Source organism: Oryza glaberrima, chromosome 1 (genome assembly GCF_000147395.1).
Source record: "Oryza glaberrima chromosome 1, OglaRS2, whole genome shotgun sequence".
NCBI lineage: Eukaryota > Viridiplantae > Streptophyta > Magnoliopsida > Poales > Poaceae > Oryza > Oryza glaberrima.
In genome coordinates, this window is record NC_068326.1 from 30,176,068 (window position 1) to 30,314,590 (window position 138,523).

Sequence of the window (138,523 nt, forward strand, 5' to 3'; positions counted from 1 at the left end):
AGTCTATATTTAATACTTCATACATGTGTTTAAACGTTCGATGCGACATGATGTAGAACTTTTGTGTGGGAACTAAACATGACTTCGTGCCCCCGTTACTCCAAGCTAGCTAGTCTAGCTAGCGTGTCTATTTTATTTATTTATTTAGTGTTTAATATTATATATCTGTGCGTTATCCTTAGGATCGATATGATGTTCTGCCAAATAGTATGCCTTTTTCGACAGTTGTTATGCCAAATATTATATATTTAATTAATTAGTATGTATTAAGTCACATGCTTGTAACACATGGTAATTAATTAGTCTTAACCAAGTAGTACGTTCCAATCAACTGGACCGCTACAAATTAAACAAACAGCTACAATCCAAGTTCAGATTAACCTGACTGAGATCGTCTCCATACATGTCAGAAATCACGCGTGCATATCTCTGGTCAAAAGCGCCACTAATATTATCTGGCCAGAACACGGCCAAACTATATACGATCCCCACTTAAAACAAAAGCACGCACACACACACGCAGAATCTCTCTTAAGGCTAACTGACACTAATGAATCATGGGAAGAATGTGGTTTAACTTAATTTAATTAGGGATTAGTCGATGTCAAGAGAGACTAGGTCGTCGCCGCGAGTCCACTCACGGCCTCATCAGTCAAAAGTCCACGCGTCGTCGTCGCGCCCCCTCGCGCTGCACGTGGCTAGTCTAAGCTGCTGCTCGTTGACCATCGGTCAACGGTCCTGGAGACATTGAAAGGGAGGCGCCAACAGTAGCCACCTTTGTTTGCCTTCCCTGCCGCCATGCATGCATCACACTGCCAAACCACCCATTTCTCAATCTCTCTCGCACACAAATTATACATCAGAATTATATTAGAGTTGGATCTTTTTTATACAACTCTAGTGCATATACCATATATAGTAGCTCTCCCAGTTTTTTAACGTCTTAAACAATGACAACGATCTTCAAAATATATCTTTATCTTTTACTATATGATTCTATTATAATATATAAAAAACAAGTAAATATTTAATTTTTTAAAATACATTTTAGGACTAATAATCTATGCATAACATTGTATTGTCTTTAAACTTAAGTTTTAAAAGTTACTAGTAGTTAAAATTTTAATTGTTAGACATTAACTTCGTCAAATGCATTAAGAATTACTCGTTGGCAATGATGGAGGAGTACGAAATAAGGCTGAATTCTTTTTGGCAACTCAAAACATCAACTTATTACTCGTTTTTCGTTAGCACGTTTCCTGAATTTGCTAAACGGTGTGTTGTGCAAAATTTTCTATACAGAAGTTTTCTTTTTCTAAAAAAGAAAAATCAAATGAATATATTTTCAGGTTTGTAATAGGAAATTGATGTACGTACGATTTTTTCTTACGATCTTAGTACGATAACGGGCGCGAGCACACGGCGCATACGCACACGGCAGTCAAGAGCACTTATGGGCTAGGAGAGAAACGTTTCATCGTATAAACATCGAAAAAAAATCGTACGTATAGCAGCTCTGTTCATAATAAGCGTGTTTCGTTTCATGTGCTTCCGAGTTGCTCCGCCACAACACTTCTTCCAACGCAGCCTAATCACATCCATGCGTACACTAGTACGTGGTACTTGTCGATTTGTACCACAGCTAGAAGTACTGCATGCATGCTTTCGTTTGGCACATTAGTACGTCGTACTGAGCTATTACCCGAGAACCAAAAAGATCGATATGGTACTAGGCTACTAGCATTGTAGCTGCTGACAGTGGATGCATTGCACTGTACCGATCGATATGTATCCGTGATCTGTTGCGATCTATCCATCTGTCCGGTGATGCATGCATGGTGGCACCCCAGGGCCATCTATCCATCCATGCAGGCCACTAGCGGCGGCAAGCATTGTGCATTTGTGCAAAGAACCAAATCCCCAAAAGGGCTTCTCCCTCCAAGATCTGGCCCTAGCTCCCCCCCTACTCCATCATCTACACCCAGCATTGCACGTTGAGCAACAAAGCTACTGCTAGCTAGTGCCTTCTCCATCCTGTTTGCCTCCTCTCTCTCCTTTGCCTTTGCAAAGATCGATCGATCGATCTCATCTGATCAGCTCGATCTGCATGCACTCGCAGGTATAGGAGAGATTACAGAAGATGTAGTGGATAGAGAGACAGTGGGTGGTGTGGTCTCTCCCTGCAGCATATGGCCATTGCCATGCAGATGAGATGGAGATGGATCGATATATCACCAGTCGATGCGTGTAGTACGTGTATCATGTGTGTCAGCCAACGCATATGTACTACTACGACATGCGCATGTGCGAGCCAGCCGGCGACCGGCCGTTGGTTGTTGGTCCCTATAGCTTTGATCCTTTCTCTTTTTGATCGATCGATCTCAAAAGGCACAGGATTTGGTCCATCCAGCAACTGAAATGAACTGATCGATCGATGATGACCATATATGCTCGCGATCGAGAGGCATGAATTGATGAGTCGATCGATGGATGGCCGACCCAGTTGGAGAGAGATCGAGATCGGGACTGGATACGAGAGAACCATATCAGCTAGCGGCAGCAGAGAGATATAGCTAAGCTGCGAGAGGCTCAAGATGAAGCCTTATCCGTCAGAGAGTTGGAGTAAGATCGTATCACAGGCGGTACAGTTTCAGATAGGGATCGATCGAGCTGCAGGATATATCTCTATCCATCTTGCCGGTGCGTGCGTGGAAAGCCCTGCACAGGGATGTGGGTGTCTGGGAATTTGGCTAGTGCTGTGCTGCATGTGTGCATTGAGGAGCTTTGCTTTCAACAAGATCACCAGGAGATAGAGAACTGTACATCATGCTGGAAGCATTTAAGATACGTAGTATATAGTTATATTCCTTTGTTTCATTGATTTTTGGTATGACGTTTGGTTATTCATCATATCAAAAATTAAAATACATGTATTATTTATTTTGTTGTGACTTGTTTTTTATTAAAAAAATTAAACATTACTTGTACTTTTTTAGTATTTATATTTTTTTAATAAAACGAGTGATCAAACGTTGTGCCAAAAGTCAATGGTGTTATTTGTTGAGAGATGGAGGCATTAATTGACAAGTACTACTCTTCACAAAGTTATTATTCCATGTAAAAGTAATGCATATAATACATGTGAAAATCAGGTCACCGAGAGAAGTAGTGGCTGTTGAATATATTATCCGCTGGACAATTTTGCAATTTAGGGATACCTGACTGCTACTACTGCTTAAAAAGTTATTATTCCATGATTCCATCGCATATAATTCAGGTGGAAATAAGGTCACCGAGAGGAGTAGTGGCTGTTAAATATATTATATCCGCTGGACAAACTTGCAATTTAGTGTAGCTACCACTGTGCTCTTTTTTCTTTGAGGTTTTCTCAATTGTTTTTTTTTCAAAAGTAGCAACAACTTGGAGTTTCTGCTTGGATGGTTAAAAAACACATGCTAAAAAAATTATCCGATCGATACCGGGGGCTCATCCTGAACCGGGAGAGAGAATGAACAAATCCCCCCAACATGCCATGCCATTGCCATGGACGCAGCATGAGAAAAAAGGCCCAAAAGTGTGGCCTTCCCGGCAATAGGCAAGTAGGCTCGCGCGTAGTTTAAAATCCAGTGGCCACGAGTCATTCGAGCCCCGTCTTTCGCGAGTCCCAAGGAAGATTTTCGCAACAGCGGAGATCTCGTTCCAGAAGCGGCTCGCTTTAAGGTGGCAGTGGCAGCTCCCCCCCGCCCGACGCGACATGCGAAATTTCAGTGCTCGATCGGATAGTTGTTGGCGCCAAGCTAATTAGAAGAACCGGCCTTAAATCATCTATAGTCAATTTAGTAGTTAATTCATTCAATAGTTACCTATAAACATATACTCTCTCCGTTCTATAAAAAACCAATCTAATACCGGATGTTACATATCCTAATACTACAAATCTGGACATACATATGTCTAGATTCGTAGTAATATGTTATATTCGATTCTAGACTCTGTTTTTTATAGGACGGAGGGAATACTACACAATTAATATCTTGTCCTACCTATCATATACAGATGCATGTTGGAGTTTGTGTTGCAGCTGTCTACGAATCTATATCCCGCTGCTCTTTTCTATCCTCTCTTATCTTCTCGAAATGTGTTTATAGCTGGTTTATAGTCTGCTATTGTACCTGTTGTAAGATAGGCGAGGTAGAGGAAGAAATCCCTGTAATTCTATTCCAACTTGGCGTAATAAGTTCTCAAAAAAAGAAAACTTGGCGTAATACTACTAGTTCTAGACGAAATGCGCCACTAGTGGCTGGATGGCTACTCTACTCCATCACCGGTCTTCAGATTTGCCGACCAAACTCCCAGCTAGGGGATTGACTTTGCCTTCCACCGCTGCATCCATCCATCCATCGATCCATCCGGGTCGGTGAGATTCTCCATGACCGTGAGCCTCCCTATCACATAATATTACCAATTATCAAATGCGCCACTGTATCATTTCTCTAAGTCTCGTGGACAAATAATAAGGATCTGAAACCCTGAGGACTCTGAAAATTACAGCACATTGTTTATGACGGCGGGAAAGCATGCATTGCCTGGAGGATGAACATGGACGGGTTCTTTTCTCAGCCCTACGATTCCTTTGCTTCCTCTCCTAAGATGACCACGTCCAGAGGGGAGTTCAAAACTGTCCAGAGCGAATGCATCCGACAGGTTCGTGTGGCCCTGCGAAACTGCAATTCCTTTTGCTGCTCTGAATTCTTCCTACTTTGGCCAGAAAAAAAAGAGGGCGGCGATTTGGACGGACAGAATCACAGAATCTTATCTCTCTCCATGGATGTTCGTCGCAGCTAGCTGAGCTAGCCAGCGAGGTTTTTCATCAGGACAAATCATGGCACCGGCTAAATCACCGTCATTTCATTAGTTAAACACACCGGCACACACACGATCGTTCGTGCGTCGTGTCTGATCTATGGTGGAATATAAGTAAATCCTGCTGTGTACTACCATATTTTGGCAAGGTTCATCCAATCCTTTCAGACTTGACAGAATTTCAGTCCAGCAATTTGCGTGGCAGTACTACTAGTATAGAGTGTCCCCTAGGCTCGAATTGTCCTTTGGTTGCTACTAGTGAACATGCCACTTGCCCTGTTCCTCACCCACTTCACCATCATCCGGTTCTCTGAATCTCTCTGCAAACCTGTGTCACACAGCTAGAGTCCAAATTAGCATTGATACTCTACTCCCTCTGCATTGCTCTCTCCACCAGGTTGGGCTCAAGAACATGGCATGTTTAGTGTTTACCAGCAGCAAGCACAAATGCAGCAATTTTAATCCTGAAAGCACATCAAACGTCATGCTTCATGCATGCATTGCCGCCTTTGATGTCACCAGTGAAAGAAAGAATAACGCCAGGATGTCCTCATCCCATAGCGACTCCACCTCGGAAACCAGCTGGGCAAACGTAAGACGACTGAACCCGAAACATGACAACGAAATCGTGATCAGATCACTACCTCTTTTGGTGATCTTTGGCACGACAGAAAGTTTAGTCTGATCGGTAGGCCTATCACTTCTCTGAAAGAAAAAAAAAACAACTCCATTGCTGGAGAGAATCAAATCTCCAAACCGGACAAATAAATCACATACATTCTGATGTTTTTTGTTTCATATGGAAGATGATCAAATCATTCCAGGCCTCTGAATCTAGGAAATGCACACAGATAATAATTTTAAGTTCACATCAAAAGCATATGCTTCAAACACAAAGTTAAGAACACAATTCTGCAGAGCTCAATCAAAACAGGTACTTGGAGATGTAGTACTTATTAGAGTTGGGAGCTGCAGTTCTGTTCCTGTCACCCAGCCAGTGCTGCATGTGCACGCCAATGGCGTCCAGGTACAGGCCGCTCCGGCCATGGAACCCGACCACCTTCCCTTCCGTCGTCGCCGAGCTGAAGTAGGTCCCGACCTCCTCGCCGAACGGCCCGTACTTCCCCCGGTTGCTGACGAGAGTGATCGACCTCAGCACTCTGGGCCCTTCATCCTGGCAGGTGTTGTAGTAGCCGTATATGCAGTTCAGGACCTCGTGTGGGTAGTCCAGCTTGATCTGCACCGGCATTTTGGTGAACAGTTGATTAATTAGCATCATACAAATCTCATCTGAAGTCTTTAAGCTTTGGTTACATGAGACTGGTTGATGCTTGTAGTGCAGACAATTTCATCTGCTTTGCCACATTGTCTCGGATCATTATGAAACAGCTTGAATTTTGTTACTGAAAATAGGTGAGCAAGTTGAGTAATCAAACTCACTCTGTGTGTTATCTGGCCACCGTTGCCGTGCCTTGTGGACCAGATGGATTGGCCACTCCTGTCGTACTCAATCTGCACAGAACCGATGAAATCGGCTCTCATGATGTAGATTTGCTTCACTCCTGTGTAGACACCATCGTCCCATGGCTTGCCTCCCTCGCCACCCCAAGGCCCTGGCCCTACTGGTATTGGTTCTTTCACCACACCATATGTAACCTACACACTCACAAAAAAAAAGAAAACACACTTTTTTTCATTGGTCATAATAGTTTCACTATCAGCAACACAGAAAAAGATGTTCTGAAAATCTACTAATACTTCTTGCAATTTAGCATTTGGGACATGGTACACTTACCTCATCTCCTATTTCCCTCTGTGCTACTGCAAGCATATCGGCGTGCCGAGACGGGCTCGTTTCGGTCAATGCTCTGTCAGCTCTCTGTGACAACACCTTGCCTTCAAGGACATGGACTCCAATGCTGTCGATGTACCACCCATCCCTGCCATGGAATCCTACTATCCTACCTTCGGTCAGGCAGCTGGAGAAGAACGTGCCAGTCTCATCCCCGAAAGGACCATGGCTCTTCTTCGTCGTGTGGAATGTCAGAGACTTGATCACCGTTGATCCCATGATCATCGTCGAACTGAAGTAACCGGTTATGTGAGTTAAGATCTCTGATGGAAAATCGAATACTACCTGTCAAACAAAATCTCCATACCATCAGGACTAGTACTAGTAGCAGTACATCACAAGTTTGAAACTGAAAATTCAGAAGCTGAAGTGCAGTTTCAGAGTAATTTTTCAGAAGCTGAAATTCAGAAATTGCATCACCTTCTCAGCCCTTGCTGCCCCACTGGATCCACGCTTATCACCCCATATAGCCTGCCCATTTCGATCATAGAGGACCTTCATCGACGATATACCCAATCCTCGCGTTAAATTGATCTGTCGAACACCAGTGTATATACCGTCGTCGAATATGGTGCCGCCATTTCCACCCCAGGGACCAAATCTCACCGGAGTGCTTATTGTCATGGTCCCATTATCCGAGTAGAAACTAGGCAGTGACACCATCTGTACATTACAGCAAAATTCCACGTACTAATAAATCCCCTTTCAGCTACAATATATGTAAAGGACTCTGAACCAAGTAATCACTGTAGAGTTTCTGAATTTATCCTACCTTGTTCCAGAGAGTAGCATCCTGTGATTGGTTAGGATACTGTTCCTTGGGATTGTTGCTAGTCAGGACACTGTAGCTGTCACCTCTGTCTCTGACGGCAAGAACCATGTCATACCCAGCATTGCTATCTGCGTACCTGTTGCCATTCTTGTCATGAGGTCTCGTGATGCTCCTGAGAGCTGAAGGAGCATTGGACGACGGAGTGGCGTTCTTCTCCTTCTTGAAATGGCAGCCGATTGAGTCGAGAATCCACCCGGATTTGCCATGGAAGCCGATGACCTTACCGATGACCGCCACTGGGAGCGAGAAGGGCGTCCCTTCCTCGGAGCCGAAAGGCCCGTACTTGGAGAGGTTGCTCCCGAATGTTAGTGATCTTACGACGATGCAGCCTCCCAATGATCCGTAGTAGCCACTGACAGAGGTGAGGATTTCTTGAGGGTAGTCGAGTTTCACCTGTTAGAAACAGCACCACTTCCTCAGTCTGAAACTCAAACGCCTGCAGCCTAACGTTCTTGTCAGAGTATGTGATTTCTTCAGAAAAAGTAGCAAGACGTTCATGTCTTCTGTTTGCAGAAAACAGTAGCAGCAATGAATTTCTAGCTTAATCTATTTAGCAAATTAGCACAACTATGACATGTCCGTTCAAGAATGTTACTTTTAAGTTTTAAGTAGCATACTTGTGCAGATGGAATAAAATTGTGATGACATTGGCACATCTGAGTATTTAAATTCTCAGGTCAGGGACTTGGGGACAAAATTCAGACAAACCTGATCAGTTTTGGTGCCTCCATCACCTCCATGCTTCTCTGACCAGACTGACTTTCCTTTCAGGTCATACTCGATCTTGATGGAATCAATGGCTGCACCATGAGTAATCACGATCTGCCTCACCGTGGAGTGCACGCCGTCGTCCCAAAGGGTTCCTCCCAACCCTCCCCACGGCCCAACGAGTATCGGGTTCTTCCCGTTGAATCCTTTAAAGCTCTATTGGACATGAACAGATCATTATATTTGTGTTAGGTTCATGATACATCATGAAGTAATCCACCATCTATTAGCACTTAAATCAATATAATTGGTAGTATTACTCTTCTTGACTAACAGGATTTCTGTTATCCTTGCATATCTATGAGTTAAGCCTCTTGGTCCTAACAAAATTCTACCGACCAACAAAAGCTAAGCTTGGTTCAGTTTCTACCTTTTGCAGGATAGATATTTGATGTCAGTATGTCATTTTGATCTTATAACCAAGCAAGCTACTGAAATTCTGAAAGTGTAACCTGGAAACTGAATGTTTACTTCAAAGATATAATAAACTAGCAGGACAAACTACGAACAAGTTTCATGAAGACACTAAACATACTCCCATATAAATGTTCGTTTCCCAGAGAACTCTACATCAAAGAACCATCTTTTTTATTTCCATTCCTTCTTTTTGCCAGCACGCACGCAATCATTCATACATGCAGATAAATACACACAAGTTAATGAACAAACAGGGAGAAATTACCATGTTCCGTTGGCCAAACAAAATCAACTGACGGAGAGAATTGACTAATTAAGCTTTTTTCACAGCTGGTGCCAAGTGATGAGCTTACTATTACGACAAGAAGCACTCACCTGCCTATTTATAGTGGAACCGGTAAAACGAGGGCCAGAAAAAAAAAAGAGCAAGCATCGTCAAAATTCACAGAGCAGCTGGCAGCCACTGCAGCGTAAACGGCTCAAGAAACTTGAAAGCTACTACTGGGGAAGAACTGGATTCGCTTACCTATAGGTCTTCTGCAATTTGCGTATAGGTCTTCTACGATTTGCCCGGTTTGATTCACGGGACGGAAAGAAGCTTTTTTTTTTTTTTTGTTGCCCACCGCTCGCTCTCATCTTTCGTGATTCCCGGCGTTCACGATGGAAAACTAAAGTTGGCACCCGTGTTTTCCTTTTCTGATTATATGAGGATTTCGAGAATTCTCTTCCCATTGTATTGTCACTTTCTTGTCTGCTTTCCTTCATCTTTTGGGTTGAATCGATCAGTTGATGTCGTGAAATGGACGGCATGAAAAACATCAATATTTTGTAGAAACCAGCATCAGGCATCAGGCATAGCATCAAGTGCACATTCTAAGAAATTTTTGAGAATTCTCCTCCCATGGTCTTGTCACTTGCTCTGCTTTCCTTTTATCTTTGGTTGAATGGAACAGTCGATATGGTGAAATGGACGCCATAAAACACACCAATAGTTTGTAGAGACCAAGTATCAGGCATAGTAATAAGTGCACTGCAGATTGGTTCAAACTGACGATATCTCTGCACGAACATACAGAATAGCTCAAGGTTCTGATATGTACAACTTTCGATGGCGTCAACGGGTAAAGGGGAAATGGGGAACTGTAAATGAGGAAACAACAGTTATACAACATTCCTCTTTCGATGCAGATGATATTGTTGGTACACCACTGATGATATCGTTTAATCCAGAAGGCGGTTCTCTGAATAATATGTGCATGAGCATCCCGTCGCTTGCTTTCACGCAACTGTTTTACACATTCTGAAGGGAACTCTGGTGGCCATAGGACTGGAGCCCTGGAGGTGATCTTTCTAACGATTGATTGGTTGCACCTTACTTGTTCAGAAAGGCCTTCAAAGAAAATGGCGGGTAAGAATCCTGCTCCAAGAGTTGAAATGTCATGTATGCATAATGATGTTAAAGCACACCAATAGTTAAATAGAAGTTTAAGTGGACTGTAGTAACTTATGATTATGGAAAAACATGCACCCCAATAAAAGAAATAGCAATAATTAAGATAGATAAGAACAAAAAAAAAAGATGTTCAACAAGATACGATGCAGCCGTACAGAATCATGATTGATCGTGAGATGAAGAAAAAGATAGAGATGTTACCTTGCCAACTTCCTGCTGTAGGTATTGTCTAACCACAGTTGCTTGCTGTATCACTCTCTCCAATGATGAATATGCTGGTCGATTAGCATGTGCTGTCATTGATCATGAGACAAAGATCACAATCGTGTCATCAGCGGATGAGACCACAGCAAATAGTATCTTAGAACATACCAAGAACAATATCTTAGAACATACCAAGAACAGCCCGATTCAAGCTATCTGCAACATTCTGCCTGTACTCTGGGCTTAGTAGATGAAACATAGGTGACTTCTCAGGCTCTTCATAAGCTAGGAGGGCCATAAAGTCCTATACATATAAAACAAAAGTTAACTTTTCATAGTATTCCAAGCATAGCATTACAAAGCAGCCAATCATAAGTTCAATACACAAAAAGTATGTCACCATATGTTCCATATTTATTTTGTTAAGCGGCACCTCTACTTCAAACGTTTTCACCATATTTTGCATTTAATAAATATAATACCCAATGGCCGGCGTTGATAATGATGGACTACCTAACATCGGTACTTGGATAGGACAGTATAGCACCAGCAATTACTAAACAAATGCAATACAAAAACCGCGCTGCCATTTAAATCTGATGTATTTAATAAAGATAACAAAATACATGATAGCCCAGAAAACAGGCCGACATAACTTTGATGACAAATCAGATCTACAAGGCGGCAACATAGGGCAAATGAAGGTGTGCCAGGTACCAATACTGTTTTGCAAGTAGCTAAGTACTTGAATAGAAATCTATATCTCATGCATAGTGATAAACTAGATTCACCATACTGAAAGTTTTTTCAAGACCAATATTTTTGTTTTGCCTCTTTTGTATGGGTAACAAATGGTAGTGAAGTTCTTTAACATCATTGCCAGTTCTCTAAATTGATGGCCTGACAAGAAGACAGAATTTGCATGACCTGAAAACTGTCTAATATAAGCATATGTAGGTTTAGGAAAAGTTACCTCTAGTTTCTCAACGTACTTGGGCACTTTCCCAAATGGCGTCAACTTTTTCTGACCAAACTCAAGAGCTTCTGTGCTGTCAGTCAAAACATCCAGATTAATCCAAAATACATGGCACAGTTATTTTTTTTTCCAAAAATAAAGCTACTTACCATTTTCTAGAACGAACTAACTCAATGAAGTGAAGACTTAAAAGATCAAAATGCAAATCCATATCATTCTCTAGCAAGTTAGGTGCCAACTCTTCTGTCAGGTCTATAGCCTTCAGGGCATTGCCTTCCAACACAAAACTAAAAATCGCTGAAAGAAACCAAAACAAAAGCGTTAGATGCAAGTGCATGCGACTAGACAAATGGAATGCAGATGCATTTTTTAATACTGGCACAGTGTACATGTTCATGATAGATTAGATACAATCCATATTATCTGCTTTAACCACCAACTATTTCAAATGAAGTTACAAATTCCATCCAAGATAACAGAGCATCGGAAATTTCCAGAAACCCCATAATTATTAATTTATTATTTCTAAGGGCTATATTTAATCCTAAATCCATGTTGCACAAGAAAGTTAGGTATCCTTGTATGAGGAGTATAGAGGTAACAGCACAGTAAAGAGTCATACCATGAAATAAACCCTATATTAATGGCATGCTATTAGAAAAAAACCTATCTTACACTTTGTACGGAAAAGGTACTAAAGAATAATATAGCTATACACAATTCTATTACTTCATAACATGTGTAACTTATGTAGTAAGTGTTCAATAAAACTTGCATTTGCAATTATGTGCAACAGAGATCACATCCAACAAGTTCAGTAATGATTGACAACAAACAAGTAAACAAAAACTGCATCTATACTGAACTGAAATGACTCCATGTCCCACTAGCTAAATTATGCTGCAATTCCATTGATGGGTTGATTTTACAAAGATTATTTCAGCTAATGAACGGTGTCGTTAGCACAGCCTTTTTGTCCCTAAAACAAGTGAGCTGAGAGCACATCTTTTATTAGCATGAAACTTGAAAGGGAAGCTGCTAAGGATTGTGTAGACAAACAAAAACATGAGCATTCATAAAAAGATACAAATGAACTAACATAACAATATAAAGTGCTTATGCAGCAATTTTACAAGTGTTGAACATCCAAAGAAAGATACAAGATTCAGTGTTGATATGTGAATAAATACCTTTACGCTTATCTACATCCACAGTGTAATCAACAGGCAGTTCCAAACCAGTGCTGGATAAGAATGTCTCAGCAGTCTCCTTAAAACAGTTGTGCATAAGATAAGACAACACTATGTTGCGGACATCGTTATCACTCACGGACTGGAAAAAATGAAAATTTAGTGTCAATAGCAGTATATACCTTCAATAAATACGAAGGTAAACATAGACATCCAGTGTTAGCCGAAATTTAGAACAAGAAAACTTTCAAGCCTCGACAAATGACAGTTATAAGTAGGTTCTGTTTATGGAAAATATCAGCAGTGATATTATTATATACTTGCTTAATGAACACAGCTACATTTATGATCTTTGCAAACAAAAAAATATGGCATATTCATGCAACTAGCATTGTCAATAATGATTTGATGCTAATCGAGCGATGATAAATGCAGAAGTATCTATGAGCAGATAGCACAGACCAGCATCTGATTTTAGGGCAACAACAGAAAAGACTTCAACACCACGTTTTCGCTAGCTTTGGTGTCACATCAATTTGTGGAAAAATATCAGGCATACCCCTTTTACCTAGATTTTACCAAATGGGCACTACTGTCTAAAATGCTCCAGTATCCCAAGGTCTTATTCAACAAATGCATGACAGAGAAACATGTGCACTGTTGGTTCAAACTTTACACTCAGCACAACCTGTTCAACAAGGATTTCCCCCTGGAGTATTGCTGAAGAGAATGACACGTTAAGCTGTGGTTGCTGGCATGGCATGGCATGCCGCCTAAGTCATAACCAGTAGAATGCCAATTCATTCTGCTGGATTCCAGCGCTCATGCCAATTAATTCCGCCCGATTTCAGTAAAATCCTATCTTTTTCTGCACTAGAAGCCACACATAATGAAGAAAGTTCCTGATTTGACCACTTCAACCTACCTCATCGTGGAAGTACTGATTTTTTTGCACTGCAAGCACCTTATCAACAAATTCCCGATCTTTCTTCACCAAAAGCCCTAGCATGAGCACCCCCAAACAACCAAACTAACCATCGCATCCTCCCCACTAAACGGATCCAACCTACACAAGAAAGCCGAATTCGCACCCAGACGGAGAAAAGATCAAGCAGGGGCACATAATGGCAGCGCTCGAAGCAAACAAGATTCGCTAAAGCACCTACTTTGCCCCCCTCCTCCAGCAACAGCAGAGATGGGTTCCTAGAAAACCTACCTACTAACCAACAAGGAATACTTAAAGCAATCGAGTTGTGAGAGGTAATCAAAGATGAGGTGGGGAGGAAGGGCGCAGGGTGCGTAGGTAGAATGAGAGCTTACGACGTTCTCGTAGAGGCGGGGATCCAGGTCCATCATGGCGGGAGAGGCGGAGATCCGCGGCGGATGCGAGGTAAAGGGGGGACGCGGGCAGCAGGAGGAGGAGGGGAGAGAGGCTGCCGTGCCGCCGCGCTGCCTGCCTGCCGCTGGGGAGGCCGAAGATTCCCAAAAGGGGATTTTAACGAATTTGCTAAACTACACTATTTAAGTTACACGAGTGCATTATTTTTCTCTCCTTCTGTCTTGGGAGAGTCTCTTCAGGTTATTAACGACTTTTCTTTCGACGACTTGAAAGAAAAAAGAGATTTGGAGTTTAAGAAAAAAAAAACCACACACCTCTTGCCACTATCCTATTCTCTCTTTCTAACAACTTAAGGCGGGACAACAGAAAATAATACTACGACCAAAGAAATAAGTCCATTTAATAATCTCATGAATTTTATTTGTTTAAAACATACTCCACCTTTTTTTACTTTATAGAAGACTATCCAACCCAAAAACTTTTAATTTATATCCCTTCATCTAAATCGGAATGATTTCCACTTACGTGAAACTAATCTTACAGTCTAACTTACTTATTGACTATATCAGCCGACGGTAAGGGCAGTTCTTTAAACTCCAGTGCCTCATGCTTCATATACTCCGCATAGGTGAGATTGAGTTCTAATAACGTGTTAAGCTCCTTCGTCGAGTTTCATGGCTCTAATCATTGTCTTATCATTGCAGATAAGCTCCAGATCCACTATGTCTTCTTGTTGAGCTTCTATCGTTAAGCTCCATATGAACTCTCTACATCCTCGAACTCCATCACCTCCTCCTCCACAAGCTCACAGAGGTGAGCTCGCAAGCTCAAGCATCTCCTAGCTTTATATCCCCGAGCTCATTCATTGTTCGTTGTCGTCTCGTGAACTTAATTATCCACCCCCACATTCACGAGGTAGGCACCCCACCTAACCTCCATGTACTAGATTCTCCACCGACCTTCAACTCTACCATTGTCTTTGTGACAAGCCCCAAGCTCCACCGCAGCCATGGCTCTCCCCATCGAAGTCCAAGAGTACAGTAGTAGCTTGAGCTCGAGACACGTTGGATATGTTTAGTGTTAATCTATGTAAAAATAATTAAAAAAGAAAATTGTTGGCCACTGTATAGCGTGGAGCATTGTAAATGAAAGTGCATCTAGGCCCCTAATGATTTTGGTGATTAATTACAATGCGATTAGAGAGGACTAACATTTTTATTTAAGCAAATGTGAAGGTTGTTATGTCCTCAATGAGTTAGCGTAATGTATATCCCGCCGAATACGTTGATGTGATGTGATGCGGCAAATGAGCAAATGGCATTTTGTACGTTTTCGTTTTTCTTGAGTTAATAGGAAAGCCGCACTATTAAGAGGGATGATGCATTTACATACGAGGAGTGATCAAAGTGCTCAAAATCTTTTTTTTTAAAAAAAAAAAGTGTTTCTCCTCAGTTTGGTGTGTTCTGGATTTTTTCGGAGTTTTCCGAAACTCATTTTCGGACTTTCCGAAAACACACAGAACCAGTTTTTCGCTTCTAGAAATTTTCGGATATGTCCGAAAGTGATTTTCGGACTTTCCGAAAAAGACTGCGAAGGCAAAAGTGGTTCTGTATATTTTCGGACTTGTCCGAAACTAATTTTCGGATTTTCCGAAATTCTTCAGTAGAGTCATTTTCGCTTCTGTATATTTTCGTACTTGTCCGAAAGTTATTTTCGGACTTTTCCGAAAACATCCAGAACGATGTTGTTGGTACCGGAAATTTTCGGACCTGTCCGAAAAGTTTTCGGAATGTCCGAAAAATCCTTCGTTGACTTTGCTGTTGGTGCTGGGCTGGAATTTTCGGACATGTCCGAAAATCTTTCGGAATATCCGAAAATCTCAATTATTGTGCATAACGGGCAGAATCTGGGCTGTGGCTATAAATAGCCCCCTCCCCTCACTTGTGAGGGCTGCTGGTTCCATTCCAATCATTTGTGCCCTTGGCTTGCTCTCTCTCTCTAGCACTTTTGAGCCTTGCTTTCTTGTTTCCCCTCTCACCCGTGTTCGATTTGGATTTGGTGTGAGTGTGAGAGTTGTGGATTCAAGCTTGTGTGAGTGCTTGTTGTTGACTTCGTGAAGATTTGTGAGCACTTGCATCATCTCCAGGAGTTCTTCGTTTCATTTGTTACTCTTGGAGGTTGAGGACTCCTAGGCGGCTAGGTGTCGCTCCCGAGCCACCGATCTACTTGTGGTTGGCCGGGAGAAGTTTGTGAAGGTCGGATCTCACCTCCGAAAGGGAAGAGATACCCTTAGTGGAAGGAGGAGTGCTTAGTGCAACCTCTTGAGGAAAGGGTTAGCTAAGACCCGACTCTTAGTGAGCTCCTCAACGGAGAGTAGAATCCCCTCAAGGATTCGAACTTCGGGAACAATCTCGTGAGCTTCATCTTTGGTGACTTTACTTCCTCCCTCTCCACTAGCTTTGCTTGTTTGAGCCGCTATAGGTCTAGTTGCTGTTTGTGCTAGCATATTCTTGTTGTAGGCAACTAGATCTAGGATTTACTTTGCTGTTTGTGCTGACTCCGAAAATTTTCGGATATATCCGAAAATTTCGGAAATATCCGATAATTATTGCTTCCGCTTTTAGTTGATTTTTGAATTAGCCTATTCACCCCCCCTCTAGGCCTAATTGACACTTTCAGTAAATGCTGTTAGAGCAAGTTTAATAATAGAGCCAAGTATGAGCTTATAGCTTATATTAGGTTAACATGTATAGTAGATCAGCCATAAGGTTATCTCTATTTTTCTCCTCCTCTCTCTATCTCTCACCTTTGCATTTAATGTATTTATCTTGAAGTATGTGAATGGCTAGCTCTTGTATAAGAGTCAACCCTCTTTATTTTTTAAATTATCTTTCTTCCATATAAATTTATAGTCGGTTAACAGCCTACTATTAAACTTGCTCTTAATCGTCTTCACGGCTGCATGAGCGTGTGAGGCCGTGATAGCACCGGCGCCAGATTAGTCGCCCACTTTTCTCTCCCTTCTCAATTTTTTCCCATCCATATAAGAATAAGATGATATGTCGTATTTTGGAGCATGCATGCTGAATCAGTTTATTGTATCCGCTCTAAGTAATTTTCATGGTGTGATTCGTGCACAGGGGCGGATCCAGCATGGGGGCAGTGGTGTCTCGAGCCTCACTACTGGCGTGAAGACTATGAGAACCTCCACGAAGACCCCACTAAATTTTTTTACCATACGTAGATGGGTTGGTGGACTATAACTTTATGTAGTTTGCTCAGATCATACTGTTATTTTTTTCTGGATCCGCTGTTGTTCGTGCAGTAGGTGCGGGCACGTGTCCACCAAGTCGGACATGTTCTGCTTCGGGCCTTCGAGGTCATTGTGCTCATGCGAAGACCGATGCCGCCAACCCCCATCACGGTCCAAAATTGCTGAGCTACGTAAGCACACGCCTGACAAAAATCAAGCAGCACCAGTAGATACTAGTACCCTGTAGATGAAACACGCCTCACTACACGCTGTTACAAACTGCACACCTATAGATGGCCATATGGCCCGCAGCCCGACGGCCCGGCCCAAGCATGGCCTAGCCCGTCAGTGTTCGTGCCCATGCCGGCCCGGCCCGACAGCCGGGCCGTGCCTGGGCTCCCGCAGCAGCACGCTGGGCCGGCACGGCACGATGGGCCGGCACGGCCCAGGCCTGTATAACGGTAGGCACGACCCGACGAGGCCCATCGGGAGCCGCCGCCGCGCGCCCACGCCTCATATATAAAGGCCACCGCGTCCTCTCGCCTCCGCCAGTCCGCCTCCCTCACAACCCTAACCCTAACCCTAGCTGCCTCCGCCGATCCACGCACTCCGCCTCCGCCTCTGCCTTGACCGCTCCGCCTCCGCTTCCGCCTCCGTCGATCCACGCCTCCACCTCCACGCGACCACGCCTCCATCTCTCCATCCCTCTCCGTCGCCGTCTCTGATGAACGCCTCGCCGGATCTACCACCGAGGGTCGCTGCCTCGCCGGATCCGTGACCTTGTCTCGTCTCCGCCTCTCCAGTCTTTGGATCGTCGGTCGTGCTCTCAATTTCCTCTTTCTTTTTCATTTTTTTTGCCGCTCTCGCCCGCTCGCCGTTTCTCCGTGAGCTCTTTGTCACATCACTCCCCAAACCCAGTCTCTGCTATCTTCTTCTCGTAGATCCGTCGATCTCTATCATCAACGGCAACTCCGATGCTTCGGATGCGCAGGTACACCGTACACACCTATATCTGCTCCTCTCTCCTTTCTTGGTTTTCTATGTTTTCTATTTCTCTCCGGTCCCTAACTGCTCTCTTCTCTCATTCTATGTGTGTTGCAGGTCGCTGAGCGGTAGCCGCCGTTGAGGAACCGGAGTGCCGACGATGGACGATCCATCCTCTTGCAACCATGAGTTGAGTTTGATGGGGATGCGAGGTGATGACGAAGATGACTTGGAGGAGGAACGCGTGCAGGTGTTCGGAATCACTTCGTCACCTCCTCACTTCGATGGGTCGCAGCCGGAGACGGAGCCGGAGCCGGACATGGACGGTACCGGTGGCGATGATGGTGATGGTGGCTCAGGCGCGCCGTCCGGCACCGACTCCAGTGCTACCAACAAGCGGCCAAGATCATCCAAGGTATGGGATGACTTCGAAGAACTCTTTGAATCACGCAATGGCGCGAAGGTTCGCGTTTCTGCTAAATGCAATCACTGCAAAAAAAACTTTGTCTGCTCATTCATCTGGTGGCACTGGTCATTTGCTTAGGCATCTCAAGTCATGCAAACATAGAACTGCTAGTAATTTGTCACAGTCTATGCTTAAGTTCAATGCTGATGGTACTGTTCGTCCATGGGAATATGATCCTGATTATGCTAGAACTGAGTTGGTTAAATTGATTGCTGTAGAGGATCTACCATTTAATTTTGGTCAATCTCCTACTTTTGAGGAGTACATTCAGAATGCTCATAACCTTAGATTCCAAGCTGTCTCTAGGCAAACTATTAGTAGTGATGTTTTTAAGTACTTTGACAAGAGTCGTGCTATGCTTATTGAGAGGTTCAAGTCTGTTAACTCTGTTGCTTTGACATATGATATATGGTCTGGTAATGCTAAGGAGGATTATTTAAGTGTTGTTGCTCATTTTGTTAATTCTGATTGGCAATTAGAGAAAAGGATTTTGGGTCTGGTGCTGATTGATGTGAAGCACACTGCTGAGAATATTTCTGAACGTGTGCTTTCTGTTGTTGAAGAATTTGGTTTGACTGATAAGGTTTTTTCTATTACTCTAGACAATGCCTCTTCTAATACTAAGGCAATGGATTTTCTAAAACCTAAGTTGTCTGCATATGTTGGTGATTTATATTTGCATCAGCGCTGTGCATGTCATATAATCAACTTGATTGTTAAGGCTGGTCTAGAAGTTTTCAAACCCATGCTTCAAGATTTTAGAACAGCCATCTCATTTGTGAATGCATCTAAGCAGCGCATTGCTTTATACAAAAACTGGTGTATTGCTAAGGGTGTTCGACCTCGTAAGTTTGGTTTGGACATGGATGTTAGATGGAATGCAACTTATCTAATGCTTAAGCATCTCTTCCCACATAAGGAGCTTTTTTCATTGATTATTGAAACTCATTATCCTAGGGAAAATGGTAGACTATTGCTTACTGATTTTCACTGGACAATTGTTGAAACTGTGCTTTTATTCCTTGAACAATTTTATGATTCAACTGTTATTTTGTCTGGTGTTTATTATCCAACATCTCCATTAATTATGCATCTCATTCTTGAGATTGCTGGACATCTTAACACTTATGAGAATGATAATAACTTTAGAAATGTTGTTGTTCCCATGAAAAGTAAGTTCTTGGCATACTGGTCTGAGATTCCATTTCTGTATTCATTTGCTTTTATCTTGGATCCTAGGGCTAAGATCAGAGGTTTTAGCAATGTTCTACAAATTATGTCACAAATTTTGACCTCTGATTACTCTACTTATTTAACTGAGGTTAGGGCTGCATTGTCTGACATTTTCTCTAAGTATGAAAGTAAGTTTGGTGCTGTGAGATTGCAAAGAACAACCCCAGGTAGTACTGCTGGTAAGAAAAAGACAGCCTGGTAAAGATTTTTGATGCCACTGATGCACTTGGACATGGTGCTGGTGCTAGTCCAGGTTCTGGACTTGGTGCTGGACTTGGTGCTAGTGCCAGTCCAGGTTCTGGACTTGGTGCTGGTCCATTTTCCAGGAGAACTTCTGCTACTGCTTTGATTCAGGCTGTTTCTTCTAATGCTAACTTGAATGCCTCTGAGTTGTCTGCCTATCTTGATAGTGGCACTGTCAACCAATTCGACGATGACTTCAATATCCTAAACTGGTGGCATGAGCACAAACACACATATCCTGTTCTGTCCATATTAGCTAGAGATGTCTTGACTGTTCCTGTTTCTACTATATCGTCGGAGTCTGCTTTTAGCTTAACTGGCAGGATCATCGAGGAGCGACGACGACGTCTAGGTCCTGACATGGTGCAAGCTTTGGCATTGATCAAGGACTGGGTGTAGGCAGACAAGAAGTTGCAACACACTGCTGAGAATGTAGAGCTTATAAAATCGTTTGAGAATTTATGTCTTGATGATGTAACCAGTGGCAGTGCCACTAGAACTGGATGATTGTACTAGACTTGGACTTTAATGTGATAATTAGATGAAAGCTGTGGGATGCACTCTTTTTCCTTTCTAGGGTTTTCTCACGAGGTGTGAGTTTTTACCTAGAAAGGTTTTTAATGAGGCAACCATTGCACTACACAGCTACTATTATTTTTGAAAGTGTTTGTGACTGATCACTTGAGTTTGAACTGTGATTTGTGAACTGTTAGACTTAGTATTTGAAAGTGTTTTGTGATTGTGGATTTGTGACTTGAGTTGTGAACTGTGAGACTTAGAAGTTGAGTTAGTGACTTGAATTGTCATACTGCACATACTATATAACTTGTGAATTGTGATATTGTAATCTGAGACTTGTGATATTGTGATCTGTTAACTTGTGAATTGGATGGTTTTGTGCTGATTTTTGTGATGGACATGGCATTTTCGATATGTATGTGCAAAACTGAAGTGAACAAGTGGCAGTTAGTGTTTGGCGTGCCTAGGCTGGCCCGGGCACGGTGGGCTCAGCGTGCCGTCGGGCCGGCACGGCCCGACACGACTGCTGTCGGGCCGTGCCTGGGCCTGAGGTTCAGCCCGTGGGCAGGCACGGCACGGCACGAAGTGCCAGGCGTGCCGTGCCGGCCCGATCGCCTCGGGCCGGGCCTGGGCCGGGCCGTGCCGGGTGGGCCATATGGCCATCTATATGCACACTCTTTCTCCCCTCCCGTGCCTCAGGCACGGGTATGTGACAAATGAGGTGCCGGATCGGTATAGCGGAGGCGGTACATTGGCGACGCGGCGTCGCTGGGCGGGGAGTAGCCTCGTGCCGAGATGCTCAGCTGCATGCAGAAGAAATTTAACCGGGGCTCCGGCCCGACGCGTCGGCCGCGCGGAGCTGATGCTGAACGACAGAGCCACTCCACGTCCACATCGTCGCGGCATGCAGGTTATCCCTCGATCTCGGCCGGCGTACTACTCCCGCTATCGTAAGTGAGACCACGCTCGGTGGACGGCGCCTCCGTTCTGGCGGTGATATCACTACAACGATCGACGGCCGTCACCCACGCGAGGAGGGCAGCCACCAGCCGTGTCAGCGAACGGCGTGACGATCTCAGAGCTTGAGCCCGGGTAGTTAGGGCCTGTTTAGCACAGCTCCAGCTCTAGCTCCACCCCTCCTGGAGCTGGAGCTCAACCAAACAGTTTTAGCTCCATCAAAATTGGGAGTGGAGTTGGGTGGAGCTCTCTCACAAAATGTACTAGAGTTGTGGAGCTGGGTTTAAGCAGCTCCACAACTCCACTCCAGACTCAACTCTTGGAGCTAAATTTAGAAGTTGGAGTTGTATCAAACAGGACCTTAGAATCGTAGTACGCGTTAGTGTTGCTCGTACATAGGGGTGATGTAGGATCAAGGAGGCCGACTAGAGGGGGGTGAATAGGCGGTTTTAAAACTTAATGGCACTTAAACAAAACTAACCTAAGTTGCTAGGCAAGGTAAGGTGCAAGGTTAACTAAGCAACTAAGTTAAGTTTTGTAAACCTAGGTGATATAGGCTCAAATATGTCTCTATGAATGTAAATAGCACAAATGTAAATGCAACAAATAAATGAGACAATAGACAAGGAATTTTTCACCGAGGTTCGGAAACTCGCCGGTTTCCTAATCCCTGTTGAGGCGAGCCCAACTCCACCGCTCAACCACGAAGCCACCGCACGCCCCCTTCGTCAAGGGGTGGGCAAGGCGGGAGCTGGCCCACGGAGAGGACTACCCAAGCCTCGATCACTCGGGGCAGTTCTTCCTTCATTCCGAAGGTGGTGAACTCCAAACCACTCACAAACGGCGCCGGGCCTCCTCCACAATCTCCTCGGAGAGGTCACCGGGCAACACCTACACAAGCCGTCTAGGAGGCGGCAACCTCCAAGAGTAACAAGTCTAGGATGCTTGTCGAGGATGATCAACTGCCACACTAGCTATAACAATGAAGCAATGCACTTGGATTGGCTTAACTCACTCTCTAACACCTCACTAGAAAAACTAAGTGCACAAGGGTGTGAGAGCTCTTGCAAGGGTTCAAGATAATGCAATGGAGTGCCAAAACCTTACCCTTGCTGCTGGGGAGTGGGTATATATACCCCCAACCACCAAAACTAGCCGTTGGAACCGAAATCCCCAACTCTGTGCTCTGCCGGTCAGACCGCTGTTGTGAGGCCGGTCAGACCGGACTACTTTGTAACGGCTAGAAAACTAGCCGTTACAGGGCAATCATTGAGCCCACTCAACCTGGTCGGTCTGACCGCAGTGTAGTGGCCGGTCAGACCGTCCACGGCTTGGTCAGACCGCCGTCGGCTCGGTCTGACTGGTTGCAGCTCTGGTGGCTCTGTATCGCCACCAAAAACCAGACCAGTGGGGCCGGTCAGACTGGCCTTACCACGCCAGTCCGACCGGCTAACAGGCCCGGTCAGACCGCGGTTCACTTTTCAGCTCAACCGACCGTTAGTAAAACGACGATATCTCTTGACTCGGGTCTCGGAATTTGGCGTTCTTGGACTTTATGGAAAGCTTATTCAAAGGGCTATCCAACACATGAACAATCCATCCAAGAAACACACATTTTCTCAGGGAGAAAGGGCTCACACTCCAAAGGATACTCCACCGGACATAACCACATGAGGCTACCCAAACCTATAGGATTTGCCCACATCTCTCTTTGTTTAGGACTTGAGAAAACTCACCACACTTGGCTAGACAAGCCCACCAAATACACCTACATGCATATGAACTAATATGGCACAAGATCATCCACAAGCTCACTTCATAGACCCCTCTTGATAGTACGGCGCCTATCTAGCAAATCCAGTCTACACCAAACACCAAGACCGGGAAAAGACTAAGAAAACATTCTTAGCTATATTATACCTTTGCCTTGCGCCATCCATCTTGGGGTTAAGCTTGAGTCAAGATCAACACTTGTGACCATTTGATTCAACCATGTTTATACCAAGGTATTTACCATCATTCGTCAAGACTTTCTTCTCATCACAAGCTTGATTTCATTCTTACCAACATGGCGATGTCCTTGGCTTGGTGACCATTAACCCATGGTGTCATCCATTAGCCTCATCATAGTGGGACCTATTCCTTTTCACATCTCAAAGGAGAATATTAGTCTCAACAAATCGGTTGTCATCCTTCACTTGATGACCAACCGGTTGCATATGAAAGATATGGATATGTTTGTTGAGTATTCATTAACATCACAAGTGTCATATACTCGTATGCAACCTTAAGTGCAAAGATCCGATATAAATAATAGGTGAACAACATGGATCTAGAACATGCACAATAAATGTATAGGATTTGCCCCCCCCCCCCTAAATATATGCATACAAATAAATATACAAGAGATGCAAGTGTATGCATAATTAGAGAATGACCAATGGGGGTTTATCCTATACACATAGAGAAGGCATATGTAGTAAAGATGTAGACCAACATAAAACATATACATTCATGGTCTCCATGTTCTTAATGTAAATGAGACTAAATAAGATACGACTCGAGTAAACATTAGTCTCACACTTATATAACAATAACATGGAAATCATATATATGAACCTATCAAAAAGTAGGAGATAAGAAGTGGTACATATCGTTTTATCTCCATGCATTTCATCCTTATCATGATTAAGGTCCATCACTAAAGAATGCATATCTACCACATCTCATCATCAGGAAATAACCTAGTTAACAACTTATGAAAAAAAGAGGTTAATCCCATAAACATCGGTTTATCATCTATCATCAAAGCAACAATTACACAAATTGTTTAATCCAAGATCTTTCAATCTTTTCTCTTTTTGGTGATAGATAATAACCCGATATAAACAATATAGAGAGATGGGATGAAAGATGATTTCAAATCAAGGTAGAGATCTTATAATAAACAAAATATAAAATAAGCTCCCTCTCAAGATGTGCATACATATGGATACAAAGGAACACATATGCACATAATCAATCAAGATTAATGACGGAGCTCACACTATATTTTGGATCCACAAGAGAGACCAAGTTAGAATATGTGAAGTTTAATACATACCTCTCATCATTTTTATTTTCATATCCAAACGAGACTAGTCAAAGAGAAGCTCATAAAAACATTAGTCTTATATTATTAGATTTGTCATTAATCACCAAAATCAAATTAAGACACTTAAACTTACATGTGATGAATAATAAGGTCCGAAATGAATTTTGTTGTTTGGGGTGGACCGGCCTATGTTGTTTGGAGAGAGTGCCAATTCGAGCATCTCAGCTCAGGCGAGTGAAGAGAGAACGCCAGTTCGAGAAAGGGGCGGTGGCAGCTTCGTCGTCTTTGCATGGCGAACTTGGGAGAACACCTTCCCCTTCCGGTGCCATTTCGAGCAGTGGTGCAACGTGTGCAGCCGTGCAAGCCGGTTTCCTAAAAATGTAGAAAATACTGAAAAAAAAGGCTAAAAAAATGGGGAAATTTTCTAAAAATTTTGGTCCATTTCCTATAAATTTGATAACTTCACATTGGCATACACACAATATGCTATACAAATTCATAGAAGGCAATAATTTAGAACACATATGACATTTCACGCACAATTCAATATGCATCTTGACATCCTTCACCAACCGTTGCCCAAATAGAATGTCCACCATCTAAATTAAAGCCCATTAGTACAACTTTAGAGTTCAGCACATAAAAGTCTAAAGGTTAACGCTAGGCGGGTTTATTCTAGCTTCTAGCATGCGAACACCTCCTTAGTTTTTTTTTAACATTTTTTTAACAAGGATGACATATTTGGAATTCAGCATTTTTCTAAAAAAAATTATATGCCAATAGGTTCTACCTATACCATACTATTTATAGTATTTTTTTTCTAAATATTTTCACTTTTTTTAATCCAAATTTGAATTTGGAAGAAACCCATCGATTTAGAGGAGAACTATTGCCGAGTCACGTAGAAACGTTGGTTTTTAGCAAAATCCAATCGAATTCATCGGTTTTGTGAACCCTGATGCGGAGCAGCTAGTTGGCACCGTTGGGCTAGCAATAGAAGTCGTCTTCGCCCTTCTTGTACACATGAGAGTTGCAACTAGAAGACACAATACAAGCCTAACAACAGTCTTTTCTTTCAGTTTATGCCAACGCGTATAATGAAATACCTAAATGATAGGGTTGAAAGTTATAAAATTTGTGCTGGAAGTTTTAAATCTTGGGTAGAGTTTTTTGTTTTTTCAATAAAAGTTAAATTTTTAGTTGGGCATTTCAGAATTTGAAAGTTTTTCAGATCCGGGTAGATGTTTTTTAATTTTTAGTTGAAAATTTCAAAATTTGAGTTAAATGTTTTAAATTTGGGAATAGTTTTTTTAAGCTTTCAATGCAGAGCGCTTAAAGTTTCTTATTGTGATTTGGGTTTTGCAAATTTGAGTATAAAATTTTGAAGAAAAAAACGGATTTTCAAAATTTGAATCTCTAATCGCCTTGTTCTTTGGATGGTTTCGATTCGATCGAGAGGCGTGGCTTCAGCGATATTGCCTCTCAACAGGCAAGTTTTCCTTTTGCCACTGACATGTGCAATGCAAGCTATTGCTAGCAATACTCGGAACGGGAAAAGCGCCAATAATGGCCCATGAAGAAATGGTAACTCTGCTAAGCCACCAGAGGATGGACTTGCGTCGAAGTTTCGTGCCGAGCGGATCAGATCAACCAGGAATGGCACCTCTCTGCTATACCTAGCATAAACATAAGCTCACCAAAATACAAGCGAGTAAGGGGAGAGAGGGCCAATTCGAGCAACGGGTGGTGACCGGCCGCGTCGTCGTCTGCAGCGAGCTAGGGATCAGTAGAACGTAACGCGCCCCCTCCTGATTCTCGAATCGGCGTGAGCCTTTCGCGGCAATTGCCGGTTGCCATTCGCACGCTGTGCTCGCTTGCAGCTGGTGCAATGGCGCGTGCTACCCCCAGCCCTCAGGTGCCATTTCGGGTAGTAGCGCAACGGCTCTGTCGACCACTGCTCACACTGGTAGGCTGTGATTAGGCTGTGTTTAGTTCCTTCCAAAGTTGAAAGTTTGGATTGAAGTTAGTATGATGTGACTAAAAAGTTATGTGTATGACATGTTGATGTGATGGAAAAAGTTGGAAGTTTGGATCTAAACACAGCCTTAGTTCCAAAGTTTTTTTCCAAACTTTCAACTTTCCATCACATCAAACCTTTCATACACACACAACCTTAAAGTCACATCATCTCTAATTTCAACCAAATTTTAAACTTTGGGCTGACCTAAATACAGCCGTAGTCTGCTCCCGCCTCCTTGACTCCTTCGATCCGCCCATTGCCATAGAACACACCTTTTGGTGTCGTGCCATCCATCGCTCATGGCGCTCAGAAAGCTTTCCTCCCTCCTCCTCGTCGCCCAGCTCCTCCTCGTCGTCGTCGGCGGCGCGAGCGCCATTGTAGCCCGCGGTACTCAGCTCTACACGACCGGCTACTTCCCTCAGATCGACTGCTCCCCGGCACCGATGGCGACGTCCACTGGCAGCAACGGCACCGCGTTCCGCGCCAACCTCCTCACGCTGCTCGCCAGCCTCCCCGACCAGGCCGCGCCGACGGGTTTCGCCTCCATGCAGGCCGGCGCCGGCGGACGGGCGCCTGGCGGCGACGACGACGACCGCGCGTTCGCTCGCGGCGCCTGCCTCGGCGACTCCACGCCGTCGCAGTGCCGCGACTGCCTCGCCGCCGCCGTCATCGACGTCGCCGAAGGCTGCGGCGCGGACACCCGCCGCGCCGGCGCGTGGCTCAGCGGGTGCTACCTCGCCTACGCCGACACCGACGCGACCTCGCCCCGCGAGAGCGCGTTCCACCGGTGTTTCTTCGACGGCGACATCCTGCCGTTCAGCGACAACCTGGACCCGACGTTCCTCGACCTGGCCAACGGCGCCGTGTCGGCGCTCGCCGCCGCCGCCGCGAACCGGTCGGGGTCGGGGCGGACGATGCTGGCGGCGACGCAGGAGTTCGACGACGGCGCCAACACGGGGCTGGCGGGGAGCGTGCTGGCGCAGTGCGCGGCGGGCCGCGCGCCGGCGGACTGCGTGCAGTGCCTGCAGGACTCGGCGCGAGCGATGCCGAGATGCTGCTGGAACGCATGGGGGCTGGGAGAGAGCGTCGCTGTCGCGCTGAGCTACGACTGCGTGCTCCAGTTCACCATGCACCTGGCCTCTCCGGCGGCAAGCCTTGGTGGAGGAGCTCTCCGTCCGTTTGCCCTCGCCGTTGGAGCAGCAGCGCTAGCAATAATCATGTAGTAGCAGTAGTCGTCATGTTCGAATCGAGTGAAGACAATTTGCAGTAATATAACCACCTGTAGATAAGCTTTCATGGAGTCATGGTGCTCGATCGAGTAGTAGAAATAAATGGTCATATGTAGTACTAGGGATTATGTGTTAGGATAACAGTAGCTTATCATGTGTGTTTTGTTTGCAAAATGCTATGCCCAGCTAGCCGCTAGCGTTACGAGCGTCCACCGCCAACCCATTCTGCAGGGTGAAAGATTGGACCCCTTTGTGCGGCCCATGGGGCGGTGAACAGAATCACCCCGCACGACGCACACGCGTTCGCCGCGCGCGCGCGACTACGCGACCGTGACCGCGACGCGGGCATATTTGCAAAAAAAAAAAAAGAATTTGTGAATAAAACTTTTATATACGTGTTTTTACCGATCTAAAAGCAAAGACTGAAAAATAAATTTCGATAAAAAAACCCCTCAAAATTAACTTTAAATCTAAGATAGAAAATTTAAGTTTTAGCTGATAAGTATAAGCATAAGTGAAAAGATAAGGCTTTTGAGGGCCAGTCGTGGTATCGGGGCAAGGCGGGGATGTGCCGGACTGCCGGTGCGCCACCATACACTGTGAAACTAAAAGAAAATCTCACAATTCACAACTATACGTTATGAAATAGCCTGCGGCTAACTCGGATGCGTAGGAAGCAATGGTGACCAGTTTGCCTTTGCCATCACAGGAGTGAAAACAATAACTGAAAATAGAAATGGTAAAAATAAAAAAACGATTTTATTGTTCTACCAACCGTTTCCTTAATTTACCAAAGTCTCATGAAAAATGCTACATTTATAATACGGTAATCACCGTATTTTTAAATATCTCAATATTTATCGTCCATGTATCTATGTGACCCGTGACCCGTAGTTTTGAGACCCATAAATATTTATCAAATTTCTAATTTGAGTACCAGGCTAGAGGAGAGACAATATTATATAGTCATGTTAAGTTAAACATCGAGTTTAATGTTTTCGATATTCATTACTGGTTTCCGATCGATATCGACATGGTTTTGTTCATGTAGTCACGTTTTCAGTATTTTTGATATCATTTTGTTTTCAGCCTCATCGTTATCGGTTCGTTTCCGAGAAATATATGATTACTTAAACGGCTGATGCGTGTTGTTTTCCAATCGTTTCATCCCTAGCCATGGCGTTGCAAGCTATTAATTGCTAGCAATGCTTGGTACGGGAAGGTGCAGTAGTTAATGACCCATGGGAAAAGGTTTTTGGAATGGCCAAACAGGATGCTTGGCGTTATATTAATAAAAGGAGTTTATGCACATAGCAAGAGGTAGAATAAAAAGGAAAAAAATGTATATTACTGACAGCAAACATGCTTACACGTTAGTCCATCTTACTCCCCATGACAACAATCTCGCAATGTGTTTTGTGCCGGCCAAGTTTCAACAACCCCAACTCATTGACCCATGAGAAATTGTTAAACTGGTAACACACACCATAGTCCATAGGACTTTTCTTTTTGAACGAATCGACGAGCGCCAATTTTATTGAATAGAGAAGGAGAATTTTATAAAGCGAAAGGAAAAAAAGAAAGGAGTTAGGACCTTTGGTCCGAGCTAACTAAAAGAAAACCAGCTATTAAGACTTCTCGCTCCTGCTAAGGCCCAAGTTTTGGTCTCTTCCTTAATCTTGGCTAAAAGAGAGGTAGCTGAAAGCTCCTTCTGTGGAAGGTTCTACGATTTCTTTCGTTCCATATCTCCCAGGCGACTAACAACATCAAAGTGCGGAGTACCTTCTTAGGTGTCTCTTGTATGTTTGCGGTAGCCTTCCACCAATCTAGCACCGTTAAAGTTTGCCGCCATTGGCTAGGATTTAGTTGCCGCCATAGGACTTAATTGCGCCGGAGTTTCGTGCCGAACAGACCTGCCAGGAATGACAACGCTTAAGACCGTAAGCTCACGAAAATAGAAGAGCATAGCGCTTAATAAGCGAGTAAAGGGAGAGAAGTCCAGCCAATTCGAGCAACGGGTGAACTAGCTAGGGAAACAACTTTCGGCTGAGTAAGTTTGGAGTGACGCCCTCTTGATTAGCGAATTCGGCGGAGCTTTTCGCCGCAATTACCCGTTGGCCATTCACAGTGCTTGCTTGCAGCTACTGCAATGACGCGTGCTAACCTCCCGTGCCATTTCGAGTTGTGGCGCGTGCGTGTCCAGCCGAGGGTTTAATTTTTCGGTTTAGTGTTTTGACTTGGTGGTGGTCGAAATACCGAAATTTTCAAAATTCTGAAATTTTGATCCGAAATCATATGAATTTTTGAATAAAATTTGGTTAAATTTGAACAAAATATTACCAAATTTATGAAAAAAATGAAAAAAAATTCAACCGAAATATTATTGTATCGTGGTCTGATAGAACCGAAATTTCGAGCTGAAATTGTGAACTCTGGTCCAGCCGCGCAGAGAGGCAACGGCTATAGCTAAGGGCAATAGCAGTGCAAGCTATGGGGCCTATACCCCTAGCCCAAAGTCACAACTCAAAGACACTCACCCCACAGTGGAAGCACCCATATATGTGTGGCTTAATTGGATAGAGAGAGGTGAAGCCGTAAAGGAAACGAAGCGATACCCTACATGAGGACACGGGACACGACCCCAAATTTATTTTCCTCACCTACCCCTCACCCTTAGCAGGACTCAGCTTGGGTGACATTGCGAAGGCAGTCACAGCGTGACATTGGGAAGATCTGGACCATCCAAAATAAATCCAACGGAGATGGCGCTTGGGCCCGCCTGCAGGTCGAAATTATTCCCCAATCCATCCATCCCGACGGGAGACGGCTCCCCCAGCTCCAATCCATCCATTGAACGCGTGGAGCAGTGCGCTCGTTCGGCCGCCGCCGCGAGCCAACTGGGAGCGCGCGCCGCCGCCGTTACTGGAGCGCCGGGCTCGCCGCGAGTGGGGAGGGGACCGGGTGACCACCGCGTGAGGCGCCCGACGCTCGCCTCGCCCGCGTCCGGCCGTCGCCGGGAGCCAGGTGGGAGGCTCGTCGCCGCCGTGACTGGAAAGGCGCCAGACCGCCGGGCTCACCGTGAGTGGGGAGGGGACTAGGCGATCTCCGCGCTAGGCCGGGGCCAGGCCCTGCCGTGCCGCCACGGCCGGAGGAGCGTGGAGGCGGCCCGCGGCCAGCCGCCGGTCCAGACGTCGCGCTGGTGGGCCCAGCTCGGCGCGTGGAGGAGACGAGCCTAATGGCTTCATGAAGTACCTGAGACAAGCCCTGGTGCAGTGGTGCGCCCAGCTCGGCGCGTGAATGTGTGTTGATTGAGTTTTTTTTTCTCCTTTTTCAAGTTACTGTGTTGTCCTGTGTGCTATCCTCTGCTCTTCTCAGTTGAGGACCTAAAAATCCTGAATAGTTCAGAGTTTCAGCATTGATCACCTCCATACAAAAGAATTTCACATTTATGATAGCTGTGCCATTCCAGAGCCTGACTGATGCAAATGTTAGAATCAGCCGGCAAAAACTTGGCAAGTAACAATAGAAGTTGTCATCTGTAGGATTAGCAAGACAGCAGCCAATGACTGGTAGCAGCGCAGCCTCCTCCAGGATGTCCCCTCCTCCACGCGCCGGGCTCAGGCTGGGCGGCCGGCCGTCTACACCACCGCGCCGTCAGGCCCAGCGGCCGTCCGCCTCCACGCGCTCGGCAGGGCAGTGCCTCGGCGGCCTCCACAGGTCGCGGCAGGGCAGGGCAGGGAGTTGGCCTCGCGCGGCGGCTGGCCCGGTTCAGTCCGCACTCGCGGCGAGCACGGCGGCCTGCGCAGGCACGACGGCGGCGAGCCTCCCAGTTGATTCGTGCTCACAGCGATGGCCGGACGCGGGCGGGCGAGGCGAAACGACGATGCGAGCGCGCGGGAAGGATCGGGGGCGGGCGCCGTCTCCCGCGCTGGATAGGGGCTGGATGGGCAGCGAAATTTCGACCTGCAGGCGGGCCCAAGCGCCATGTCCGTTGGATTTGTTTCGGATGGTCCAGATCTTCCCAATGTCACGCTGTGACTTGCCTTTACAATGTCACCCAAGCTGAGTCCCCCTCAGCACGTCTCCTCCTTCGCCTCGCCTTCTCCTCCCTCTCCTCCCTCGCGGCGGACGCCGGGGACACCGCCGCCGTGCGCCTCGCCTCGCCATCGACCGCGCCGCCCGCTCCGCCCGCGCTGCCTACGCCGCTCGCTCCTCCTCCCGCTCGGACTCGGGAGCTGTGGGGGCGGCTGTAGTGGACGGCGCGCCGCCGACGGTGGGAGCGGCGGGAGTGGACGAGACGCCGGGGACACCGCCGCCGTGCGCCTCGCCTCGCCGTCGACCGCGCCGCCCGCTCCGCCCGCTCCTCCTCTCGCTCGGACTCGGGAGCGGTGGGGCGGCTGTAGTGGATGGCGCGACGCCGACGGTGGGAGCGGCGGGAGTGAACAAGACGGCCCGACGGGCGGCCGGCGGCAGGAGCGGACGGCTTCTACACCTCCGCGGCGCAGGAGGCCGTCGTCGCCATGGAGGTCGTCGTGGAGACAGCGGCGGTGGTGGATCTGTCTGCCGCCCCTCCCCTCTCCCTCCCCCACTCCCTTGCTTTGATCGCTTCTGCCTCCGGCGACGCGTATGTCCATCTATCTCGCCGCCGCCGCCATTTTTGTTTCTTGGGAACTCGCCGGTGACGTGGTATGTGTGTTGGTGGTGTGTTCAGATTTGTTGATTTATGTTTGATTTTTGTTTCCTTGCCCTCGATTTGTGTTCTTTGATTTGTTTCATTGTTCTGATTTGGTTTTGATTTTGATTTGGGTTGATGCAGCTGGAAGTGTGCTAGGCGCCTCCCTGCTCGTCGGGCACCCCGGTGGCAACTGCGGCGCCGTCCGACGAGATGGCGAGGCCGCCCTGGATTTTGCTGTGGTGGGAGTGGATTTGGAGGGCGTATCGGGGATTTCGCCCTTGGATTTCGCCGCGAGGGCACGCGTGGGCGAAGCCACAACGCTCACAGCGCGCGCGCCTCCAGTCTTCTCCTCTGCTCGCGGCATCGTTTTGACGAAGTCCTGCGTCGCTCAACATGGAGATGAGGTTCCAACTTGAGACGCGGGTTCGAGCGCCACGGCAGCAAAAATCCAATGTGGCGCCCCATAGCACCGGTCCAGGGTGGAGCGTTGTGAAAGGCCTAATAGCTGCACAGTGTGGTGGCATTGAGCTCACTCGATCGCCTTCATAAAGAGCGGTATAGCTTCGAGCTACGGCATGCAGTTCGTCTCCGGCCTGGCGACCTTGGTGTCGTGCAATCCATCGCTCATGGCGCTCACCAAGCTTTCTTGCCTCCTCCTCGTCTGCGTGACGTCGACGGCCACCGGAGCCAGGTACTTCCCACAGATCGACTGTTCGCCGGCGCCGACGTCCAACAGCAGCAACGGCACGGCGTTCCGCGCGAACCTCCTCGCGCTGCCCACCGACGACCTCCCCGCCCAGGCCGCCGCGACGAGGTTCGCCTCCACGCAGGCCGGCGGCGGCGACCGCGCGCTCGCTCTCAGCGTCTGCCTCGGCGACTCTACGCCGGCGCTGTACCGCGAGAGCCTCGCCGCCGCCGTCGCGGACGTCGTCGCGGGCTGCGGCGCCCGCGCCGGCGCCTGGCTCGACGGGTGCTACCGCAGCTACCTCGCCGCCTACGCCGCCGACACCAACACGACGACGTCGCCCAGCCCAGCGGGGGGCGAGTTCCACCGGTGGGTCGTCACCAGAGACGTCCTGCCGTTCAGCGACAACCTGTACGCGACGTTCCTCGACATGAGCAACGGCGTGGCGGCGCGGATGCTGGCGATCGACGTCGGAGCAGCCACGACGAGGACGGGGCTGGCCGGGCGCGTGGTGGCGCAGTGCGCCGCGGGCGTCGCGCCGGCGGACTGCGTGCAGTGCCTGGAGGGCGCGGCGCGAGAGATGCCGAGATGCTTCCGGGAGGCACGTCGGGAGGAGCAGGGAGAGGGCGTCGGCGTCGTGGTGAGCGACGACTGCGTCCTGCGTTTCGACATGACTTCTTCGCCGGCGCCTCGGACGTCAGACACCTGTGATGGGACTTGCAAGCTGTTAGCCCTCGCCTTCGGAGTAGCACTAGGAATAATCCTGTCATTCACGTTCAATTTGCAGTAACCATCGCTATAGCAGCTTGATGGAGTCATGGTGCTTGGAGTGGTAGAAATAATGTCTGTCTGGGGGGGTAGAATGGTTGCCTGATGTTAGCAACTTAGTAGTACCATGTTTCTAGTGCTTTCAGTGACACTATTCTAGCCGGTTGTGTGCTTCTTTGTGATTTGCAATGCTATGCTCAGCTAGCTGAAAGTGACACTATTCTAGCCGGTTGTGTGCTTCTTTGTGATATACAATGCTATGCTCAGCTAGCTGAATATATGCCATATTATCACCTCGGGAACTAGATAGAGCTATGTGTTCCATTGCATTGCTGGGGAAAATATATGGCGCAAACCACGTATGTAATGTAAACACTTAGAAATTACTGTAGGAACGAAAAGTAAACATATGAGATTTATCCATGTCATCCCCGAATTTTACTTATAGTGTCGATAAATCTCAGACGCTCATTCTTTTTATACTACAGTGGTTTTTAGGTTTGCACTACATGGTTTCCCGCATTGCCGCTGTAAAACACATACAGCTGAGAAAGGCAGAAAAAGTTCTTTGGCAGATCTTCGGTCAACCGGTAAAACGCCAATTCTCAAGACAGGAAGTCTAATACAAAAGTCAGTAATGGCTCATTCGTAGACGGAAAAAACGAAGGATTATAACAAACACAAACCTTCTTCACCTTACAGAATCTGACCCAGGGTGCAACTACTCCATTTAAACTCATGAAATTTAGTTTACAAAAAGAGAATCATACTGTACCTCCTACCCCTTTAGTATTGAACAAAAATATATGTAAGATGTACCTGAAGAACCGCTGTACACTCTATGGAGAACTATACTTTTGTAGAAATACAATTGAAGGCTGATTCATCTTCTGTGTCTTACAAACAATATATGATGGGAGGTACAACATGCGCCAAAAATGCCTTCATTATACAAGCAACTTTCGTTTTGTGGAATCCGCTCTAATTAGTTTATGCCCGCTTCCATACAATAACTGTACCATCTGAATCAGATGAGGCAAGCAAATTTTCCCCATGACTCCAGGCCACTCCAATTACTGGAGAACCATGTCCCTTCACGAATGAAAATAGTTTCATCGGTACCTTTGCCATGGAACCAAAGTTTAAGATTCCAAAAATAGAAGAAGCACTGAACATACCTGAAGTTTATTTACACACGAGTTCTTTGGCCGTGTCAAATCGTAGAAGTAAACATTTGCATCCTCACTGCCCGTGACTTTACATTCAGGAGGAAAAAGGAATCAGATTTAAACAAAAACTCAGCTATGCATTACAAAGAACAGAATATAGGGTACAAAATGGTCCACCTATTTGCCAAAGCCAGTCATCATACATTGTCTCACTAAGTTCAATTAAAATTGTAAAATAATTAATTAACAAAATTTGTAATGATAACTTGTGTCAAGTGTCATTGTCGGCTTGCTACTTCATTGAACTAAAAGACAAGTTTACAAAGGATAATGCTAACACAACATGTGAGGGCAGGCAATACACAAATTTGCAGTAGCAATTGAGTGCTGGCTGACATGAACAGTATCAGAAATGAGAGTTTGGATTATCAACAGCTTTAAGATTGAGGTAACCAACAAGCAACAACTGAAAAGGAAAAAAAAAGGTTTTATTTTTACTCACCAATGAATTCTCCTTTTTCGAGGGAAAGGAGTGGACAGAAAGAAGCACGGATGCTCTGCACCGGTGACGCCAATTTTAGGGAGCATATTAGGGTCAAGTATCCCTTGGAATCTGTTGCAATGCTGAAATGACCAACAACACAAATAGTTACAGAAAAGTAGAGTTAACAGCATAACATACAGTAATGATCACGCACCTGAAGAAAAACAAGTTTCCATTTTGAACACAAGAAAGGAGGACTGGGCAACGTGCCACCAGAGAGAAGGTGCGGTATTGGATGGTTGTAACAGGAGATTTGCTTTTATTGCTCTTGTTCTTATGAGTTCTAGATAATGAACCCGTGTGTGAATTCACACTAACAGTATATATGCAACCCTACACATTTCAATTACCAATTGAAAATTATGAACATCGTATATTCATTTTAGCAGTAAAAACAAACCAAATCAATGGATACCTGAGCGTCCCCAGCAAAAATAAGTTGTCCAGTGTGATCAACATCCAAAGCTGTAACCGCATCATCAAAGGTAAGCTTGCTGACTATTCTCCCAGTGCTAAAATTAATGGCCTATAATAGATAGAGATATGGATCACAACCATCGACATTAAAAGGTACAAGCAAAAGAATGTAAAGGGGAAATGGTAGTCATTAGGTGATATATTTTCTAATTTAATCAGAAGAAAATCATCTTTAGTGAATAAATAACCAGAATAAGAATAACACATTCATTTTTCCATTACTATCACACAACAGAACATTCAAGGGAAGGCGCAGATTAATCAGCAGGCAAAATATTGGAGTATATGAATTGCTGGGAGCAAAAGGTCAGGAATCGTACATTGATTTCCCTGTTTGCATTGCCAACTAACAGTAAATTATTATTCACCTGCAAAAAAAAAAAGAAGAAAGAAAACCCAGTAAACATATGATAAAGTAGACCATCCATCCTGGTTACTACACAAATAATTTTTATGAATGCGAAGTGCAAATAAGATTGGTGCCAACAAGCGAATGGGATAAGTATGCATTCTGCAAAGGCAGGACTTACAGGATGAAAGCAGATACATAGCTGGGAAGAAACCCCATATACAACCCTGATACAAGTGCCTTTTGAGATCTCCCATACTCTCATAGTTTTATCCATGGAGCACGAAGCTATGTACTGGTTATTAGATGAAAAATCAAAATCTGTAATGCAGTTAGAATTCGAAGCTCACTAAATACTAAACATTGAAATAATAGATAAGTACAACTCAATTATTCTGTTTTAATTAGCATCCATCCAAATCCATAAATTATTCATGCAACTTTTTTGTGGCTATAACAAACAAAAACTACACGTGCAGCAATTGTAAATGCTCAGCACTAGGAGATACTATTGATGTTACAAACAGCATGATAGGCATTTAAAATATTGGGAAGTCACAATTAACTGAACTATCATTCTATATTATTAAGATAAGCATCGAATAAGATCCCAGTAACATTGAGGGTACATTGCAATGCTGATTTTTGCACTTAGCTTCATATGCAATTTGATCATCCCTAGTAACACCCTTGTACTAGAAGCTAAGCACGTTTCCTGCGCCACGTAGGTACATAAATAAAACCATATAAACAAGTAATGATTGTACTCTAACCTGTAATATCTTTAGAATGCCCTATTAATTTTTGAAGAACAGTTGGTGGGTCAGAAACCTGGCAGACTGTTAAACTGCCATCAGAAGCACCATATGTAAGTAGATCTGAACTTGCACGACCAAATTTCAATATTGTAACTGCCGGGAGTAAAATCAAACTTTCATTAATATATTATCCAGATCACTAAAACAACAATAATTTATTACCGTCAGAGATGAAAATTTGAAATTGTGCACCATGACTATAAGGCAACAAACCTGATGCTTTGCAGTCGTCAAAGATGCAATGCATTCCAACAAATGAGTATGCAGGCTCGGCAAATCTGACATGACGCTCAGGATCACTCTGCTTTGAGCTGATACTAAGATTGCGGAGCAATGGTCCGCTGTTCCTTCTCAAGTCCTGCAGCAAACAAGTACATGACAATTCACAACAAGTTGTGATCACTCCACAAAGGTATCCGCACAAATGTAATGGTGTATCAACGATAATTTACAATGTGGCTAATGCAGCAAACAATAAAAGATACCAACCTTGCTAGAACTCCAGCTATCCGCCTCGGAGAATGCAGCATAGGCAGGAGAAGGAGCCCACCTTCCACTGGTAAATTGCAATATCCACAGTGTTAGAATTCACCTCCAAAATCATACTACATATTCAAATGATTAATCTTAAGAGAAAACTAGTGGATGAGCATAAGAAAAGCTCAGAGACACACAAAGGTAGCGAGCCTGGCTACATTTTTTTTGTTCTCGTTTCGTTAGGTAAGGGCAGGGCGACGAGGTGCGGAAGAAAAAAAAAACGAAACAAAATCAAGACGCACCTGTTGCTGGGCGTGCTGGCGCAGCTGGAGGCGGCGCCACCGTCGATGCGGCGGAGGAGGAAGTTGCGGTAGGCGACGTAGCCCTTCCCGTTGCACCGCCACTCCTGCATCACCACCCACCCACCCAATCCAACCCAATTCATTCATTCCCCATGGCCAAAAAAAAAAAAAAAAACACTACGCGCGCCAATGAGGGATCTGAGAAGAACGAGAGGAAGGGCGTACCATACGGTGTTGGAGCGCCGAGGGGGGCTTGCGGCGGAGGAGGAGGCGGCGGAGGGCGGCGTAGTCGTCGTCGGGGCGGGAGGAGGAGGAGGGTGTCGGGGGCTGGAGCACGCAGCTGAGGAAGTCCGGGTCCGTCGGCCGGGATGGGGCGGGCGGGCACGCCGCCGCGGAGGCGGTGGAGCCGCCGGCCGTTGCCTCCATTTTTGCCCCGCCGCCGCCGCGCGCGCGCGCCCGCCGGCGAGAGGATCGGAAGATGTGGCGGCCGCGCGAGCCGCTTCGGATCTCGGGCGTACGGGAGAATTAGTTGGCAAAAGTCACCGTTTCTTTCTCTTTTTTTTTCCCTTTTTCTTTTCCCCGTGACGACTTGTGTCCGGTTCTCGTCCTGAGTCTCCTGACGTCTTCATAAAAGGCCCATCTTCTGATGATCCCCCCGACACTTCATAAAAGGCCCATTGGGCTTCTTCACTGAACCCTAGATAAAAATTCCCTAGCCTCTTCCAACTCTGCCATCTCGTGGCGGCTGGCGAGCGGCGACGGACGGCTCGACGGCTCGACGGCGCGGGAGGCCGGCAGTCTGCGCCGCAGGCCTAGGCAGAAGGGGAAGCCAAGGAGCTAGGAGCAAGGCAACAAAACAAGAAAATGGTAGAAAGAGAGAGGCAGAGGAAGGTCTTGGCATCACGAAGAGGTGATATATTTGTTCGATGGTTTAGAATTCCAGAGCATTGCAAATTTAAAAATGTACAAATTTGTGATTGTGTAATTGATGCTAACTCTTTGCATGGAGATAATGTTGCTTCGTACACTATCATGCGTTGAGATTGTTTTTTTTCCCCTCTATTCTTGTTCTATGCTAACTCTTGCGGTAGTTCATGAGGCACACCTTCTTTTTTTTTGTCCTCTGCAACTGCTTAAAGGCACATACAGGGCTACGAACCTGTGATGGTCTACGGTTTTTACTGGTTATTGACCCACATTTATTTTTTTATTGTTTCTGTGTCAGTGTTGGAAAGATGCTGACATTAAAAAGGGGTCCTGATGATATCACCATAAGCCCAAGTACGAGTAAAAGATCTTGCAATGGAGAGGAGACGACCAAGTCATTGATATCTGGTTTGCTCTCTCTGTGTGTGTGCGCGCACACGCGTGTGTGTTCATGTTTCTTGTAGCTCTATTTGAGTACTTACAGTTGTGCTATGTTTGTTTAATTAGGTGAACTCATTGAAGAGGTCCCATCCAATTTTAGTAATGTCGTATCACTTGCTTTATCTGATGGTGATTACGTTGTTATACTCTTCTTGGTTTGCCAAATATATATTTATTAACGTTGCTAGGTATAAATGATCTAAGTTACTCTTCTTGTGTAGGACACTCTGTGTTATTTGCATGCTCAGGCATAACTATAGAACACAAGCGTAACTTCACAAGGTTTTTGACTTCAGCAAGTTTGGTTAAAGCTTTCAATGATAAAACAAAAGACCATGATAACTTAAAGGTGGTGTTGCTAACCATCCTTTACTATTTATTGCTGTTTACATAAGATATGATTGTGATCATTCGATAACATTGCAGTATAATTATAGATCGAAGTGCGCTATGAAGGCAATTTTGTCGTAGGGTGTTTGGATGAATATGATTTAGATCACGAAATTGCTTTTGTCAAAGTCATGACCTTCCTTAATGTTCACGAGGTGCTTCCCAATCACGTGATGAAATATCTGTCCGGGAGTAAGGTAGTAGCTGTAGGACGTGATATCTCTGGCAAATTAATCACCACAGATGGGATGCTAATTAGCGATTCAAATGGATATGAAGATACTGAAGAGTTTATGTTGTCCACATGTAAAATCTCTGAGGTATACTTTAAACAGAAGTTCTTCGATCTATCTCTATTACTAAATGCACTTGTAGGCATCATTTGTATGCAACCCGTGTTCTGTGTAACTCTATTTTGTTGATTAGTTCCTATGTAACCCTTGTTGCCTGCCATTTTGTTTACATGCTAGGGTTGGGAAGGTGGGGCACTGTTTGATTCTAATGGGAACCTTATTGGCATGAACCTTTTTTTTCTTATGGGAAGATCCCTTTTCCTGCCGATCAGTATAATTATTGAACGGTTGGAGTATTTTCGGACATCCTACCGAAGGAGGAAATTTTTTGCATTGGCAACAAAATTGAAGGCAATTAGGTATGCTTTATACATTTTCTGAAAAAAAAAATCTATTTTGAACTTTTCAACCACTTATAAGGCATGTAGGTATTGAATAATAACAACTTGATTCTTTGCTACCTCTACCAAGATATTAGGGTTACACTAGATGTCCTATTAGCATGTTTCACGGTTTCTCTATAGCAGACTAGATTTGCAATTGTGACTATGAATTCATTCTTATATTTCTTGAATAATTGTTGAAGGCAATATATTTTTCTAATTAAAAGGCGTTTTGTTCATATTAGAACTAGCATGGTGGCGCGCGCAGATTGTGCGGCTAGCATCCTTATATTTTTTTCTCACATAATAGCATATAAATTTTACATTTCATTATTAAAATATATTAAAATTATAATATAATTTTATTTTAAATTGTGTACTAACTTGACCAAACTAACCAATGTGTAATATTCATATTGTATTCTATATATGTAATAGTTATTAATTATTTGTTTATTATAAGCTTTAGTTATTTCTAAATTGTATTTTTATATGATCATGACTCTTCTTTCAATATTCTTTTATTTTTTTAATTCTAAATTTTTCGTTATTTATAAATCTTACACCTATATATACTTTAAACCCTTCTTTCAATATTTTTTATTTTTAAATTCCGAATTTCTGATATTTATTATTATATTTCTACATGGAATCTAAACTCATCTTTCAAATATTCCTTTTTTTAATCCGAATTTTAGTTATTTCTAAATTGTATTCCTATATGGACTCTATAATATTCTTCTAATATTTCTTTTTTTAAAATTTTGGATTTTAATTATTTATAAATTGAATTTCTATATGGACTCTAAACTCAACTTTTAATTTTATTATTTTTATTCTGAATTTCAGTTAGTTCTAAATTCCTATGTGGACTCTAGACTATTCTTGTAATATTCCTTATTTTTAAAAATTTTGAATTTTTATTGTTTCTAAATTGTATATCTATATGGATTCTACACTTTTCTTTCAATATTCCTTATTTTCTAATTTCAAAATTTAATTATAAATATTTCTATATGGACAGAATCTCTGCTTTTAATTTTCTTCTTTTTAATTCCGAAATTCAATTAGTTCTAAATTGTATACCAAAATGGACTCTAGTCTTCTCTTCCTATATTCCTTATTTTTAATTCCGAATTTCAGCTATTTTTAAATTGTATTCCTTTGTGGACTCCGTTTTTTTCTTTTTTTTCCGATTAATATGAGAATTTCTAGGCCATTAGAGCGAACGTGGAGCCTTCATTTTCTATTCCTTTAATAAGTTAATAGATATATGTGCACATCAAAAAAGATTGTGTTGTTTCGTGACACTGAGGTTCTGTATAAACATCCTTTCAATTATCTTTTGTTTTATTAAAATAATCATATCCATTGTACTCAGGTCATATTTATTCCTACATTTTGTGTAAATGCAGATGTTGCATATTGATGCACTGGTTTTGATCAATTTTTTCCTTTGGAGAAGTACTCATGTTGATGCTCTTTCGCAGGGTTGGAGGAAGACTCTCAATTGAGATGCCTAAGTCCCTTCTAGAAGGTGAGCACAAAGCCACCCCCAAATATTGCTCTTGTATGCAATTCATCATCATTTTTTATTTTATCCTCACAAGTGCAAATTTAGCTCTCATTTGATATTCACAATACATACTATATGCTATAGTGTCTTGCAGTTGCACTATCCTAGTTTTAGTGCTAATCAGTTAGTCTTAGATTATGCTCATGGGCATGCAAACTGAGCCATTCTAATATGAGTTGTTGCCCAAGTTCTCATTATATAATCTAACATTTGATTATTATGTGCATAATTTTACGTGAATGTCATTCATCCATATGCCAATGCTAACTTTACCTTTGTTGCAGATGTTTGTGATGAGGATCAATTTGAGTGTCTAGACTCCATGGGTTATCCCATGCCATCAATAAGTATGGTCAACGGTGAATCGGTGCTTGTAAATTAATCTGCAGATCTTTCCTACATAATATGAGCACAACATTAGCTACCCTCTGATGGTTGTGTATCTATAACCAGATGGCATGATTTTGGTCAACACTTTTGAAGAGACTTTTGGCGACTTGTATGATGAAGGTGTCTGGAGTGAGCTCAGCAAAAATGTTTCTTCAAGAATATCTCGAAATGTTGTCTCGCTTGCTTCATTCAATGGTAAGTTTACATTTGCTATTCACTTTCATATTTGTATTTGTTTCACTAATAATCCAAATTACGGTATATGCAGGAGAAACAAGATATTTTGCATGCACAGGTTTTTTTATTGAATGGAATGGATGTACATCTATTCTGACTTCAGCGAGCTTAGTTAGAAAATCTGGCGATCGTAGCAAGATTGTTGAAAATTTGAGGGTAGCTACCGTTGTGCTCATATTATTCTGTGATCCTTGTTCTTCTAAGGTACTTCTTAAGTCTTACTTTGTCATTTGCAGATTGAAGTGTTGCTTCCAAACAAAAAACGTACAAAAGGGACACTAGAGCACTGTAATTTACATTACAATGTTGCTATTGTCAGTGTGAAGGATTTCCGTGCTCTTTGCCCTGCAAATCTTCATCATGAGCAGGAAAGTGTATGTGAGGATGTATTAGCTGTGGGGCGCTGCTTCGAATCAGACATAGTAATGGCTGCAAGTGGTCATTTGGTTGGCTGGTCAGGCACACTTGATTGCAGAATGCTTCGGTACGCCAATTTTAAAATCACCAAGGTATGGGAGGAGACTTTTTGTTGCCTACTTTTACATGGTGGAAGTAAATAGTTGCATGTAGTCTCATTTGTTGGTACTATGATTAACTTGTCCATGTAACCTGGTTAGGCTGGGATTGGAGGGCCTCTTATTGATTTTGATGGGAGATATGTTGGTATCAACTTCTTTGATGACATAGTAGGAACCCCATTCCTATCATGCACCGTGATCCTCCACGTTCTGTCACGTTTTGATGAAGAAAGGTACTCCTAGAATTTGTGTTCGTATGTGCATGTGTTTGTGCGCTCGTCTTGATGAATCTGGTTCGGTACTTCAGTCCTAAGCACAAATGTGTTAAAACTATCTATTGGTGTGCTTGGCAGGACTATCAATAAAGTTGGCAATGGTGACACTTCATCTGGTGTGCTTGATTGGACTATGACTGGAGATCGTAGTGTTCGGCCAAATAGGTATTCTGGTGCACCTCATATCGCAGTTAAATTACAATGTTTTGCATTTGGTTGTTGATTTGTTTGTTGATAGCATTATTGTACCCTATACATTTTTTTTATAACAGCTGGCCCGTGCCCAAGCCATTTTGGTGTCATCCGGACGATCTGCCCCGTAATGAAACCCGGACTCGCCACAAATACGGATACTACAATGGACAGAATTTCAAGTACATGTGTTAGGGCTTAGTGCTGTTTCGTTGAAAATTTGCTACTTAACCTGTACAAGAAGTCATATGCTTGGTTCTGCCATTTTGAATTGCTATGTTTATGTCTTGGCAAGGGAATCTGACTTGTGCTTGTCTTGACAATTTATATATATGTACAAATGTTCATTTTGGTGCTGTGGACTGCTGCGTTGCTTGACTTGAGGCTATCTAATCTCTGGCCCAAACGGCAGTTACCAGAGCCTTTGCTTACTAATCTTATTAAGGTGTATTTAATCTCTCAACATTAGTGAGCTGCTGTCGACCCAGTGCTGTAAACTCAGAGAATATGTATTTCTCCATACTCCCTCCGTCCTTAAAAAAAAAAAAAACCAATCTAGATAGGGCTGGGATAGACGCCACCTACTACTGAATGTTTGAATCGTTATATTTACAATTTAGGGGATTTAGAACTAGATACAGTCATATTTAGAGTAGTATTATTCAGGGGATTTACTGATAAGTCTGAATTGATGTTATTATCAGTTTGTTGTCGACATTTGAAGTATTCGAAAAGACTGATAATAACGGATTGCTAGGATTTGGCACAAGCCACAGCTTGCCAGAAGCCCATGTTACTCCCACTCGGATTGTCAAATGCAAGTCGCAACGCCACGAAACCAATGTGTTTATTCAACATCTAGACGAGTACGAACGTACACAAGCCTATCAAGTATCAACTCGCAATTTCTCAGCTTTCTTTTCCTCTCGCTGCACGTGAGCTGCGCTTCTTCTATACACAAGCAGCACACGGCCACGAGGGAGCTGGAGCGGAGAAAGAACCACCTAGATCACGACGCCTGCACCGGAGGCGTCCGTGAGTCCGTCCTGTGTGTTCAAATCGAGCCAGTGCTTATTCACGTAGAAGAACCACAACACAAGCTAGGGAGGAGGAGCAGGTGTGAGTAAACCATGTACGAACGACTCAGATCACTGGGAGTCGTCCAAAGATTCATCCGTCGGCTGCCAGTATCTGTTGGTGAACCACATGGAGTCAGCCGCCACAGCGTTGCCGTCCTGGTTGCGGTGCCACGTGTAGTACGCGTGCGTCCTGTTCTTGATGTCCAGGATGGCGTGCCCGAAGCTCGACTCCCTGAAGGCCGAGTAGCCAGGCTGCGGCGCCGTCATGCTGCATTATATTTGTTTTTTTTTCCCAGCAATTGCACATGATATCTTGTCAGCGTTCAGGAACTGAAAACGGTTGGTGGAAGCGAAAAAAGGATTCTTACTTGGTGGCCAGTCCTTCCTGGTTTCCTCCATCTCCGATGGTTATGTAGACTGGAGCAGACTGATCATGGACTGGAGTGCACTGGCCATTCACAATGTTGTACGCGACATTTGATATCCTGTGCTGCAATCAGAGAAAATAAGTCTATGTCAGCAGCTCAAGATTAAGGTACTAGTACTACTCTAAGCAGAGTATCAGTAGTAAAGCTATACATGCTCCGTACCAGTTTAAAAAAAAGTAGTAAAACCAAGCACTCCTTTGTTTAAAGAAAACGACAAGCACGTTGAACTTAATTTTACTAGATGCAAGTATATACTAATAAATATAAAGACGACAAAGAAGTGCGTGCTAAAGTTCCTAATGAAGTTGCAAGAAATTTCCATTTGATTCCCCATGCAAAGTTTTAACTATTTTTTCAGGGGAAAAAAAACTGTAAGTGCTTACTGTCCGTTCATAGGCATGAACATGTCCTGCAAACACGAGGTCAACTTTGTACTTGACGAACCACGGCTCATACATAACTCTCATGCTTTCACCTTCCATGTAGTGATAGTTATAGCTGTTGTACCACGGAGCATGCAATAGCACTATCAACCATGGCGTTTCACTCCTGTTAACCTTGGGAAACTCAGCTTCAAGCCACTTGTACTGAGGAGTATACTTTCCTGGGAAAGAAACAGAACTGATAAATTATCTTATTCCATCTATTAGCAATCAACAAATGGAGTATAAGTTAATAAGTTCATTGTTATGTACAGTGTGTGTTTCTGTTTGCCCAAAGCATGTAAGACTGACTACTTATTCACAATGTTGCTCATGTGGGTGTTTAATTTTACTTGTGAAGCTTGTTACTAAGTACTTTGAATACAGATGCAAAAGAAAACGCAACTAGATCATACTACATACCATATGATGAATATGATGCCAAGACAATAATATAAGCAGATGCTCTTTTGACAGAATACCAGAAAGGTGCCGTGCTACCGGAAGCCTTATAAGGTGTGGGGTACCTATAGCTGTATGGCTTGAATGGCTTCGTTTCACCCTGCAAATGTTCAACAGAATGTAAATGCTTATAACATAAGCTCCACTGATTATCTAGTACTGAACTGTATATGCATCCACTGAAGATCATTACACAAATAAAGTTAAATGGAGTACTACACTTACAAGTTCTGGGGCAAAATCTATCTCATGATTTCCAGCTGTCCAGATCCAAGGCTGGTAGGCAACATTCCTCTCTACAAATCTTGCCCATGTATCCCACCTCACATTGTCATGGTATGGGTAGTTATCTGCATAACACAGATCCCCAACGAAAAGTACTGCTTGCGCCTTTGAATTGGACTCATAATGGGCCAGCGTAATATTCGAGTCGTAGCTCTGACCAAGATCACCTGAATACAGATGTTGTTTTCAGTGATATAGATCGTTTCTAGATTTGGTGAATGTGTATCCTGACATAGCAAAAATGAATTTAGGAATATTGAATACTACCTATGAGACCAAATGTATATGGAACATCTGGGCCACTTTTTGGAGGGGTTCTGAACCAAAACTTCCTCACGGTTTGTCCAATCCCAACAGCATAGTAGTATTTTGTGTCAAACTGCAACAAAGCCAATAGTCAATCTTTAATTTACAGTCCAAACACTAAAGACGACTTTTGCAAAGAACTAATACCTCCAACTTTTTTATTGTACAGTGATGAATGTATCCTGAGGTGTAGTTGTAGAACGTATACTGAGTGTGTTTTCCATCTGCAGAGAAATTAAGATTATCCTCCGAAGTCCCATAGAGCACAGTGCTTGAGCCTGGCTCAATTGTTGTCACCCATGAGATTATCATGGCAGTGCCATCATGATTTCCTTGTGTGATATGAACCTTTCAGAGAACAATATCAATAAGCATCAGAGTGGAGAATACACCAATGACCATACCCCAGCACATCTTGCATATAATTTTTTATGCTAACGGCATATTGAAAAAGGAATGGACATCAATCTCAGTAAAAGGCATCCTAATACTTAATTCAAGGGAGTAAGACTCTATAAGAATAAGAAAGTTCCAAAAGACAACAAAAGGGTTCGTAAAAGGGCCCTGCAACCAATTAGTACTAGTAAATGGTCAAGCAGATAGTGTATGATAGAAGTTGGAACACTTCCCTAAAAGTTGGTGTTAACTTTAGAAATGAGTGAAGCAGAGCAAGCGGTGGTACGGAAGCAGTATTTTAATTCATGAACACACCAAGTTTGTGGACTGGGATTAAGCTAAGTGCAAAAAGCACCCCAGGTGACGACTCTGAATAAGCCAAATGCTCATCGATAGACTAATGACAGAAACCCTGTAACACAAGTAGCTAGAAACATTTATGCCACGCTAAATTCAGGTCTACCAACCAGAAACACAACAGCTTATCCGATTGAAACGATCGAATTAAACACAAACAGTGTGATTAAAGAGGAGACAATTTCTGAAGAGAGACAAGCAGTCAACTTCGGGACCATCGAAACCGAAAATTCCTTGCTTGTTTCATCAGCATGGAGACACCATGAGACAAGCATATGCAAATGGATGACCACCACTCAGCACTCAGCAGGACCAGCGCGAGTACAAAACGAACAGCAAAATACTCCGTAGTACTAGTACTAGTATATTATACAATCTACAGTAATCGAAGTGCGGCTCACGAGTGACGAATCACGAACAGATGCAGGACGCTACTATCTCAAGCATCGATCACAAAAGGAACAAGAGGAACATTTGATTCCTCCGAAGCTGCACAGATGCTGAAAACAAATCGAGGGCTTCGAAACCCGATACCCTCGGAGGAGTCTATCGAGTATCGATGCCTTCCTTCCGCGATGCAGAAAAGAACATGCAGTGCAGAGTGCAGCGGGTTACCTGCTGGGGCGCATTGCGGCCGGGCGGGGCGCGGAAGACGTCGGCGTCGAGCGGCATGTCGACGGCGGAGCCGAGCTGGCGCCGGTACTCGCTGGTCTCCCCGGCGAGGCACGCCCCCACCACCAGCATCCCCACGGCGCACGCGCACCACCACGCGGCGCCGATCCGGTCCACCATGGCTGGCACCTCCTCCTCCTCCTCTGGTCCGAGCGCTCTGCTTCCTCGATTCTCTCTTCCTCGTGAAGGTGGCGTGCTCCGAGGATGGATTGGGGTTTTGGGAATGGGATATTGGGATCGCTTGCTGGATTTGTAATACTACTACTACTACTAAATATCGTGATCGATCGATGGGTCGGTCAAAGTGGGCGCGTGGGGCGGATGGAGAGGGGACATGGAATATGCTGAGGCGAGGTGCCAAGAAATTAAAATCCCGGAGACGGGGACGGGACGGCCGGAGGCGGAGTCGCGGAGAGTTGATTAGATTAGTTCACGTTTGAACACGCATGCGTGACGAGGTGGGTGATTGGCGATTTGGCGGTGAGACGGGTTATTGGCCAAGTAGACGGGTTAGGGAGGGATGAGACGATCAGTCGATCAGACAACTGACAAGTGAGTGTTGTGGCGATCTGGATCCATCCAACATGGACTTTGTTTGGATAATCGAGTTGGAATAGTAATAACAAAAAAGGGGGGAAATAAACTATATAATATTGGTCAACTCGAACTGTTCTGCGGAATCTCTTTGGCCGAAATTAGAGTTTTGGAGTTGGTTTCGGTTTGATGATTCGCGATTAAGAAATCTGGATTTTGCGTCTGTAATGTAATCACATCATCTCCCACGAGGATTCAAATCAGGTGCATTCACAGTAGTGATTGCAACTTTAACAGTATCCATCATCCAACCATCGAGCACACAAGGGATGGTCTACATTTGTTGTTTAATTTCCCCCAGCTTTTAACCTACTCTCTGATTCCAGCAAATGTGTTTTGGAGGGAAAAATCTGAGAGGGAGGTAAGAATTGGCGCCAATTCTACTTTACCTTCTACTGCTGCACATCACACGCAATTAATTTGGATATTATCTTTTTTTCCCTAGGGTTCTATTAATGTTGAAGATGTCATCTTATCTTAAAAGTTCATTTGAAGAGGTCAATAGAACTTAGAAGGCATCGTGCTGATTTTGGAAGCAGATGATGATCTAATTTTTGATCATGAAAGCTTTTGTAACGGGGTTAATCTAGCAGTAGCATAGCTAGTTGATTTTGAAAGCTTTTGTGTCAGTGGATGCATGACACCCAATTTCAGCGAAAATAGTTAGGGTGTGTTTAGTTCGCGAAAAGAAAATTTTTGGGTGTCATATCGGACGTTTGACCAGATGTCGGAAGGGGTTTTCGGACACGAATGAAAAAACTAATTTCATAACTCACCTGGAAACCGCGAGACGGATTTATTAAGCCTAATTAATCTGTGATTAGCACATATGGGTCACTGTAGCACTTTTATAGCTATCATGTAATCCATCCGGTTCCATATTATTTTACGTTTTAGATAAGGCCGAGGCCAAACTTTTATAACTTTGACCATCAATAATTTTAAAAATATTTAGTTTAAAGGACAACGTGTATATATATATATATATATATATATATATATATATATATATATATATATATATATATTTGTCTTTCAAAGCACTATAATAAAAATAAATATGCATTTATTTATTTTATATGTTATAATAGAAAAATAAGGTCAAAGATATATTTTGTATACCGTGTCATTAAAATGAAACCGGGGGGAGTACTAATTAGGCTCAAAAGATTCGTCTCGCAATTTCTATGCAAATTGTGCTATTAGTTTTTTTATTTATCTATATTTAATGCTCCATACATGTTTACAAAGATTCAATGTGACGTTTTTGGAAAAAATATTTTGGGAACTAAACAAGGGCTTAAACTCTAGCTCATTTTGTCAATTATGCGTGCAAGATATTATGAAGTTCAATATAATGAAATGAAGTATGTGTCTAGTTTTCTTTAACAATATTTGGGTTTTCTTAAAGTTCAAGAAAATTCAGATCAAAAGGAGAGAAATTGCAGGCAAAATCTGAACTGAAGCTGTTCTATGCTTATTCAAATAGCTAAAATGATGCATGACACAGTTAAATCTGGGCCATCCCTTGTGTGCTGGATGGCTGGATGATTGGGTATTGCCAATCCGAATCCCTCCCACGAGCTGATTCGAATATGCGATTCAGCCGGGGTGCTCTGCTTGGGTAGGAGTAGCTTACGCTACGACGCGCACGCAGTTTCCACGCTCCATCGGTGGCCCCACCCACTGACTGCGCTGCCCCTTCCTGCGCTGCAACTCTGCAAGTGGCTAGAGCCGCCACATGCATATGCGGCAGAGACCCCCCCCCCCCCCCCCATACGGGGTAGAACAGTAAAACAGACTCGGACGTTTCGAACGCTTCCATCCACGACGAGGACGCAAGACTGCGGCCTTGTGGGCATTGCGGCTATGGTCCTGTGGAGTATGGGACCATGCCGCATTGACGCCGGCGTGCGCAGAAGCCACCGTTTCTTGCAAGGGATGGACCATATATCCGCATAGACAAATCGTCCAGGACTGCAATAGTGGCCAGTGGCACGCCGGCCATTACCACGCTATGCGAATGACATGCATGCGCGCGCCCGAGCCAGCTCACTGCTCTTGCTCTTGCTTGAGTTTGGACGAGCGGGGACTACTGACTGAAGCCCTCCTCCCTCCCTCCTGTACACACGCCCTCTCCGTGTTGCAATGCAAGGCCGAATCGCCGTGCGTGAAGTGTCTCGTCGCGCGTAGTGGCGGCTTCAGGCACCGGGACGGGCGAGCGGTTTTGCCGTGCGCTCCAGGAAGAGAGGAGCCTCTCTCATTGACACCGTTGTGTGGTGTGGGCGACCAGGCGTGCGGCGTGCCCATGAGTCCTTGATGGAGACTCCACTGTTTCGTTAAGCAATCGAGAATCCACGCTTGGCGGCTTGGCATCTTGCAGATGTCGCGATCCGAAATCTCGCATACGGATGATAGAGCTCCAATCGGAGGAGCGCGCTCTATCAATAGAATCCTCACGGTGACAACAGTAATCGCCAATCCGGACCAGGCAATGAACAGCACGCTTCACCATACGTGAGTACCCCGAAACACAGGTTATACAAATACAGTACTTTACGGGTTAACAAATAGTAGTATAAATGAGGGCCTGGGGCGCGCACAAGAAATTTTGATGAGAATTCACCATCAGATATTCGCATGTGGCCTGCAGCCGAGAATAACCCAATACAGAAACAAAAAGAATGGTATTTTGTATGATTTTTTTTCTTCGTTTTCCTTGCAACTCAGCATTATATTCTCAAGTCACAACCGTTACATGAATACAATAAACGCATAACACGTAGACTAACTCGGTGGAGGCAGCCCTGGATCCATACATAGTAGTACTAGCTAATCGTTACTGTGTTCTCGGCGCTATATCTTGTTCCATCAAGTGATGCGACTCAAGATAAGCAAGAATGTGGTTTCTCTCCATGGGCTCTTCAAGTTTTGTACCTTTCTGGTCCTGTAACTTCAGCAAGAGCCGTGGATACAACATTGGCTAGTAATGGAGGGAACTAATCAGCCATGCGCCTACTTATTTGACATAGATGAGTCCATAACGCTGCATGACTTGTCCATGAACTGCACAAGGGAACACAAGGATAGCAAAGTTAGTTCAAGAAGGAACGCAAGAAGGAATGTACGATATAGTAACTACACCATAAAAATCATGTCTGTTCTAAACAAACTAGGCGTGATAAGTTATCATTCTAATGGAGCAGTAGAAGGTAATTATAAACTAATGCCAATGTAGTCCTAAACAGATCTTAGGAGACAAAACCATATTTTACATTTGCATTTCGACTAGCAGATAGTTGTACAAAAATGTTATGTATCTGCTCTGGCAATTATGGTTCAGGAGACCACCATTTAGTTTGTAGGAAATGACAACAGACCACTACTGAAAGAAAGAAAGAAAGAAGTGAACATATATGTGGTGTTATTAACCATGATCACTAGAAAGCATGAAGAACGTTCTATCATGACTTTATTTGGGTCTATTGCCTTCAACCTGCCATTGAAATGTTAGGAATCCCAGGGCATACATGGGTGGACTCTTCTGGTCACAATATACAGGTCATTGGAAGCAAGTGCATGTTACCCGGCAGCACTAATGTTGAAAGTGAAAAAAGGCAACAGGCTTGGATGACTTTAAGAGTGTCTACAGGAAGTCCTACGGATAGGATAGCAAACACAACGCCTATCTTTCTCAGGGACATTGTAATTTCCAAACAGGTCTTAAGGATGGCTAAAGACTGATTAAGTATTACTAGCACACAAGGCTTGAGTTGGTTTCAAGTACTTTATACTTCAAACCAATCGTGCAGCTGCAACAGAACAACAGATGGAAAGCCTCAAGCTTGCATTACCTTTTTCATGGAATGTAGTTCCCGTCCAAATGGCTCCAGGAACTTCATCTCTATATCAAGGGGCCAAACCTACATAGAATGACAAAAAGGATAAATTTAAGACTGAAAAATTTGGGTGTTTCACAGTTCACAATATTTCATACTAGCCATGTTAATTGGCTGGGGTTTTCATTCACTTCAGTTGACAATTTGCGATATCATTTACTATTGTAGTAATTCAATCTAGTGGTGCTGTGTCCAAATAGTGAGCATGCAAAGACGGCAACGCATACATGCACAGAAATCAATTACTGCAAGTAAATACAGAGATTGAAAAGACATGATTTATTGAAGTACTCAAACACCATAATGTGCAAGATACATAATTTATTCTCAAGCTTTTAAGCAATTCATGATATTCTACTTAAACAAAGGAAAAAGTTTTGAGCTATATTATGCCTAGCAATGGCAAACTTTCATAATGAATACCACGAGAGCACGAAATGAATAGTACCACAGCATCAGAGTAGCCTCAAAGGCTCAACCTTAACCTAGTATCCCTTGTATTTCCTATTTTTTGACAAAAGATAAAGCTGAAACACTATTGGACAACATGAAAAATATAATACAAATCATTGCTGCGCAATTGCGTAACTGTTTAATCGACTATCCCTAATCCCATGGATAAAATTTTGTCTTCTGTAATTTGTATGACTACGAAATTGACAAAACCAACCCACTAAACCTGGCAATTAACAAGCATAGCCCAATGAATATTTAATGATCAAGAAAAGCTCAAACCAATCACAGGCACCGCGCACCGAATTACCAACCATAAAGCATAATTGAGCGAGCCTCAGGCACCAAGCACCGAATTACCAACCATAACAAAACTATCCAACCAAGATACATGATTAACCCAAAATCAGGCATACATCCCCTCACAAGTAACATCTAATAACGTTCAATTTAACTAAGGGCTATATCGATCACATGTGCGTAACGATTGGATTGCAAATACACTGCGATCGAGAGATCGGTTCGTACCTTGAGGCCCAGCAGCCGCAGCGGCGCCTGCTGCCCGGGCACGATGCACTCCGGCCCGGCCGCCTCCACCATAGCCTCCATGGCCAACCCCTCCCCTATCGGATCCGGATGCTGCAGAGCAAGCCCAGAATTAGAATTACCCCCTTCCCCCACCAACCAAACCGAACCGAGAAAAGGGAACGCACCTTCATGACGGCGAGGGCGTAGGCGGAATAATCGTCCTGCGCGACGCGGAGGACGGGGGCGTGGTGGATGCGCGGGACGGGGCGGATCCCCGCGGCGCCGGTCGCCGTGGCCCGCCACGGCGCGTCGTCCCCGGCGAGGTGAGGCCGCTTGGCGGCCGCGGCGGCCGGCGACACGGACGACGCCGGGGCGGTGGTCGAGGCCGCCGGCAGCGCGGCCGGGGAGGACGCGGCGGCGGTGGTGGTGGTGAGCGACGCCATCGTTCGTCGAGGATTGCTCGCCCGGAGGAGAGGATAAGGGGGTGTGGAGGAGGAGGCAGCTCCGTTTGCGTGTTGGGCTCGCGTGTGGGGAGGCGAGACGAGGGACGGGAGGCCGCGGGTCGAGGGATCTTTTATTCGGGGGGTTTGGGTTGGGTCGGGTTGGGTCTCGCCGCGTCGGTTCGGTTCGAGTCCGAGCCGACGCGACGAGACGCGGGGCGTGCGCGCGTGGTTGGTTGGTTCTGGGAAGGGGGGAGAGAGAGAGAGATGGCGTGGCGCGGCGGGTGGGGTGGGGTGGGGTTCGGTGGCGTGGCGATGGGCTGTTTGGGGTGGCTGACGTGTGGGGCCGGGGGATGCGACGCACGTTTTAGTTGAAGAGTTCGAAGTTGGCTTTGCGTGTCCGAGTTAACCAATGGGATGTCAAGACGGTTATGGGACTGTTTAGTTGATGAAATAAAAATTTTTAAATGTCACATCATACGTTTGACCGGATGTTGGCAGAGGTTTCGATACGAATGAAAAAACTAATTTCATAATTCGTCTAGAAACGCAAGATGAATCTTTCGAGCCTAATTAAACCATCATTAGCACATACGGGTTATTGTAGCAATTATGGCTAATCCTGAACTAATTAGACTCAAAAGATTCATCTCGTGATTTACATACAAATTGAGCAATTAATTTTTCTTTTTATTTATATTTAATACTTTATATATGTGTCAAATATTTGATGTGATGTTTTTAAAAAAGTTTCTGGGAACTAAATAAGGCATATGTTTCTTAATCCATAAAGGTGAGCCGAGGGTGGTTGAGGCTGCTTGTATTTGATCTGAAAGGGGGAAATATGGGTTTTACTAGCAGTTGTTAATTCCCGTAGAAAAGTTAAGATAGCCACTTGTTTATCTCTATTTTACGAGCTCAGACATTCTCTTTTTAGCATTTTATTATACAATGATTTAATTTGCTTGATTTCATGATTCACCGTACTATTGTCTTATTTAATTAAAAATCACGTGGACGGGTTGTATAGTGCTATTGATGAATAATAGGGTGAGGGGACACAGTGTAAATTCGGTGCTCATGTGGGGGTTTAATTTTTTTCCTCTAATAACCTTGATTTCCTATAAATTTAAAATTAATCATTTTTAATGGAAGTTGCTTTTGACTTATTAGCTTGTTTCCGGTAATTATAACAAATGGTAAAAAAAACAATGGCATGGCAAAAGATCATATTAAATTTGTTTCCACCCCCGAACATTATAAAACTATCGTAGCCTTTTGTTTTATAGGCATACCTAAGGCTATGTTCGGATGTTGAAGTTAGGAACTAATCTCTCGCGCACGCAAGAACGGAACGACTCATTAGCGTATGATTAATTAAATATTATCTATTTTTTAAAAATATTAATATATATTTTTTAAAACAACTTTCTTGTAGGATTTTTTTTTAAAAAAAAAGTATCATTTAGTAGTGTGGGATGCATACGTATGAAAAAAAATGAGGTGGGTTGGGAACCTCAAGCAAAGAACTCAGCCTATAGGACCAATGAACTTGACCTACCAAGCATTTTCTATCCTATGCATACCAACTATTATATAAACTTTTCTCAAAAAAAAAAAGAACCCTTGTATAGAAAATAGACGATATAACGGCAATTGATCTTTATTTTCTCTGACCGGGAGTAATATTCAATCACTGGAAGGTTACAGACTTGCAATCATACTATGCGGCAAACATTGCCATGCAAACTATTGGACTTGTTTAGTTAACATTGCCATATACGGGTCTTGTTTAGTTGTTTGGTAGGCCATGTTTGAAACTTTTTTTTTGCGCAGATTATTGAGATGGATTGTCCACTTCATTAACATGATAAATTTATATTTTATTTAGAAATGAAACTCACGAATGGTTTAGAATAAGTGGTCTAAACAAGATAAAATATTTTTAATAAAACATATTTTTAGAAGTATAAAGCAAATAATCCATGGTAATAAAAAAAGTAAATAAGACACATGGCCATTTCATAATTTATTCCCACTTGACAAGGCCGGCATCGCTTGGTTGATTAGATCTCAAACCGCGCTCATAAGTATCACGTAGGATGAAGATCATGTCAAACACCTCCACGTAATCGCCACGTCAGTGAAACTACGCTTCAGAACCACCGGGAGAAAAATTGTACATGTTTTAATAGTTGAAAAGTCAACATATCTTATATCGTGGTTAAACGAGATGAATAAGATTCAGCTACTAGTTAGGCACTCAAAGTAAACTTATTCCTATTGTGTGTGCTATAACAATGTTGTGGTTTTAGCCCATGTGAAGACTCGAGACCACATGTAGTAGCGTCTTTGCTGTACGTGCTGTTGATGGTAACCGCACACGAGTGACGTGGAGAAAAATGTCCTTCGTGAACCCTAGACTCTTGTCCCCAAAAGTTAAATTGGATCTGATTGATTTGTTTAAGGAAACCACCGGCCTATAAAGGTCCAGCCCGGTTACCCACTAATTAGGTCCGTCACTAAATATAAAAAACACTCATGGCTATGCCTATATATTGAGGGGAGGAGGTGCTATTGTATTGCACAAGTTAATGAATAAATAAGAAGAGTCTTACCTCTACATCTTTGTGTCTCCAATTCTGGTAGAATTATGCAATCCCTCTTAGACTAACTCGGTAGAGGAGGGGTTGCACAATAATTTAGTTCTCCTATGTCCTTGTTTAGTTGCTAATTTTTTCCTAAAAGGTCACATCAAATCTATGGACATATGCATGGAGCATTAAATATAGATAAAAAAACTAATTACATAGTTTGCATAGAAATCAGAATCTTTTAATTCTAATTAGTACATGATTAGCTATAAATATTATAGTAACCTATAAGTGTTAATGATGAATAAACTAGGTTTAATAAATTCGTCCCGTAGTTTTCAGATGAGTTATGAAATTAGTTTTTTTTTAAGTCAAAAACCCCGTCCCACATTCGGTTCCCCCCTGCGATTGGATCTGTTATCCTTCGCTTGTCCATGGACATGGCTGCCCCGACTGTTCCCTACAGGACCACGGCTCCTACCCTTCCAGAGTCCGACGGCCATGAAGACGGCTCATCAGGGGGCATGGTCCTCCTCGACAGGTGGTGCCTCATCGCTGACCTGCCCAACGCCAGCACCGGCGTGGGCACCACGAGCACCGGCTTGCGCATCCAGGCGACCTTCCACCCCGCCCGCCCGCCGCTTCTCTCCCGCTTCTGCGTCCACTGCCCCGGCCTCGACTTCCGCCGCGTGGCGCCTAAGATCATCGCCTCCGACGCCGATCTCGTCCTCCTCTGCGTTCCCGTCAACCCCGACAGCATCGCCAACGCACGAGGTTTGGACTACTTTGTCTACAGGCCGCGCGCCCATCGGCTAGATCTTCTCCCGAACCCGCACCCCGTGTACCTCCACGACTCTATGACTGCCCTCCTCAGCCGCCAAGACGGCGCCTGGTATGCAGTCGCCGCCCTGGGTCTTGGCCCCCCGGTGTACAAAGGCGGTGCGCCCATTAGCTGGGATTTCTACCTCCACCTCTACAGATCCACCTCCAGTTCCAAAGGTTGGACCTCCAAGCGGTTATCGGTGACCGAGTTCATCAGAGACAAGTTTATCCCTATACCTGCCTCTGTCGACAGGCTGTACCACGAGACAGGGAAGACCATCACGGTCGGCGGCGAGGGTGGCACCGTCGCCTGGGTGGACCTCTGGCGTGGCATCTTCCTCTGCGACGTGCTCGATGAGTTCCCTGCGCTCCGGGACATCCCTCTGCCGTGCCCAGCGAGGAGCAACAGGGATCTCTTCCTGATACAATATGACCCCAGCTATTTCCGGGATGTGACCATCAGCCGAAACAGAGACTCTATCAAGTATATTGAAATGGAAATGTGGTCACCAAAAGAGCCGATGAATACCACCAGCACTCCTGTTTCTTATGTGGATTGCGTGCTCAATAACACAAGGAAATCCCAGGTAATCCGTGACGACTGGAAGGCCACAACATGGAGCATGCCAATGCCGGTGATTGGTTCTTCGTGCGAGCACTGGCACCGTGACTGTGAGGTTGGTGTTAAAGACATCACCTTGGGTGCCAGCAACCCATGTCGTTCTAACTTGAGCTTCAGCGAGATCGTGGAAATGTTCAAGGAACTTCCAATGGTAAACCCCACCATAAGCATGGATGATGATGTTGTTTACTTGCTTTCTAGAACCAGTCCCAGTCCCATGGACAAGTTGCATGTGGTGTTTGCTATTGATGTGAGGAAGAGGACGCTGCAAGGATTAACCAAGCTTGATGTCCAGCCGCAGAACTCCGTTTGCATGGTCACCTTATGCACCAGTGAGATTTGCAGGTATCTGAGGAATATTACAGGTAACTTCTCTACACTGGCAATTCATCACCTTGTGTTTTTACATGTGACCATATGTATGAATGCAATGCTTGCCATTTTTAAGATCTAGGGAATTATTGTTTTTGTACCTTTCTTGTTTCGGTAGGGTCTAGAGCTCAATTCAGGAGGCATGCCTTGTCGCCTTGATGACAGTGTGATGCATGGAAGACTATTGATATCTGTTGTTTTGTACATTGTTGTCAAAGTTATATATCAGTTAATTAAACAAATCATGGCAATCCAATAGAAATAAGTTTGTGAATTGTGTTGAGCTGAATCTGTGTTTGTGCGCAACCCATCCTTTAAAATGACAGCAAAACTGTTATGGTACTATTAGATAATTCCACAGCTTAGTTTTCTTTTATTGTGGTGGAATTCTGTCAAGTTGGTAGTGAACAGTACTTTCAAAACAAATGCTCGTTGATTGAGTGAATTGCAAGCTTGGCTCAACATTTTAGTGGCAGAAGATACGCAGCCAAGAAATTGTGTTCAGCGTGTTCTTGCCATAAGCGGCATTTTATGGTACATGATATTGGGGTTTTGCGTTTATGATAGAAAAAGTCCGTCTGGATTTTAACTTCAATAATAATATATTCGACGAAAGCAACCTGGATACTAGTAATTGTTTCTTGCTTTAAACGCCTGTCTTTCTTTGTGCTAGTTACTGACAATCATGACTTGTTCTTGTTGATTGAAAAATGCAATTATTGCTGTTTCTTGTTGATTTTCTTTGGTGCAGTCACAGGCGAAGCACTTAATGAACTGGAAATTAGCTCTTAAATATCTGAGGTGCATGTGAAGAATTGGCCAGGACAAAGAAGCGTGTCAGATGATGCAACTTGAGCTTGTTGATTCATGAAAATTGGCCGTGTTTAGTTTCACGCCCAATTTTTTTTATACGGACACACTTTTAAAATATTAAACGTAGTCTAATAATAAAACAAATTACATAATCATCCGCATGTAAAATGCGAGACGAATCTATTAAGTCTAATTAATCTGTCATTAGCAAATGTTTACTGTAGCACCACATTTGTCAAATCATGGCATAATTAGGCTCAAAAGATTCGTCTCGCAATTTACATGTAAACTGTGCAATTGTTTTTTTTCGTCCACATTTAATGCTCCATGCATGTGTCCAAATATTTGATGTGACGGAATTTTTGAAAGTTTAAAAGTAAGTAAGTGTTTGGTTGCAAGGATGGGATGGGATGGGATGAACCCACTTTTAGGGGTGTTTGGTTGAGAGGTGAGTGGGATGGGATGGTCCCTGGAGAGGAATATTCCTCTTAGATCCGTGACGAGATGGTCTGCCAAAATCGGCCGGACCAATCCATCCCACTTCGACGGACAGAACGGCGTCAACTCCCGCAGCCTCCCGCTCGGCTCTGCCGCGGCGCCGCCACGGCCGCTCGTCCCTCCTCCGCCTGCTCCCTCCCCCAGCGCCGCTCCGTCCTCCTCCGCGCGACTCCCGCCGCTCATCCGCGACCGCCGCCGCCTCGTCCGTGTCCGACCTCCGCCTCCGCGACTGGCCGCCGCCTTGTCCGTGACCGACCGTCGCCGCTCGTTTGCACCTCGCCTCGCCTCCGGACCGGCCGCCGCTCGTCCGCGCCTCGCCTCGCCTCCGGGACCGGCCTCCGCTCGCCCGCGCCTCGCCCCGCCGCCTCGTCCGTGTCCGACCTCCGCCTCCGCGACCAACCGCCGCCGCTCGTCCGCGCTCGCCTCGTCTCCGCGACCGCCGCCGCTCGTCCGCGCCCGCCGCCACCTTCGCGACCGTCGCCGCTCGTCCGCGACCCGCCTCCGCCTCTCCTCCGCTCGCGCCGACGAGCTCCTCAACTTGCGCCAACGAGCTCCTGCGTCCCCAATCTCACCAGCAGCCTGGAAGCTAGCCGCTGGGAGCAGACGGCCCTAACATCCGTGAAAAATTGTCCATCCCATCCCACCTCAATCCCTTCTACCAAACAAAAAACTATAATCATCCCATACCACAAACCAAACACACAATTGTAACTATCCCATCAAAAAAACTGGGATGGGTCTAACCCATCCCACTTGGTCCCCAAACCAAACACACCCTAACTAAACACGGCCATTGTGTAAAACAATTATCTGGAGTGTGTAGCTTGCAACATGCGGACATACGTACTTTATTTATGATTGAACTTGTGTGCCTATATCTCAGCATGTAGAGCTGTTGAGTGGTCAAAGTGTTGAGGCTGCTTGTATTTGATCTGAAAGGGGAAATATGGGTTTTACTAGTACTAGTTGTCAATTCCCGCAGAAAAGTTAAGATAGGGTGTGTTTAGATTTAGGGGTAAAATTTTTTGCCGTGTCACATCAGATATATGGACACACATTTAAAATATTAAACATAGTCTAATAAAAAAATTAATTACATAATCCGTCAGTAAACCAGAAGACGAATTTATTAAGCCTAATTAATCCGTCATTAGCAAATGTTTATTGTAGCACCACATTGTCAAATCATGAAGCAATTAGGCTTAAAAAATTTATCTCGCAAATTAGTCACAAACCGTGCAATTAGTTATTTTTTATCCTATATTTAATACTTCATACATGTGTTCAAACGTTCAATGCGACGAGGTGTAAAATTTTAGGATGGGATCTAAACACCCCCATAGGCCTTGTTTAAATCAGTGTTGTGGAAAACGGTGTTAATGGCCGTTAATACGTCTGATAATACGAATACGGAGATCAAACCATCACGTCACGCCGATGCGGTCATAATTAGTCGGTAACGAACGCATAAATCCGATCATTACCGATTAAATCGTCCATCTCCGTCTAATCAGCCGTATAATCGTCGGCGTGATGATGGTTGTTAGCTGTGCCCTTTACTAGTACTGACTACAAGCTCTTCCGAAATTCTCGCAAGGCAGCAAGATGTAAAATGACAAGGAACTGACTTCCTCTAAAGTTTGAACATGAGTTCCTTGATTTTGATGATAATCACGTTATTGGAGTTTGTATTTGATGAAGCTCTTCGAGGTAACCGATACATATGTTATTTGGGACCTTGATTACGGTCATCTATGCTATGTAACATTCTCTTGATTATCATTTCAAGCATTATGAACAAAGCCCATTACTACGTGAGAATTGAGATATATAGTAACAGCTATCCATTATGAACTTATTTAAATGTCATACATGGTTATTCTATTTAAGGATATATAGAAGGAATATATTTAGTTATATGCATCTGTTTATCAAAAAGGGAAAACTATTATCAACTATGTACATATATTTTCAAAACGTTATATTTCCGCCAAATTCCGATTAATCATCCGCATTCCGATTAATCGTTTGGCGGTACCCTCTCCGTCCGATATCCGTATACCGTCTTCCACAACACTGGTTTAAATCCCACCCCAAATTTTTTCACCCTGTCTGTCATATGGAACGTTTGAACACCTGCATGAAGTATTAAATATAGGCTAAAAAATAACTAATTGCACATATTACGACTAATTTGCGAGACAAATCTTCTAAGCTTAATTGCTCCATGATTTGACAAATATGGTGCTACAGCAAACATTCGCTAATGACAGATTAATTAGGCTTAATAAATTCGTCTCATAGTTTACATGCGGATTCTATAATTTGTTTTGTTATTAGACAACGTTTGATACTTCAAATGTGTGTCCGTATATCCAATGTGACATGCCAAAACTTTATACCCTGGATCTAAGCACCCCATAGTAGGGTTGAAACTGGTTCTGATAGTTTCGTTCGCCCGGACCTTTTTTCGGATTCGGACAGTTTCGATTGGAACTATCCGGAAATTCTCGGATTCGGAAACGAATTCGGATTTTTTTTCTCGGAAACGAAAACGAATACGGTAAGGGTACTATCCGTCGGAATCGGAAAACGGTCGGAAACTATCCGGATTTTTTTTCGGATATCCGCACACATTGAGCAAATTTTAGAAAAAATAAGTGTGTGTGTGTGTGTGTGTGTGTGTGTGTGTGTGTATATATATATATATATATATATATATATATATATATAACTTTTTCATACGAAATCAGATGAAGACAAACTTTATATCAACATTGTAGAGCTCGATGAGATCTACAACTTTCTTATTGACTATTGTATTATTTGAGGTCATTTAAGGGTCTAAATATTCATTATAATATACCATATTAATTTTTACAAAATCTCAGATCTACAATTCAAACGACATCTGATGGAGATGTGTTCCATATGAAAGTTATAGAGCTCAACGGGATCTACCACTTTGTAGTTTATAACATTTGTATTTGAAAGCATTTAAAGTATAAAACAAATATTACAAGTTTCAAAGATGTGAAGTAAAATAAATAACATCTCCAATTTATAAAGGGTAAATAAGTTATACATCTAGTAAAAGGTCTTGGGGAATAGAAAATGATAATCATATTTGCATATGGATCTCTTAGAGGAATAGCCATGAAAATCGATTTTCACATACGGGTGTGAGACCGTCTACAAAATTGACGATATAAATGTTGGAGATGTTGAACTAAAATAATAAGAGATATCTCTTCCTTGATCAAGAAACTCAATTTGAGGGGTTTTTTATATACCGGTAAATATTCGTTACCGTATTCGTTCCGTCTCATATTCGCTCCGTATCTGTATTCGATAATATTCGATTTCATTTCCGTATCCGAGTTTTCGATTCCGATTCTGATTCCGAAAAAAATATGAAAACGAATATGATAAAGCTAGTTTCCGTCCGTTTCCGATCCGTTTTCATGCATACCCCATAGTCACTTGTTTATCTCTATTTTACAAGCTCAGACATTCCCTTTTTAGCATTTTATTATACTATGATTTGATTTGCTTGATTTCATGATTCATCGTACTATTGTCTTATTTAATTAAAAATCATGTACTCCCTTTGTCCATAAAAAACCAACCTAATACTGGATGTGACATATCCTAATACAATGAATCTAGACATACCTCTGTCCAGATTCGTTGTACTAGAATATGTCATATCTAGTACTAGATTCGTTTTTTTCGAGACGAAGGGAGTAGACAGATTCTATACGGCTTTGGGATATGTATGCGTGAAGAAGAATGAGGTGAGTTAGGAACCTCAAGGAAAGAACTCAGCCTAAAGGACCAATGATATTTGACCTACCAAGCATTTCCTATCCTATGCATACCAACTGCTATATGGGTATGTTCGGTGGTGGGTGTTGGGAACCCATCACACACACGGAAAACGGAACGATCTATTAGCGTCTAATTATTTAAATATTAGCTTTTTTTAAAAAAAATTGTATCTATATGATTTTTTAAGCAACTTTCGTATATAATATTTTTTTTAAAAAAAACACACCGTTTACTAGTTTGAAAAGCGTGCGCGCGGAAAACGAAAGGGAAGAGTTGGGAACTCCTGTATCAAACACAGCATATAAACTTTTCTAAAAAAAAAAAACTACTGTATAGACAATAGACGATATAACGGTAATTGATCTTTATTTTGTCTGACCAGGAGTAATATTCGTTCAATGCAAGGTTACAGACTTGCAATCATACTATGCGGCAAACATTGCCATGCAAACTATTGGACTTGTTTAGTTAACATTGCCATATACGGGTCTTGTTTAGTTGTTTGGTGGGCCATGTTTGAAACAATTTTTTGCGCAGATTATTCAGATGGATTGTCCACTTCATTAACACGAAACATTTATATTTTATTTAGAAATGAAACTCACGAATAGATTAGAATAAGTGGTCTAAACAATACACTAGATAAAATATTTTTAATAAAGCATATTTTTATTAGAAGTATAAAGCAAATAACCTGTGATAATAAAAAAAAAGTAAATAAGACACATGGCCATTTCATATTTTATCCCCACTTGACAAGGCCGGCATCGTTTGGTTGATTAGACCTCAGACTGGGCCCAATAAGAGTTTTGACCTGGGCTTAGTCAGAAGTGAATCAGGCTTTTTTCTGGTTAGGACATGCTTTGTCTATTTGTCACCCCCATGCATGAGTCAAGGCTGTCAAGCACAACTGCCTAATGCAAGTATTGCATGGATACCATGTACTACTACTTCTTCTACCACTGAGTATGTAGATAATGATCATGCAGAGGTATCACTTAACAACGAAGGTGCTTAAGTCTTAAGTTGTCAACCAAAGTGACTTAAACTATCAACATTACAAGAATATTTCAAATAGACCTATGGACTACTATGCATCAAGCATTACAGTCTAACTATGTACCTCCATCCTAAAAAATAAACAAATATAATATGGGACGTGATACATCTTGTTCTAGATTTGTTTAATTTAAGCCAAGAAAATATGGACATTTAGCAACTTTGCTAACGCCGTGTTTAGTTCCAAAATATTTCTTCAAACTTCAAACTTTTTCATCACATAAAAACTTTCATACATACATAAACTTTTAACTTTTCCGTTACATCGTTCTAATTTCAATCAAACTTCCAATTTTAACGTTAAGGGGGTGTTTGGTTGATTGCTTCACTTTGCCATGCCACACTTCAGTCATGCCACAGTTTCTAGGCGTGTGTTTGTTTCAATGTCACAGTTGTGTCATGCCACACTTTCCTACCCTTAGATCCCACATGTCATACTCAGATAACTAGAGCTAACATTGTCACACTTGTGACTAACTATTTTTTGGCCATACTTTTGCCACATGCCACAACTTGCTTAAGCTTAGTTATGGCAAGCTTACGCATCAACCAAACAACCCCTAAATACAGCCTAAACCCACATGCCACAACTCGCAACAATTATCTCACAAGATCACTCCCAGAACCCGGTGTACTGTTTGTCGGGTCTCTGACTTACTGGGCCCACCCTCTGACGACCCCTCGGTCCACCTGCACCCACCGCTCTCAGTCACCTCCTCTACCCAACTCAAACGAACGTGCATCTCTAGTACACACAGTCTCCTCCCTACCTCTTCCTCAATCCCGATCGCTTCCTTCCTGGATCTCGCCGCGAGCTCCAAGGTCTAGGCGGCGATGCCTGCCGCGGCAGTCTCCGGCGGCGGCGCGGCCGACGCCGAGGAGCTGTTCCGCACGAGACGCATCCCGGAGATCCGCGCGGCGGAGGGCGCCACGCGCCGCGAGATCTCCGCCAAGGAGGAGGAGCTCCGCCAGCTCGTCGGCCGCAGCTACCGCGACCTCCTCGACTCCGCGGACTCGATACTCCTCATCAAGCAGTCCTCCGACGCCGTCTCCGACAACATCTCCCGCATCTCCGACTCCCTCACGTCGCTCGCGCCGCCCCCCGAGGCCCCCCCCGCCGCATCGCCCTCCCCGTCCGGCGGGCGGGTCCGGCTCTACGCGTCGGCGGCGCGCGCCAAGTACCTCGTCGACACCCCCGAGCACATCTGGGGGCGGCTCGACGAGGGCCTGCTCCTGGAGGCCGCGGGGCGGTACGTGCGGGCGCAGGTGGTGCACGGCGTGCTCTCCCGCGACGCCGCGGCGGCCGCGCGGTTCCCGCTGCTCGCGCACCAGGCGCAGCTGGTGGAGGCGTTCCGGCCCCAGATCGCGCAGCGCGCTCGCGAGCGCCTCGCCGACCGCCGCCTCTCCGTCGCCGCCCACGCCGACGCGCTCGCGGCCGCTGCCTCAATCGACGCACCGTCGCTCACCCCGACCCAGGCACTCCAACTCTTCCTCTCCTCCCGCCGCGCCTGGATCTCCCAAGCCCTAACCACCCTTGCCTCCGATCTGACCTCCTACTCCTCCGTGCTGTGCGATGTCGCCAAGATCGTGCGTGTCACGCTGGGCCATGTCGGGCAGTTGTTTGTGCTTGCGCTCAATGATTTGCCACTGTTTTTCAAGACGGTGCTCGATTTGCCGCCCCCTTCACAGCTGTTCGGTGGCATTCCAGACCCTGTGGAAGAGACACGGTTGTGGAAAGAACACTGGGATCAACTTGAGGCCACCATGGTGCTACTTGAGCCAGATGCTGTTGCAAGGACTTGTACAGATTGGCTGAAGGGATGCTGTGATGAGATTTTTGGTGTGATTGCTGGAGGGCAAAGACTAGTTGATGCCATTGAGAGTGGGGAAGGGCTTGGATCAGTGCAAAGACTTGTGCGGGAGGCATTAGATGGGAGGGAAGGACTGGAAGGGACTCTGGAGCAGTGGCTGAAGAGTGTGTTTGGATCAGAGATTGAATCACCATGGGATCAGATCCGTGGCCTCATCTTGAAGGAAGGGAAGGACATTTTTGAGGATTGGATGGAAGAAGCCTTTGTGCAACGGATGAAAGACATTGTGCACTTGGAATTCGGCAGCTTGGATGATAGTGTAAATATTAAGAAATCAATTGATGGTATTGGTGCCAATGCTGATCCAAAGGATGCCGGTGATTTCATGGTGTATTTGCGGAAAGTTTCAACTGGAGGTGGTGTCTGGTTCTCTGAGTCTAAGATCAAGAAAGGTGGAATTTTGGCACATTTGAAACCGATTGCTGATGAAAATGATTTCCACAGCTGCCTTACCTCATATTTTGGGCCAGAAGTTAGTCGCATCAGGAATGCAATTGACAGCAAATGCAAGACTATCCTTGAGGATCTGTTAAGTTTTGTGGACTCGCACAATTCTGCTCCCAGATTGAAGGAGCTGGTGCCATACCTCCAAGAGAAATGCTATAAGGCCATCTCTGGGATACTGAATGGATTGGAAGCTGAGCTTGGAAAATTGTCTGCTTCCTTGAGAACCAAAAAAGGGGAGAGCAATATGCTTGCAGCATCTGTTATCGTGGAGAGATCTCTCTTCATTGGCCGCCTCATGTTTGCATTGAGATACCACTCGAGTCATGTACCCTTGATCCTAGGATCCCCAAGGCAGTGGGTAAAGGAGGCTGGTGGTGCAGCATTTATGAGATTATCGTCGCCCTCACCAAGACATTCAAGAGCATCGTTTGATACAGCGATGCCTTTTACCCCCAGGAGGCACACACAGTCAAGCCCAAGGAGTCCTGGAAGGCAATTTTCTGACAACCCCAGAAGACAAACTATTGCTGCTGCTGCTTCCCTATTTGGTGCTGATGATAGCTCCAATCCCAGACTTGATGAACTAAACAAGACCTTACAGGCACTCTGCATTGCAGCCCATGGATTGTGGATAACATGGTTGTCCACTGAATTATCACAGCTTCTCTCATATGACCTCAACAAAGATGATTCATTGTCCTTATCAACCCCTTTACGGGTACGCTCCATGTCCCTCTTATCTTTCCAATTGATATCTTTCCAACCCCTTTACGGGTAAAAGGCATTCTAAGTATATTTCTTACTGCTGTTTCTGATTCTGTCCATGTTATTCATACTATCAATCGGGGATGCTTTTGTTTGCTAGGTAACAAAGACATCTGCTATATACAGCAATATTAGTAACATAATGATGAAATCTGTAATAATTTTGGATCATGTTGGACATGACTGAGCAGCTAGAAGACATTTCTCTTTTATTAAGTGCCCTTATGATTTACAAAGAACTTGTTGAATAAAATCGTGGGCCTGTAGAGTTTGTTTTGGCCTATTGGAATGCCAATTTTGAAGTTATCTATTATAGGATATTCGATAGAGCTATACTTACTGGCTCACCTTTTCTAGGGTTGACCAAGCAGCTAACCCCAAGTTTTGATTCTAGTTTTTGTGCTTCGATTTTTGTCTATATTCAAATATTAAATTCTGACTATGGGTTTCAACGTTGATTTCTAGTCCTATCATGCTATTTTAATGCCAAAATAAACATGGCATGCTGATTGTCATAGACATGATATATGTGCCTTGTCAGGGATGGGAAGTCACAGTCATCAAACAAGAGGAATCCACTGAGGGCCCCTTGGAGATGCAAATAGCACTTCCATCAATGCCTTCACTGTACATTATATCCTTTCTTTATCAAGCATGTTTGGAGATTCATAAAATTGGAGGGCACATCCTGGACAAATCTATATTGCAAAACTTTGCATGGGACTTGTTACAGAAGGTAATGTTCTTTCATGACAACCTTTTCTTCTTTGAGGGGGTGACGAGAAGTAATTGTGGTGCATGTTATAGGCTAAAACATTGGCCTGGAACTTCTAGCAAAGAATGGAAGAACCAAAGAATGTTTTATCATGCTATCTGCATGAAACACAACTAGCTATAGTTCACTTTCATGTGTTTTTGCCTTTGTATAAATTTGACCATACCGTAATGATGATCAACAATAGATACTACGAGGGAACCATTTGTTTATGTTATATGTGCAATAGTTGCTATTGGCAAAATGTAATGACTGTTCTACAATTCATTACTACTATGATTGATAGTAATTATAGAGTTATAAGTTAATCAAGCTTTTCAGCTTTTGTTGTTTTTCTTATAATCAAGCATTGATTAAGCTGGGCACTATAGTCTTCAGTTTACCTGCACACGCCTACAAAAATAAATACCGTGCCCTAATAATATAATGTCATGGACCTTATTAACCTGAATGCCTCGCCCTTCCAACTGTCATCAATATTTCAATTTTGAGAACCTCCGAGGAACTAGCTGTTGTATGTGTCGCTTTATTAACAATTATCTGTTTTGTCTACCTGCATTGATGAAGATTAGGAGAAAATGTTCAGTGTATGATTTGAAAGCCAATATAATCACTGAACCTAACAGCTACTTAAATTCGTGCAGGTTATTGATATCTATGAAAGCTTTTTGGTATCAATCGAGTCTGGTAAATCTCTGGTTTCAGAAAAGGGGGTTCTGCAAATACTGCTCGATTTGCGCTTCATTGGCGATGTTCTGTCAGGAGGCAAAAGTTCTTCCACCAAAACTACTGAAACACAGAGAACACATGACTCTTCGCCAAGCGCCATTGCTAAGACTTCCTTCAGGAGAAAACAGTCACAATTGCAGGCAGATTCAGCTACCATAGAGCCTATAAACAAGCTGATCAATAAGTTCTCACAGAGATTGGATCCGATAGACTGGGCTACGTAAGCACTATCCTCTGTTTTACTTTGTTATACATATCATCACATAATTCAATAGCTGAATGCATGATCAATAGTCTTTATAGACAAAAACCCATGCTCCGTATTTGTCCATGATGAAGCATTTGCTTATTTTGAAACAGGTACGAACCTTATCTGTGGGAGAATGAGAAGCAATCTTACAAGCGCTATGTTGTTCTTTTCGGCTTCTTGGTTCAACTGAATCACATGTATACTGGAACTGTGCAAAAGTTACCGACTAAATCAAATACAGATTCAAACATTATGAGGTGCTCCCAAGTCCCAAGATTCAAATACCTACCGATCAGGTAAATAATTCTTCAGACTGAGTACACATACATTTTATCGTCTTATAATGCATATTTCTGTAATTAATCCATTAAGGTCATTAGTTTTAGACAGCTATAGTGTTTAAATTCATGCTTAAAATACTTGATGAGATGATATTATTGGACAGCCATATGTGATGTTTTTTAGCCTGGTGTGAAAGTTGATTTTCAAATAAACCTTTGTAAGTAGTGTTGGGTGGTTCTGATGAAAAATTACACTAGTTTGTAGATCTAATAGGTCTCATGTTCATATGTTTCACTTGTAGTGCCCCAGCTCTATCATCAAGAGCACACAAATCATCATTACAGTCAACATCCGATGATTCCACATCTAGAAGCCCTTGGAAATCATATTCAAATGGAGAAAGATCTACGGCATCAGAATTTGATGATAATGTTAGCCTTGGAGGTGCTGCTCCATTGCTCAAGTCATTTGTTACCCAGGTGAGTAACCTACTGCATATTTTTAGTTTACTAGTAATAGTGCACGTGCAAGGCACATTCTTGCAAGGGCATGTTCATGCATACACTGAGTTCAGAAACATGGCAAGGGTATGTCCAACACTAAATTCAGATGCATTCCATATCCACGTTCAGACAATAATATGGATCTTACCTGGCAATCCAAGCCGGTTAAGTATGAACTTATATAATATGAATTCAGTATGAACTTGCAGATATCCAATCCTAACCGTGAATGGTAATAGGAGTATATTGTTTACACAAATTGCAATGACCATGGTCAGACACTAAACTCAGGAAAACCTCTGCATCCTTTGGTGAATTTGTGAAGTTATAATACTTGAGCTACAAGAATCCATAACATTAATCAGCTCACAGCATTATTAAAACATTGAACATCATTTAGATGCTTGTCCAAGTTCAGATTCTGAATTCAGATACTCCTACACCACAAGGGCAAGCCAGAAACTAATGTGCCAAATGCTCAGACAATAATATAGGAAATGTTCAAACACTAATCTGGCAAATGTTCAGACATCTATGGTTCACACATATTGCAAGGACAAGTTAAGACACCATACATAACATGTATACCAGGTTTGAGATCTCCTTTGTATAAAAAAAATAGTACTTGTCATCAGCACGGCAGAAAAGCATAACATAATTTCTTTTGATTTTTGGACCACACAACATGAGATATGTTTGGCTATTTTTTGCTCCCAGGAAATTTGTACAGAAATTATAAACATTTGGCAGTCAACCAGCAACAAAACCAAAATAAAAAAAATACAATTCTAAAGGCTGTCAGGAATTATTAACTCGGTACCTTACCAATAACTCACAAGGAAAATATGCATGTTTATGTTCTGAATAGAAACAGTACATTACATTACACAGGTTTGCACATAATGCAAGACCAAATTCTATTTTCAGTAAGTTGTCAACCAAGTTCTTACGCAATGCGAGCCCAAGTTCAAGCCATGTAAAACTAAATTCAAATCAAATATAAAAGTTGTATGCCACACAACAACCGTAGAGCCTCATTTTGGTTAGAGCAACAGCAAACATGGCTAGGTAGATCTTCAGATAGCAGGCAAGATGAACTTGATACAGTAATTGGTTCAGTGGCAGACATGGTCTTTTGTTGGAGCAACAGCATAGTTGGGTATGACAGTAGTAAATTATAACAATAATTATTTTTTTTAAAAAAGACATGTATTTCTGATAAGTATGATCTAGCAGAGGGAACGATCAATGTACTTATTTAGAATGCAAAGTTCATATGGTTCAGATATGGTCATTATCACTTTTTATTACATGTAGCATATATTGCAAATCTAAATATGGTTATGTACTTGTCAGAGGAAAAATAGAACAGAGAGTTCACGCAATCTGTAAATATGTAGACATTACCAATTTACAATTACATTATTTCCAGACTGTAGTTGAAGTCTCTAAGACCATGCAAAAATCTGAGATACAATCCAATGGGCAAATCTTAGATTTTTGAAAAGGAAATTGAACAAAGCACATTATCCATGTTCAAACTATTGAATAAATCATGTGTGTGAAATCTGTACAGCAACAATTTAGACTTTTTTTATACATATAAAGGCAAATATTCTGTAGGAACTTAGCAGTAGATTATAAGGAAAACGACTTATAACCCTTTGAATTGAGATTGGGCAGAGGGAACCATCAGCATACACAAGTAAAATGTGAATTTCAGATAATTCATAAATAGTCAATAGTACTGTGGTGTGCATGTGGCAAACCAGAACATTCAGGTAGATAATTTTGGGATGTTATAGGTGTACAAACATATGGATGCCAAATATTATTATGACAGAAAAATATGCTTAAGTAATGGCGTCCTCCAAACCTGCAATTGTGATTAACTTGCTCCACTTATGTCATGTGCATCACCTTACCAATGCCATATCCAAACCTGCAATCACGATTAACTTGTTCCACTGAAGTCATGTGCGTCACATTGCCTAATTCCATCCTCCAAACCTGTGGTCGGTGCAAAGAAGGAAAAGGAACGCCTATTAGCAGCTTGTAAGAATGGCTAGGATAATCCCAGATCAATTCCAATATAAAAAAAACATGTGCTGAAATTCTAGAACATCATGGAATGCATTTTGGTTGTGTGCCCCTGGGCAGAGGTTGGGGATCTAGCACATCTTGTGCTTCAGAATAAAATACCTTCTGTATCTAAAAAAAGTTCGTCTCTTTGGAGAATATATTTGTCCTTGGATCAACCCATACCAAAATTCGAAGATTTTAATTTAGACAGTTACACTGTGAGGCAAGTGAGGAGAAAATCACCAAAATACTATCAATTCACCAGTGGCTCTGCAGCTACCAGCTGGGAGCATTTAACCCTTGGTAATTAAAAGGTAAACACTCAAATTCCTAGACAAGAAAAATGGATATCCTATTCATAATCAGATCTGTTCCATTCCTTTACCCTTGCATACACTAAGTTGAGTATATCTAATAGGTTTATACTATGCAAATATATGCCTTTACCCTTGTTTGACCAGTGACCAGTAATCATAGTAAAAAATAGTAAAAACTAAAAGTAAAGAAATAATCCCGCATATATGGATGTCCTTTTTTGTTGTGCCTATGGAGTACATGAAATTAGGATATATATCAACCAAAGGTCGATCAATGTTAAATAAAAGAACAAAATCTCCTTGACCCTCCTCATAGAGAATCTTAAAGCCAAAAGCCATCTGATAAGGCCCTTGCCTATTTCTCTTCCAATATATTCATTCCATCTCCAGCATATCTGCATAAGCTTGTATAGGCAATGTACTGTCAATTATGGCAGGTTTTTAGCATGCCTAGTACCAAAATCAAATGGTGGATTGCAGTATCACATTAAATCAGAAATTCACATTTACTTTTTTTAGATTACTGAAACAAAATATAGACCTTTCATGTGGATATTTCTAAATATGGATTCTATATATTAATTCTTGATTGGCTGAACATCTTTTTTTTTTGGCATAAGCATGGTATTGGTAGGAAGTACTCAAAAGTTTACTTCAATCTAACACAGAAAAAATAACTATGGACTTTACTTCATTTTAACACAGAAAAAATAACTATGGACTGAATATAGGTGGTTCCATGTCTTGATTAGTATCACTTATCACTACTGCATAACATTTGTTTCAAGTCAACCAAATCCTTATCGGTTATCTAGAAGTTTGATTTTTGTTATAGTCTTTCATTGAGCAGGTGGCACTGAAAACATATATACTCTATTTGTTTCTTTATAGTCCTTCATTGAGCAGCTTTGTGATGCGTTTTTTTCCCTAATTCAGTAGCAATGCTCAGCTCCATGTTGCATCATTTATCAGGTTGGGAGCAAATTTGGGGAGAACACTTCAAGATGGGGGTCCATAATCTCTGATGGGCAGGTTGGCAAACTCAGCGACATTCTTCCTGGACCAGCAGCTGGGTTCTTCTCATCTTTCACATCTGGGGCTCGATATGATCCATAGTCACTGTTTAATCCTTGATCTTCACCCCATCCTATATGTTAATACAAATGGACATGCGTGAATGGCTAAACTGTCGAGGGACAACATGATCTGCGCCATTGGATATCTGTTGCTTACAGAAGTATGCCACAGCTGGGAACCTGGGACTGCATAACTTGGCTCGACCTACAGCGCCCCTTAACATTTTACGTGATTGATCTGCAATGGTGAAGCTCAATTGGCGACTCGCTAGTTCTGCCTATGTACACTACAGATATGGAAGTTGTCGCGATTTGGAGATTAAGGTGCAGTTTTGGTGTGTTTCATGATTGCAGTTTTACAGGGTATATAGGGGAAGCAAGTGCAACTTACTACTGATGTTAGTACGCTCTTTGTGGGGGCTCGATCAAGTTGTGGATAGGCCACATGTATTCGTGCAAAAGAATTTTGGAGTCCATTCATTCTTTTTCTTAATTTCTCTTTTTTTTTTGGCTCGGAGGTTTGGAAGATGTTTTAGATTTGAACAGTCCTGAACCGCAGCGATCATGGCTTTCAAAGCTTGAGGGTAAATTCACACATCTGTACACTTGAAAATATCAATAAAGCGTGTATCTTTTCCCTTAAACCACAGATGTTTAGCGTTCCATTTTCTGTGCCTGTCTACATGGGAACCCCAAACTTCTTTCTGTACATCACACGGTTACTGATTCTGTGTACTGTACCTAATTGAACTAAAAGGCAGAAGGATCATGCTAATACGGTACGTAGGACCATGAAGAAAAATGCAGTGCAGCCAGCGTCAGAAATGAAGTGTGCTCAGCATCATTGCGTTGATATGGTGGCTGAGATGTTCATGTTACAAAACCTTTTTTGAGGAGGATGAGATGTTACTCGTAATAATAAGTGCGCGATGGTCTCGCCTGTGACATGGGCCGTTGTCAAGGACGGCGAAGTCTTTGGATCGGAAAGAGTTTGCCCTTTACCTGGTGTGTGCGGTGATCCATGGACCATGGCACACAATGATAGCGAACCGCGAACCACTCGCCCCAACTGTTTCGAAAACGAGCGAATACCCACGTTTGAGTCACTACCGGTTAGTCGAATGTATATCGATTAATCTCCTGTTAGAATTCTCCCCAAAATTTACACCACCAAGATGCCTCTAGAGTCTAGACAGGAGCTCAGTCGATTGTTTTTTTTAACCATTTTCAATCAAGATTCAAGAAGATCCATTATTTTACTCCCTGATCACCTCATCAAGCATCACGTCGTACCAAACCCGAAATGATATATTCCCATCCAGCGAACGGAGCCCCCGGGTCTCGTCCTCACGTTGTTGATTCTCTTGCGTGGGCTACCATGACTTTCAGCTGCTTCTGCTTCTAGACGAACCTTTTACGTGCCGTGCCTCGCCTCGACTCGCCTCACTGGCCCATACATCGCCCCGCCGCCATCTCCCCCGCCAGGACGCACGCACGCGAACGCAACCGCGCCCACGCCACGCACGCTCCCAAACTCGTATCGCGGCATTCCGCGGGAGCCGGGGAGAGAGAGAGAGAGAGAGAGTGTGTACTGCAACCGCGTGGACGGAAGAATCGCGGACGTCCGCGGCGTTCCACCCACGACCCACCCGTGCGTTTACCGGGCTGCGGCTGCGGCTGCGGCTGCCGATGCGGATGCGAATGCGGCTGCGTACGCGACCGGGTCGGCTGCTGCGTTCACCATGTGCGACGGCCGTTGAAAGGAGGGGGAAAGCGGGGAAAGCGCGGGCGCCGTTTCCGCAGACTCGGAGGGCTCTTCTGTTTCTCCACTGGTGGAAACAGAAAAAAATGTTCGGTAGGAGTGTTATTTAATTGACTTGACTACGCGATGACCCTGTCATATATGAAGTTGGAACTATCACGATTACCGGGCGGTACCGATAGTGATAGGATACGGTAATGGTAAGAACTTGATGACCGACAAAATTCGGAAGAATATTTGAATCGGGCGCCCGATCTTTTTTTTTTAAAAAATTCGGTCGGTCAAATATTATAATTGACCACCAATGAAACATTGAGTTATATATGATAAAAAAAAATCAATCGCTGAAACATTTAGTAACATTTTTGTGAAATACGGTAAAGACATACATTGAAACATGTCATTATCACGTATAAAACATTGCGTGTTAACGGACTGAAACTTATGTTTTTCTTTTATCAGAATATAATCATATGTTATCTTGTTGTAAAGATTTTATTGCAACGAATATAATGGTGTGATCGGATCACGTATTAGATAAATAGTTTTGGTGAAAAAACGTTTTGAAGGTCATTAAATGTATGCATGCATGCATGAATAAAGGTGGAGACAGAGTAGTGGCAGGTAGTTTGTAATTTTATGAAATACACTCAAGACATGCATTGAAACATATTACTATCACATATGAAACATTGAGTTTTAACAACTTGAAACACATGTTTTTCTCTTGACATAATATAATCATATGATATCTTGTCGTAAAGATTTAATTACAATGGATATAATGGTTTGGTCAGATAAGTAGTTTAGTAGAAAAAATATTTAAGGAGAAGAAACAATATTTTCGGAGAGGGTTCGTCTGAAACGTCGGCATCCCGATTCGTAGCATTCCCAACAAAATTCAAAAGAATATTTCCAAAATAAATTTTGTTTGTTTTTTCTTTACTATTTACTGAGATGAATGTGCTTATTGTCGGAGAGTGGCAACCTCTTGTTCTGGTAAAATAAATCTTTGGGTTGGGTAGGTGGTCGGTTGCCTGCCTCACGAGTGGATGCAGTGAGTTCGGGCCTCCTGGCTATTCGGTTTGAGAGCTAGTGGAGGGAGGGAGTGCAAGTTGCTGTCCAAACAAAACTTCAAAAAGGGAAGCGCACGAATGAACTCTTTTTGAAGAGCCAAAAGAGGGTGAAGAGGGTGCAAGTAGAGTGTGGAGTAGCTAGGACCTAGGAGAGCTGCTACTAGGCTGGGGATCTTAACCTATGGGCTATTGGGTGAGTGTTATGCCACTCGCGTATGGCATGTACCTTTGTTTATCTCCTGTTGCTATCGTTTTATGCACCATAACAGTGTCGTGGATAATCATCGAAGTTATTCTAATTATCATGAGAATTGAACTTTCCTACATTTGAAACATCACTGGTCCAGTTCTAAAGTGCTCACTGATGATGGATGAAATTGAGGGTATAATAATTTTCTGAGGGCACAAACAAATAACTTAGATATTAGAAAGCCAAAAAAATGATGAAAAAATTCTAAAAAAATGTTGATTATTTTTTTTAGAAAAAACATTGGGTTTGTTCGGCAATCGTGGTTGCGGTTGCGGCGCAACCAACATCAATAGTGCCACAAGTAGTAGAGGAACTATGGTTATTGCCACCGCAGCCACAAACTCGTCTTTCTGAACACACCCATTGTTTAGGAGCTTGAGCAAGCCACGATAATCCATCATATTTAGCATGAGTCTTAATATACTATATCTCTTAATATACTATATCTATACCATCGAGGAGATACCACGGTTAAACTATTTTTAAATATAAATTTGGTATCTCCTAATACCTCTATAGGGTTAAGATCTAAAATTACAATATATCAAATTATGACACCTTACCAATGATACTCTATTTTTAAGTGTGAATTTGAGAACTAACACCTCTCTAATGTTAATTAATATCCCCTAAAGCTATCATATCCCAGCATCTTCTCACAAGGACATAGAATCTCTCTCCAAGTATACATCATGATACATATTCATGCCACCACACGTGATGCATTTTATAGTACACGATACACACATCTCTCCTCCTTCTACACCACAAGATCTAGCATTGAACATGTGCTGCCGATCCTTGCCGGTCTCCGAATTCGTAACACATCTTTGCAACACACAGCCGTACCAAAGTACCGCTGCTATACCTCTCCGTACCTATTGATTTTTACCTCTTTTTTTTTTTCTTCCCCTCTCCCTGTGGGGTATGCAGCGTGAGAGTGTGAGGGGACACCTTTTGTTGGGTGATTGGCTGCAGGCGCTCTGATGGGTTCTTGTTTGTGTTAAAAGGCGGTAGTGATAGGTCTACATCTCTGGCCAGGTTTTAGTTTTTTTTTTCTCTTGTGGGTGCTCCCTTTCTGGGATCTTTCCTTTTTCCAAACCATTGTCCCCCCTCAGGTTGCTTAAGGGCAAAGCTAATTGTTTAACTTGAGGTTAGTCTTATCTACTGGAATACTCCATCCATTCCAAAATATATAGCACAACTACTTTTTAAAGGTGTTTCATAATATAAGTCATGCATGCATGCATGGCAATTAATTAGCATCTCTTCTCTTCTAAATTATTATTTTTTAAATCATACACTCACTAGATGTTTAATTCTATTGGTGCATGTATTGTATTAATTGGATTGATTCAAATAAAGAGATGATAATAATTCTTTATTGATCTTTGGGTTAAAGGTGGTTATGCCTTATATTTTGGAATGGAGGGAGTATAGTCTTATGTGTGTGTTTTTTTTCCTTATAATACGCTTTATATTAGATGATGATATGGTTTGAGGAAAAGCAGCGCAGACAAAATAGTTGTAAAAGAAAGAGCAGCTATCTATTCTAGGTACCAAATTATACAATACTTCCTCTGTCAAAAAAACTCATACAATGAATCTGGACAAAGGATAGTCCAGATTTGTCGAGGAAGGACCCTCTCTAGCAGGAGATCGTGAGATCCCCTTTTGTGAGTTCGGCCGGGGGAAAAGGCTCGCGTGTCGAGATCGTGTATCTGCCCTGAGTGCTTCTAGATCGCACGTGGAAGCTGGGATTATACAAGTTTGGGCCGCTATCGAGCGTAATACCCTACTCCTGTGTGTGGGATTTAAGATTGAGGGTTACAAAGGTTCCTAAGCTCTAGGAGGAATTCCCTCTTCTTCCCCTAGGGCTTAGGCTAACTGAGAGTCGTCCCTTTTCTCGGTGGGCAAGGTCTTCCTTTTATAGTTCAAGGGGATACCACATGCACCGCTTCTACCTACTCTTTCACGGGAGGGGGACCCACTTTACCTTGATCGGACCACGATCCTTGCCTTCGCCCGGAAGCCAAGCAGCAGTCCGTCCTTGAGTGGGACCCAGCGCCGCCCCCCACTCGACATGGGGGACAGCCCTGTCATTCCCTCTTAAATGAGTAGAGGCTTTCGGCGGTTCATCTCGCGTGGAGGGAGCTGCAGATGACGGTTTGATGGGACGGGGCATACCTGCCTCCACTCCGCCGGGTACAGGGGTGAACGTGGGAGCACGGTCGCCCGTCCGATCATACATGACCGGTAACAGGCCGGTCACAGTCTGGTTACGCCCGATTGACGTGGGTCAATCGGACCGCACCACACGTCCGCCCCTACCGCATTAAAATGCGGTGAGGGACGGCTGGGGCGTCGTGCATTGATGGCGGCTCAGCCTGGGCCTCCTCCCCGCTCGCTCCCCTCGCCACATGGTGGCTGCCCGAGGGCCTCGGGGCAAGGCAGCGCGAGGGCCCGAGGGGTGTGACGTGGCACCCCGAGGCCTCCTAGCTGCTTCCGCGACTTCCGAGGTGTGGGGGGAGGACCAGGTTGTAGGGCCACGTGGCTGGATGGGAAGGTAACTCCCCGCGCTTCGTATACCTCGGGCCCATATCACCGACAAGATTCATTGTACTAGGAACTAGGTTAAGTTTTTTTTTGGACGAATGGAGTACTTATATAACACCCATACCTCCTTAAGGATCAAGGCAGTAAAATCACTCTTTAAGAGTGTGTGTGTGTTTATGTACTAAAAATGTTGTTTATTGTGCGTGGTACAACATGACACATTCCCTTCAGATAAGGATTGATTGTTTGATCTATAGCTCGTTAAAATAAATTAAGCAACCAAAAATATATTCGTAGATATAATTTATTTCATGTTTAAAAACTAATGCTGGAAAGTAAATTTTGATGAACGAAACCCTCTAAACTAACTCCAAAACTAAATATTAAAATTCGAACTTTTTTGACTGTGGGTGATAGGACAACAAATAGATAAAATGAGAGGCATCAAGAAAAAAACAAAACAAATTTACAGCATATTGGACCAGAACAAGTTGCCTTACATTTGAGGGAGATAATAGTATTTTAAACCTGCCTTGAAAATATGTTCATGGAAAAAAATTAAGTGGAGAACGAAAGATTGAGCAAGCAACACACTTTTTGGTTTACATAAAAAGTTCAACAAGCAACATTAGTGGGCACAACTATTCTAGGGGCTGCTGGACAGTGATACTCTGTTGTCTGTTCCAAGTTTTGAGTTGAATGGCTTAAGATTCATTTCATTATTACCAGTTAGATTCCTCGCGACAAGATGGTCCTAGTAAACAGCTGAACTGAACAGACATTCATGTTGATTAACTAGTCAAGCTCGTTGTTGCTAGACACCTTAGCTTGTTCAAGCACGGTATCTGAATGCGTCAAAACTCAAAACCAATTGGTAGACCAAGCAATATAAATAGTACAGTATACAGTTCAACCGAACAGTAATGACATTGAACCAGTACTTTACTTTATCATCATAATCATTATATCATTATAAAACAAACAGTACAATACTAGTAAAGGCCTAAAGGGAATCTCTGAAGGGAATTTGTCATGCTGTACCACACACAATAAACAACATCTGTGCTAAAGGCAGAGAGAGATCAAAAGATTGGATCTTTTTGTCAACTCTTTATCCTAACCAATCTAATCAACTACCCCAATGAACCAGAGGCTTTGTGCTATCACAATATTAAAGATTTTAATAGGATGTCGCATTGGCATTAGGCAATTGCAGGAGAGATCTGTGTTGGCGACGACGCAAGGCAACAGGCACTAGCTAGGTGCCGTGTAGGCAGCAAAGCTGGATTAGCTGATTGCTTGACCTACTTATCTGGCCAATCTTCTGATGAGGTTGTTGTTCTTTGCTCCGATTAGTAAGGCACATGACACAAGAAATGTGAACCTTGGGGGGAGTCATTTGGCATCTTTTGATAAGGGAATTCTTGACATTGATACCACCATTATCTGCTTGTTTTTTGCTAATCACATGTGGCCGTGCCAGAAAGCAGACAGACAGGCTTCTCCAAAAGTAGTACTCGTATTTTGGATGCATTGAATTATGCTCCCAAGAAAATTCCTGTTGAATTTCATAAATACACTATGAAAATCATTGCATTTGTGCTACCAAGGACAGTGACGCCAAATACCTCACGCAAAACTGAACTTAAGCAAAAAAAAAAAAGTTTACAACTATAGAGAAACCAGTGATATATGAAACGCCAAATCTATGTACCTGAGCCAGGACTGGGCCACATAATTAATTTCCCTTTATTCATATCAAAATCAATGGCGTACCTACACATTTGGTGCAGGAAATATTTTTGGACAAGATCATACCAATGCGCGTGCAATATCAAGGATGACACTGACACTCCCTTTGCAAAGCACCAATTACATCAGTAGCATGGGAAAAGCATTTTCCCAAATTTATTCAGCCTGAACCACTTGATCATCCAGCAAGGGGGAGTAGCTTCCCAACAAAGGCATGCCACCTAACTGGATGAAGATTTCTACCTGCCCCATCAATGGAGAAGGAAAAGATGCCCTTGATCGAGTCATTGTTCAGACATGAAGGTTTTCTTTCTGATATGTTATGATCATTGGGTAGGAACATTCGTAGCTCAGGGGAGAAGTTTCTCTCCCACTCACTCATGCACGTTTTTCTATTATTGCTGCTGTATAATTCCTGCTGATGAGCACACGTTGAAAGATTCAGAAATTGTTTTCAAGATATGGCTTGTCAAACGGTCTAGAGAAAATGATTGGTCCCATCCAGATTGTTAGGTAGGAGTACTCTACATTACATTAGAGGTTGCATACTTGCAACTGGAGTATAATTTAGTGAGATGCAGGGCATATACTGTACCCATGAAGCTTACTGTAGTTGTTAGGTACAGTATAGATAGATTAGCATGTTCAGAATTCACAAAATGAATGTCCCATGTCAGGTGGCAGTGCTCTACTGTTTTCTGATGTTCTTCTTACTGTGATTGTCCACGATAGAGGCCGAGTTTAGGGTGTGTTTATTTCACACTAAAATTGAAAGTTTGGTTGAAATTGAAACAATATGATGGAAAAGTTGGAAGTTTACGTGTGTAGAAAAATTTTTATGTGATGAAAAAGTTGGAAGTTTGAAGAAAAAGTTTGGAACTAAACAAAGCCTTAGGTTGTGTTTAGTTCCTGAAATTGGGGGGAAGTTTGGGGAAAGTTGGTAGTTTGGAAAAAAAGTTGGGAGTTTATGTGTGTAGGAAAGTTTTGGATGTGATGTGATGTGATGGAAAGTTGAAAGTTTGGGGGAAGTTTGGTGTGAACTAAACAGGGCCTTAGTTCTAAACTTTTTTTTTCAAACTTCCAACTTTTCCATCACATCAAAACTTTCTTACACACACAAACTTCAAACTTTTCCGTGACATCGTTCCAATTTAACCAAATTTTCAATTTTAGCGTGAACTAAATACACCCATTAAATTACATCAAATTCGGCTGCGTAAATCCGCTTTGGATGCATAGAATGGGTTTTACTCCATTTTCTAAGAAAAAAGAAATTATTATCAAAATATTGCATTTATAGAAGTCCATTGTTGATTTCTTTCTTTCTAGATCGTTGTTGAAACTTGCCAAATTGCAAGCCGTGTTACTAACCCTGGGGGGGGGGGGGGGGGGGTGAGCAGAGCATGTACCATTTGGAGGCAATGGCAGATTTGGCTGCTAGTATTTGAACGCCAATTTAGCTGCTACTATTGGACGCAGGAGAAATGCTAAATGCAAAGATGCAAGAGAATACTTTTATAAACTAGGTGGAGTATCTAGTAATCTTATTCCCCTCTTTGGCTCTTTCCCCAAATGCAATTTTTGCACAATTGTACTAATGAAAAGCATCATTAGACTAGCAGTGGGACCCATAGTATGTGCAACAAGAATTTTCTTAGATATCTCAATATATCATCATCCATCATATCCAATCAAGAAAATGGAACACACAAGGAAGAACAAAAGAGCTCTCACTACTGACATCATCATCAAATTAGGGGACAATTGGAATTCTATTTTTCTTTTGCCATGGTTTATGCAGGAGTTGAACTTATTTCCCCAAAATTCATGTGGAATTTGGCATGGCAGCCTCTGTTTGAATAAACTAAGCCAAACCAAACCCATCACTTTGGGTCAAAGGCAGCAAAGAAGCAAAGGAAAACCAAGAAAGGAAAACCCCAAGAGGAGGAGAGAAAAGGAGGAAAAAATGCTGGACACGCTATAAAGCGGCGGAGCAGAAGAGTGGCAACCGCAGAGCCCACACGTAATCCTTTGCCCGTCCCCCCGCGTTTTCACCTCTCACCCCTGAAACTTTCTTTATTTACAATCCAGGACAAGTTGGAGGGGGGTATATATGCTGGCAAGCTAAATCCTGGTTATTTCGAGTCCCTAAACGCAAAAAAAAAAAAAGTTGCTGCTACGCGCACACGCGCAGCGGCGCAGCCTCCGCGCCACCCCTCCGCCTCGCCGCGTCGGCGACTGCGAGGCGGCGTGCCGGATGAGGAGGCCGCCGGAGTTCGCGGCGGTGGCGGCGGTGGCGGTCGTCTCCGCGCTGGTGCTGGCGGCTGGGGCGGGCGCGGCGCCGTTGCCGGCGGCGCTGAGGCTGGAGCGCGCGCTGCCGCACAAGGGGGTGGCGGTGGAGCACCTGAGGGAGCGGGACAGGGCGCGGCACGGGAGGAGGGGGCTGCTCGGGGGAGGAGGAGGAGGGGTCGCCGGCGTGGTGGACTTCCCCGTGGAGGGCTCCGCCAACCCGTTCATGGTCGGGTGGGTGAGCTGCCTCTCGCTTTCTTTTCCCTGTGTTTTGTATGGGTGTGGTTGTGTGTGATCGAGAAATTTGGGAGTTCTTTTCTTCTTCTGGGTTTGTTCGTCTCGGCGTTGATCTGAGGTTGTTGCTTCTGCTAAGGTAGATTGGTCTCACGTATCGGCAATGGTAGTTCGTTTTCAGGGTGGTGGATGGCTGGGTTGTTCGTGGGCTTTTGTTGCTTCAGTTCTTTCTGTTTCTCGGATGAAGGTTCAACCCTGATGAAGTGTTTATGCCCTTACTCGACGGTTTCTTGCTGATGTTTTTTTGTGTGCATTCTGAAAAGTATCTTCTCGTTCTGTTTTGTTCGAAGTTTTGGCTTTCTTTTTTTTTTTGGCCGAATTGTTCGTCGTAGATGGCGGCGGCTTGTTTTCTTTCGGATTCTTAGATTCGTTTTTGTCCCTTTTTCGATGCGACGATTCTGACTTCGCTCTTTCTTTATGTGCATTCAATTGCTTCTCTTGTTTCAATGTCGATGCTCAATTGCTTGTTCATTCGGGAGCCCAATTCTGATGCAGTGATGCGTTTGCTTGCTCCAATTAAAATAAAATAAATGCATTCATATGTAAAGAAAGAGTTCATTTTTCCTTTCTGAAAGAAGAAATAATTCATTTATTAGCCCGTACTTTGCTTCTACTGGATCGAGTGTTTACAGAGATTTGGTTGCCCGTCACAGTTTCACTTGGCCGCAATACCTGCTTTCTTTCATTTTCCTCGATTGCTTTTACTTAAGGTCAATTCCTCTTAGGAAAAAAAAGATATTTATTTGTCTTAGCTGCGGTTAGGAATTTGTCACCCTCAGCTATGATTTAACTTTTGTTTGTGTAATCAATTCAAATTTGTGCAACACCAGTTGTAAGCTTAGTGACAGGGTTATTTAGAGATATCTTAGCAATAGGGAGCGATATATCATGGACTGCTAGACGGAACTTTTTAATTGCCCCTTGTGAGCCTTAAAAGGGGAGCAATTATGTTTCAGCAATACCTGTAGGCTTTATATGCTATCACACCTTCCATCATGCTGAATTCCACTTCATGGTTTTGTGCCATAGGCTATAGTTAGTTAGTTACCATCTGCAATCTGTGGTGTTGATGAACTCCCTTGAAGTATTGGAGTATCATGTGTTTAAACCTTTACTGATGGGCGGCAATTTGTAAACATGCTCATCTTTAAGTGAATCCTTGAATTTGTTAGGATGAACGTTTCAGTCTGTTTCCAAATTTAGAAATGTTATGTGATTGCCCAACCTCCGTTTTGGAACTATCCTTCAACTAGTAGTGGATACTACTTTGTAGAGGGAATTTGAGGGATGCAATTTTTCCATAATTATGGATATAATATAACATCTATACATGTATTAACAATGGTTTTGTTAAAAATGACAAACATGACTATAACTAGTTACTACTGATGGGCAGGGTGGATTAGTGTCATGCTAATGTAAAGATGATATCATATCATGATTAGGGAAGCATGCTCGCCAATGCAGATAGCAAAAAGGGGACGTTCAGCAGGGATGGAAGGACTGAAAGGATACATGTCCTTTTGTTGGGTTGGGGGATTGTCAGCTGATGGATATAATTTTGAAGATGACGTGACTCAACCTTGGATAATACATAGAGTTATCAATTGCAGTTAGTGGGTTCCAATCAGAAGAATTGTAGGACTGATGCCATTTTTCATTTTGCAATTTGGCTTGTTATTTGAAATTAGGAGACCTTTTTGCAACTACTTTATCCTAATTCCTAGTGTTTGAATTTGCAGGCTTTATTTTACGCGTGTGAAATTGGGAAGCCCACCAAAAGAATATTTTGTCCAGATTGACACTGGCAGTGACATCTTATGGGTAGCGTGCAGCCCTTGCACCGGTTGCCCATCTTCAAGTGGGCTCAATGTGAGACATCTCGTTCTCTGCGCTCTTATCCTTATCTCTATGACATGCATACAACAGCATTGTTATCCCTTGAGATGGACTTACCTATCAGTTGAGATTCATTCTGATTGGATTATTACTTTATATGTTTTTCAGATCCAGTTGGAGTTCTTCAATCCTGACACTTCATCGACATCATCCAAAATACCATGCTCAGATGATAGGTGTACAGCTGCCCTTCAAACAGGCGAAGCAGTCTGCCAGACTTCAGACAACAGCCCATGTGGTTACACTTTCACGTATGGTGATGGAAGTGGCACATCAGGTTATTACGTGTCTGACACAATGTATTTTGACACTGTCATGGGAAATGAGCAAACTGCCAATTCTTCAGCCTCTATTGTTTTTGGGTACAGTTCCCTTGAAGCCCTGTATCTTTCTAAATTTTACATTAGTTAATTTTAAACTGCAATCGACAACTAAACTGTGCTTTAAGGATAGTAAGATACCATTAGAAACCTTGTTAGTGATGTGGTCCATTTACATGTTGACAGTTTGTTGCACATGTGTGACAAAGTTGGCTCTTTTTGCTGATTGAGTTGGTACAAATGATGGACCTAATGGCAACAAACTCCCAATGTCCTTAAACCAACAGTCTTCTTGTTACTTTTGCAAGCAAACTTCCTTTCAATATCCTTAATAGTCAATCTGAATAAAGTTCTTGTCATCCCTGAAAACAGTTGCCACCAGAAAAAGTTGTCAATATCCTTAATGGTCAACCTGAATAAAATTATATTTATATTTTGCTTTCCATGCCATTCTGGAGCAAAAGAAATGCAGCATGCTTCTAGACTACTATCCTCTGGCATGCATGCTTCATCCTGTTAATGGCCTTGTTGTTATGTTAACAAAAGCTTAGCCTTATGTGGATCTTTTAGCAGTAGAAGCCTGGTGACACTTTTCTGTAAAGTTTAACTGTGCATTTTTTTATTTTCATTACCCTAACAGTGAACTTTGTTGCTTCGCATGATCAGTATTATTCATTGTCTGATGAATATGTTAATTCTTTTGAAACAGATGTAGCAACTCACAGTCAGGAGACTTGACAAAGACAGACAGGGCAGTTGATGGGATTTTTGGGTTTGGACAGCATCAGCTGTCTGTTGTCTCACAACTGAATTCTCTTGGGGTATCCCCAAAGGTGTTCTCTCATTGCCTGAAAGGTTCAGATAATGGTGGTGGTATTCTCGTTCTTGGTGAAATTGTCGAGCCAGGATTAGTCTATACTCCACTCGTCCCATCACAGTGAGTCTCTTACTAGAATTACTTATTGTATAACTTCAGAATTCTGCTGATTTTTTGTTTGTAGAAAAGTTTTCAACCAATAAGTGTATGCACATTCATTAACCTTGCGTGAGAGGCTAACAATATTGCTGCATGAGTAACTTGATATTCTTCCTCCTAATTTCTTTCTATGGACGTCAGTTTATGATTTATTTTTCAATGAAATATAGGCCTCATTACAATTTGAATCTGGAAAGTATCGTTGTCAATGGCCAGAAGCTGCCAATTGATTCCTCCTTGTTTACGACATCAAATACACAAGGAACAATTGTGGACTCAGGAACAACTTTAGCATATCTTGCAGATGGGGCATATGATCCATTTGTTAATGCGGTGAGCTTCATAGGGCCCACTTATAGTTCTATTTTCTGGAATTCCCCATATATGATAAGCCTACGATAGTAATTAATCTTGTTACATGATTGTTAGTCCTCATATTTTGTTTTTGCAGATAACTGCTGCAGTCTCTCCATCTGTGCGCTCTCTTGTCAGCAAGGGGAACCAATGCTTTGTAACTTCCAGCAGGTTAGCTTCTTGTTTCAGTGAAGGAAATTAGCAGCTCATGTTCTTCAGTATGTCAAATTACTTACAGATATTTTCGCTTTTCAACCAGCGTTGACTCGTCGTTTCCTACCGTGTCACTATATTTTATGGGTGGTGTTGCAATGACGGTGAAGCCAGAGAACTATCTTTTGCAGCAGGCTTCTATTGTAAGCCTGCATTTTTTTTAATATATTTGGTTTCTGGCCTTGGTAACAGTTGTATATCTGGCTAACCGTTTCTGAAAAGACTTGTTCCTGCCCATATTAATACCATATCATGCTTTTCAGGACAACAATGTATTGTGGTGTATTGGTTGGCAAAGGAACCAGGGTCAACAAATAACCATACTCGGAGGTTAGTTAACTAGCTCTGATTGAATTAGCTAATTATGGTTGCACGCCTAAGTCTAACCCGCAACTACTATTAAGACTTGAGACAACCATCACATCACACCACTGATGTCTGAAAAATTTCAATGATTAACAACATTCTCAATAATCACATCGATGCACATAAATCTGCAAGTTCTTTCAAGGGTATTGAGGCCTTGACAGATTAATCCTACGTTTTGACCCCATATGTTTTTCCTTGACCCTGAACACTTCAATTTCCATAAAAAAAACAGTCAATCTATTAGTCCTATGCTGATGATTGAAGCACACATTTCTCCATGTTGATGCTTTGTTGCTAACTATTTGGTCCCACTTTGACGCAGATCTAGTTTTGAAGGACAAGATTTTTGTGTATGACTTGGCGAACATGCGCATGGGCTGGACTGACTACGACTGTAAGCTCACCCGAATTTTCAGATTTTGTCCATGGATTCATCACGTTTTCCGACTCTTCTTCTTCGTCGTCGTTGTGACAAACAAGTGAACAACTAACGAATGCCTGTTTTTCTTTCTTTTGGTAGGTTCGACTTCGGTGAACGTGACGACGTCGTCGGGGAAGAACCAGTACGTGAACACGGGCCAGTTCGACGTGAACGGAGCGTCGCCGCGGCCGCCGTACAGCGGCCTGGTACCTGCCGTAGCGGTCGCCGTCGCGCTCATTTTTGGCGGCTTCTTACGTAGATAGCAGACGGGCTAACCGATATCGATCTCCCGACATGTGACATTGTGATTCCATTCTTTGTTGGTGCATTCAGGCGTCCGGTTCCCCCCCACGAGCGAATGAGCATGACCCATTCTTACTGTACATACAGATAGGGAAAAGGAGAAAAAAAAATGAAATGTCAAGAGTTCATTGCTCATGGAGCAGAGCACGGCCCCTCCTCTTTTTTGTCGCTCTCACTGTCTCACACCTACACGTTGGAAGGGAAAAATGTCGTGCAATCTCCATATATCGTAGCATATACAAATTGATTTTTGAGATTTGTTCACGTTAGCATTAGTAAAAAGTTAGAAATCTTATATGTCCATTCTTTTGTACTACCGGTAGTTTCTGGATTTACACCACACGTGGAATTTTCACGGTATATTTTTCCGTATTGGGATGACGATGTAACTGTCTGGTTTTGGTGGGCGCCGTCTCTGGCGGTCAGAGTGGCGGGGCAGGCGGCTGTCAGGATCTTTGCAGTCGACTGCACCGCACCTTTATCACTTATAGGTGGGACTGAAAATTATCGCTAAAATTTATGTCGGGAAGTTTTTGAAATTTGATTTGAAAATTTGAACTTTGATATGAAAGTTTTCAATTTTTAGATGAAAAGTTTGAAATTTGAGTTAAAGGTATTAAAATTCAAATGAAAAATTAATTTTCTCGAATTAGTCCGCCCCCACCCCCCCTCCCCCACACGTTGGCGGAAATCCCGTTACGGCCCAAAACCAACGGCCCGCACGTTGGCGGAAATCCTGTTACGGCCCAACTTAAATGGGCCGCAAGCCCATGGGAATTCCGTTCCGGCCTAACACGGACAGGCCGCACGTAGCTGTAAGGAACCCCGTTAGGGCCCAACTAATGTTGGACACTCACAATCGCGGATCTGGAACCCACTCAGGCTGTGGCCTACTCGCACGGAGCAAAACACTGTAGCACAGCCGTTGGATGGCGAGACCGACGGTTCGGATAGATTTATGGTGGGGACCGCCGGAAGAGAAAAAACGAGAGGCCGTCCGCCAATTTCACTCGGCTCCCTCCCTCCAACCCCTCGCTTCCCGCCCTTCACTTCTCCCCTTCCAAGAAAAAACCTACAAGTAGAGAGAGAGAGCGAGAGAGAGAGAAGAGAGAGAGAGAGAGGAGAGAGAGAGAGAGAGAGAGAGAGAGGCGGCAATGGGGATCCAGGGATTGCTGCCGCAGCTGAAGTCGATCATGGCGCCCATCGGGGTGGAGGCGCTCAAGGGCCAGACGGTGGCCGTCGACACCTACTCCTGGCTCCACAAGGGCGCCCTCTCCTGCGGCGACCGCCTCTGCAAGGGCCTACCCACCACCAGGTTCGGCTCCGGTGACCTCCCCCCTTTTCTTGGAACCCAGGGTTTCTTAATCCATATCGCCGATTGGTGAGACCTAAATCGACGGATCCGGGAAATCTACTTCCCCACGAGCGTATTGACAGCTGCTGGTCCGACCAGGGGTTTCTTCCGATTTTGTTTTCTTGGTCCCGACTGGTGAAATCCATTTCGGAGGAGGGGTAAAAGGCACGTCTTGCTTCGGATGAGAGATTTCCGCATTTTTTAGGTGGGTGTAGGAAGGGGGGGGGGATTTCTTGTTTGTTCAGTTTCTCTCAGGATTAAGGTAATAAATGTGCGGCATTTGTTTTCGCCCCCTTCCAGGGGCAGTACATTTACTGAAATTTGTTATCCGCCTCAGTGCCCAGATTCTTGTATGTCTAGGTTGCATTGAATAAAGTACACACTTGGGAGAGATCCGCTGCTTGGCATCTGGTGCCGCTTTAGTTCAGAGAATTCACCATTTTAGTTTGTGGAATTTTTATTGGAAATAGCTTAGACATGAATAGTTCAATAAACGTTAACAATAGCTTAGCATTGTTAGTAGTATCTTTTTACTGTATGGGATATCTTCTAACATTGCTGCATTTTTGATGTCGTGAACTCATAATGCGGAGGGCCATAGATTTGCAACTCCAGTTTTTATCATCATTTATCACCGTTGTAGTTGAGCACCATAACTTACACCTTGTGTTTCCCCTCCTGAATCTGAACCAGGCATATCGAGTATTGCATGCATAGGGTTAACATGTTGCGGCACCATGGCGTGAAACCAATCCTTGTATTTGACGGAGGTCATCTGCCGATGAAGGGTGATCAAGAGACGAAACGTGAAAGGTATGTTCTTTCTTAGGGCTCCAGAAAGAGCCTAACATGTTTCAGTTGCCAAGGAACATCTACATTACCCTTACAGAACATTAAAAAAAATTGTGATTTGACATTTTACATACGGCTATAGTTATGGACAACTGTGGCTTTAGGCTGATATAGAGCAGTCGTATTATTAGTACAGACTAGTGGATAAGCTAAAGGCCTCCAGCCATTCTTTGCTATGTGATGTTTCTTGAGTCATTGGATGCTAAGCAAGTAAGCATGACATCCTGTAGGTCACGAAAGGAAAATCTTGAGCGTGCCAAGGAGCATGAATCTGCTGGGAATTCACGTGCTGCTTTTGAGTGTTATCAGAAAGCTGTTGACATTACACCTAGGATTGCTTTTGAACTGATCCAGGTAAAGGAGCAAATTCCATGTATTTTTACCAAATATTTACCACCTATTTGAAGCAGTTCTAGTCAGGAGTAGGAACATTTGGCTTGTCTTAACTGATTATTGTTCCAAAACTTGCAATGCAGGTATTGAAGCAAGAAAAGGTTGATTATATTGTTGCGCCTTATGAAGCAGATGCACAAATGACATTCTTGTCTGTGAACAAACTTGTTGATGCCGTTATCACAGAGGATTCTGATCTGATACCATTTGGCTGTTCTAGAGTAAGCACAGTGTTAAAACGCTTTATCTTTGTCCTCCACGTACCCCATAGTATTTTGCTGCTCAGCTAGATTAGTGTTCATAGTTTGTTGTAACTTCTCTAATTAAAATGCATCTTATTCCATTGTGCAGATTATTTTCAAGATGGACAAGTTTGGACAAGGTGTTGAATTTCATATTACACGATTGCAGCGATGCAGGGAGCTTGATCTTAATGGATTCACTATGCAAATGCTACTAGAGATGTGTATTTTAAGTGGCTGTGATTATCTTCCATCATTGCCTGGAATGGGTGTGAAACGAGCTCATGCACTTATCCAAAAGCTCAAGGGTCATGAAAAGGTAAACCCTGTATCTGTTGTATCAAATACTAACTTTAGGCCTAGTTGGAATTGGAAAGAACTGATTCATGAACTAACATGAACGATGCCTGAGATAGTGTTCAAGACCTACAAAGCATGGTAAGAAAAGGCTGAATAGTAGAACCAGAATGCAGTTCTACTTAGACATACTACAGAAGGCAAGGCCTCAACACAAAATTGATTGCTTCAACTTTTATGAGGCCACCGTCTTGTACTTAGGTCATTAGCCAATCCATAGCCTGTCATACATGCAGGACATGATTTGAGTTACTACTGAGCTTGTAGGGCAACGATGTGCAATCACTTTCTTGCTTAGCAAATTAGAAAAAAAAATAATGAGCAAATGATGCGTATAATTTCAGGTAATCAAGCACCTGAGGTACAGTGCTGTTTCTGTTCCACCTCAATATGAAGAAAACTTCAGAAAGGCGATCTGGGCATTTCAGTTCCAAAGAGTTTATGACCCTGTGACGGAAGATATTGTTCATTTGTCAGGCATTCCCCATGGCAGTAGTGAAGACTTGGACTTTTTGGGCCCATATCCTTGCCAAACTTATATTTGTACAATAGATGCTAAAGCTCATTCATATGATAACCTGTTGTTTTATCCACCATAAGTCCATAAGGATGAATTTCCACTTTTGTTTGGTCATGTCTAATGGCCATTATACAAGTTGCGTTAGAAAGTAAGCTAACGGCCTTTCAATGCCACCATTTCTCAGTAATACCGAATTGTGTTACTTGAAGAAAACCTCAACTTGCATGCATTGGATCTTTTCCTTAATTGGTTTATACATGGCTACCACAGACTGTTGCTAAAGGCATTGCCCAAGGGAATATCGATCCGATTACCAAGGAACCATTTGAGGTACTACCGATCTTCCCTCGGTTGTTTTGGTTTCTTGGTGCTTTGTTTCCTCGAATGTAATTTCATCCTACTCTGATTCTGTGCACTGCATATGTATAAACATACCCAAGCATCAATATGCAAATACAAACGAGGGGCTCTTGAAAATGGTTGTAAGCTCACTGAAATATCCAATCAGAGGCTACAGAGCATTACAGAAGCTCATTAGAGAAAAACAGATAAAAATCCATAAAATATTTTGTAAGAAAAAAATGTAGGGTCCTCACTGAAATAAGAAAGTACATTGTAAGTGATCATGGTTTTACTGATGTACTCTGTTTTATTAAAGATCACCAGTATGCAAGCATTTGCTTTGCTGACATGCGAATACCAACATTCAATTTTATCTTTTGTGGATTGTCTTACTGAGAAGTTATATATGTTTTATTTGTATATGTGACTTGCAGGGCAAAACAGAGAGTAGCGCACTCGCTTTTGATAAAGTGCATCTGAACAGAGAGTCCAGTGCTCCTTCAAATGGAAAGAAAAAGCTTGATCTACCTGTCCAAAGAAACGTATTGACAAATTACTTCTGTATCCTCTCAACACATTTTAATTTAATTGAGAGAACAATATATATACCAATCAACTTTATTATATGAACTACTTGTTGCAGCTTATATTATGGGAATGCCTTGGATAAGATAGTTCAGTTATTGTGCTTTCTCGTTCCCAAACATGTTTAGGATCAAATGAAGAACTAATAATTTCCCCATAAACTTATTTACGAAGTCTAAGGTGATGTGCGATTCTTAGCATGGTATTTTGCTTGTTTTGTAAACAATACTTCAACTGTCCATTGGATGAATCCTTGACTTTTAGAAGGCTTAGCATCGCTTGAGGCAAAACGGAAGTTCAGAGCACCTAAGGTTACACCTAAGCAACAAGTACTTAATGGGTCTTTGCCCAGTCCCAGAATTGAAGACTCTGGTACCCCTGATTCAATTGAAGATACTAGCTTGCCATCAAATAACATTCAAGTTTATCAGTGTAGTTCTGAGCATTTTAGCTCAGGAACCCCTCTAGATGATTCAATCAATACCGCCTCTCAATGTAGTTCTGAGCGTGTCCGCTGTGACATCCCTCGGGATGATTCAGCCAGTGTTTCACCCCAGTGTTCTCATGATATTGGTAGTGATCCTGCTGAGGACCCAGACATTGAAGGCAACAAGGTATTTCATGTTTCTTTATTGCCTTATTTTCAGTGTTCTCGTAGTCCTACCTTTCTACAACAATATCGTATTTCCGTCATTCTTATAGTTTTACTTCTGCTATACAGGTGAAAGTCAACTTCTGCAACAGAAGTACAATACCGACAGGCTCTTTCTTAGAGGGTAAGAGCTCTACCTTTTTGTAGTTGATGCATGACTTGATCTGCAAATCATGTACTGGTATATCTAATTAAAATGAAAATAATCTTGGTTTCTGTTTTGTATGCATTTATTTTCGTTTTCTAGGGACTTTGCCTGGGATATCAGATCCATTTTTAGATTCACACAACACAGAGCCATCCAGAGCTGCACCACGTTATGCTGTAAAAAGCAATGTGGTCTCTGCCAATAGAAATATTACTGTGAGGAGTTCATATTTCAAAACAGTAAATAAAAGAGTTTGCACAAATCAAGGAGAAGATGAGTGCCATGATGAAGATAACTGCGAGACTGGTAATTACACTCTTCCTGGAGATCAACAAAGAAGCTCTGGAGGTATATTGAAGAGAAGAAAATTTAGTGATCCCCAAAATTTTGAAGATGTAAGCAATTTTTTGAGTTATTATTCTATCATCATATCGCAGTGAACTGTCTGTATCATTCTACTATCTGGTCTTGAATGTACTATTTGTGCAGGGAATGTTTCAACCCACTAGTCCTCATGAAAGTCCACCGGTTGCTGATAAAGGTAATAGTTCCACCTAGTTGTCTGTTCTTATTCTCTGTGAGAATGTGCACCTTTCCTTGTTCCATTTCTCTATAGATAAACTTGTGACGATTACAAGAAATTCAGTTTTTCCAAAAACAACAGAAGGTTCTGCCAATGTTTGAGTGTGCGTAGTTCCCTTTTTTTTTGTTGCTGAGGGAAATCTTCTGAATGTCTGATACTAATGCAGGCTGTGACTCTGATTCCCACGACGGTATCAACACAAATTCTGAAGGAAAATTTGGATGCAATGTCGCCCATGTAAATAAATACAGTGGCATTGCAGAGAAATCAATGGATAAGTTTGCTGCGCTGATATCATCTTTCAGATACGCAGGCTCTCGTGCCAGTGGTCTTCGCGCTCCTTTAAAGGATGTGAAGAACACTCTTCCTGTCAGGTCTGCAGCTTCAGAAAATTTCAATTGCACCAAGTTCACACAATTTACTTATCAGAACTTAAGAGGGGGACACAGTTGTCCCAATGAGTTGATATATTTTATAACATTAATTGCATATCTGTTCTCAGACCTCCAGAACAGAGATTCGGTTGTACGGCTAAGAAGACTACTAGAGTGCCTCTACAAAGCAGATTCTCAAGTGATGCGACAAACAGCACTGACGTTCCTGATCTGAGCACATTTGCATACAGGCCTACAACTGCTTCTGCTCATTCTGATCAGGGGAAGATCACAAGCAAAGCTACAGATGCTGCTGCTGGACCTCCTGACCTGAGAACATTTGCTTATGCACCAACAAGATCTACCACCAGCCGTTTTGATCAGAGTGAAAACACGCGCAAAGCTATGTGCACTGCGGACAGCCCTCCTGATATTAGCACATTCGAATATAAACCCATGAAAAGCGCCGTCAGACGTTCAGATGGGAGCAAGTTTTCAGGTGCAGCACTAAAAGCAGCTAGACGAACCTCTCGGAGCTGATTCTCACAAAATTGTGGATGCACCTGCCAGCTTCCTTATCTGAGCATGTTTGGATTTGCGTATGCCTTCTGTCTGCGTTCATGATCTGAGTTCAACAGAATCATCCAGCAACAAATGCTCTCAATAAAAGTGCATTCCATTTTGCCCAAAGTGCAAGCACGGCTGAGGTAGCTGCCATTCACTACTACTAGCTGCAGGGCTTATCAGTTCAGACTTCAGAGCTCATCCGTATCTGCGCAATCAGAAGCACACATGTTCTGAAGGGAAGTGCTTTATCTTCTCGGTTTCCAGAGCCAATTATGTGTGGCATTTGCGAGCCAAATGTATGTGCTCGTTTTTGCCTTGTCCAATGAGGTTCATGTATGAACAGCAGTCGAATTTGCGATGCTATTTAAGCCGCAAATGAGGATACTGTTGTATTGTTCCTTTTTGAGAAGATACTGTTGTATGTTCATCCTTATACAAGTGTGAGCATTCCTTCAGAATTCAGATAGCATTACTCTTGTCAACTATTGATCAAGATGTTGGAAAGACTTTGAAACCGGCTGTTTAAGCACTTGCCAGCATTCTACCAGTCTTTCTGAAAGATTATAATAAGAGTAAATTGCATATTGGGAACAAATTTTTATCTAGTTTGCAGATTTTCACTTTAAACCGGCAAACTTCACAATAGTTGCAAAATGGACCGGTGTTCTTTTCCAATCTAAAATTCCAGTGGCTAGTCTTAAAATAACGGTGGCCAAACTCTGGGATTACAACCGAAATGAAGCTAATGCAAACATGGAATGAAAAAAAAACGATACTATATAGTTTTCAAAGTATTCCCTCCGTCCCATAATATAAGAGATTTTGAGTTTTTGTTTGCTTTGATGACTCGTCTTATTTAAAAATTTTTGGAATTATTATTTATTTTTTTTGACTTACTTTATTATTCAAAGTATTTTAAACACGAATTTTTTTGGAAATAATACGATTTTAATGAAAAATTGTAAAAATATAGGTCGATTAGGCGAAATCGCATGTTTAGCACCCTGTCGAACAACCGTGGTTCGACAGCCACCTGTCGAACTGGGTAGTTGGTCTAAAAAAATATAAAAAAGTACGGCTACAGGAATCAGCAGGAACATATCGAACTGACAAAGTTAGATAGGGTCACGTGAACAGTGCCGCTGTAGGACATATCGAACTTTCAAAGTTCGACAGGTTGCGGCTACAGGTGGCTGTCGAACTACGGTTGTTCGACAGATACCTCTGTCGAACCATGGTTGTTCGACAGGGTGTTAAACATGCGATTTCGCCTAACCGATCTATATTTTTGCGATTTTTCATTAAAATCGTATTATTTTCAAAAAAAAAATTCCTTTAAGCACAACTTTTCATTTTTTTATATTTGCATAAATTTTTTTGAATAAGACAGGTGGTCGTAAGCAAAAACTCAAAATCCCTTATATTATGGGACAAAGGAAGTAATTAATATTCAATTTCTTACTTATCCATTGAAATATACTCCATATAACAATTGAAGATACTGCACGAATCTCCGCGCAATCAGCCGTGCAGATTCCCCTACTATCCCGGCCAGGGAGTACACTTCGGTGGACATCATCATGACCCGTCACCGCAGAGGCAAGCGCGGGCGCGCGAGCCCCGACCCTCCGGCGAAGCGCCGCCGCCGCGGCCGCGGCCACGGCCACGGCCCTGGCCCGCCGGAGTTAGAGGCCGACGAGCTGGAGGCTCCTCCGGCGCCGGTACAGGCTCCATCGGCGGCGGCGGCGGCGGCTTCGGAGCCGTTGCTAGTGATGGTCGCGGGGCTGCCGCCCGGGTGCGGCGTGATGGAGCTCAAGTCGCGGCTCGGGGCGTACGGCCCCATCGCGCGCACCCGCATAGACGCCGCCTCGGCCACCGGGTACGTCACCTTCCGCTCCGCCGCGGCCGCCATGGCCGCCATTGCTGCCTCCCTCGACCCCGACGGTGGCGTCACCGTCGGATCCAAGAAGGTAAGGAGATCTGCGTGCTGCAGTTGGATGAGCTCGATTTCAACTTGCTGTGCGTGTAGAGGAATGCAGTACAGCCTGTACAGGGTCAAGCTTTGCTGAGAATTGTTTGAAGGCGCTGCTAGATTTGAGAATTTTATAGATTGGCATCACATCCGGCCTTTTATCTCGACTTTAAAGTTCTGATGGATGATGGATTATGGATCAAACAGAGTTTATGAAAATTATTTGAGCGCACAGACGAGAGAATTTAGTATTAGAAAGTTGAAAGGTTGACTTTAAAAAGTTCTCTAAGAAATGCCAATGAAGAAAGTTTATGCAAAACTCATACCGTTTGGGAGTTTGGGAAGTGCGCCCGCAATAATCAAAAATCCGTGAGAGGAAAAGAATGCTTTTTTTTATTATTTTTCATCTCATTTTATACTCTGCATTTGCTGTTTCATTCTAGCATTTTGGATTTAATTAATGTGCTAGTTATTCAATTAACTTACACACTTGCTGGGCTCTACAAAACCTACTCAATTCCGTGATGAACTGGCTACCTTAAATTCAGTCCAAGGTTACAGTCAACCATTTTATCTGGTACAAGTCTATAAGATAGTAAATTATATTCAATATTGATCTTGTTTACATCCAGACTGTGCTGGTATCTTCGCTGTCACAATTTGTTCATGTTAACGGTCGTTTAAAACCAAGTAGAATACAGATTTAGTTTAGAAAAAATAAACAATAAACTTATTTTGCACTTTATTTTAGTCGAAATGCATCTGCACTTTGGTTGTGCAGCAGGCACAAAATAAACAGAACAAAATTTCTAACAGATTCAGGGGAAGCTATAGCATGCTACACATGTTTTGAGCCATTTGGTACTCTTGCTCTTCGATACTCAGATTGCTGGTTCTTTCATGGGTTGCAGGTTTTAGTTGTACAGGCAAGCGAGGCGCCGAATGACTTGAGAAGTACAGCTCAAGCCAACCCAGTGGGGGAGAATACGCATGATGCGACGAAGAGGAATGCAAGCGAATCTTCAGCGTTCTCGAGCACGAAAGCGGCTCCAGAAGGAACCTACAAAGCTAGAGAAATAGTCGCCTACGATGATCTGTTCTGAACTTCTAATAACCAGCCTTCTTTAGGGAGGAGGTGAGACAACCATTCAGGTTTGTTCTTGTACACTGCTAGGGTCTTTAGGTGAGTAAGCTATGGGTATTTTTTAGTGTGTGAAGGTACCTTCAGATGGGTAGGTGTTTCTTGTATTCAGCATGTATTGTGGAAGTTATCATCAAAACATGAGAATTTATGTATGTTAGATTGTTAATATTGACAGTGCCTTACCATCTTCTCAAAATTTCTATTCAAGTGCATTCGACTATTATTCGTGGCTACTTTGAAAACATTTGAAAAAGATTTAGCAAAAAAAAAAAGATCAAAAGTGTTTTGATCGATTCAATATTTGACACCGTTTCATAAAAGGCAGAAGAACCGTCTGATCAAAGAGGTGAAAAAAAAGGAATCTGGGAGTTGTGCTTCGTATCACATCAGTCTATACCAGTAAAAATAGAGCAAAAGTAAATCGAATATATCACACTGGCATGTCACAAATATACAAGGTATTATTCCGGGAATGTTCAGCGAGTACTTTTTGTTAAACATGTTCGATTAAAACGCTCCAACCTGTAAAGCTCTAAAAATAACGCTCTTAGCAAACGCCTAAAGTAGCAGAATTTTCTAGTGAAATTATTCTGAAGACGGAAACACTATAATTTTAAAGGCACATAATATGACCTTGTATATATACGGAAAATTTTATCCAGATACACGTGTAACCTATTATTTACGCAATTACACTGTCTGCAAAACAGCTCTATCAGGTTACATTCTCAGAACTGACAATTGTTCCAGCTGCATGATCTTCAGTGCTTGGCACTCATGCAGCATTTTGCAGACTCACTATTAACCTCTCTTCAAGGCAAGTGCTTTATCAACATTCTATTGGTAAACCATTTACCTGAGACTTTTGTTAACAGAAATATCAAACCATGTCTGACTTATCTTGCTGGCCTGCGTGTTGAACATGCTATTCTTGAAGCTTTTTTGTCTTCCTTTTTGGCATACCACTCACCATGTCTGACTTATCTTGCTGTCAAATTTCAAAAAGGAAAAGATGTAGTTAATATAACAGGAGGAGGTAATAAAATAAGAAATTTTAGGTCATTATCGCCAAAGGTTAAAAAGATATAGCCAAATCAATCATGTATACAAAGAGGAAAAGGCTGTATAGTGACATCTGACTGGTTTGTTGATGATTATTCATAGCATTGTGTCAATATGACTAGTTAAGCTGATTGTTCCCAGACGTAAGCAGTCTTCTAATGATTTCTGATTGATTGCAGAAGCAGACAGCCTCATAACGCTATCTGATTAATGGAGTATCCATTGGCACTAGTCAATTTTTAATTCATTAGCGTTATATACTCGTGCAGTGACGATAGTTCCAGCATTGATCCCCTCTCTTAGCTGGTTCATACAATGTTGTGACATTTCTTAAACCTTCAGGCTCACTCTGTGGTATAAGATTGGAGAAGAATGTTTTGGTGGTATTTTTTGGCACTGACAAAACATTGGAAGTATTAGATGCTATTTTCTCTAAAATAGAAGGGCAGAATCATTTTATGATAAAGAACAGGATAGGGTACCAATCTTGCGCCTTGCAATCCATTATCCTTGCAGAAACGGACTGCCAAAGATTGAGAAGGGGCAGCTGGGGGGAAATCTTCAGCTGGCATTGCAAATGGACGAACCATTTTATCAAATTTGTCCAAGGTGAGATATGATCCAACTTCCTGCAATCTTTCTGGCTCCATAATTTTCATAGTGTGATCATCAGGTAGCAATGAATCTTTTCCATGTTCGCTCTGTATGGATACATTTTTCAAGAACTGTTGAGTTAATAACCAGAAATGTTGAAAACAAACATCTTACATTTCATTTGAAGGGGACCAAACTCACCTGTAAGGAACTTATATCTGCACCACGACTATATGTCATTTCTATGCGAAACCTTTTTGGGTCTTCCAAAGAAACCTGCAATAGTTGTCCAATGACAAGATCAATATCACTTCTCACCGGTAGTATTAGTAAAGTAAAAGCTTATGATTACACTATAATTTTTTAATACCTCTGTATTCTCGAACATACGCAATACAATGTAACTCATGTAGTCAAGTTCCCTTGTTTTAAACAGATTATCTAGAGCATTTTTGCAAACAAGACTTTCTTCTCCATCCATAGATTCATCAAAATTGCAGTATCGAAGTACATTCATTAGAGAATGTATATGTGATTCCTGACAACAAAATAATCCTTAGTCATTCTTATCAGGGAGAAGAAAACAAAAACAAAGAATTTCAGTTCAAAAAAAAAAAAACTCCAAAGAAATGTCATATAGGAAATTGTCGTTTCCATGATGATGTATGCTTTTTAGAGCCTTAGTTTTTAGGGTTTTTTTTTTGAAATTTCTGTATACTTCTATAGTTATATTGATATATTACCATAAATCAAGAAAGCATAAACTTAACAATTTGCAAGGGGAATATGAAAACTCAATGTAATTTGTCTTACTGATGTAAAATAGAGCCTTGTTCGAACACGTCGTTCAGGTTCCATCACATTGGCATATCTACAACAAAATTATTTGAATATCAATTGTATTCTTCATAGTCAAGATTCCTAACTGGAATTTCGTACTTACTTTGGATCCAAGCAGTATTTGGTTTCTTTGTGCGAATCATCAAGATCAATTGACTTCTTGTTTGAGTTAGGTCTATCAAAACCCTCATTCTTAACATCCCCATAGTAACCCCTATCCTTCCGTTTTGAAGAAGGTACTATTGTTGGATCATGGCATGCATTAGATTCACCACCAGCAGCAGCAACCTCTCGTCTGGTGTTATGCAGGTCAATCAGAATCTTGCCCAACAAACGGCGTGCAATCTGAAGAAAAGGACATGAGAAACATCATAAGTTGCTTGTGACTAAAAAACAAAACAGTGCCAAATAAAAGGGCTAGCCTCTAGGAGAAAATTGGGTACTACATATTTTCTGCAACAAATTCCTTTAGCATCCTTCATTTCTAGAAACAAAATCTCATTTATGTTAGTTTTTCGGATAAACACTACATAATGAAAACAATGAATATACAGGACACAACTCATAACAGTTTCTTTTCCAGTTTTCAAATATATTTACACACCAGTACCTTTGAACCAATTTTGAGTTTCTGCTTCGCATTTATTCCATACTCATTTGGAATTACACCATCAGCTAGTGACTGAATGAAAAAGAAACATTATAAATAGTTAGATAGCAGGCAGAAAATGGATAGAAAAAGAGCATTAGAATGACCAATCATAAAATTCAGAATTCAACATAAGCACGCCACTCTTACTAGTAACGTACTCTCTCCATCCCATAATATAAGGGATTTTATCCCTCTCACTAGACCCACAATATAAGAGATTTTGCTATACTACTTGTCACATCCATCATCTCTAATTCAAATTTCTACCTATTTTAGCCTCCAACTACCCACTCACCACAACCAAAATCACATTTAATAGGGGTATTGTAGTCCTTTCTTTTCATCCTTAACCTTTCCCAAAAGGGAATAATCCCTTATATTATGGGATGGAGGGAGTAATAGGTAGTATAGCAGTACATGTTTCTAATAGTGCATAGCATATTGAGTTCTCTCAGTGTTAATTTAGTAACAGTAAAGCAATAAACATTCACCACTCTACTAGTTGTATTCATAATGTAAAACAGGGATCAAAGGATTTCATTTAGGACCTGAGTGCTATGAAATGATGTCTTCATGTGCAAATATTTCACAAATACACAGGAGCAGCTGTATATCCGTGGTTCTACACACATTTAAGTGCAAGGTACATTTTAAGAGTGAGATACATATTTAATTTACCTGAGAAACTCTGAAGAGATCACTCAAACCATTAAGTTTGAGGTGTGAGTTATGAAGGAGGTCATACCTGTCAAGTATACTGTTAGAAATAGATGAGGTGAAGAGATATGCTGGAACAAAGAAATGTTTTTGAAACTTGAGAAAATGCTTTTGTTTCGAACAAAAGCATCACGTGATTTTTAAAATAATTGCAAGAAGCCTTGAATTGCAAAAAAGAGAGAGCAGATGAACACTTGCAAAAAAAGCAAAATGAAGTTATTTTGGGCAAATTTTATCTTTCTTTGAGATCGTCAACATTGTGAACTTTCCAGTGATCCACTAGCAAACTTTCAGGTAAGCTTTAGGAAATATTTGAGACTTTGATAGTCATGTTTTTTTTTTTTTTTTGAAACCAATAGTCATGGTTTTCTTATGAAAATAAGAAATTTATTTTCCTACGGCTGGGCTGTTTCGCTGAACATTCTTGTTGATTCCCTAGGTCACAGCCCCTAAGGCCTAAACAGCATGGAAAGCAGCTGGGCAAATCAAGGTCAGGCCCTCTCATGGCCAAGTTTCGAGGCACAATTTGGTATGCTAATTTGCATGTTCATTCAGAAAGGCAAATTCGAATGAAGTTGACAATTGACAAAGATCTTATGGAAGAGCATGATACAATCATACAATAGGCATCCAGGGCCCAGCTATTTTGTGAAGAGAAATAGAAGCATCTGGAGATGGTAACATGGTTACCCACTTGCAAGAGTCATATATATCAGGTATTTGCGTAGTGTCAAAACGTCTGCATCATAATGAGAGTTTTAGCAATGGTTACACAAGCTGCAACTCCTTCTGAGAATTTAATCAACAAGAATATTAAAAGCTTGGAAACATACTTTTTTCTTTCGTTGTAGAGATCCCTCTCTAGTTTCTTCCAACGGGCAAACATCAAAAGGAAGCTCTCGCTGCCACAAGGCAATCCAGAAGCAATGCGGTCCATATCAATTGCTGTTTTCCCTAGTGCCTTTGCTTGATCATAAGGATGACTCGGTGAGTCACTATCTGTCACAGCCTCTTCATCTTCATTGTCAGAAAGCAGCTTCACTTGTGCAGTTATTTCCTTGGTCAATTGAGCCTGATTGGACAGTTGAGATAAGGGCAACTTATTTGTCACCATTATAGATGTAATTATCTTAACGTTTGGTTGTTTTAGATGTGCAAGTTTCTGCAGAAACAACTCACAAGTATACGGTATAGAAAGCAAAGGGGAAAGGAAATAAATACATCTAATGCATATACCAAATTTGTGAGAAGGTTAGCAGCATTTGGAGGCACTCCAGCTCCATCAACCATCCATGGGAACTCCATAGTCTCACCATTTGCAATTTTTGAAGAAAGGATAATATTGTGCAAACGAGCCTGCAGAGATGTGACATTTTATGACAGAAACTTTTGAAGTTTCAAACAAATATTTTTTTTCATAAGTATGAGTTATGGCATTGGTATCTGAAGGCGACCTTCGCTTCATCTATCTCAATAGAGCCATCCTGAAGTCCATCAAGCATAGAAGAGTCCTTACTGACAAGTGAAACCTGGAGACAGTAAATCCAATGAATTGCAGCTCTGTCAAGTCTTCAACTGGATATATTTCCGTAATAGGAACAAACCAGAATTGGAGTTAACTCCCCCTCCAAATCAAGAAGACCTTTCGCAAAAGCTGCTGCAGACATCTATTAGGTAACAACAAGAAAAAAAATGTAAGCAACCATCCGTTAGGACCGTTACCCAGTACAAGAAAAATGACATAGGATAGTAAGGTCAGGAAACCCCAGCAATCATTACTTTTTTTACATATTAAATGCAAAATTATTTGATGGCATGTCATTATGTTCATGTTGTCTTTGGATTTTCTCCTTTCTTTTCTCTGTTGTCTGTGTGCATCCCTGCCTGATGTAATTCCATTACTTAATGAAATATCCCTTGCCTAAAAAATTTAATGGCATGTCACAGAAGGCATAAATGCACAAAAAACATAAACATTTCAGTGAATCCAGAATGGAACTAAATAGTTTCTGGTAGTTAGAGAATTACCAAGAAGAAGAATAAGTTATTACATTACGTTACTATTGATTATATGGACCAGGGTCCAGAAATCTGCTACCAGTTCTGCTTAATACTGGGTTTTTGCCCACTTGAAGGTGTGATGCATCAAATCATGTGTAATCATGTGAAAAGACCAGTTTTTCAGATAGCTGCCAAAAAATGGCTGGTTTTCAGAGGAACAGAGCAGGCAGTTCAATCCCGAGTCCCGACTCTAAAATCCTAACCCTGATATGGACATGATGTACCCAAAAAATGGCTGGTTTTCATTTTCTTTTACATTCAATAACCCAAGCCTGTAAGAAGAAATACTGCCATTTACCTGGACACGACCTTCATCTGAACTGTATATTTTCAGATCATGCCTATATGTACTGTGCAGACGAAGCAATCCTGGTCCTTCACCTAAATAAACCGAAGTCACACCAAAATAGTACATGAGACACAAAAGCCAAATAAATGGTGCTGTTTTCAGACAGTTAGAGAAAAGAATGGGAGGCTATCTAAAGAATGGGAGGCTATCTAACTGACATCTAGACAGAAATGGCAGCCAAATTAACAAAGGGAAAGGAAAGAAAGGACATAAGTAGGGCACAAAATATCAACGTGAAGGATAATAAACCATTTTGTGAAATGATTGCTGGAGTAATTTCACTAAAAGTAAAGATTGAGATACCATTTCAGTAAACCAACTGAACTGAAATAGCTGAACCTGACCAAGTTACATTTTATTGAAAAATTCACTACGATTATTTTGTTTAGTTAAGTTTTTTATTTCAAATTGGTACCCAAAGTGGCACAGTGAAACTGAATATAAACATTTAGTGAAGACTTCACCGAAGGTCTGAAATGGATTAGACTATGGTGGTGTTTAGTGATGCAGTTCATACAATAATTTAGTTAAAACCAGAGTTTCAGCAAAATATCACGTTGGAGACCCACAGCTTGATGCCACACATAGAAAGTTCTAAACGGGAAGCGGAAAAGTTTAGGATAAGGCATACTTGGATACATATTATTTCTGAAGTATCTTCCCAACTCTTCTGCCTGCATGATCAAACAAAAGCATCTGAGAGACACAAAGGGGGGACACGATAAGAACTTAAATGAAATGAACAGACTGATCATTAATCATGTTTACTTAGATTATGTCCATAGTACTAATAAGTTGAATATTTGGACATTGAAATTGGAGATTGTTGAATTAACATAAAATATCCATAAACCCCAAAAAATCATACCGACATCAAACTAAATGAGCTTCATTGGCAACGCAGTGCTCATTATAATAATGACAGATAATAAAATCTTCAATAGGTGAAATGAAATCAACCTGCTTTCTCCCAGCATGAGTTAGAACTCCACCGTACTTGAGAACCATCAGTGCTTCAATTGGATACTCCTCCTTCCCGTTGCCGTTACTTTTAGGAATATGGACCCAATTGGATGGCTTTAACTGCACTTTCCTATAAATACCTGAAAAATGTCCACCCTACAGGCCATAGGGAAACTAATACTTAATGCCTAAGAATCTATTGTATTTGCAACTAAAATTGACAATGAGGACAAATGCAGATTATATATGGCAGTAAACAAAAGGAAATGTCTAGACAGCGCCTTTGTATCGCATTTCTATTCATGCAACACAATTGTCTCAGCAAGAACAAGTACATAAATAAACAATCTTATATGTAGTATTTAATTAAACAGAAAACATTTTGTAAATAGTGATGTGGTATTTGATTATACTTCACGAGAATCTACAAGAACTCTGCAATGGAGGCATGGAGCTCCATAGATATGTAAACAGTAACTGCTGAACCACATAAGCTATTTATGTATATACAAACTGTTAAAAATTTTATGTTTTTTTTTAACATTTATAGATAGAAAAATGATTTTTGAAGAACAGGTAGAACAACAATAAGCATGATGGAGATCCACGGGAAATATACAGTTATCAACATGAAGGGAATGCTTTCATTATGCACTGACAAGATCACAAGAAGCATGCTGCTATCGTTGTAGTAGAAATTAGCTGACCTAAATACCAGGCACCAGTGAACACCTTTTCGTGCCACTCCAAAGTACGTCCAACCAAAACCAACACTTTAGGCTTTAATCCTCACTTCATTTTACAGGGTTAACCCAGTTGGTGTGCATGGCTCTTCAAGGTTTATGTACAACTACCATTCTTATGCTTGTATATTCATCCTAGGTGCCATGCCAAACATATAGCCCTATTAATACTTGAACACTATTTTACCTCTTCTAGAACTGCTCTAACTTGGCGTAGCTTCTCTGCATGCTCAATTTCAGCATCACTATCACTTTCACGGCCAGACCTGAAATTAGAAATTTTTTTCCTCTTTGTTAGCAACAAATCAACAATGCAACATACAAGGGAGAGAACATGCTCACAATTAAGATCCGTGTGGATGTCTACTATGTATTGTTAGAAGTCAGAACTCTAACCAAGATACACATATTACATAAAAACATAATTTCTGACATCAAAAGGTAAAATATTATATGGGGATATTAAACATGATCTCATAGATTTTTAGCATTTTGTAAACTAGCAAAAATGCACATATTTTGAAACCCTTGAGAACAAACAATAAATTGGAAGACATATTTGATACGGAGTAATATTTTGTTTTGTTGTATGTTACTAGTGACATCCAGCTGCACATACACAAACCATAAACCATAAAACCATAGAAAATTTGAGGCTCCAGAAATTACCTAGCACGTGGAACAAGGATTCTTGTTGCATCTAATAGATCTTGCAGCTGCAAGGCACTTTTAAGTTTTGCCTGCACAATTTGACAACATGATCAGTTTTCAGGAAGCAAAAATATAAAGCTCATGAATAAATCTAAATCGAAATTGAGTTAGTTTTCGTACCTCTGCATGGGCCTTTCCTCCATTGTATTTCAACATTAATTTTAAAAGCTTTTCTTCAGTTACCTTCAGCTTCACCTTTTGCTTTGGCGTGCGATCCCCACTTGCATATCATTTTTTGTAGTCTCAAAAACAAGTTTGATGATGATACAATTTAGAGATCATAAGATTATCCTTACTGGCGTATAACAGCTATGACACAGCGCAGCTCTTCTGATTGCCTAGATATGCCAACAGTTCCCCTTTCTCGATCTCTTACAGCATCAAATGGTTGGACTGGCTCACTGACTTTCCATGGAAGATTAGCAGGAATGGTGGATGAAATATGTGGAGCTTTATCATCGAGAAACATTTTCCTCAGAATGCATGCAGCATCATCGTAGTACCTGGAGTTATGAAGGCATTCACCAAATAAACAAGATATAACGAGGAATTTGACCATAGAAAACTACAAATGCATTAAACTGTTACAGTAATTGTTCCAACAGAGTGAGAAAGATTTACTTGTGTGAGCTTTTCACAAAACTCCAGCCATTGACATCACATACATAAGACCTTGCCTCCCCCAAATCACACCTTAGAAGATCAAAACCACACACCTACACAAAGAAGGAACAACTACTGAGCTAATACAACTACCTGTATGGTCTTTTGGTTTTGGAATCCTAACATATATCAAATTGTTATCCGCAGTCTTATGTGCTTCGTTCTTTGTAATAATTGGCTGTAGATTCTGTTGAAGCAAATGCCGGAATTAATCTAATTCCATTATATAATAAAAATATAACTAAGCACATATAAATTAGCTCTCTGTATATTTGTTTTCTGCATGTATGGCTTCTGGTCATGGAATAGAGGTGTGTCCAATTCATCTCCAATCTATCTAATTGATCCATTTTGCTCAATGGCAGGAAAGAGCATTGCATGCCATTTCATTAAGCTAGAGGATCGAAAGTTTTTTAGTTAAAAAAAGTCAAACTCAGTAATCACAAGATATTCAGCCAGAGATCAGGTCCCTAAAGGAAAAAACAAAACAAAAAAAGAAAATCAAGGAACTCATTTAGTACAGATGCGCCAGCAGAATAAGGTCAAGAATGACCAACAAAGGAAAATTTAAGCTACATATATAAGCTCTTAAAAGCATTTTGCTCCAGCAAGGTGCCATTTCATGCACTCCTTGATCAACCAAACTTGAACCACTGCAGCATTGATCCTATTGAAAATTCTCGTTCCACAGAATCCAAGCAACAGAGATCACTATGGAGTTGGATGCTCAATACCTTCTTGATCTTCCACACTACTTGACCTTGTGCTAATTAATCTTGAAGGAAACAAATTCTACTTATATGCTGTAGAGACTTAACACGATGATGGTTTCACTAACTGTATCCATTATGTCTAGTGGTATTGACAGGTGACAGCCCATAAATACACAATATAAGATACATCCTAAGTTCTGAAATAGTGTAAGCTTCCGACATAGTAGGAATTAAATAATAACTAAAAGAATTCTGTACCGCTTGTCCGAAGGCTTGGCAAATATTCCTTGCAATTTGTTTCTCAGTAGGGGTTAGTAAAACAGGATAGCGCACCTTCAAGAAAGATACAAATTATACAACAAGTGTTAGATACAAATTATACAACAAGTGTTACTATATATCTACACAGAATGGTAACTAAAGAACATAAACGGGTTAAATATCCATCAAAGTGTCAAATACTGAGGCATATTGATAGCACTGGTGAATCCTATGGAAAATAGGCAACAAAGGTTACCTCTTTTCCATCAGAATTCCTCATAACAACCCCATCTACAACTGGAGATTTGCGGGCTTCAGCATGTGCATATCCTGGCCCAACTGTATAAACCTACAACATGATGGTTAGTCTTTTATAGGACAAAGCAACCCTGGACCAATTGGGAAACTGTCCTGATGAAGATAATTTTCCCTCAAACCCAGATTTCAAAGAGAATGTGATTCCCTTTTGGTATCCCTAGAGATTCAAGTCCTTACCATGGTGCATTTCTTAATGCCCAAATAAAAAAAAGGGAAGCTTGTGGCATATGTTGCATGTTATGGCAACAATGCATGTAGGCATCAACTGTATAAAATATAATTATTTTATGTTTACTCATTACCAAGAAGAAAGCTGTAAAAAGTTCCTTTTTAACATATCTGGAGAGTATAAGTTGGGAGGAAAAAAAAATAGCACTAGGCGCAAGTTCTGTCACCTTGACATCTGTTCCTCCTGTTGGCATGAATTCTTCATAAATGTAAGATCCACCTCGCCTCACCTTCCTAACGTCTGGATAAAATTCACTAGATCGATTGCCAACCTATGCATAAATATTTTGAAGAATACATCTGGTGAGTGAATTTGGGGAGTTTTGAACAGATGAAAGTCGACTGGAAGAACATGATATGACAAGCAGATTCAGAAATCAGAATGCACATTAACTCATTCATTTATATCAAAGAAGTTTAACCTCAGCAAGAAAATACCAACTAGAGCAAAGATAGCCAGTTATTTTTTAAGGAGGCCGGCCTGAATATATTAACCTTCAAAGGTAAAAAAAAAAAGTAATACAAAGGCGGACACAGCGCAAGCACGTCAGAGAGGACACAAAATAGATAAAACAGCATGTTAGAACATAAAGCAGATGATCATCTGCTAGGTTACTGAGTTATACTGTGACAGTGTTTATTATCAAGTAATTTTTCTTAGCAACAAGAAAGACATCACACATAATTGTGTGTGTAAAAGAAAAATAGATAGGATTATAGACACTCTGTGCTAAACAAGGAACAAGCTTGGAAGAAGAAAATGAAAAGGAAAGCAGATTAGAACTGAAGCAGCTCCCTATCGACAGCGCTAACACCATCTACTCTAGATGCTAAGTACTTCCTCAGTTAAGAAATGATTAGTATTTTCTTAACAAGAAAGAGACTAATTACAATTTTTCTACCAAGAAATGTGTGTGAATTGAAGGTAACAAGTGCCCACCTTGCGGAACAGTTCTTTCATTCCTCCACCAGCGGAGCTAGGATAATATATCATTATGTTATGATCATCTCCTATGTACAATAGAATTAGTCAGCAGCAGCAAAGATTTGTTCTAACACTTCTTTACAATGCGTCAAAGTTAATGTTTAAAATAGACAATCTGACAAATTAAATTTGCAGTACCGCACAAATTGGAATATGCATGGATGCATTGATAAGACTGATTCATGATTTGCATATAAAAAAATGTAGAACTTATTGCAGAACAATTGGCAGTTATTAAGGATAGGTTTTCCACAATAAATGAAAGTACAAGGCACAGACCACAGGGGAACAAAATGCATACTTTAGCTAAAATAAATTGTCTACTACTAAACCAATAATAAGAATGAATGAACAATTTTAAGTTTCTTACCCATCAGTACTAATATGTAAATTTGTTTCATACCATGCCATGAAGAATATCTCATTTATGTATTTTAGGAGCAAGATAAGCAATGTTTAGTGTTTGACATTATTTAGACTGCCAAGGCTTCGGCTTGTTGATGCTTCGACAGTCAACATATGTTTCCAAAGCACTCATGCATTCTATTGAAATTAGATCCATATCACAGGAAGGTCAGGCCCAAATATCAATTGACTCATGATATTTTGCCAAATACATAGTTTTTCCTAATCCTAGAGAGTGGATGCAAGGTGGGCTCTAATGAGTTAGCTTTGCATGGTTTGTTTTAATTATGTCCATTAAAGATGTATTATCACCACCCAATCGTACCATTAATTTGTGTTTTGAGTTGTACCCTACAATACGGAATGGATTTTGCCAGTTTTTGGAAGGCTCGCAATTTTCTTTTGTAACCTGCCACTTCTCATAGTTGATACTAGGAAGCAGCCTTCCATGAGAAGCTTAATCAATCAGACCTAGTGCAGGTTTTCTTTTTCTTTCTTTTTTTTTGTTTTGGCGTACATGTATTCCGCAGATATAAAATGATAGTTGGTATTCTAGTGGGAGACAGAAGAACAGGCATGAACTAGTAGAAGGAAAAACCATTAAGAAAATATTTTTTCTATCAAGAGCTGATACTAACATACCATCGATTGGTTTCTCCACAAAAGGCTTGTAAAACCGCTTTCCATGGATCTCAATAAAATCATCTTGCTCAACAAAGTACTTTAACTCTTGGTTAGGGTATTCTCTTCTGACAACAGCATAAGTTGGAACAGGAACTCCAAACAATTTAAGGTGCTAAACAGGCAAAAGGGAAGTATCAACATTTGCGAAAAGAGAATAAGCTATCATGTAAAAGGTTGCAAACTGGAGTGGAGGGCTGTGTTTCTCTATAAGTATAGTTGGATAAAACCATCTGTTGACTATCTTATCCATCCTATAAATTTTGTTGACGGTAATAGTTGCTTTGTCAGGAAAACAAAACAAGAATACTTATAGGCCAAGCATTTTGTTGGATATACATAATGATATAACAAATAAAACAAACTATACTGTTCTTGCAGACTAGGACCACATCAGTCACATAATATAAGGAACAGACATAACATCTAGTTTTTTTTACAGAACTTAACTTTCCATCCAAAATTATGCATATCCTTTTGCAGGTTCCATAGGACACATTTACACAGAGGAACATATTGTAGGCATATGAACTTAAAAGAAATTTCTTTTCAAACTGGAAATGCTATATCTAAGAAGAACATTTGCTCACAGAAGATTATCTCATTGGTATCAGTTTCCAGAGAGAGAGAGAGAGAGAGAGAGAGAGAGAGAGAGATCAGTACCAACTTCTGCATTTATTAGGATAAAAAGGCCTGTTTGTATTGGCAGTTTCAAAAGAGAATGTAACAGATATTACAGTAGAGTCTTGAGATTAACATGGTCAACAATAGACTGCAGAAGCAAAAACTAGATATTTCAAACGAACTAAACAAAGGTTCATTACCAGATATTCATAGATGATCTTGCTGCCATCTTTTGGTTTATATACTGTTGAGTACTACTACGTTCTTCAAGAGAAGTTATTTCTTCTAGTTTAAAGGAGGTTAATTTGCATCCCATGATAACTAGCAAGAAATAACACATCTTTAAAGAATCTATTACAGAACAAGCAACTCAGTCAAAACATGAAAAAAGGATATCTCAAATGTACGAAGCATCATTTTTTATTATACCGATATTAATACCTCATATACTTTGCTGCGATCATGGAGGAGGTATTGGGGATCCAACTCATTGACCAAAAATGGCCTGCATAAAGATATTTACATAATGTTATTGCATCAAGTTGCTGAACTTATATAGGTATCTAGCTAATAATAAACATGTGAATTTCTTAGGCCCATAATCAACACTGCCTGTGTATTTCCCAAGAAAAATAATATACACATTAATAATATGTTCAAATTGCAGCTGACCAGTGTTAAAAAAAGGCTAGCTCAAATGATAACCTATACTTATGATTTCTAAAGTTCTCTTCATTTTCTTCAGCTACAGAAAAAAGGCATAGGCAAACTCATATATACATACATGAATGAAACAGTGATATCAATAAGAGCTTAGGTGATGCTATTATGAATAGAGTTGCTTTAGATACATTAATTAGCCATGGGCACATTCAGTAGCAACTATATCAAAGTAACTTTAAAAGTGGTGCAAATGTTGAAGCCAAAAAGGGCAACTATACAGAAACAACACATGGGTCATCAATGTCCACAATTTTATTGTTGATAATTATCTTAGTCCAGCTGCTAGTAGTACTAGAAATGTTCTATATGTCAGGGAAGCCTGTTGTGAAACTAAAGATACTTGCAGATCCAGCACAAAGATGTGCTCTGAAAATTTCATGTGTCAGGAAAAGCATTTAACCTGCGTAAAGCAGCATATTTCTCTGCCTTTTCTAGTGGATACCCAGCCGAGTAAAAGGCAATCAGACAGTCACATAGAGGCCAGCTGTCAACAAAAAAAACAGAACAAAGATGATTTCATAGTAAACACAATATATGAAGAAAAATAAATCACTGAATTAACCTCATTATACTCCATCCAATCACGAAAACATATGTGCAGATAATTAGATGTTTTGGACATGTTTCAAGTCAAACTTTAAAAAGTTGAACATCAATGTATTACTAGATTGAATGTATGAAAATCATATGCGTAGATTTGCCTCAAAAAGTATTGTTGTAATACATCAGGTATTCAAAGATTTTACAATAGAAATTAGTGGTCAATACTGCATTTTGAAGACCGTGTAACTGTCCAAAAAGGCATTTTTTTGTGACCAGAGGTAATATCATGTAAAGTCTGATATCATCAGATAGAAGGAAATCTTTAGTATTCTAGGAATATTAAGTTGACATCTGCTAAGAGGTGCATCATCACATATGGACAATGGATTTATTTAGCAGCACAAAATTTTAAAACATATCAGTTATATTTCCTAGACAGATATTCATAATCACTCTATCAAGGATTAAATATGGTTATGCTACAGCAATCATTTGTGAACTGACTATATTTATCCTAGGTCTTATCCTTCAAGTAAGACAGCATGATCCATCATTCATGTCTGTACATCTGTACAGATATTTTGACCTGCATAATTTGCTTTTCTATTTTGCCAATAACAACAAATTGAGAACTAAAGAATTCAAGCTCATAGAAGGATCTCCCTTCACAGCTATCAGGCATACCTTTCAATAGGATCTTCAAGAATGATTTTGTCACCAAAAATTATAATCTGCATCCATAAAGCATGCATGTAGTTATTAACATTCAGCACAATGTAGTTGCTTTACTAAAGAGCCAGAGATGCTCATATGTTGTATTGATCAGAAGCAAAACACTTTACTATGCCAATACACCATGGTGGCATATACGTATCTTCTGCAGGATTCATAGCTACAACTGACTGTATTTGGCAACTGATAACAGAAGAGAGAGTATAATTACAAGGTTCTTCTTCCATAACATTTTATAGATATTTATCTAGTTTTTATGACTACCAAACTTGAAGTTGTGCAGGCCACACATAGACTTTTGTAGGAAATAATACAAGAATGGCGTTTTGCATGGTTGTTGTTTGTTCCTCCTACATATTCTTGTTTTCCGGGTACCCGGCCAAATAATGAAGGATTGATTGAGCCGTGGAACCCGGGCAATATGTAATCGCGACGCCTTAACTTGTACAGCAGTCAGAAAATAGGGTGCTAATGGGTTCAGTTACACAGTTTACTCCTGCATATGGAAACAGAGACACAAGGATCATATGCTTTTTTCAGTTGATGTTGTCATAGACCTCTAGCATGTTTCTTCAGACAGTTCGCGGGCATCAATAATCCTAATTGAATCTCTGAATGCTTCTCATCCTACAAAAAGACTCCATTTTTCCTCTCCATTTGATATCAAAATTTGCTCTTAAGGAGAAACGTCAAACTAATTAACAAAAGAAACACGGGCTGGAATCTGCCTGAAGACCAGAATGACCTTTTCCGAACCATACCTCGAACTCCCCGAACGCCCGCAGCCTCTCAAGAATCTGCTCCATGGGGGAACACCACACCTGCAACCAACATGGGAGAAAAAGAATAACAAAAAGTAATCAACATGGCCACCTCCGCATTGGAGCCAACCCAAGAACACAACTGAAAAAAATGGATAAAAAATCACACCTTCTTCTCCATGACGCAGACACCAATCTTGATCTTGCCTCCACCGTCACAGCCATCATTCCGCCGCTCCATCCCCTCGCTACCCCTTTCTGTTCTCCGGGAAAGAAGAGATTACAACGGGAAAGGGAGGGTCTGTTTCTTAGGACATTTCGCACCCCCCACAAGGATTCCAAGATTGAAGCTTTTTATGGAGGAGGGCAGGGAGGGACGAAGAGGGTATGTGAGGAGAGTGCACTGTGCAAGGATAAACTTTTCTTCCTTTTTCCCCCTTTATTTTTCAAGGACTACAAGTCTACAATGAGCAGCTCTCTGCGTCTCTCCCCATGCTAGTTTATTCTGAATCTCTTCCCATGCTAGTTTATCTCGGATTTGCTCGGAAAGAACCTCCTTTTCATTGCTTTTACTTTTGTTTATGTGCTCAGCAGTCAACATGACTCTTCTCTTTTTCAGTTCTCCACTTCTGTTCAGCAAGAAATTAGGAGATACGGTAGTTAGTTGGCTTATTGCTACGGGCACACGGTAAGTTTTGGTTTACTTGCAAGCACGACCACACATTCGGGGTTTCTGACAATACATGATGAGTCTAGTAGCAACACAAGCACAATTTAGGACAATTTAGGGTGTGTTTAGTTGGGGAAAAGGAAATTTTTGAGTGTCACATTGAACATTTGACCGGATGTCGGAAGGGGTTTTCGGACACGAATGAAAAAGCTAATTTCAGAACTCGCCTGGAAACCGCGAGACGAATCTTTTGAGACTAATTAAGCCGTCATTAGCACATGTGGGTTACTATAGCACTTATAGCTAATCACGGACTAATTAGGCTTAAAAGATTCGTCTCGCGATTTCCCCCATAACTGCGCAATTAGTTTTTTTATCTATATTTAATGCTTTATGTATGTGTCTAAAGATTCGATGTGATGTTTTTGGGAAAAAATTTTGGGGAACTAAACGGGCCCCAAAGGACTACGTTTTTTTGGCTGTCAAAGTTTCTTAGAGCATCGATAGTACTGCAACTTGGCGAATGCTTTTGGATTAGGTGTTTTTTCTTTTCTTTTTGTCATATGGAAGAAAATAAATAGAAAAACAAAATCGATACTGCTTTTGAGCAACGCATGGTATGAACTCATGTTTGCTTTAGTTGTAGTCAATCCACAACGGAATGTCTAGAGTGATTTCATCAATTAATTAAGATATGTCGGTCCAGTTTTTTTAATGTGCTTATAAGATATAGAAATATAATGTACGTGAATATGCATGTGTATATTAGCCGTAGTACGTTTAGAAAATAAAATACAACTACATGTGCATGGGAATGGGTGCACCTAGTATTTCATTAGTTTGTTCGGTTTCATTTTCTCAGTCAGATGCTCCCCACACTTTGTAAGGTAGCAATTGGTTCCTCCTATCTTTTTTTTTTCTTCTTATGACCAGTTGTGATAGTCAAAGTTTTAAAACTTTAATTGCATTTTATCTACTTCCTCCATCCTAGAATTTAAATATTTTTTAAGTAGACACGGATATTAAGAAAGTAAGTAGAGATGATTAAAAGAGGGTTGTGATTGGTAAACAGAAAGTAGGTGAAGAAATTGCTTTATTTTGGACAAGTTACTATGCTACAAATAGATATATTTTGGGATGGAGATAGTAGATATTAAATATGTATGACTTACGGTGTACTTATATATCACTATATTTGCATATTTTCTTTTCAATTACAATAGTAATAAAAAATACTTCATACTTCGTCACACTGGAGTGGTGAAGGCGCCCATGGATTACGTCGCTCAGGAAGGAAATTTAAGATTGAATGGTCTTTCGAAAGATGCATACTATATCTCATTTTATATATATAGTCTTATAAAATATTATTGCTACTTTAAAAAGAAAGGCTAGATTTATTTAGGAGACTGGCCAAGAAATGTATAGGCAAATTTTTATATGAGCAAGCAAATGTTTCTTGCAAGACCCAGCAAAATGTTCCATCAGCTTATGGAGGCACTTGACGTTAGTCAGCCATGTCATGCAAAAAGGAAATAGAAAAAAAAAATCTTCTAGGCATCCACTCATGCTGGCCTTCTACAGTGGGCCTTGACAAATAAACACATGTATTTTTATCACAAATTTTGATAATTTGACCTTTTCCGAAAACTAATTTTACAAATGAACTGTGGCCAAAACTTATTTCAGAAATGACTCTTTTATTCAGCGCCAAATCGTATGGCGCTGAACTTAGACACCTCAGCGTCATGTCAGCTGGCGCTGAATGTCGTGCCACCGCGGATGAGAGGCTGAGTCAGCGTGCCAACATACATTCAACACCGTGCTATTTGATACTGAGGTGTCTAAATTCAGCGCCATACGATTTGGCGCTGAACAAAAGGATCATTTTTTAAATAAGTTTTGGCCGCGGTTCATTTGTAAAATTAGTTTTCGAAAAGGGTCAAATTGTCCAAATTTGTGTACTTTTATAATTGATGTTCTCTAACCACAGGCACTTAATCGCAAAATAGAAAATAATAGAAGTAGGTGACAAAATGTTGTACTACCTCCGTTTCAGGTTATAAGATTTTCTAGCATTACCCATATTTATATAGATGTTAATGAATCTAGGCATACATGTGTATTTAGATTCATTAACATATATATGAATACAAGCAATGCTAGAAAGTTTTATAATATGAAACGGAGGAAATACATTTTACAGAACCAGATCTTGGACGAATTCCTGTCAGTCTCGCGCGCGCGCGCGAGATCACATCCCACAAAAGGTGAGGTACACCTATCAGATGTCCTTTGGGTCTGAAAGTGCTAATCAGAAATGTTTAGGGAATCAATCACCAAATTTTCAGCTGTCAAATATTTGCCCCAAAAATCAGTATTACATCTCCAAATCCTCCCTTTCAGATGATTCAGAAATAAAAAAAAAAACCAAAAATGGAAGACCCAAGCAGGAATATTTTGAAGAACATTCAGTCATACCATAGAATATCCAGGCAAATGCTCCCATCAGAAGAGCACCCTGAGATTAGGCGAAATTGACCCGTGATCTAATCCAATTGGTGTTCCCGTCGGCGTCGACGTCGAGATCGTAGCACGTAGCAGGAACATCCAACTGGAATATTCCAAAAAATGATTTTGGAGGCTCATGCGAGATTATCTGACCAAATCTTTGTGCTGCGCGCCACATAATCCAAGAATTATGGGAACCTTTGCTTCCACGTTCAAACTCCAGAAATGATTGTTTTCGGCTATGGACAAATACAATTACGTCTGATCCTTTATATATATATATATATATATATATATATATATATATATATATATATATATATATATATATATATATATATATATATATAGAGAGAGAGAGAGAGAGAGAGAGAGAGAGAGAGCTAAGGCAAGGATAGAATTTTTGTATTTAACACAACTGCTAGAATATTTGATCGAACTGGAGCACTGAAGACCATTTGATTTACTGGAGAGTCATCTACTCCGTGTAACTAGCCGACACTTATTATAGTAGTGTCTGCTTTGTGTGTCTCTACTCTCTAGAGTCTGCTTTCAAAAGGTCAGCAGTTTGATCTTTAGGAAGACAGCATCTGAGAATATTGTTCTTTGAAGAACCAGATGCGTCACTACAGTATTATATATATTCAATCCAGAATATGGTTCTACGCTACGACGAATAGCCACCGATGGTATATTGGTATGGCATACTGATTACTGAATTTATTTTAAATTCATCTATAATGGAGAGGTCGAATGTGGAGTCCAAATAAGGTAAATATAGCCCGGGATTGGTAAAGTTATCACAAAAGAAATTGACCAAATCATGTTGCACACTTAATTTTTACTCCAATGACAACACAAGAATGGATCTGATGTTTTGCTTCTGTACTAGCCATAAAGGGGAATCCAGCATGATACTAACTAATCAGACTCTAAGCCAGAATTCACCGCAATGGTAAATCCACTCCCACAATAGACGTTAACTGAAGCAGAAGAACATGGCCTCTTATCACCTATATTAACTCTCTGTGGAGTCACTTGATCACAAGTATCTCCCAAACCAAGCTGTCCATGCTCTCCCCAACCCCAGGTGAAGACTGTTCCTTTATCTGACAAAAAGATGCAAGAGCAATTAGTTTGTACCACCCAGGGATTATGTGCTCATTTTCAGCCTTTGAGTAACTTTACCTGTTACCGAAGCAGAATGTTCAGTGCCAGCAGCTATGTGCACCACCTGTTCTCCATCAACACAGGGAACCTTCACCAGTGTTGATGATGAGGATGATTCTGCAAATCACAAAGACAAATTTTATATGGTGATAGGGAAAAAAAATGCAGCATGCAGATCAAATGGCAAAGAAAAGAATGCCAACCTCTTATTGAAGAAAAAAATTGTTCGACGTCCGATTTACCCTATGCTATGAGTTTATTTCAACTAATCTTGTATGAACTAAGCAGATTGTTATTACAAAAGAAATTAACAGAAAGCACAACGGTTGGGCAATAATTACTAGGCTAACACATAGAATGAGTATTCATCTATATGTAAAGATATTTTCCAGTCCAGCTACTGGTTCCTAATAAAAACTTAATACAACTACGTGACATAATATAACCAAAATTGAAAAGGGGCTACCATCATGACTATGGCTTGTTGTGGCGGGATTTAGTCTCTGCACTGGCTCTGCACTTGGCAACACATGGGGATCAAGCTTACGATGACGGTAAGCGCCAATTGTGTACAATTCACCTGCTGTAACTGCGGAATGCTTACTCATTTGACAGCAGTTCCAGAAAACATATTTCAATTGAAAAGGAACAACGCACCACATACCAGATAAAACTAATGCATGATGCCATCCTAATGCCACTTGAGAAATACCCAAAGAAGGAAAGACTGGCCGAGGTTGATCATCATCATGTTCACCAATTAATGCTCTTCCCCAGATGTACAACTGACCAGATTCTGTTCCATGCAATGAAAGTACAATCATGTCCAAGTACCAAAGAGAAGAAAGAGTGTTTGCACAACAAATTTACAAGGCTTACCATCCAATGCAGCACTGTGATCTCCATTGGCATATATATTCCCTATCTTACAGTCTGGAAAACCATCAATTATTCTTGGAACATCATAGAACTTTTGGTTCCTAGTGCATCTACCAATTTGTCCCCGTCTTGTTGAGCCAAATCCATAGACAGAATTATCTGCAAGAACAAGGACTAGCAGTGTCATCCGTTTGTAACATATATAACAATTAGTTTGCCAATACATCAAGTAGTAGAGGTGTCCATATAATTCTCAGGACGTCCAATAGGAAAGATATATGACTGATGAGCTAAAACCTGCAACATCTCATGCATATTCATCATTAGAACACAATGATGGTGCAGCATCCCTCTGAAAAGAATGCTAAAGGATGGCTCAAAGGTACACCTTCATAGATTCCACATCATCAGAGAAAGCAGTGGCCTTAAAATTCTCAGATGACTGATAGGAAATATTATATGGTTGTGGATTGATGACCCTCCCACGTCTCCCGAATCACTAGTGCAGAAGGGATGGTTCTGCATCCACATGAATGCTTTGTATGCCATATTGCCATAGTTGGAAAAAAAATCAAAGAATGCTCACTCAGCCCTTCTTCAAGGAATCAACAACCCTAAGTTGCCGGTATGTTTGGCTTCAAAGAAGTGTATAACTGTGTATAGGTCATCTTGTTCTTGATTTTCGCTTTCAATAAAAATTATCAGTATGGTCTTGCCCTGCTATAGCGATGCCTATCCTCAATTGTAAAGAAAAAATATTGATTAATTGTTTCTTTCAAAGGCTGTTTAACTTTAGAAAATGCATTACGGAATATGATTGGGTCATTTAAAAGTTGGGTATTGCCCAGACAATGGAAGATTTCTGAGCAAGTGGTTTCAGAAGAGGTAACAGAGTAAATCTGGGTAGGTTCATGTACTATGCAATTTCTTAAAAATTAAGCTAACATCACAACACATGATGTTGCATACCTTTCAAAAGGACAAGAGAATGACGCATCCCAAGTGCAAGCCTCACAACATGCTTTGTGGTAAAGTATGCCACTTCAAAAGGTAAGTTTCTTGGGTGGTTATCACCAGCACCGAGCTGTCCAAATGAACCATCTCCACACATGAAAAGCTGTCCAGAATCTGAAAATAAGAACTAGAAACATCACAGCTAAGCTCATCAGTAATGGTTTTATTTTTGAAACAAAATAAACACCTGAAATGCACAGACTATATGTGATATAGAGTATAAAGTAGATTTTTTGAACATAAAGCATAAAGGATCAAAAGAAAGTACAAGGAAATAAGGTGGTTTCAGAATTGGACACCTGTAGCAAATCCAGAATGGTTCCATCCAGCAGACACACAGGTTATCATGTAGTTCTCAAAGAACTTTACAAGCTTTGGATGAGGGATGTTCTCCACGTCCCCATGACCAAGCTGACCATGTGTACCTCTTCCCCAAGTAAATACTTCACCATCACCTGAAATGTTGAGTAGCTGTTCAAAGAACTGATGCATATTGCTCACGTGAAGGCATCTGATGCAGAGACTAAATTCTTGAGGACTGACGGAAATGGGACAAGGTTGCCAATTTAGGGCACATACAAAATTTCTGCGTGCCATTGCACTAATATAGGCACAAAAAGATTCAGATTTACAAGCCCATCTCAAAACACCCAAGAGGAAAGAAGGCAAAAATGCTTAGGTTGCCAATGAGAGAATTTTCTTCCTGGTAAATGATCAAGCTTCAGCGAGCAATATATCTTGATAATGGAACAAGAATGCTTTGAAAAAATGGCCAAGGATAGAACAAATCTGTGAAACATATCCAATCACTAATTACTGGAAAGCGGAATTTGAACTGAAAAGGAAAACACTCAGCCCCTTGTTAGAATACAAGTATACAACAGAGAGATGTCTCTCCACTTAATGGCACTAAGTTCAAATATTCAGAACAAAGGAACTAGCGAAAACCGAAAAGTTTTAAATTTGTGAAATAGAAAACTGTTCTGATTAATCATCAAGCCCAACACAGCAACACTTCAGTGGTGTTTGGATGGAAGTGATTATTCTAGACACTAGAACTGGTGCAAACTGAAGTCTCTGAACATCTGTTGCTATGGTGAGCAAAACTACATCGCCGTGCACAAATCCATTGTCAATCTAGGTATCTAACTGAGTTCAAGTTCCGGCAAATGCGAGAACCAATCATTACTACAACGATCGTTTACTAGAAAAAAAAATGTGGCGGCTTTGAACGGGACCGGGGCTTACTTGTGAGGGCGATAGCGTGGGCGCCACCGCCGGCGACGAAGGAAACCAGACCGCGGCAGCGAGGTGGCAGGAGGAGCGGCTGCGGGAGGTGGTGGTCCTGGAAGCCGCCGTTCCCGAGCTGCCCGTCCGTTCCCGCGCCCCAACTCCACGCCCACACCGCCTCCTCCTCCTCCTCCTCCGCCGCCGCCGCCGCCGCCTCCATGCCCCCGAACCGGTGCGAAGAAAGTTCCACGGGACTCCGGTCCTTCGGTTATCCGAAGGACTTCACTTCCCTGCGTGACACGTGTCCCGGCACGAATCTCAGAGCACTATTCCCCTCTTTCTCCGACCAGGATGGCCTTTGCCCACAAGACCGTATTTGGAATTTTTCTTGCAGGGGAATCCGTTCAACTTATGTGTGCAATACTGTGACTTTTCCTCAAGACAAGAATCCTTCTGGATTTTGCAACAAGTGAGACAGCGTGTGGTCTTCTAGTTCTAGCAAGTAGTACTGATTCTCGAATTTGATTCCCTTTTAAAACGTGTTTGATCTTCGTTCTCTCTCTCAAAAATTCTGCTAATTAACCGGGTTAGTAGACGGATAGTCAGACGCTTGAGCTCGAGCGAGTTCTTTACGTTCTCTCCTTAACCGGATCGCCAAATTAAAGCAGCACATCGCCTTCTGCAATCTGCACCTCCGGATCATTTCCATTTGCCCAAAAGGAGGGCAAATTGGCCTAGCTAGCAAGGCCACCGAAAGCTCACGACAATGGCGGTCGATCAATCTGGTCTGTACTTTTTTCGACGGTGTGAAAGAAACAAGAACCCGACCAGCATCTGCTGATCTCCGATCGATGCTTAGTGTCCGCGAGAACCAGCGAGCTACCTTGGTTTGTAGTGCTTCGATTCGAGATCTTGGAACGAGCTCGCGATCAGCTTCCTTCGCCGGCCTGCCGGACGATTCTCGGCGTCACGTCGCGGTCGAATCTCTCATCGCCGCATCTTTGATGAAGAATTCAAGATAAAAGTGCTTAACTAGGATCGCCGTTCACATTGCATTTAGAGGTGGGAAAATATTTAACTCGAGAGGACATCCTTTCCTTTTATACATATTATTTAAATGGTTATTTTTTTTACAAGATATATTAATATGTGATAAGTCACTCTACAAACATGTAAGGTGAATATACGTAAGTCATACTCCCAATGAATGACATGCAAACAACGAAGGGTGATCCCTCGAGAATTTAGAATCCACTCCCTACGACCATCGGTTTCTGACTTTCACCAGCTTCAACGTTGGCATCGACATTGTTCTCTCTTTTATGGCCTTTTGTTTTTCTGAATTCTGAACACTTCTACTATTGAACTTTTGTTACGGTTGTATTAGGCATTGCGTGCCTTGAAGTTAAGGGCAGGAACAATCCGAAAAGGTAAAAAGGTGACGAATATATATCGAGCTTTATTCGTTTCCCTCCGATCCATCACACGCACTCGCCGATGGATCAGCTGCTGACAGCGGCGCACGCAGGATGGTGGCCGAGTTGGAACTTGGAAGCTCCAAACACCGCGAGAAGCATCATCACTCAGCTGCAACCTGAAGCACCGTGGTCTATAAATATAGCTCCAGGACAGGCTCTCTTCTTACTCTCACCCAGTATAGTTCTCCATTGAGCAAACTACCAAAGGGTACTCATCTGAAACAGAATCCAGTGATCGACCAGCATGGATGATCGTAGGTACGGCTACTCGTATCCACCACCCCAAGGTAATAAGCATTATGATCACTTGCAGAGTTACATTCATGATCTATCTCCTCGTTGATTTTACTTGCTTGATTAATTTGGGCTTGCAATGCGTGCGTGCAGGGTACTACAATGGGCCGCCGGTGATGGCGCCGCCGCAGTACGCGGCTCCGCCGCCGAGGCGGCCGGAGCCGAGCTTCCTCGAAGGATGGTAAGAACGACAAAGCCATATGCGAGCATACGATCGTCAGAATACTGTCTCTGTCCTTTGCATTCTCTCTGCTAATCATGGTGCTAATTTGTCTGAATAATACAGCCTTGCTGCTCTCTGCTGCTGCTGCCTCATCGACGAGTGCTGCTGCGACCCATCGGTCATATTTGTGACCTAATTACGGTCACAGTGGCGTCTCGACTGGTTGACGAGGACGAACAGTCTGAGTTGAGATATACACTGTACACGTGCTTGCCTTTTGTGAAATGTTGATAATTGTATCGGTCTATAGCTAGATTACAGTACAAGTCCTCCGTTAAGTTCAGGTTCTTCAAGTATCAGATGCATGCGTGATCCACCTGCAGTGGAAATATTTATATTGCATGCACTGGTTGCTCGACTAACCAAAGGACGTATACGTTTCTATGTGTATGTCTGCATGATCGACTATAAAGAATAAACGAAGGTAAAGTGAAGTTATACTGTGCATGGTCCTCAAATCTGCAATATATATTTTGCGCCCCCCTGAATTTCTTCTGCAATGGCATTGCACATTCCTAATCGAATGGTTGGCAGGGATTCCGATGGGGTTCGGAGTTTTCAACTCCGAATCCCATCAATGGGCCTTCGCGAGCCCGTTCAGCGCGATAGGCCGAGAGCCCGAGGCGGAGCCTCCCATCAGGCCCAAGGATCACGGAGCGTCGCGAATAATTCCACTCATCTAGGCCGCACGGGCTTGATCGAACGGTCGTCGGGTATTCCAGGGAGCTCGGAGTTGGAAACAACGAACCCCCGTGGCCCTGTATTCGGGTGGCAAGAATGAGGCGCCAGGCCTCGCCGGAGCGCCGCCGCGTAATACCCGTCCCCAGAGGCAAAGAGGACGCACCCGAGTGCCCAAGTTCCAGACTTCCAGTACGCCGATGGCGTCTGGGTCAATGTGCCATTTGTCCCCGTGGCAGCTAGCCTCAGAAAAGAACGAGCTAAAACCATAGAAGGTTCTCACTCTTCTTCATCTGCATTGATGAACTTACTGGAGCAGAATTTCATGCATGGCCATAATGTTGCAAAGGGCAAGTTCGATGCAGCATAAAAGGTTCCAGCTGTTGTTGTTGCAACACTGCCGCGCAGAGTACATAGTCCTAATCACCGCAACACGACACGTTAACCGCTAGCTGAAATCCCAGAGGGGGTCGGAGTACTCCGACCCCATGCACCAGTGCATCCTCCTCCTGGCCTCACTGCGGCTGTGCGGCACCTGCTGCTCATCTGAGCCGCACATATCTGATCAGACGGCGGGAAAAGATTCCAAAGGGGTTTGGAGTTTTGAACTCCAACCCCACCAACGGGCCTGGGGGGGGGGGGGGGGGGGGGGGCGCTTCAGCGCGATAGGCCGAGATGGAGCCTCCCAACAGGCCCAAGGGCTAAGGTTCACGCGGCGAATAGGCCCAATAGGACGTCGGGGTTTGAAACGACGACGCACGTCAATGGCGCATCCTGCCCGTGCACCGCTAGGCGGAATGGCGGATGCAGATGCAAAAGACGACGCACCCGAGTTCGCAGTACGTGCCAATGGTGTCTGGGACTCTGGGTCGATGTGCCGTTCGTCCCCCGGCGGCAGCTAGCAGCTAGTCTGTCAGATATCCCATATTCCCATTGCTGTGGACGATCTCACCGGCGCCAGCGCACGGATGCACACGCACGCATCTTCGATCCTTGGAATCAAGAAGAAGGTAGAGACGGTATAGGTTGTGTTTAGTTCCACGCCAAATATAGAAGTTTGAAGAAATTGGAACGATATGATGGAAAAGTTAGAAGTTTATGTGTGTAGGAAAGTTTGATGTGACGAAAAAGTTGAAAGTTTAAATAAAAAAGTTGAAATCTAAACATGCCTATAGAGAATATACCAAGAAGCTGAATAGCAAACACTCCGATTCTAAAGTCCAATTCAAAGAAGAGTTCAATCAATGCCATGTGATGTGATGTGATGTCAGAGACAGGAACGAACTACGAATGTGACCCCATTCACCTCCGACACGAAAAACGGAGCAATGAATTAGTACGTGATTAATTAATTATTAGCTTAAAAAAACTTCAAAAATAGATTAATATAACTTATCTATAGAATTTTTTCAAACCATGCACCATTTAGTAGCTTGGGAAGCGTACGTGCGGTAAATGAGAGAGTGAGGTTGGAAGCTTAATTGAAGAATGCAGCCTAAAAACCATAGCATTGTATACAACAATCAAATATGGTAGTAGTAATTTGTATTGCGAAGCAATCAAAGTACCATGGAGAGGTAGGTAGTCTCGTGCCTCGGCGGCACCGGTTAGCCTAGCTAGAGTTCCGGCAGCATGGCGGCAAGCAGGGCAGAGGATTGAAGAAGGGGTCGGACAGGGGCAAGCGCCCATCGTCGACGCCGAAGCGACTGGGAGGGAGTCTCCATCCATCGTTGCGAGCAGCTGCTCATCTAGACCGCATATGCATAATCGAACGGACAACAGAGGTTCCAATGGGGCTTGGAGTTTTAAACTCTGGACCCTTCCAATGGGCCTCTATGGGCCAATTCAGCGCAATAGGCCGACACAGAGAGGCCTCTCGTCAAGTCGAAAGACTACGCAGCCACAAATTATTCCACTCATCTTAGTCGTGCAAGCTTGATCGAACAGTCATAAGATATTCCACGGGGTTCGGAGTTCAAAACGATGACTCCCACTCCCACTATTTTGTACTCCTACTCAGCAAAGAACACCACCTCGCCCCTCGTGCCAAGCCTCGCCGGACCGCCGCCACGTCCTGTCCACCCTTCGCTAGCTAGATCCACATGAGAAGAGGATGCACCCAAGCTCTAAGCAGGTTTCCCTTACCGTCGGTGCCGAGTTTATCGCACCTTAGTGATAAACACGATTACCGCGTGGTAACTGCAGTAAACTGTATAAAATTTATTAAAAAATTAAATTATTTTTAAAATTTGTTTAAATTTAATGAGATTACCGTGGTTTTATTTTTATGGTACCCTAACGGCAAGTAAGTACAACAATTTGACGGTTACTGTCAGTTTTGTCAACCTTGGCTGTTGGCTCCATTCATCCCTGACGGTATGCAGCTAGGGATGAAAACGGAGCGGATACGGACGGATAATGCTCATATCATATTCGTTTTCATATTTTTTTTACCGGATACGAAAACAAATACGGATAGCTCGAATACGGAAACAAATACAGATTATCTCGAATACGAATAAGAATCGAATATGATCGGACACGAATACGGAAACAAATTTTTCTCGGAACACGAAAACCAACTCAACTTCTAATAGAAATAAATATCAACATATATAATTAGCTCATTTTATATAAATTGAGGTATAATTTATAAATATTTTTTAAAATTTAAATAATATTAATAGTATGGACTAGTGTTAAGAGATAAACTATTATTAAAATCAATAAAGGTATATTGAAGGTTATAGAGTTAGAAAGAAATGGGGTATGTCTCATGGGTCCTGTGGATATCCGAATAGCACTGTTCACCGGATATCCGAATTATTATCCGTATCCGACGGAAACCCTGATACCATATTCGTATTTGTATCCGGGAGAAAATATCCGTATTCGTATCCTTATCTGAAATATCCGAGAATTATCCGATCTGAAAGATATCCGTATCCGTTTTTGTCCGGAGCGGACGGAAACTATCCGCTCCGTTTTCATCCCTATATGCAGCTAGCTAGCCTGTCAGATATTCCAATGTTGTGGACGATCTGGTCGTCGAGGTGCTCTCGCCGTCGCCCACGTATGCACGCACCTTCGATGGGCCTCGAACTCTGGAATGGAGTACTCCCTCCATCCAGAAAAAAAACCCAATCCTGGATTTAAATCTGGACATACACTATGTCCAGATTTAAACCCAGGATTGATTTTTTTTTGGACGGATGGAGTATATGATAAGCTGAACGACATGTGGATTTTAACTCTCTAATTCACAGAAGAGTTGTTGGAGATAATAGAAATGTGATGTCAGAGACAGGAACAAACTACTCCAAACCATACTCCGCATCGATGATCTTGTTGGAGCAGAATTTTATGGTCTCATTATTGCAAAGATGCAGCATTGAAGGTTCCAATATATTGCACTAAACAAATTGGATATAGATGCAAATTAAACCGCAACACAGGCGCGCGCAGCCGCGCAGAGTGCATCAGAGCGATGAGATCTAATGGCCTAATCACCGCAATGCATCACGTTAACAGCGAGCTGAGATCCTAGAGTGGGTCGGAGATTTAAACTCCGACCCCGTGCACACTGCCGCTTCACGCCAGCCCGATAAACGTACTCTCTTGGTCTCTCGACGCGTAGTCTCGGTTGACTTGGGGCGGTTTATGAAGAAGAGCAGAAACTGAAAGGCAGTCAATGCAGTGAACACCGTGGCAGCATTTCATCGTGTTCATGCTATAGCAGATATTTTCTTTGCAGTCAAATTGAGAAGACCTCCAGCTCAAAAGAGAGAGAGAGAGAGAAAGAAAAGAATGAGAAGAACTTGAAAGCGATGCTAATTAACTTCCGGCATCAACATTCACGAACCAACACGGTACGTCAGGCGAACATTAATTCAGAAAAATAAAACATCCAAAGTAAAAAAAAAAACAATAAATTTCTTATGTGCTGGGAATGCGTACCGTACCAAAGCTTGCGATGGATTAAGAAAGGAGACTGTCCGGCGAGAAGGGACCAAAGCAGTTTTCTTTTTTCTCCGAAAAGCATCCCTGGACGGTTGGACCCCATCCCTGGTTCCCTGCTGGTGAAGTAGTACACTCAAATGGCAGGCTTACGTCCAGGTTACAGTCTTTCTTCTCAAACTGTGACACAGCAGCAATCCGTAGCAGAGTCATGCCTTCCTTTCTCAGTTCAATACTGCTCTTGTAATTTGGGCTCTATACAACCCTTTTAGCTTTTTTTTTTTTAGAGAAGGATAATTTTTAACCGGCCTCTACATTCAACCGGATATATACGGCCATTGAAATAGGAAACTTAGCCCCGCAAACAATCCAATCTAAAATTCGCTCTATAGAAAATTTGAACTCAGAACCTTGGGGTACTACTCAGGTCACTACAACCCTTTTAGCATACATGACCTGTAAAGTTACTTAATGATCCCCGCAAAAAAAGTTACTTAATGATAACGAATAATCAATTAATCATTCGTGATCAAGTTATATTGAAGTACACGAAAAAGTGTTAATAATGCTGCCAAATGCAGAATGCTAATGCCATTGTTCTTTATGGACTCTGCTAGTAATAAGAAACAACAGGGTCAGTGTTCTTGATGGAACCTACGAGGTTTGGCCTACTTTTGAGTTCTCAGTCAAGGAACAGCGAGTGTACATAACGGCCGGCCCCTAAGGACCAGCTGCAAACAACGAACTCACTCCATTTCATCTTTTTCTATTTATTATTGACCGCGGCCACACATACAGATAAGTTATTCCCCCTCTTTTTTTATAAGAAGGAAAATAAACAGCTCGTTTTCTTTTCTTTTTTGAACGGAAAACGGCACGAGATAGTACCTTTCCATTGAATGGAGTAGGAGAAACAGCTTGCTTTCTAGTATTAACAGGTAATAAAACCGAAACGGTGGATCAAAGAACATATATTACAGGAAGGATTTACATCATCACATAAATGGAAGAGGGTAAAATAAACGGAGCAAAACAAGGAACTTTCGATCTCGATCGGCGATTATTCCTCCCGTTTCTACGAGGTGGGCCATCACATCGATCACCCAAAAAACCTCCACCAATATAAATACTGGTTTCCCCCATCCGAACACACCGAGCAATGATCATATTGTAATCCTTCCCGTCGCCGAGAGATTCCCACACAGGCTAAAACTATCTATCAGGCCTGCAAATGCAATAGGGCTGAGAAGTGAGGAAGCTAGGCAACCTCAACCTTATTCTAACAGCATCCAATCCCAGGCTAACACCTTGAGCCACGCGAGCTCGGCCTGTGCCTGGCTGGTCCTTGCACCGAATTAATCGTCGCGTGCGTCTTTGCCGGCCTCGCACATCATCTCTCTCTTTTCTTGCACATAACAATTTCTGCAGGTTAACCTCGTGTGCATGCGTGTTTTGATTTCTCGCGGTTTTCGATAGCTTTGGTGGTGTCGATATCGTCGCCTTCCTTGGCCCTTGTCCTTTTGTCGCCGTCGACGAGGACGTGCATACTTTCTCCATGGAGAAGGGCGGGGGATCGCAGAAGGGTGGTGGCGGCGGCGGCGGCGAGGCGAGGAGGATCAACGTGGTGTATTTCTTGAGCCGCGGCGGCAGGACGGACCACCCGCACCTCTTCCGCGTCAACCACCACCGCGCCGGCGTGCGCCTCCGCGGTAAGTTCGTCCCGTTTCGCCCTTTCGTTCGATCGATCTCTCGCATTCACGCGGCTCTTCTTCTTCGTCTTCTTCTTCTTCATGGTGTTTATCGTGTTGTCATTGGTTTCAGATGTTAAGAGGTGGCTGTCGGAGCTGCGTGGCCAGGACATGGCGGACAATTTCTCCTGGTCCTACAAAAGGTACCGATAATTTCATAACAGGAAGGCGATTCATCGATCTTGCCCGCCTTATCGTCATCGTCCATGATGATGATCACGCGTGGTTATATTGTTCGGTGTTTCTTTTTGCGTTGATTCCTAAATCATTTTTAGCATGTTCTTGCTTACCCGATAGATTTAGCAATTTAGGAATGTTTATAATTGATTCTTGATTAGGAAGTACAAGGCTGGGTATATATGGCAGGACCTGATGATGGACGACGACCTCATCACCCCCATCTCCGACAACGAGTACGTGCTCAAGGGCTGCGACGTCCGGCGAGCCACCGAATCGCCAAAGGAGAAGTCGTCTTCTTTAGGTGCGGTGATATTTTTTTCTGGTCTTCTTTTTCTCGTTCGACGATGACGATGGCTCGTGATTAACAAATTCACAAAATTTGTTTGTGATAGCTGAAGAGCCAAAGAAACTGGACAGTCAGGAAGTGAAGGTCGCGTGCGATCAGAAGCAAGTCGAGGAGGTGACGACGACGACGGCGCCAGATTCCGACGAGAGATCGCCGAAGACGCTGCCGCCGGTCGACGAGGACTCGCCCGGCGAGCCGGCGAGCCGTAGTACGGCGCCGTTGAAGAAAGACCTGCCACGAGGCCTTCGCGAGGAGCGGAAGAAGCAGCAGCGAGAGGTGGTGAAAGTGGTCTCCAAGGCGGTGGTGGTGCCGGCGCCGGCGCCGGAGCAGAAGGTGAAAGGAGCGGCGAGCGGCAGGATCAGCAGCCACACGCCGCCGGCGGTGGGCAGCGCGCGGAGGATGCACCTGGCGCAGCTGCTCCACAACCTCCTGACGTGCGGCGCGGCCGACGCCGACGACACCGCGCTCCGCCCCGTCCTGCGGCACGGCGCCGACGACGACGGCGGCGACTGGCCTCCTACGCCGGTGTGCCCCGGCATCGACGGCTGCGGCCTCCGGTGAGTACGGAAACCCCACACAATTCGATCATCCGATTACACAGTGCTCAAATAGGATTATCTGGCGTGACAGGGTGGGCAAGAAGGTGAAGGTGCGAAGAGGCAGGAAAGACAAGGCGAAGCCGAAGCGAGACGGCGGCGATTCGCACAAGCCGGCGAGTTTGCCGCGTTGCTCGTGAGTACTCTTGACTAGCCAGCCCCGTTTCCTCTCAACTGATTTTGCTACCGCCTGCACGTACGCTGTCCATCTGTTTCTCGTTCTTGACCATTTCTTCTGCTCGTCCAAGAACCTTGCGTGGCAGCTTTTCGGTTGGGTTGTTGCAGTTGCCACCTATTCAGACTCGCTGTGCGCAATGTGCTAGACCAGTACGGCTATAAACCTCATGGGCCGGCCCATCAAGATAACAAAGGCTCTCGTTATCGAGCAGTCTGAATAGAAATTTCATGGGCCGGCCCATCAAGTGCAGATTTACGTCTACTTTGAAACCCCAAACAAGCTATCAGCATCCACACGACTCTGCTTTTTTTTTTTTTCTGAACAATCACTTTCTTTTCCATTGATCGTTTATAACCTGTTTAAGAACTGACTTGTGCAATGTTGTAACACACTTCTGCAGGCAGTGCGGGAAGGAGTTCAAGCCGCAGGAGCTGCACTCGCACATGCAGTCGTGCAGGGTCTTCAGGGAGAAGATGAGGAGCAGCACCAGCTCCCGGGTCAGCGTCGACAGGGGCCGGACCTCCGCCGCCGCGAGGCCCGAACACCGGAGGACGAGAAGCAAGGGCGCCGCCGCCGCCGCCCCCGGCGACACCTCGGACCGACCGTCCGCCGTGCTCCTCCTCAGGGACTCATGATCTGATGATCATTTCGATCGACCTTGGAGTTCGTTTGTGAATTTTGCAGCACACGCTTATATGGCGTGCATAATATTTAACAGCTTATCTAGGATACTGTACATTGATCTCCTTTGGGTCAAAACTTATAGATCATGCCATGATACTGCTCCTAATTGAATCCTAGCTACGCCAAATGGTTTTTTTTTCAGGAATACGCAAAAGAAAAGAATTGTGCACCTTTATTATATTAAAAGGAATAAAATTTACATAGATGGCAAACAAAGAAGTAAGGGGGGTCGAGGAGAAAAAGGAAGAAAAAAGGAAAACAAGGACTTAAGCCTATTCTCACGTTTACAGTGTGACAACCAAACGACCAAGCACGCTAACCAAGAAGCTTTGGTGGTGAGGGATGGGCAAGCCGCCAAAGAGCGGCCTCTTGTGCCATGCCTGCGACAACCTCAGGCTAGGACCGGAAATAGTTGTTAAACACACAGTTGTTCCTTTCTTTCCAAATGGACCAAGCGCTAAGGGTCACAATCATGTTGAACCCACGACGACGCTCCCTCAGAACTTTGAACCACCTAGTATGGAGCGCTATCCCCATGAGCTCTAGGTTGTGGATGCCCAACCCCTCATATTCCAGTGCACGCGCAGATATAGGACCAAGTTAGCCGGCAATGGCCACCTTGTGCGCTTGCACAACCACACCAAAGGAAGCCGTGCCGGATCTCGTCGATGGCTTTCAGCACCCATTTCAAGGGGTGGGGGGATTACAATGAGCAGATAAAACCAGGATCGCGCTCAGCATAACTTTGACAAGCGCTAGGCGCCCGGCTGGATGGATCCAATCAGATCTCCACAGCGGCTATCGTTGTGCAATCTTGTCGGCCAAAGGCTGAAGGTCCTCGTGGTGCGGTTTTCTGATGGAGAGAGACAAACCCAAATACTTGCACGATAACTCCTCAACCAAATACTTGCACGATAACGCCTCAACCGGGCAGAGGAGAGAGTCACCGAGGACTGTGACCTCTTTCTCCAAGCAGTTGATCGGAATTGCGGAACACTTGACATAGTTGGTACGAAGGTTAGAGGCCTCTCCAAATAGAGTCAGGATCCCTATTACTAGGGTGGGCGTTCGGTCTGACCGAAAAATTCGGTCTCGGTCTTCGATCTTTCTGTCATTTTGGTCTTTGAAAACTCAGGATCGAATTTCATCCAAATAAACTCAGGACCGGCAAATTCGGTCTCGGTTTTTTCGGTTTCAGTCTCAGTCTAACCGAATTCTTGGAGAGCGCAGGTGGGCAGCGAGAGCTGGTGGCGAGGCCATGGCTATGGTTGTCGCAACGGTGCCACGCCACCGCTAGCCAGGAGCGCCGCGGATGGCAGCGCTCGTCGTGGCTGCGGCGGAGGCTAGAGGCAGCGCCGACGTGGACGGCGGCGCTCCTTGTGGTCACGGCAGAGGCTGGAGGCGGCAGTCCTTGTGGCCGCGGCGGAGGTTGGAGGCGGACGGTGATGCTCGTCGGGGACGCGGCAGAGGCGAGAGGCAGCGCCGAGGCAGACGGCGGCGCTCGTCAGGACCGCGACGGAGGTGGGAGGCGGTGCTCGTCAGGGCCGCGGCGGCCGGCGGAGGCTGGAGGCGGCGCTCGTCGGGACTCGGGACCATGGCGGTCGGCGGAGGCGGTAGGCGGCGCCGAGGCGGAAGGCGGCGTGATGGATGGGGTGGGGATGGATGGAGGCAGCGCTGGTAGGTGAGGGACTGAGGTAGTGGGGACTTCTAGGGTTTTGTAATTTATTGGGCTTATTGGGCCTTCTAGTCCTATTGGGCCACAATTTGGTTTTCTCGGTTAAAATTCGGTTAACCGAGCCCAATGACCGAAATACCCAAAATAAATTCGGTCTTTTGATGGCTGGGACCGAACTACTAACCGAATTTCTAACCGAATTTCTTGGTCTCGATCTTTTCGGTTCGGTTCTTCGGTTCGGTCTTATTTTGCCCACCCCTACCTATTATACTCGGAGGACAACTCTGTGCGTGCGAGTTGGCTGACTCGATCTCGATTACTGCTCACGTTCACGATAGAAATAACAGGGAAACAATCGAAAGGCGTTTTCGACGGCGCGTGTGACCAACCATGAGCTGAAATCTGAAACGGAACTTGATTTGTGTTTGGAACCTTGGGTTCTCAACCCCTCTCTATCGTATTCCGCGCGCACACTTTTTAAACGGCTAAACGGTACGTTTTTTTTTAAAAAAAAATTCTATACGAAAGTTGCTTAAAAATCATATTGATCTATTTTTGAAAAAAATTAGCTAATACTTAATTAATCACGCGCAAATATATCGCTCACTATGCATGCTGGGAACATGCTATTCCGAACACACCAATTTGCATCGACCGGCACGGATGCATGGTAGAATTGGACCACATCAAACATGCACGCGGATCATCCACGTGCCAAGACGGAACGTGTTCGGCGAACAAATCAAATTTTCTGCGAAACGAACAACCATTATAACCGGCCGGCCGTTAGATATATTATTTCTGTGATTTCATTTCATTCATTGTTTAACAATAGCAAATAAGTTGATCTGCGAATTTCGCGGGGCCATCATCCAGTTGGCACTTGAACCTGCGCATGTTAGTTTTCCCTTAACAAACCAAAAACAACAACTGCTGATCGTTCAGAACCGGCCAATCACCCCAGCTATACCAGCTGCTGCTAATCATAGCAAACCTAACAATGCCCCAGCCTGTGAAAGGAACTCCCAGCCAAGCAATCCATTCCTTATTCCAAGGCGACCCTGCCCTGCCTAAACAAAGCACACATGCAACGCAAAAACAGCCTAAAAGCCTCCCCGATCGCAGCTATATAAACACGACACCTCTCGCTCTTCTTTTCATCCCAAATTAAGCACCCCCCCCCCCCCCCAAGCCCTCGCTAGCTTTCTCGTTAATTCTCCGTTGCCAGCATCTCCAGTCGATTCATAGCTAGCGATCGAAATGGCGGCCACCCTCAAGCTCAGGATCCTCGCCGCGGCCGCCACCGCCGCCGTCGTGGCGTCGTCCTTGGTCGGCGTGGCCACCGCGACCGAGGCCCCGGCTCCTGGCCCGTCCGGAGCTTCCGCCGGCGCCGCCGCGACGAACGCCGCCCCGGCCGTCGCCCTCGGCACGCTCGCCGCCGCCGCCGTTGGGTACCTCTTCTGCTGAGCTCGCGAGCGCGTCAGTTCGGTCTGGACCGGTTGCGCTCTCGCCGCGGAGGTTATGCATTAATTGATAAATGTTTTTCTTTTTCTCTTTTTTTTTCTTTTGCAATTGTGTCTGTTGTTGTTGGATATATATAATGTAAGCTGATAGATTGATGTATTCGTTCAGCTCGTGTACACAGCATTTCATGAAGTAATATATATAATTTTGTTCATTGTTGATCGATCATCACCTTCTCCACTGTCAATTTCTGATTCATGTAAATTTTAATGGGGAAATAATTTGATCACCTGAGACACATTCCACGTTGCAAATCTGAATAAATTATTACGGGAATGAATCGATCACCTCAAACACAATTGACCGTTCAGTTCTGATTAGTGGATGCCTGAATGGTGCTCTGACTTCTGCCCATGCACCATTGCACCTGCCTGGTCCGCTAGTTTTTTTTTAAAAAAATAAAAAACCCTTATTATAGTATGGGGGAAAAACAATCTGTACACGGTGCACCCAATCGTGCCTACCGACAAAGATAAAAACAGTCTGTATCATTTTTTTTATCAGTATGGTGTATGGATGCATGATCAATGGCCTTCTGGTTACAGTAGCAGCTCGATTGTCAGAATGAATTAGCTTAGAAGTAAACTAACTCTAGTTATACTCTTTTTGCGTCTTCTTGCATAGTTAATTATTTACAGGAACAAAGGAGGATTTTTTTCCTAAAGAGATGTTCGAAGATCCAACAGTGACTCTTGTCACATGCACATGGCTATGATGATCGCCAAATCCTCTTGGCTGGCGTACAAAAGCGTCGTTCATATTCAGAGCTTTCGTGAATTGAATTAAAATCCTTGTTCTCGGTCTCTGCTTTAATTTTTGAAAGGAGCGGTTTTCGCTTCATTTCACCATCAATTTTTCGAATTGCTCGTCTGCTACCCGGAGCGTTCATTCTATCAAAAAATTTCAACTAACTCATCGCATCCAAATCAGCCTCCAATTTGGTTCTGGAGTTGTTTTTCTGGCTGGCAGTTTCTAGTTTAGCAGAACTACTGCCAACCACCTCCTTAGACGTGTCCACGTTATTCCTCCAAATTGCGATCGTAAAAGAATGCACGACGAAGATTTGCACTTCCAAATTGCGACCCAAAAATAATCAATGCATATGTAATTAATCAATCATGTTTCGGTATACACATGAGAGTACATGAGCAATTACAACCCCAGGATCAAGAAACAAATTGCACCCACGCATCTCAACAACAAATCTCAAAGCATACGTGATATGTGTCGACGCATATGCTCTCTCTGCATCACAACCAGCCTAACAGAATAGGTAACCTCCCAAAGCCGCGGCGGCGACCGACACGGCGGCGAAGGCTGGCGCTGCGGCGGCGGTGGCGGTGGCGCCCGACGTGGGCGCCGGGGCGGGCGCGTCGGCCGCGGAGGCCGTGCCGACCAGCGACGAGGCGACGACGACCACGGCGGCCACCGCCACGGCGACGATCTTGGACTTCAGCTGCCCCGCCATCGGATCTCGTACGAGCTGGGTTGGAGAAGGGAGGGCTGGGGGAGACTGCAACAAGACACGAGTTCTGCTGGTTTCGGTGGGTGTGTGTGCGAGAGATTGGAGATGGTGCGCTGCTTATATACAAGCTGAGCTACGCGCGGTGCGTTGTGTTACAGCTTTCAGGCGGCCTGGCTAGCTAGCTTAATATAAGCTGGCGATCGAGCGGCCGGGCGGGCTGTCGCGCGCCTGGAATCGATTGGTTGGCTTGGCGGCTCGGCGCCACCAGCTGGTTCAGTTCATCGTGGTGGGAGGGAGTCCGCCCGGCGCGGGATGGGGTCGTTGGCGCCGGCCCGGGGCCCGCAATTGCGTCGCTGGAGAGCGGCGGAATAATTGATTGCGCTCGCGGCGCGGCGCGGCAAGGCACATGGTGAATTGGCGTTGAGATGACAACTCCTCTGCCGTGCCGCGCTGTCTACTGGTTACGGGGGCTTGCGTCCATGGTCTACAAGCGAATTCTGATGCAGCCCCATCCGATGATCCAGGCCCATTTTCCGCAGGGTTGGGTAGGCCAGATCCTCCTAATCAGAGGCTCAGAGCGTTCGGCCCAGAACCGTACTGAAACAGAGAGAAACAAGTAAAGGGAAACTATTCTAATCCCTCGAAGAGATGTTCCCTCATTTGCTCAAAAATCATTTAAATAGTTATGAAAAATTCTGGAAAAATTTGACAACATTCATACAACACATATACACAACTTCACAAAATCTTAAGCCCAAACTCAACTCACACATCGACATATAAAAAAGACAAATTCAGCGTATGAATAGTAGCGTACTGTTTATATCTAAATTTGTCTTTTTTTTTCTCGATGTGTAGATCGAATTTGAACATGAATTTTGGTGGACTAGTAGGTATCATTATACTTTACATTGTTAATTTTTTTTAGAATTTTTCACAACTATTTATATCAAATTTGAAAGAAAAAG

The 138,523-nt window shown here is 42.7% G+C and overlaps 15 protein-coding genes, 1 long non-coding RNA gene and 1 pseudogene across 23 annotated transcripts; 10 read left to right on the top strand and 7 right to left on the bottom strand.

The window, feature by feature from the left end:
• Window positions 1–4,580: 4,580 nt before the first annotated feature.
• Window positions 4,581–9,621, bottom strand: LOC127783811 (jacalin-related lectin 3). Of its 2 annotated transcripts, XM_052310973.1 has the most exons (10): window positions 9,259–9,621; window positions 8,998–9,111; window positions 8,256–8,471; window positions 7,488–7,940; window positions 7,136–7,378; window positions 6,659–7,000; window positions 6,304–6,519; window positions 5,508–6,100; window positions 5,296–5,445; window positions 4,583–5,191 (listed from the first exon to the last, which is right to left on the bottom strand). In XM_052310973.1, exons 2-8 carry the CDS (start codon window positions 8,998–9,000, stop codon window positions 5,789–5,791), a joined length of 1,785 nt encoding a protein of 594 aa, XP_052166933.1. In that variant the 5' UTR covers window positions 9,001–9,111; window positions 9,259–9,621; the 3' UTR covers window positions 4,583–5,191; window positions 5,296–5,445; window positions 5,508–5,788. The 2 variants fall into 2 exon arrangements, with proteins under 2 accessions (XP_052166929.1, XP_052166933.1); XM_052310969.1 differs by having other exon boundaries at window positions 4,581–5,445.
• Window positions 9,622–9,734: 113 nt separating this feature from the next.
• Window positions 9,735–14,063, bottom strand: LOC127783827 (uncharacterized). 2 transcript variants are annotated; one of them, XM_052310989.1, is made up of 7 exons: window positions 13,876–14,063; window positions 12,556–12,697; window positions 11,515–11,662; window positions 11,363–11,438; window positions 10,582–10,693; window positions 10,387–10,478; window positions 9,735–10,122 (listed from the first exon to the last, which is right to left on the bottom strand). In XM_052310989.1, exons 1-7 carry the CDS (start codon window positions 13,909–13,911, stop codon window positions 10,105–10,107), a joined length of 624 nt encoding a protein of 207 aa, XP_052166949.1. In that variant the 5' UTR covers window positions 13,912–14,063; the 3' UTR covers window positions 9,735–10,104. The 2 variants fall into 2 exon arrangements, with proteins under 2 accessions (XP_052166949.1, XP_052166943.1); XM_052310983.1 differs by having other exon boundaries at window positions 9,735–10,149; window positions 13,876–14,059.
• A 12,751-nt stretch (window positions 14,064–26,814) lies between these two features.
• Window positions 26,815–28,154, top strand: LOC127760308 (cysteine-rich repeat secretory protein 38-like; annotated as a pseudogene).
• A 3,319-nt stretch (window positions 28,155–31,473) lies between these two features.
• LOC127785196 (uncharacterized) lies at window positions 31,474–34,240 on the top strand. Its single transcript, XM_052312626.1, has 2 exons — window positions 31,474–32,578; window positions 32,709–34,240. Exon 2 carries the CDS (start codon window positions 33,143–33,145, stop codon window positions 34,040–34,042), a length of 900 nt encoding a protein of 299 aa, XP_052168586.1. The 5' UTR covers window positions 31,474–32,578; window positions 32,709–33,142; the 3' UTR covers window positions 34,043–34,240.
• A 486-nt stretch (window positions 34,241–34,726) lies between these two features.
• Window positions 34,727–38,727, bottom strand: LOC127785187 (uncharacterized). The gene is made up of 12 exons (XM_052312616.1): window positions 38,382–38,727; window positions 38,157–38,260; window positions 37,867–37,933; window positions 37,591–37,735; window positions 37,333–37,470; window positions 36,741–36,880; window positions 36,531–36,578; window positions 36,149–36,259; window positions 35,888–36,066; window positions 35,692–35,813; window positions 35,199–35,275; window positions 34,727–35,112 (listed from the first exon to the last, which is right to left on the bottom strand). The coding sequence occupies exons 1-12, from the start codon at window positions 38,580–38,582 to the stop codon at window positions 35,011–35,013; spliced, it is 1,434 nt and encodes a 477-aa protein (XP_052168576.1). The 5' UTR covers window positions 38,583–38,727; the 3' UTR covers window positions 34,727–35,010.
• On the top strand, window positions 38,635–44,140 carry LOC127754454 (uncharacterized). Its single transcript, XM_052280033.1, has 15 exons — window positions 38,635–38,670; window positions 38,873–39,066; window positions 39,382–39,491; window positions 39,591–39,653; window positions 39,746–39,873; window positions 39,962–40,234; window positions 40,385–40,566; window positions 42,081–42,127; window positions 42,451–42,513; window positions 42,620–42,751; window positions 42,825–42,949; window positions 43,030–43,302; window positions 43,411–43,544; window positions 43,665–43,751; window positions 43,859–44,140. Exons 1-15 carry the CDS (start codon window positions 38,635–38,637, stop codon window positions 43,971–43,973), a joined length of 1,962 nt encoding a protein of 653 aa, XP_052135993.1. The 3' UTR covers window positions 43,974–44,140.
• A 415-nt stretch (window positions 44,141–44,555) lies between these two features.
• LOC127770710 (purple acid phosphatase 2) lies at window positions 44,556–48,687 on the bottom strand. The gene is made up of 8 exons (XM_052296526.1): window positions 48,129–48,687; window positions 46,908–47,108; window positions 46,722–46,833; window positions 46,395–46,621; window positions 46,131–46,269; window positions 45,669–45,889; window positions 45,226–45,347; window positions 44,556–45,125 (listed from the first exon to the last, which is right to left on the bottom strand). The coding sequence occupies exons 1-8, from the start codon at window positions 48,303–48,305 to the stop codon at window positions 44,927–44,929; spliced, it is 1,398 nt and encodes a 465-aa protein (XP_052152486.1). The 5' UTR covers window positions 48,306–48,687; the 3' UTR covers window positions 44,556–44,926.
• Window positions 48,688–51,447: 2,760 nt separating this feature from the next.
• On the bottom strand, window positions 51,448–54,216 carry LOC127770721 (uncharacterized). Its single transcript, XM_052296537.1, has 4 exons — window positions 53,845–54,216; window positions 53,660–53,770; window positions 52,634–52,702; window positions 51,448–51,845 (listed from the first exon to the last, which is right to left on the bottom strand). The coding sequence occupies exons 1-4, from the start codon at window positions 54,100–54,102 to the stop codon at window positions 51,795–51,797; spliced, it is 489 nt and encodes a 162-aa protein (XP_052152497.1). The 5' UTR covers window positions 54,103–54,216; the 3' UTR covers window positions 51,448–51,794.
• A 2,888-nt stretch (window positions 54,217–57,104) lies between these two features.
• Window positions 57,105–59,869, top strand: LOC127764811 (uncharacterized). Its single transcript, XM_052289735.1, has 2 exons — window positions 57,105–58,502; window positions 59,261–59,869. Exons 1-2 carry the CDS (start codon window positions 57,128–57,130, stop codon window positions 59,299–59,301), a joined length of 1,416 nt encoding a protein of 471 aa, XP_052145695.1. The 5' UTR covers window positions 57,105–57,127; the 3' UTR covers window positions 59,302–59,869.
• A 5,590-nt stretch (window positions 59,870–65,459) lies between these two features.
• Window positions 65,460–74,456, top strand: LOC127773530 (conserved oligomeric Golgi complex subunit 1). The gene is made up of 6 exons (XM_052299628.1): window positions 65,460–67,746; window positions 68,335–68,529; window positions 69,213–69,517; window positions 69,658–69,843; window positions 70,131–70,308; window positions 73,704–74,456. Exons 1-6 carry the CDS (start codon window positions 65,545–65,547, stop codon window positions 73,845–73,847), a joined length of 3,210 nt encoding a protein of 1,069 aa, XP_052155588.1. The 5' UTR covers window positions 65,460–65,544; the 3' UTR covers window positions 73,848–74,456.
• Window positions 74,457–83,216: 8,760 nt separating this feature from the next.
• LOC127759826 (aspartic proteinase 36) lies at window positions 83,217–89,001 on the top strand. Its single transcript, XM_052284047.1, has 10 exons — window positions 83,217–83,726; window positions 85,529–85,658; window positions 85,794–86,047; window positions 86,715–86,942; window positions 87,152–87,314; window positions 87,433–87,506; window positions 87,595–87,691; window positions 87,812–87,878; window positions 88,240–88,311; window positions 88,438–89,001. Exons 1-10 carry the CDS (start codon window positions 83,461–83,463, stop codon window positions 88,599–88,601), a joined length of 1,515 nt encoding a protein of 504 aa, XP_052140007.1. The 5' UTR covers window positions 83,217–83,460; the 3' UTR covers window positions 88,602–89,001.
• A 668-nt stretch (window positions 89,002–89,669) lies between these two features.
• LOC127760560 (exonuclease 1) lies at window positions 89,670–96,393 on the top strand. The gene is made up of 14 exons (XM_052284839.1): window positions 89,670–89,956; window positions 90,689–90,808; window positions 91,078–91,201; window positions 91,324–91,461; window positions 91,592–91,801; window positions 92,184–92,359; window positions 92,617–92,689; window positions 93,136–93,262; window positions 93,554–93,900; window positions 94,008–94,062; window positions 94,186–94,481; window positions 94,576–94,627; window positions 94,836–95,043; window positions 95,172–96,393. Exons 1-14 carry the CDS (start codon window positions 89,796–89,798, stop codon window positions 95,581–95,583), a joined length of 2,499 nt encoding a protein of 832 aa, XP_052140799.1. The 5' UTR covers window positions 89,670–89,795; the 3' UTR covers window positions 95,584–96,393.
• Window positions 96,394–97,175: 782 nt separating this feature from the next.
• LOC127765258 (uncharacterized protein At1g27050) lies at window positions 97,176–98,933 on the top strand. Its single transcript, XM_052290127.1, has 2 exons — window positions 97,176–97,580; window positions 98,494–98,933. Exons 1-2 carry the CDS (start codon window positions 97,191–97,193, stop codon window positions 98,683–98,685), a joined length of 582 nt encoding a protein of 193 aa, XP_052146087.1. The 5' UTR covers window positions 97,176–97,190; the 3' UTR covers window positions 98,686–98,933.
• Window positions 98,934–98,975: 42 nt separating this feature from the next.
• Window positions 98,976–115,608, bottom strand: LOC127765231 (inositol hexakisphosphate and diphosphoinositol-pentakisphosphate kinase VIP1-like). Of its 4 annotated transcripts, none has more exons than XM_052290099.1 (31): window positions 115,225–115,608; window positions 115,056–115,115; window positions 114,247–114,293; window positions 113,420–113,503; window positions 112,738–112,801; window positions 111,634–111,787; window positions 110,542–110,612; window positions 109,769–109,873; window positions 109,312–109,404; window positions 109,053–109,127; window positions 108,040–108,134; window positions 107,715–107,921; window positions 107,539–107,638; window positions 107,377–107,447; window positions 106,895–106,973; window positions 105,962–106,120; window positions 105,633–105,675; window positions 104,951–105,033; window positions 104,196–104,258; window positions 104,046–104,120; window positions 103,828–103,947; window positions 103,425–103,663; window positions 103,286–103,330; window positions 102,553–102,619; window positions 101,833–101,904; window positions 101,326–101,567; window positions 101,196–101,253; window positions 100,753–100,920; window positions 100,584–100,658; window positions 100,271–100,489; window positions 98,976–99,630 (listed from the first exon to the last, which is right to left on the bottom strand). In XM_052290099.1, exons 1-31 carry the CDS (start codon window positions 115,294–115,296, stop codon window positions 99,607–99,609), a joined length of 3,129 nt encoding a protein of 1,042 aa, XP_052146059.1. In that variant the 5' UTR covers window positions 115,297–115,608; the 3' UTR covers window positions 98,976–99,606. The 4 variants fall into 4 exon arrangements, with proteins under 4 accessions (XP_052146059.1, XP_052146068.1, XP_052146052.1 ...); XM_052290092.1 differs by having other exon boundaries at window positions 98,979–99,714; window positions 115,225–115,606; XM_052290108.1 differs by lacking the exon at window positions 103,286–103,330 and having other exon boundaries at window positions 98,978–99,714; window positions 115,225–115,606.
• A 3,328-nt stretch (window positions 115,609–118,936) lies between these two features.
• On the bottom strand, window positions 118,937–122,756 carry LOC127768384 (ultraviolet-B receptor UVR8). Of its 3 annotated transcripts, none has more exons than XM_052293969.1 (8): window positions 122,548–122,756; window positions 121,599–121,754; window positions 121,255–121,413; window positions 120,286–120,444; window positions 120,071–120,202; window positions 119,873–119,986; window positions 119,425–119,523; window positions 118,937–119,345 (listed from the first exon to the last, which is right to left on the bottom strand). In XM_052293969.1, exons 1-8 carry the CDS (start codon window positions 122,747–122,749, stop codon window positions 119,158–119,160), a joined length of 1,209 nt encoding a protein of 402 aa, XP_052149929.1. In that variant the 5' UTR covers window positions 122,750–122,756; the 3' UTR covers window positions 118,937–119,157. The 3 variants fall into 3 exon arrangements, with proteins under 3 accessions (XP_052149929.1, XP_052149923.1, XP_052149913.1); XM_052293963.1 differs by having other exon boundaries at window positions 119,873–119,989; XM_052293953.1 differs by having other exon boundaries at window positions 118,939–119,345; window positions 119,873–119,995.
• A 1,406-nt stretch (window positions 122,757–124,162) lies between these two features.
• LOC127759927 (uncharacterized) lies at window positions 124,163–124,969 on the top strand. Its single transcript, XR_008015028.1, has 3 exons — window positions 124,163–124,294; window positions 124,395–124,482; window positions 124,588–124,969. It is a non-coding gene; the product is annotated as an uncharacterized LOC127759927 (long non-coding RNA).
• Window positions 124,970–130,322: 5,353 nt separating this feature from the next.
• LOC127767385 (protein SOSEKI 1) lies at window positions 130,323–133,280 on the top strand. Its single transcript, XM_052292713.1, has 6 exons — window positions 130,323–130,868; window positions 130,981–131,050; window positions 131,246–131,388; window positions 131,480–131,990; window positions 132,064–132,165; window positions 132,608–133,280. Exons 1-6 carry the CDS (start codon window positions 130,715–130,717, stop codon window positions 132,840–132,842), a joined length of 1,215 nt encoding a protein of 404 aa, XP_052148673.1. The 5' UTR covers window positions 130,323–130,714; the 3' UTR covers window positions 132,843–133,280.
• Window positions 133,281–138,523: the final 5,243 nt, after the last annotated feature.

Excerpts from the sequence above, each read along its gene's own strand:
- LOC127783811 (XM_052310969.1), bottom strand. Across the intron at positions 7,379-7,487 it reads ATGCTACTCTCTGGAACAAG|ATGGTGTCACTGCCTAGTTT; the intron begins GTAGGATAAATT and ends TGTAATGTACAG. Across the intron at positions 7,001-7,135 it reads GGGCAGCAAGGGCTGAGAAG|GTAGTATTCGATTTTCCATC; the intron begins GTGATGCAATTT and ends TTTGTTTGACAG.
- LOC127783827 (XM_052310983.1), bottom strand. The coding sequence starts at position 13,911 with ATGATGGACCTGGATCCCCGCCTCTACGAGAACGTC. Across the intron at positions 12,698-13,875 it reads CCCGCCTCTACGAGAACGTC|TCCGTGAGTGATAACGATGT; the intron begins GTAAGCTCTCAT and ends CATTTTTTCCAG. Across the intron at positions 10,479-10,581 it reads CTTGAATCGGGCTGTTCTTG|CACATGCTAATCGACCAGCA; the intron begins GTATGTTCTAAG and ends GATCAATGACAG.
- LOC127785196 (XM_052312626.1), top strand. The coding sequence starts at position 33,143 with ATGCAGTTCGTCTCCGGCCTGGCGACCTTGGTGTCGTGCAATCCATCG.
- LOC127785187 (XM_052312616.1), bottom strand. The coding sequence starts at position 38,582 with ATGGAGGCAACGGCCGGCGGCTCCACCGCCTCCGCGGCGGCGTGCCCG. Across the intron at positions 36,881-37,332 it reads GCATTCTAAAGATATTACAG|ATTTTGATTTTTCATCTAAT; the intron begins GTTAGAGTACAA and ends ACTGCATTACAG. Across the intron at positions 35,113-35,198 it reads CGTGTGTAAATAAACTTCAG|GGACATGGTTCTCCAGTAAT; the intron begins GTATGTTCAGTG and ends TCATTCGTGAAG.
- LOC127754454 (XM_052280033.1), top strand. The coding sequence starts at position 38,635 with ATGTGGCGGCCGCGCGAGCCGCTTCGGATCTCGGGC. Across the intron at positions 39,654-39,745 it reads ATCACTTGCTTTATCTGATG|GACACTCTGTGTTATTTGCA; the intron begins GTGATTACGTTG and ends CTTCTTGTGTAG. Across the intron at positions 42,752-42,824 it reads CTCGCTTGCTTCATTCAATG|GAGAAACAAGATATTTTGCA; the intron begins GTAAGTTTACAT and ends CGGTATATGCAG.
- LOC127770710 (XM_052296526.1), bottom strand. The coding sequence starts at position 48,305 with ATGGTGGACCGGATCGGCGCCGCGTGGTGGTGCGCGTGCGCCGTGGGG. Across the intron at positions 46,622-46,721 it reads ATATACATTTGGTCTCATAG|GTGATCTTGGTCAGAGCTAC; the intron begins GTAGTATTCAAT and ends ATCTGTATTCAG. Across the intron at positions 45,348-45,668 it reads TTCATGCCTATGAACGGACA|CACAGGATATCAAATGTCGC; the intron begins GTAAGCACTTAC and ends CTCTGATTGCAG.
- LOC127770721 (XM_052296537.1), bottom strand. The coding sequence starts at position 54,102 with ATGGCGTCGCTCACCACCACCACCGCCGCCGCGTCCTCCCCGGCCGCG. Across the intron at positions 53,771-53,844 it reads ACGCCCTCGCCGTCATGAAG|CATCCGGATCCGATAGGGGA; the intron begins GTGCGTTCCCTT and ends CTTGCTCTGCAG. Across the intron at positions 51,846-52,633 it reads AACTACATTCCATGAAAAAG|TTCATGGACAAGTCATGCAG; the intron begins GTAATGCAAGCT and ends TCCCTTGTGCAG.
- LOC127764811 (XM_052289735.1), top strand. The coding sequence starts at position 57,128 with ATGGACATGGCTGCCCCGACTGTTCCCTACAGGACCACGGCTCCTACC. Across the intron at positions 58,503-59,260 it reads GTATCTGAGGAATATTACAG|TCACAGGCGAAGCACTTAAT; the intron begins GTAACTTCTCTA and ends TCTTTGGTGCAG.
- LOC127773530 (XM_052299628.1), top strand. The coding sequence starts at position 65,545 with ATGCCTGCCGCGGCAGTCTCCGGCGGCGGCGCGGCCGACGCCGAGGAG. Across the intron at positions 67,747-68,334 it reads CCTTATCAACCCCTTTACGG|GGATGGGAAGTCACAGTCAT; the intron begins GTACGCTCCATG and ends GTGCCTTGTCAG. Across the intron at positions 68,530-69,212 it reads CATGGGACTTGTTACAGAAG|GTTATTGATATCTATGAAAG; the intron begins GTAATGTTCTTT and ends AAATTCGTGCAG.
- LOC127759826 (XM_052284047.1), top strand. The coding sequence starts at position 83,461 with ATGAGGAGGCCGCCGGAGTTCGCGGCGGTGGCGGCGGTGGCGGTCGTC. Across the intron at positions 85,659-85,793 it reads CATCTTCAAGTGGGCTCAAT|ATCCAGTTGGAGTTCTTCAA; the intron begins GTGAGACATCTC and ends TATGTTTTTCAG. Across the intron at positions 88,312-88,437 it reads GGGCTGGACTGACTACGACT|GTTCGACTTCGGTGAACGTG; the intron begins GTAAGCTCACCC and ends TTCTTTTGGTAG.
- LOC127760560 (XM_052284839.1), top strand. The coding sequence starts at position 89,796 with ATGGGGATCCAGGGATTGCTGCCGCAGCTGAAGTCGATCATGGCGCCC. Across the intron at positions 93,901-94,007 it reads CAGACATTGAAGGCAACAAG|GTGAAAGTCAACTTCTGCAA; the intron begins GTATTTCATGTT and ends TCTGCTATACAG. Across the intron at positions 94,628-94,835 it reads TCCACCGGTTGCTGATAAAG|GCTGTGACTCTGATTCCCAC; the intron begins GTAATAGTTCCA and ends ATACTAATGCAG.
- LOC127765258 (XM_052290127.1), top strand. The coding sequence starts at position 97,191 with ATGACCCGTCACCGCAGAGGCAAGCGCGGGCGCGCGAGCCCCGACCCT. Across the intron at positions 97,581-98,493 it reads TCACCGTCGGATCCAAGAAG|GTTTTAGTTGTACAGGCAAG; the intron begins GTAAGGAGATCT and ends CATGGGTTGCAG.
- LOC127765231 (XM_052290092.1), bottom strand. The coding sequence starts at position 115,296 with ATGGAGCGGCGGAATGATGGCTGTGACGGTGGAGGCAAGATCAAGATT. Across the intron at positions 113,504-114,246 it reads CTTGAAGATCCTATTGAAAG|CTGGCCTCTATGTGACTGTC; the intron begins GTATGCCTGATA and ends TTTTGTTGACAG. Across the intron at positions 101,905-102,552 it reads ATCTCTTCAGAGTTTCTCAG|TCACTAGCTGATGGTGTAAT; the intron begins GTAAATTAAATA and ends TTTTTCATTCAG.
- LOC127768384 (XM_052293953.1), bottom strand. The coding sequence starts at position 122,749 with ATGGAGGCGGCGGCGGCGGCGGCGGAGGAGGAGGAGGAGGAGGCGGTG. Across the intron at positions 120,203-120,285 it reads TCACAGTGCTGCATTGGATG|AATCTGGTCAGTTGTACATC; the intron begins GTAAGCCTTGTA and ends TGCATGGAACAG. Across the intron at positions 119,346-119,424 it reads ACATTCTGCTTCGGTAACAG|ATAAAGGAACAGTCTTCACC; the intron begins GTAAAGTTACTC and ends TCTTTTTGTCAG.
- LOC127767385 (XM_052292713.1), top strand. The coding sequence starts at position 130,715 with ATGGAGAAGGGCGGGGGATCGCAGAAGGGTGGTGGCGGCGGCGGCGGC. Across the intron at positions 131,051-131,245 it reads TTCTCCTGGTCCTACAAAAG|GAAGTACAAGGCTGGGTATA; the intron begins GTACCGATAATT and ends ATTCTTGATTAG. Across the intron at positions 132,166-132,607 it reads GCGAGTTTGCCGCGTTGCTC|GCAGTGCGGGAAGGAGTTCA; the intron begins GTGAGTACTCTT and ends ACACTTCTGCAG.